The sequence below is a fragment of the Tetrao urogallus genome (assembly GCF_951394365.1).
Source record: "Tetrao urogallus genome assembly, chromosome: Z".
NCBI classification, from domain to species: Eukaryota; Metazoa; Chordata; class Aves; order Galliformes; family Phasianidae; genus Tetrao; species Tetrao urogallus.
In genome coordinates this window covers 74,624,111-74,752,384 of record NC_136816.1, presented here as the reverse complement: position 1 = coordinate 74,752,384, position 128,274 = coordinate 74,624,111, and the positions used below count along the sequence as shown (strand labels likewise).

Sequence of the window (128,274 nt, the reverse complement as noted above, 5' to 3'; positions counted from 1 at the left end):
TCACCCAGTCCAACCATCCTCCTACCACCAATATTTCCCAATAGATTACCACGTGCCTCACTAAACACTTGAACACCTCCAGTGTCGGTGACTTCACCAACCTCCCTGGGCAGCCTGTTCCAGTGCCTGACCCCTCTTTTGAAGAAGTTGTTCTTCCTAATATCCAACCCCTGGTGCAACTTGAGGCCATTCTCTCTAATCCTGTCAAGAACTACATGGGGATAGAGGCTGACCCCCACTTCATCATCACCTCCTTTCACTGGTTGTATAGAGTGATGAGGTCTCCCCTGAGCCTCCCCTTCTCCAGGCTAAATGACCCAGACTCCCTTAGCCGCTCTCCATAACACCTGTGCTCCAGACCCTTCAGAGCATCGTTCCCCTTCTCTGGACACAGTCTAGGACCTCCATGTCTTTCTCATGGTGAGGGACTCAAAACTGAACACAGTAATCAAGGTGCGGCCTCACCAGTACTGAGTACAGAGGAATCAACACTTTTCTGCTCCTGCTGGTAACACTGCTTCTGATGAGTGAATGTTAATGCTACACAGCTTCACGGATGAATTCTGAGGCCCATACATGAAAAGTAAGACTGAAATAATTGCAGAATTCCAGTCAAAATGTGTTGGGTATGGCTTTCAGTGTTCTTACTTCTCTTAATGTTACAAACACTAACTTAAATCAGACAGGTCTGATGAAAGAGGTATGTTCCACAACCAGGGCTGACAGAAGGGGTGGGGAGCAGAGGGAGATTCTCCTCTACCAGGACTGAGATCTTCATTGATTTTTTGTTTTGTTTGTACCTTTTTTGGTAGGCTGAATGTCATCACTGACTGGAAAATGCATCTACATTATTCTAAATGAGTATAGGGAAAGTCTTGAATACACAGGAAGCATAATCTTTCTCCTGTTTACATATCTGCATGTGAGGAAGACATCAATACATGCTGGCCTACTCTGTTAACACTTCTCTATCAAACAGATCATGTTTGGAAAGTCAGTAACTTATCTGCCCCACTGTTCATCTGGAGATACCTGGGCTGAAAGAACAAATTCCCAAATGCCACCATCTTTCTAATATTACCTCCACTCTAAAGTCTGGGATCTGCTCATTTGAAAAACAATCCCCAAGACCATTCCATTAAACTTTATGCACCAGTAGCTCCTTCTCCTTTCTGTACACATATATCGTTAATCCCCTTTTAAAGGTGTTTTCTTGACAGGTAGCTGACCACGAAGAAACCTGACTGGTATGACCTGTCTTCATGGAAGATAAATGGGGAAGAATTCCAAAAAATCCCACTAATAACCACAAAACCTTGCTTTGTGATGAGTAGAAGTGGTCATATACGACATAGATCCAATCAATAACCTTGTTGACGGTAGGATTATATAAGATACTATATAAAAGAAAAGAAGGAGGACGCAGCATCAGGCCTGCTTGGCTCAGGCACAGAACAAGCATGTCGGACATAAAGGAGCTCTGTCCCAGCCTGGCCGTGCTCTCAGTCTGTGTACAATACTAAGGAAAGCAAAGGTACTTTCATCTAGACACAAACAGGAAAGTTTGGGGTGAGGGGTTGGCCACAGGATGGCTTTTTTGTGTGATTTATTCCTATGGTACTCAGGGAAACTGGACTTCATATGCATTTTTGTTAATAAATCAGATTGAACTGTTTAAAGAATAGGCATGAAAAGCCACATACCACTGTCACAGTGATTCTTAGAATGCATATGTGAAAAATGAAGGAATAACACAGTTACTGCAATAGCTTGTAATATAGCAAATAAATTGCAGTAGCAAAAACAACATAAAATGAAACGTCACAGTTTATGAAGCTGTCACTTTTACGACCATGACTCTTGGGTTGATTGCTGTTTTATCACTGCGACTCTTGGTGTGCAGAGATAGAAAGACAGCACACGCTTAGTCTGTCCAATAACCTTCTATGCTGTGGCACTGCACAAATAGCACCCATGCTGCCGTCCAGACATCTCTGAAATCCAAGTCTTTTGCTCAAATGCAGACATGTTTCGAGGTTAATGCCTCTCATTACAAGACACTGAGGCCCTGGACTGTATCCAGAGAAGGGGAATAAAGCTCTGAAGGGTCTGGAGCCCAGGTCTTATGAGGAACAGCTGAGGAAACTGGGATAGTTTAATCTGGAGAAGAGGATGTTCGAGGGAGAACATCACCCTCACTCTCTCTACATCTACATCTCTCATCACTCTCTACAACTACCTGAAAGGAAGCTGTGGTGAGGTGGAGGTTGGCTTCTTCTCCCATGCAACCAGAAATAGGACGAGAGGGAACAGCTTCAGGTTGCGACAGGAGAGATTCGGGTTGGACTTTAGGAGAAATTTCTTCTTTGAAAGAGTGGTCAGGCACTGGAACAGGCTGCCCAGGGAGGTGGTGGGGTCACCATCCCTGGAGGTGCTCAAGGAACGTTCAGACGTTGGTTTAGGGACATGGTTTAGTGGGAAATATTGGTGGTAGGTGGACGGTTGGACTGGGTGACCTTGGAGGTCTTTTCCAACCTTGGTGATTCTATGATTCTGTGGTAATTCATTCTACATCCTCCCTGCAAAGTTTTATTAAATACCTTATCTTGCTTGCTGAGAGTTTGCCTGCAGTTTATACAGCTGTAACATTCCTCTAACATCCAAAATTCCATCCACTCTGGATGCACATCCAGACTGACAAATCTTTTGCATTTAGGAATGCTGCTTTTTTCCTCCCCATCCGGGCCACCTTCCACAGACGTTTTTCACCCCGTAGTAAATTATCAAAATTTAGCATTTTTCTCCTCACAAGACAAAAGAAAACAAGACACAATTTTCCAGTTGAAGAAAAGATCTACAATAGAAACAGACATTACATTCCAATTTAGATATTTTTTTTTTCCACAAGGTATTACATTTTCTATGGGGAAATTCACACAGTAAGTTTTTATTTATGAAACTTCCTTTGGAAAGCTGAATTTTTCCAAACTTCCTTTTCCAGAAAGTTGGCCATGCATGTTTTTCACTATTGACGTGCCTACTCTCAAGTTCTTTTTAAAACCCTTTCATAGAGTATAAATCAAACCTTTCACTGAAAGTTTTCTTCTAAGTTTTGTCAGCATGTTTCTGAGTCATTTTTCAGGGTGTCCATCAGGACAGGAACAAAATTCCATGTGAAATTCCTGATCCACTTTCCCTTTCCCCTACCTGAGAGAAGCTTTCCAAAGAGATTTTGCAACACAGCCATAAAAACACATTCCAAAAAAAAGTTGTTCCTTCCTGAAAACGCTGTGATCATGACCACATTCTTCACAGTTACATTTCAAAAGTTAAAACTTCCAAGTCGACAAAAACCACAGTTCTATAATTTAATTATAATTTGGCATATTAGGATGGCAAGCATTTGCAGAGCTGTTTGCTCACTGCTGAGTCTAATATTCGATGGAGTAATAGTGAGAACCATGCACAAAAGGATTTACAATGACTGCGTTCTCTGTGTGTTTCTGTATCTCATAATACTGAAATTCTGACTCACTTCTGTCTGGAATCTCTAATGCTAAATAAATTTGTATTTAGCTCAATGCTAAATACAAATAACAACTATAATCATATTATCCTTTTAAAAATACTTCAAATCACGGTGATTACATAAAATACTTAGAGCAGCATGCCTATCAAAACGCCTACAATGTCAGAAATGAAACTAGCAAAATACCACGCAATCTGAACCAATTGTTGCGTATCTATTGTATTAACAAGCTCTGGATGAGAAAAACATCAGCGAAGTTTCGGCTGTTCAGAAACCAGGCACCTGCAAAACGTGCCCTTGGCAAATACACTGAGATGCAGCACGCTTCTTTAACTTCTGACATCAGAGATGTTTTGAAAACTTACAGTAGCACACTACCCATTGTCAACAGCAGTATAAAGAAAGCACCACAGCTGTAGTTCCTTGGCAAAACATAAGAACAAGCAACCTCTCAGTGTACGCCTAACGAAGAGCTTAATATAGAGTAATTAAAAAAAGCAATCACAGCACAGCTCTTAGCACTGATCTGTCTTAATCTATTTTTAACATTTGTCAAGCATCTGACACTGTCAGCATGAGCAATGTGTGCATGCAACCAAGAGACCAGATTTTTATTTTTATTTTCTTTTTTTTTTGAGGAATGGAGGAAATTCATGAGTAGCAAGCAGTGGGCCATGCAGTATGTACTCAGAAAGAATAAAATGCCTATTTCTGGACACTCAGCGCCACTTACACATTCCTTAGAGAAGGAAGTGCCTCATGAAAGGCTTTTGCAATTTTGTTCCCCTTGCTGAAACTTAATGGAAATATCACCAGAGTGTGATTTCCAAAATATTTAGCTGAATTTTACATGCAACATGTTATCAAACATATTATCAAAACCAACTGCTGCAAAACAAACTGACCACCTCAACTCATTCTAAATCACTGTATTTGTGCAGAGCATTAGGAATAAAGTAACTTGCTCTTTGCTTGTTCATCTTTTACGACCAGCTTTCTATTTTCTACAATAATTTTTCTATTTGCACACAGGGGAAATAAGCAAACACGTCACTATAAAACTACAAGCAATTTGACCTCCCAAACCAGAAACATGCACTTACCCTTCTGTGCTCTCTTTGTGCCTTAGCAGCGGACCAGGTCTGCAGTTTGACTCTGAGCTACAAGATAAAAGACATTTAGTTCAAGCATTTTGGTTCCAAGCTGAGAAGCTACACGAAAGCTTCAGTGTTGCTTTGCTAGCGTGACCTTAGCATAGTGAGTCTGATCACTGCAGTTTGTCTTTTAGGAGAGACTATTTCATTACACGTAGCAGATGGCTCTTCCTGGGAAAACCTCTGCCAGAGGCAGAGCGCGAGCTGGCAGCGAGGAGGGCAGATCCTGCTTCACAGAGGGCGACCAGCATTTCCTCATGGCCCTGGGAGAGAGGAAGTATTGGCCTTAGGTTTTTCATAATAAGGCTCTGGGCTCACTTTTAAAGCACATGCTTCAGGGTACTTAACTTCTTTGCTAGGCATGGCTGAAATTTCTGACCTGCCTGAGGTTGAGCAAGCAAATGTTCTGCCAAATGCTGAGAAAATCTGAACAATTACCCCAACGGATAGGCTGAGGGAGCCAAAGTGAATAGTGAACTTTCAAAATTAATACACGCACAAAAAATCACCTAACAGTTCACATTTCTCAAAGGCAGTGATTATCCAGTGCATACCTAAATGAACTGTGAAGTGAAAAAGGTGATCCCATGTCAAGAAGCCAGCACTCGTACAGGAGGAATGCATATTAATTGCTCAAAGGGCTCTGAGCTCAAGGAGTGCTGAAAAGTCTGAACAACCAGTTCTTTCCTGACTGTTTGAAAAAAGAACAGCTGAAATGCTGATTGCCAAACGCATTGCTGAACCATTCTCACTCCCAGTGCTCTCCCGACTGGGGGTGATGGCCAGAAAACTATTCAGCAAAATCCAGAGCACATACAGCCGCTCCCCTCCAGAGAGCAGCAGGGATATCTGTGATTTATTTCATTATTTCATGGTTCAACAGTCAAAATAATCCCCAAAGAAATAAGCAACCAGGATTTGGGACCGCCTTCCAGTTGAGGTAACTGAACTGCTTGCCACTGTATGGAGATGGGCAACAAGGACAGCGTACAGCCTAGGGTGGGTGCGGGAGCCAAATTCACCATCCTATCTGTATCCACATAGCATACATACATGTGTTTTTTTGCATCTAAGTTGGGAGAAACACTCGGTTAACTCTGCAGGACAACACCACTCAGTGCAGCTCCTCCGTGTCTAACTGCATGCATTGATCCTTGGAGGTGCTGGGTCCCAGATGCCCATGGCAGACAGTCGCTATTGCCTGCTCTGCAGTGTGCTCTGCCTTAGGCTGGGCAGCGGGCACTGCGAGCTCACGGGCTGCTTCCAGCACCGCGTCTGAGTGTGCATACTGCAGGAATGGGGGCAGTAACATTTGGATGGAACCACAAGAATGGCTTGGGTTGGAAGGGACCTCAAAAACCATCTAGTTCCAAGTTGTGCGGCTGACCGACATATCGAACCCAGGGCACACCCAGCCCGGCTGTCAGCTCTTGGAAAAGGTAGATAACGGCAGGACAAGGGGAAATGGTTTGAAGTTGAGGGAGGGAAGATGGAGGCTGGATGTCAGGGGAAGTTCTTTGCTATGAGAGTGGTGAGGTGCTGGAACAGCTGCCCAGAGAGGCTGTGATGCCCCGTCCATCCCTGGAGGTGTTCAAGGCCAGGTTGGATGGGGCCCTGGGCAGCCTGGGCTGCTATGAAATGTGGAGGTTGGTGGCCCTGCGTGTGGCAGGGGGTTGGAGCTTCGTGATCCTTGAGGTCCCTTCCAACCCGGGCTGTTCTGTGATTCTGTGGTTCTGTAAACTCCTGCAGAGATGAGACACCCTGGGCCTCTCTGCTCTCCCTGCAGAAAGCTTCCCAGCCCCGGCACCGCTCTCAGCCCCGCTCCGCCCGCCGGGCGCGCAGCTCGCCGTGCACCCCGCTCCCGTGCGGCTGCGCCGGCAGCGTCCTTCCGGGCGGGAGCGCCGCCCCGGGCGGGCCGTGGCTGGCGGCGGGCGGCGGCGGGGCGATGTCGGAGCCGCCGCGCAGCCCGCCGGGCTCGTTGCCCCTCAGCCGCCTGGCAGAGCCGCTGCTGCGGAGGCTGAGCGAGCTGCTGGACCGCGCGGCGCCCGGCAAGGGCTGGCGGGAGCTGGCGCAGCGCGCGGGAAGCCGCGGCCGCGTCCGGCTGAGGTGAGGGGGAGGCGGGGAGCGGAGGGACGAGGTGAGGCCGGGCCTCGCGGCGGGGCGCTCCGGCGCCGGGTGCCGTCCCAGGGCCGCGATGAGGCGGACGGCCGTGCGGCCGGCTGGGCAGTGCTGCCCCGGGCGGCCTTCCGTGCGCCGCTCCGGTGTGCGGTAGGCTGAACGCGGTCGACTTCTTCAGCTTTTCCTTCCTAGGTCGCTTTCTGTACATCGCTTCCTGCTCGCTTTGCTTTCTGTGCCTTCTCCAGGTCTTGCCTAGGGAGCGTTCGCAGCCCGAGTGCGGTTCCTTTGTGGGGCCGCGGCTGTAATTCTTCCCCTGTGTTATCCTCCGAAGTGCGGTGAGGGGCTTGGGATGAGCCCAAGCGTCTTCCCTGCGGCTCTGTGTGGCACTGTGAATTAATAAATGAAACACTGATGGATCCACAGCTCTCCCCACACCCTCGCTGTCTGTGTTACCTGTTGTGATTGAAAGCGCGTGAAGCCTTAAAACTGAAGCCCAGAAGTGTGAAAGTTTATACCTGGGGATAAGTCATAGGATCACAGAATGGCCTGGGTTGCAAAGGACCACAGTGCTCGTCCAGTTCCACCCCCCTGCTGTATGCAGGGTCACCAGCACCAGACCAGGCTGCCCAGAGCCACATCCAGCCTGGCCTTGAATGCCTGCAGGAAAGGGGCATCCACAGCCTCCTTGGGCAACCTGGAAATGCACGGAACTGCTAGGAGGCTGCAGCAGTCACTGATCTAACAGTTGCTTTGGGTTTCTCAACCTTCCTGGGCTTTCCTGGCTCAATCCTTATTGTTTCTGAACCAGGCAGGTGAAAATGAAAGGTGCTACACTTGTTTTTCTATTCAGGCATTGAAATGTGAGAACTAGGTTTCTCAATACAGTTCTCAAGTAGAATTGTTAGGTTCAGGCACCCTTGTTTCTATAGCATGCGGGTCATTAATACTGATTTCTGTCTGTGGAAATGCTGCTTTGTAATGCCTGGAGTTCTGACACGTGAAGGAAATACTTTACATGCATTCAAATCAGCTAAGACATTCCCTTCTCTATATTTTCTTGTTTTTGTTTTTTTTTAATCTTTTTAACTCAACTCCATTTTTCAGAAAGAGCATTGAGAAGTTCTATGCCATGTCTTATGTCTTTATTTTGCAGCCCCCTGGATTTAGAACAGTGTTCCCTCAAAGTTCTGGAGCCAGAAGGAAGCCCAAGCTGGAGTCTCTTGAAGCTGCTGGGTGACAGAGGCTGCACAGTAGTGGAGCTGGTGGAGTTCCTGCAGGCCATGGAACACGCAGAGGCTCTCCAGTGTCTCAGCTGTTCAGGTCAGCTCTGGTTTGTTCTGGTATTTCCACTGCAACCATGCTTTCTGCACTAGAAATACTGAAGCATTCATTTCTACAGTAAAAGCACTGTTAGCAGTTGAATTCTAGTAACTGGTATTTGTTTGTATGATTCTGAGATTAAAAGTAGGTCAAGCAGATAAGCAGGCTTAATGCAGTATTGTTGTAGGCTTGAACTTGGCTGCATGAGTATGACAGGTGCTGTCATTCTGTCTGCTAACTTGTGTTCTGTATTCAGCTCTGCCTTTGGGAGATGTTTATAGAACAGAAGTAGCTGGGTTAGAAAGACCAGTAGCTTTGCCAGCCATTTGTTCAGGCTACAGTTTTTGTGAACTGCATTTCATAGCTTACACTAATTGAAAGGGAAGTGTTCAATTAACACCAGTTCTAGTTCACCTTGAATTCATTCCAGCTTCATAATTGGGCAGCAAAACAAAGTAGCAAAGAGCTAGATTATTTTCTGCTGTCCAATGCATTCAGCTTGCTTCTTCATTGAAAGTTCAGAGATGTGGGCAACGCAAGGGCATACACAGTAGGAATGCAGACCAAATTCTTCTTGCTTTGGTTCTAGACTGTGCCCTTTTTTATGTCCTCTTTGAAGATATGGTGAAATTCAGTCACGTGGAAGTTAGAAAAGCTTCTCTTGAAAAGGAGGAGTAGGAATGTGCAAGTGTAGAGTCTTGCACCTGAGAACGAATAACTACAAGTATCTGTACATGACCTGTTGGAGAGGAGTTCTGTGTGGAATGATCTGGGGGTCCTGGTGGGCAACAGGCTGACCGTGAGCCAGTAGTGTGCCCTGGTGCCCAAGAAGGCTAATGGGATCCTGGAGTGTATTAAAAGGCCAGCAGGTCAAGGGAGGTGATCCTCCCCCTATACTCTGCCCTGGTCAGGCCTCACCTGGAGTACTGCATCCAGTTCTGGGCTCTTTAGTACAAAAAAGGCAGGGATCTTCTGGAAAGAGTCCAGCAGAGGGCCATGAAGAAGATAAAGGGCCTGGAGCATCTTCCCTAGGAGATGTTCTACACTGATATGAAAAGGAACTTCTTCACAGTGAGGGTGATGGCTTGGCGGGGAGGAGGGGAGTTGGTGTCGTATCAGTGAGACTGGATTGTGCTTCTGAGGCAAGAGTTTGTCTGTGGAGATGTTCAGCAGTAGTACGCTGTCTTGTATATGGTGGTTGGTGGAGGAGAATGAAAGCAAAGAATATTACTGACTCAGGTTTGTACTAAATTGTGCCTGCACTGAGCCAAAACATTGCTTGCTTGACCTGTAATCTCTCCACGGTTGAGTTTGCAGATGTCTGTCATGTCATATTCTGGGTGTTAGTGCATAGATAGCTAAGGTACCTTGTGGGGAGGAGAACGAGCCAATATGACTTTTGCCAAAACTGCTCTGAAAGGCAGGGATAGTCTGTCTTGTTGTAAATTAATCTCCTTGAGGCATGATGGAATGAACTACGCCTGCTTTAAGGAGGGTTGGATGGCTTAGAGGGAGAGACAAGTTGGAACCAGTAGAAAGCAAAGCAAAAGGTATTTAAAGGGAGTTTAATGCTAAGACTTTTTGAACTATTCAGAAAGAAGTAGTAGGCCTTAATAGTTGCAGTGAGTTTACTTAAATATTTAGGGTGTGATACACTTGAAATTAAAGTTCAGAACTACTCACTTGTTTTAGTAAACCAAAAAGAGCTTGAGCATTGCTTTAGGATGGGGTTGTTTAATAAAGACCTTTATGGCTGTCATAGACCATTTAAGCCATGTTATGGCTTTTAGACCATTTTCTAGCAGCTTAATTTATGCAATTAAAGACTCAGGTATTTATGAGCTTTTGAGTATAGTGTTGTAATACTGATACGTCAGTGCTTCCACTTCAGTGTTTCTTTGGCACAGACACTGTTACAAGCTGAGAGGTTGTTTCGCAGCTGCAGAAGGGACCTCTAAGAGCCATAGACTCTCACAATCAAGACCCAGAAATTCTTCATCTCTCTGAGTTTACAGACTCATCTGCTGCATTGTATTAACTCTGGACAATGTTCTTCCTCTTAACATGCAAAATCATAATAACTTTTAAACTTCTTTTTTGTAATGAGAAGGCCATAGCATCCTATTCCCATGAGTGACAATGTATCACTCAGAAAATTGAGTCAGAAGGTTTTCTTTTTAAGCCATTACATTTTTTAGTGTTTGCAGGAAGTAGCTATGTAATATGTGAATGGCAGGAAAATAAATGAAACAGTGCAGAAGTTATGAGTCAGTTTTCTTAGAACTTGGTGGTAACACCTCCAAGGAGTACAAGATGCCCATCTTCCAGATGATTTGCTTTTCTCAAATATTTAAAGAAGTGTCAATGATGAAAATCAGGAGAGATTATAAAGAATAAAAGGGCAAATCTTCTGTCCCTTGAATTGACATTTCAGACTTCCTGTTTGCCTTGTTTAATGTTGGTGATTGTGATGCTCAAGGCTACTTGACATGTTCCCTCTGACTCAGAAAAACAGCAGAGGAAGTATTATATGAGAAGTCTGAAGTATCAATCTCCAGAGCTAGGCTGTAGGTGGAAGTTGTTTTAAAAGATAGGCAAGGAATTTTCAAGTCCTGTGCCTAGGCTGGAGTAGCTCCCAGGGTTGACGACTGTTTCAGAATCAGGTTGTGTATGGAGACACTAACAGAGCCCACTTCCCTGTTAGATAAAGACCACACAATTTCCATATGCCACAGTCTCTGTTTCAGACTGTTGATCTTTTGTGCTTCTGCTGCAGTTTTAACCTGTTGATCAAATTGATATAATTTCTTCCTCGAGCACTTTCTGTTGGACAAAATTCTGATGTGCAGCTAAACTGGGAGAGCTGGGGAATGCAAAGAAAACTGGTGTGGCACAGTAAGAAGGCTTGGAACAAATAACAGTGCTGAGCTGGGATGTTTCTGATCTCTTTGGAGCTATTTTTGCATGCAGTTTCTGTTCACTTCACATAAGATTATTCGCCCAGTAAAGTGGAATGCTGTTGCTGTACCAGACTATGCTTTCAGCTTCTGCAAAGCACATTAATTAAATGATAATGAAGAACCAGCTTTCCCCCAAAATAGGGAAGGAGTCCAACCTCTAAAGAAAATCAAATCTAGTATAAGTATCTATTTTGTATGTGATTCTTAATTTCAGAGAGTAATGAGAAGGTACTGAAGTGGTTTTGTATCGTTTGCTATTTCTGTGTTTCCCTATAACCAGTGTTGCAGCGACTTGTCACGAGCACGTGTTATTACCTACAGTCCCTCTGTCTTTGTTGCATGCATGCACCATCCATAATAAGGAAAAAAAATCATCAGACTGAAGCATTGACATCTCAGCACTGCTGAGCACCATGCCCAGAAGCTCATGCATTCTTTGCCAGTACCGTGAGCTTAAACTCTGCAGATGACTTTTTTCTGCTCCCACCTCCCCCTTCTTCTTCCTATGACCTTGGTTGTAACAGCAGATCTGTCGTGGGGGTTGTGCTGTAATTAGATCTCTGTACTGGTCTGGGTTAAGAAAACAACTGGATCCTATCAGAGTGTTATCAGAATTTCACTCGCACTATTTCCTGGCAGTTAAAATCTGAAGTGGAAAATTTTACCTTGCACATTGGTAAAAAGAAAACCCCCGCCCTGTGATCTACAGGAGCAAAACCCATAGAGGAAGCTGATGTTGTCTAATAAGCTGCATGAGCAATAGTTGAAAAACGCAGTGAGCTGCAGCTCAACCAGCTCTTACTGTATTGAACCTCCCTCAGGCTGTGCCTTCTCTTGTAGCTGAAGCTTAACAATGTAAATTATCTGGAGTGAGCAAAGCTCGAAAACATATGTTGTGGGAATACTTTTCCAAGAAAGAATGCATGATGCCACTGAAAGTGCTGTTTGCTTTAGTGTGTAGGGAGTAAGAGATAATTAGGTTTCTTGAAATTAAAACACTTTGGAGTGCAGGGTTGGACTGATCTCCAGAGGTCCTTTCCAACCCCTGCAACTCTGTGGTTCAAGCATGGATTTGTGTAATGAAATACAGTTTTGAATGTCTTGAAGTTCTCTGGCTAAATGAAACTGTATGTTTACATAGAGAGCCTGGGTTGTTTTCAAGTATATTTAATGACAGAAACTTTGTTTGCTTAGAGGACAATTTAAATTTAAATTCTGAGTTGTATCCTAGTAACTTTCCTCCATGTAAATTCTCTTTTAAAGGCATCAAGATTGTTGTACAGCCAGACTCTCAGGCAGTGCTCTGTGGCCAGGTTGTCAAGCTGTGTTGTTGGGCAACAGGACACCCATTTGTACATTACCAGTGGTTCAAACAGAAGAAAGAGGTAATAGTTGATGGAGAATATATGTGTATGTGTGTGTATGTATATTTTTTTAGTTGGTAGAAATCACTAAGTAACAATTCCACAGACTAAACTGTGATACTGCTAGTGCTGAATTGGAATTTCTCTCCAAAATTTTTTTTGAAGGCTATTGCTCTCAATTATATAAAGAAAAGTTTGCTTCATCTTTTAGTAAAAATAGAAGTTGAATAACTGCTCCACGATGACTGTGTCAGCGTGCTAGAACAGCAAGGTGGCTCAGTGTGTTCAAGGCACTCCATCCTTGGGTACTGATCTTGGGAACTGTAAGTTCAGTTCTTCAAGCCTACCATGAAGTTTCACACAAGCTACTCAGAAGCTACCAGGATGCAAAAAATATCAGTCACCATTGGTTTTAGACAGATGAAAACTGGTTCGTAAAACTGAACTCATTGGTGTTACAGACTTAAGTGCTGGAATGTGTGTGAGCCTGTATCTGTGGAGTTCAGGTGGCAGCGCTTTTGCCCATGTTTCTTGTCTGGTTGTCCTCCTACAATGACTAATTTCAGGAAGAGTTTTTCAACCAGCTTAAAAACTCAGCTAAGGTAGAGACATATGAATCATTCCTGGATGAAAATCCGTCTCTAAGCTGCTAAATACATGGAACAAAACTTTCTCATCCAAAATTTTTAAGTGAAGGAGTTGAAGCTGGGGTTATGGACACTGAATAAATAATCCAGTGTTTGATCCTTGTGTAGATTAACTTAATCTAAATTAAGATATTTCTTGATTCATGTGTCACTCAGGTTCCCCATGGTAATTCTCCAGAACTGGTTCTGAATCCAGTGAAAGTGAATGATGCTGGCTTTTACATCTGTCGAGTGAACAGTGAATCTTCATTTACATTCAGTCGGTGGGCACGACTGGAAGTTTGTGATCTCCAGGGTACAGCTCATGGTGAGTGGCAGGGGCTTTGTACAGTGGAAACTCCTGTGTGGATTGCACCTTAAAGCTTGTTAACACATTGGGTTAAACTGGGTCTTTTTGTGTGAATTGCATCTCTGTGGGTTTAGTAAATGTGTTAGCTGCATAGGAAAGGTCATAGTTATTCAGATGCACATATGTAAGTCCATATGGATTATGGCACTGGCTTAAAGATAGGTTTACTTCTCTGAAGGGTTAATTTCCATCTGCAGCGTACATAATGAAAGGATGGAAGTGGATGAAGATTGAAAAGAATAGAGACATAGCAGAAAACCAGTAGGATTATATGGCTGTCCACTCAATATTATCTAGCCAGTACTGGAATTTATTGTTAGTTGACTGATACAGTGCTTGATTCAGGGGTTGGCAACCCTGCCTGTGCAAGTGGGCTGGAACAGGATGATCTTTGACATCCCTTCCAGTACCAGGCATTCTATAATTCTGTGACTGTAATGTGAATCTTGGAAATTTGCTTCTTGGGTTTGGTTTACTGATACTGTGCATTTATACCTAGTATCTGAGGTTGTGAAACGGTGTTCTTCTGTTTTTGGTTCGTGTAGGTTTGCTTTTTGTGTATTTTTTTATAGAACGGTCCATAGTTTTAAATGAGGAGAGGCTATGTGCTAAGTCTACCTTTAGAAACAAACTAACAAAAACCTGAACTAAATTAAACTGAACTAAATAGCCCGGCTTTGTTCTTGGCCTAACGGTGAATGAGAAGAGCAACTAAAGAGTGCAGCTGATTTCTGCTCCTATCTTCACAGCACGAAGACTGAATGTATTGTGTTGTGTCACAAATCACTGGTGCTTCCCACTTGAATCCTGCATTTAAAGGTGTCAGGAAAACAAAGAGAAACGATGCAATGAAAGGCTGCTTCACTGCCTCTTGAAATCTGTGGAGAGTATGCTGATGGCAAGTGGAAAATGTCTTCAAAACATCGTTATATACAAAGCAGTTGCAAAGAGGAATGGGCTGTCTTAATACTTAAAAGTCGTAGGCATGACGTAAAGTGTCAATGTTTAGCAAGAAGAGTTGGTTAGACAATGGAAAATACTTTCTAATGATAGGAATAATTAAACAGTGAAATGAATGAAGTGGATAGACCACAGAATCTCCAACAAATGCATATCTGCCTGTATCAGACAAAAAATAGTTAATGGACTAGATGAACGTGTTTTCTGTGACTGTATGGTCTACATTAAATTTCATGGCAGCCCTTTTCTTGTTTACTGACTGCATTTGCAGGACTTGCTTGACAATGTAATTAGAATAAAAATGTTACAGGTGTTATCATTTAAAAACAGTGTTTCTGCTTGACAGCTGATTATCCAGGTAATTAACACAAATCACTTTCTTCCCCCAGTCCTATCTTCCCCTCAGCTGGCCAGCAAGGAGATTTGACTTCTCACTCCTAAGGAATGGGATAGCAGTTGCAAATTTTGAAACCAGGAACCCCTGATTTGAATCTGTTGCTGCTAAAAGTCACAGATTTCTGTTAATAAAGAGCTATTTGGGGCTTTTTTTCCCCCCATTCTAGAAGTGAGAAATTTTGCACTTGTGTTATCAATGCTCAAGCTGAGAAGGGAGAATTTTTTTGTCTTTAAGTACATATGCTACTCATGAAAAAAGTTGTTTTGTTTTTTTTTCACTTTTGCTGTCTGAACAAAATATCTTTCCTATCATTAAACTTCCCCTCCGATTTTTTTCTAGTTACCAGACTTCTACATTGTCTTTCCTACAGTGAAGCAAACAAAACCATGTAATGAAATTCTCATTCCTGTGTGCACACCTGCACACATCCTCGGTCTGTCCCTTGGCAACCATGCTTCTTTATATTTGCTCTTTTCTCTGAATCCTTTCTACAATGTTTTTCCGTTGTGCAGCTGTGCCCGTTTATTGTACGACTGGCAGGAATAAATGATGCATAGGAGCTTCTGAGGTGTGTTTTTGTGTATTCCTATTTTACTTTTCAGCTGAAAAAAATGGAATGCAGTTGTGACTCATTATTAGCATGCTCCTTACAGACAAGTAAATTAATTTCATTGCTCTTAGCACAGACTGTTCTAGTTTCAGGGACATGCGCCCATACATTATTTATCTCTCTTTCTTTCCCCTCATTTTTTCTTTAATTTTTGAAGGGGGCTTAATTGGTTTGCCTGAAAAGAAGCTGTGCATTTGTATTCAGCCTCAGCCACAAAACCTGACTGTGGGAGACGCTTTGGTATTAGAATGTGGAGCTGTTGGAAACCCAATTCCTCAATACCAGTGGTTCAGAAATGGATTTCCCTTGGCAAATGGAAGCAGAAATGTCTACACGGTGAGTTACCACACAGTGCCATCCTTGTGAGATCAAGATATTACCACCTTTAGCCTACTGTATAATGTTTCCGTGAAGAAAATAACTTCTTCATAGCCTTTATAACATCTGTGCAAGTGCACAGCTCTCCTGCTCTGTTATTCCAATGCTGATGCTGTTCTCAGGCTCCAGGGTGCAGAATTATAATCCAGAATGTGTTTGAAGTGGTAGTCATGGAGTGGAAGCCTACAGTACATTCTGGGTTGTTGACACAACGCAAAGATTAAGTGCCAGTAAAAGTTAAAGCATCTCATTCTGTCCCATACTGTAAAGCTCTGTGGAAGATCAGTTACATTTGATACTTACAGCATCTCAAGCCTGTTGGACAGATTTGCATTCTTTTTTCAATTCTCGAAAGCATTTCTAGAACACTTAATGTAGAATAAGGGTATCAGCAACTGTTGGGTTTGTTTAGGCTTTGCTTTTAATTTTTAGTGGGTTTTTTTGAGGGGTGGGTGCTTAAAAGAAACTGATTCTTCTGGGGGCTGGCAGGATGACTTTCAGCTGTGCTCACATAGGTGTCTTGCGTGGACATGGAACATGGGGGAACGTACTGGTGTCACGTATTCAATGACCAGGAAGACCAAGACAGCAAGAAGATAGACGTCATTGTAGGTATGGAATTTGCCAGCTTTATGTAGATCAGCTGATTTATCAATTTCTTCCCTAACATTAGAATTAATTTCTCAGACTTCTAGTATTCAGCCAAGCACTTAGCTGCCTGTATTTTTAGTTTATCTGTTGATTAAGATAGCTGTGCTCGCTGGCAGCAAAGGCAGTTTTATATGAATTGTGAAGTGCTTTGAGTTTTCACGGTAGCTAATATAGAGATGCTAACACTTCTTGGCCTTGCTACTAGAAACATGGCTTGTCAACAGATGGAGAGCTGATTTCTTCATCTGCATGTTTTTTGACAACCAAATAACATCTAAAGCCTCAAGATTTCACGAAGATCCTTTACTGATATGAACTGTTATGTGGAATTCTTCAGCTGTCAGGGCAGGTGATATTATTCATAGCAAGTGAAGTAAATGGATAGAACACTGATTAGTACGTGTGCATGTATTTGCAGTAAATCAAGCAGGGAAAGATCTGTTTCTATAGTTTCCAGATATATCTGAGAATATTATTGCATAATTCATATGAAAATTTCTTGTTAAGAAATATTGTAGTGCTCCAGGATTGCATTAACAATTACTATAAATATCATAGCCAGTGTTTAAAGATTTATAGTTGCTGTAAAATGAGCCAGATTGGAGGTGAATTTTGACTTCCACTTTGTGCTCTAGCTCTCATAACTGAGAGAAATTATCTTCCAATTCTCCCCCCTCCCCTCCCTTAAAACACAAGGAAGGAAAGCTATGGCAGTGGAGTGCACAGAAGGTAAAGTAATTCTTTAGTTGTGAATCACTTTTAAGAAATGAATGATGGGGATGATGGATTGCTGTGTGTTGCTGAAAAGCATACATGGGTTATGAACTTCACTGTGCTTTAAAGCAGTGCTGGGTGATGGAGCATTTCCTTCTGGTTGTGCTTCTCTCCTCTTTGCCTTGAAATCACGCTCCTTTCTTCTGTAGTATTCAGTGTTGAATACTACGTTGCTTTTGTGTCCTGCATTTGATCTTTGTGAGGCTTTTTTGGCTGGGCTGAGGAAGCAACATCCCTGCAAGAAAATCTGGGAATGTTTAGGAGACTGAATGACCTTAAAGAGCTGGATAGAGCTCGATCCAGTCAGTTCTTTGTCTGTGAGATGCGTTTCTAGCAACCTTATTAGGTTTGTTTCTTTTCTCTTTGCATCGCTGCTATGCCATCAACTGATTGTTGGGAATCTTGAAGTTTATACAATTTACACAGTGGGGGAATCATGTGGGAAAATATAAGGCTGCTTACAGCAGCACCTTCTCTGCCAACAGTGAAGAAAACAATTGCATTTTCAAGGCACTGTACATGGCTGCCTGCTCTTCATTTTCTTGGAATCAAACTGCTGTGCAACCTTTGTTTTTCAAAGTTCAACAGGAGCCAGTCTTTAGCCCCTTTTCTGAAAGTTTGACAATGTGAGGGTACTGTGCACTGCAGCATACAACTGGCACAAATTTCAGTATCAGCCATTTCCACGGTTCAGCTTTTATAACTCGTTATTTTCTTAAGCCTTAGCATCCTTTCTGGCTTGAGAAGGTTTCTGCAGGAAATTATGGATCCTGTGCAGAAGCCTCCTGGCTACCTGCAGTTCAGTCAGCCCTTAAAGCAGGATATAATCACTGAAAATGCTGGGGCCTTTGCACAAACTAAGGTTTGCTTGGATGCAAGTTTGTTCTGCTACTAAGCTGCGTTAAAACCCTTGCTATTTTCACTTCAGTCACCTAGAGTTTCCCACGTGAGCGTATGTGCCTGCATTTGTTGATGAAGAGCTCTGCTTCGTGCTGCACTGACTGGAGCAGGCATGCTCTGAGGGGCCTCGCATACAGGACTTAGCTTTTCCATAGTTTCCAGTATTCTGAAAGAAGTCAACTGAAATCTGTGGCAGTCTAGAGTGTTTGAAAATGGTATCTGAAAATTATGTCCCCCTGAATACGTATGGCGTGACAGAGAAAGACTTCTTGCTCAGGATGTTGCTTTTTTAGCAGTCCTCAAACATCTTTTTCTCACTTGAGTGATTCTGATGTCTTATTCCTTACTCATTCAAGCTGCTTGCATGCCCATGGGACTGAGGCATGGTGTTTTTCTCCCTTTGTTTTGGCCGAATTGTAGTGCTGTGTCTTGAGTATGTGGTTAATGTAGTTCTCTTCTGTGCATGTGCAATAAGCATGTGAAAGTTAGATTTACAAAAGTATGAAGCCAAAAGTATTTTTTAGTTTTGTTCTAGCTTTTGGCTTGTTAATAACAACATGACGATTATATATTTATTAATGAAATACACATTTTTTGGCTACTTTTTTACACTTAATTTTATTGGTGTGTGTCTCCACAGAAGAGCTAAGTGATCTTCAGAAAACAGGTAAGTGACATGTTTGAAAAGCTTTAATTTCACATTACAAATCACAATTGCTGAAGCCTAGCTGGGTCACAGTGTTTACTTTACATTACTTGGTTGCATTTATAATGAGATTTAATAGTGGCAGATACCCTGTTAAGAGCAGTACTACCTTCTGGTTTCAGTAAACTAACCTGAAGGTGTACAGTTGAACCACGGAGTTGCTATTTGCTCTGCAGAATCACACCAATCCTCTCTTTTACACCGTTTGCATGCTTACTGCATTTACTTTTTCAAATACAGAAGGAATCTTTTGTTCTCATGTCAGTGGCTTTGATGGACTGTTACATTTTAGTGCACTGATGCTTTTTCAGATGATTAGGGCAAATAGGATGCAAGATATCTCCCTGAGAGAGAGAATCTATTTCACAGATTTGTATAAATCGGTGTGAGCAAATGTGACTTGAAGCCTGTTAGATATTTATTATAAAAACAGGCCTGGAATGGTACGCCCTGAGGGATTATCCCTGCAACAGTGCTCCTAAAATTTCAAATCACAAAGCTTCCTGGATTAGACATCAGAGTTTGCTTTTGCCCAGGGTTAGTCCCTGAAAGTTATATCAGTATCATTGTTATGGTACACGTTATTGAGAGCTACATTGTGTGGGGCATTGGGCATTCCCATCCCTTTGGGAAGCATGAAATAAGAGAATTTTCACATATCAAATTGTCATCCCTGTTAAGCTTTTCCCTATCTTGCATTTCTGCATTTCGCTGGGAGAGGATGAACTGTTCTGGATGTTACTGAAAGTGCTGATGTGCGGAGTGCAAGATTCAGAATGATTCCCTAAGCATCTATTACCTCTAAAAATTCACGACCTACTAGAGCAGGGGAAAGATATGAGGTAAATAACAGAAAGCAGTGAAGGAGCGGAGCAGCAGTGGTGGAGTGTTGGTGTTGGTGAAGGTGCAGCTCATTTGCTGATGCTGACGCTGTGACTGTACTCACTGATGATCTGTTCTCATCTCTTTCAAGCAGACCTACAGGAACAGTTCAGTGACAGACCTTTTGGTAAGTGCTTCTGTAGCTGCGGCTTCTGCCATTGCTTCTGAAATAACTTTTGAAATAGCTGTCAGGAGGGAGGCATCTGTGTTGTTGTAGCCCTCTGTAGTGCTTGGTTGCCCTTTCAGTAGTAAGCCAAGATGAGGGCACCAGTATTTTTAGTGATTTGGTGGAGTGTCTACAACTTCTGGTCTGTTTCAGGTTACTGTTACAAATCCTGTGTCTGTGACCTTAACAAGTGTGTTACACCATTACTTTGAATGCTTCAGCAGTTGGACATATGGCATTAGGGTGATGGTAGTCTGCCTACTAAGGCTGTGCTGTCCCTTTAGCTGTGCACAGTGCATGCAGATCATTGAGGTGGATGGATGGCAGATGTGTGATTTGAAGTAAACCTGCTGGATTTTTATTCCCATTCTGAACTTTGCATGGTAGACCTGACTGTGGCCAGGCACGCTGTTTTGGTTGGTGCCAAACTGGTGGAAAGGCTGCAGGTCTCTGCCACAATCTTATCACTCTCACTGGTTTGAGAGGGAGTGTAAGTGCTCCCCAGTCCTCATTCACCTTTTCCAAATCATTTGGAAAACCTGCTTCTAGTACTTTTTCAGCAGCAGTGTCCTAGGATCACTGTTCGTGTTTCTCCACTGTTAAGATGGTTTACGCTGTTCAAGACTTTGCAGCTTTTCAGCTGCAAAAATGTTAAAGGCAAGTTAGGGATCTTGGTAAAGATAGTGAAATGTTAAATGTTGAGGCAGTGGACAGAGACCTTCTGTCAGTGTGGAGTTGCTGACACAGGCAGGTTTGGGGAATGCATGATTCCATTTGCCACTGGAGCAGTTAGGCAGTAATTCCTATTGAAGGATAGGAGCAACAGACAAAACAGAGGAAAAATACCTTGCTTTGAATAAATTATTCTTACATCTGAGCCAGTGCAATGTTTTTCTTTCATTGGCTGCACTGTTTCTCAGGACGTAAGTACTTCTGACTTCACTAAAATCAGGGGAAGGACCTTAGACAAACCTTAACAAACCGAAGAAAGACTTCTGATGCTTGACCTAAGTAAAGCTTAGTTAAAGCTTCTGCTTAAGTAAAAGCTTCTACTTAAACACACTATATTGTAGAGAGATGTAAATATAGGAGATGGAGATGTGAAAGTGCTCTTTTTTTTATGTGGTGTTTTCTTTTGTGGTTTTGTTTTTAAGAAAAGCGAGAAGATTTATTTTGAGGGGCAGGAATTATAAGTGGCCGTAGCTTTAGCAACTTGCCATAAAGACATGCATGTTCATTCTGTTCTTGTATGAGGGAGTTCAGTGACTGTGCTGTCATGAGTTGTGAAAGCAAGACAGCCTTAGCGACTTGACCCATGCCTTGACAGATAGCCCAGTCTTAGCTGCATCGCAGCTCAGGTATGTTGACTGTCAGAACATGCTGGAATGTTTCTTTGGTTTGTGGATGAGAATGAGTTTGGTTGTATAGCTGACACAGGATGACTTTCAAATATTATACCTCAAGTGAGACTGGATGTTATTTTTGCTTTGGAAGAAATTAAATTTAAAGGTGTTGAACCCAGGGAATGCATTAAATGTGCTGTGGTTTTACTTTTTTTCTTTGTTTTTACAGCAACAGACAAGGTGGCTCTGTTAATAGGAAATATGAGCTACTGGAATCACCCCCAGCTCAAGGCCCCAATGGTGGATGTCTATGAACTGACCAATTTGCTAAGACAGTTGGATTTCAAAGTTGTTTCTTTGCTGGATCTTACTGAGTCTGAGATGCGAAATGCAGTGGACGAATTTTTACTTCTACTAGACAGAGGAGTATATGGTGAGAGCCTGTGGGATTCTTTCTGAATACTTCAATCATTTGTGATATAAAGTACACAAACATTAGCTATCTACTTCTGCCAGTTCCAAGCATGTAACAGCAAAACAAACTTCAGTGTACTTAACTTTTCACACTCTGCTTACATGCTAAACTCAAGCATTTCCTTTGACTTGGGTTAAAAACATTACTGTTACTCTATTATTGGAAAGATTGAATCTTTGATCTTCTTTCTTTAACCACACCTAAAACTGCACTGTACTGTTGTGTTTGTCTGCCAGCAGCTGCTGCATCTGCTGAGCATATTTGACAATATGCTGTGCAGAAAATGCACATTTATACCAAGTCATTAGCACTGCTTTAGTAATCTTTTAAGCAAGAGTGGTCTGTTGTGTCTTTTTTACTGGACTGTTGTGGTAAAGAGCTCATAGCAGAATACAAAATTAGAGAATGCTAACATAGTCTGTGGTGCTCTCAGGAGATCTCTAAAGCACCTTCTTACACATCTCCTCTGTCCTCCTTCCCCCTTTCCTGAGTCTGCAAGTTGCTTTTTCCATTAAAGTTAACCAACCTCTTGCATATCAGGCTGCATTTGCTCTGGTAAGGTGGGGAGCAGACCTAAGTAGAGCATGCAGTATGTTCTGAGCTTGCTTTTGGAACTCTTCTGTTCATCTCCTGTCTTTCTACTGGCTGTCTGCAGAATACTCTTTCCTTATGGATTTCCATCCTTCTGAAGCTCTGTGGGAGGGGCTGCTGTGCTCTTAGTCCTCACTCAGAAGATCTTTAAAGAACAGAGGAAGAGGTGCTTTTCTCTGCCTCAGCAGTAAGCTGCATTCTGATCCCAGGTGTGTTGGGGTAGAGAGAGTGGGGAGGGAGAGCATCTTAAGCCCTCTTCTTTTTCTGCCAAGTGTTCAGGTTAAGTACAAATCCTTGTTTTGAATTGCAGTTCCTTTCAGTTGGCGTGATACTGGTCTGGCAACCATGGATTTCTTTGTGAAGTCCTTCGCAAGGCATGAAAAAGCTCTGCTAACCTGAATTTCTTCTTCAAAAAGCAAACTGAAAAAAAGTTTTTCTTTAGAAACAGAGTTTATTTCTCTTGTTTATGGACTTTAAAGAAATAAAACAGAGAAGAATTCATATTATCATTTCTAGAATATACCTCCCATAAGGAAAGGCATTAACTGAGAAACTGATGAGCTACAGACTTCAAGTTTGTAATTTCTGCAGTTGTGAATAATAAAGGACTTTATGACTGACTAACCAGTCAAGTCTGGTATTGTTGCCACTACTGATATGCATTGAATCTTAGATTATTTGGTAAGAAAAAGAATATCTGGATAAGCCTGACTTGGAGAGGCAGAACCTGCTGACTGGCACTGGGAGGATGTGGTGGAATTGATCCACTGAGCAAAACGCCTTTGTCTCAGCTGGAAAAGGCCAAGAATGGCCTGGCTTGGAGAATTAAAATATATATATATATATATATATATATATATATATATATCTTTTGCTTTGAAGAGTTTGTTGCTGACTGCCTCTGTCATTATTTTTATGAAAGATGACTGCGTGGCTGTTGAAATTCTTTAGAACAGAGGCCGGGAAGCTCACCCAATTGCATTGTTTAAATTGCAGAGTTTTCTGTAGTAATGTCCAGCCAAGGAAACGTTATTCAATTCTTTTTTGGAACACAAGGTCAGAGTATCTCTGACTTTTTTTAAATGGTGTGTTACCTGATGCTCTGTGGAGAACTGGCTGATCTGACATTTGGGCATTTATCTCAGAGCCAAAACACGCATGACGTGAAACCTAATTATGGCAGTAAGGTTCAGCAGACTTTCTGGTAGCAGTTTTCTTGGTTTGTTCCCTGGGAAATAGATGTGCTTGTGTGTCTGGGTGAGTTTTTAGATTTTTGCACCTTTTCAGTTTTTTTCTATGGTTTCTGACATGCACTGAGAAGATAAAGTACTGAAAGACATGAATGAGTTTCTCACCAGCACAATGTGAAAGCCCTTACAAGCCATGTTTTTGTTTTTCTCCGAACAGGATGATATTTCAAAAAGGAAAGAGAGCATTCTTTCAGTAATGTCTGGCAGTAGCTGCGCTGATTTAAATGGTGGCTTTATTCTTTCTGTATAGTGTCAATTAATGTCTTAAAGCATATAAAAGATGCAGCCAGTCACAAATAGATAATGATTTATTGCATTTTAAGCAGGCATCGCTCCAAACGGAGGCATAGCAGCAACTCCTGTTTAGTCCTTGTTACACACGCTCCTAATGCCTAATGTGACACTGTGTAATTGCTGCTTACTGCCAGGAAAGTTGCATTTCAGACATTGCTCCTTGAGAGCAGGACTTGTAAACAACGTGATGGTGATGGTCTCCTCTCGTGTTTTGGTTCATATGGTGTTAAACGTGACGTGCAATTAGTGTTCTGTTCTACAGGGGATAAAGACATAGACCTGTGTGTTTCACAGGATAAAAATAGTTTGACTTTTTTCTTTAAAAAAAAAAAAAGAAAAAAAAGAAGAAGCTGCCAGTACCACTTAAATGCTGACGTCTGAAGAATCCGAGCCTACTTAAAATTGTTGTGCCCAAGTGTCTAACAAGGCTTCCAAATATGTTTATTCTACGCATGCAAAGATTTATTTCTGACCTTGTGCTCAACGTATTAACTGTTGCAGGTACTTAGCAAAAAGGTGCCACGCAATCATCTACTTATGGATGAAAATAAAAGTAGTTATTTCTGATATATTTCTGTTCGTTGAGGAAATGCACTACAGATTCTGTTCCTGCCCTTCCCAGAGCTTCTCCTACAGCAAAAAGGTAGCGTGCATCTCTGTGCATTCAGTTCATGCTGCAGCAGGCTGAAAGTCATGGCACTTCTGCTTACCTGACTTTGAGTCTGAGTAGCACTAAACAATGACTTCTGTGCAAAGGGTGTTGAGGATAGCTGTCTGAAAACTGGCAGTGTAAATGGCATTAACCTGTGGTGCATTACAGAGGTGTGTTCTAGTGTTCCTATTCTAGCATAGGACCTACAGGGATGGAGCTGGGGCTGCTGCAAAAGGCTGAGGGCAGCTGGAGATGAGCAGTTGGTCAGTGGCTGTATAGATGCTGCATGGCAGAGCTTTGGGTGATGCTCCCACGAGATGGGTTGAGTCTGACTGCAAGCACAGAGTTGGATGGAGCTGGAGATGATTCTCCTTTTCCAGACATTTCCTTTTTCTGGTGTGTGGCTGCCTATGTGCACTGTCATTTACCTCTGCACTCCTGGTGGGGGACGGTGGACTTCAGGTTTGCCCTCATTTAGCATCATCTCTGTGGCACGTTGAAGAAGGTAACAGCTGTGAGGAATGATGCTTTCAAGTCAGCATCTAGACTTCATTGCTTCCTGCATAGTGTCTTAAAATGTTCCATACCCGTAGTGTCACTTTCTAACTGATTGATCCTTAAAATGAAAGCAAGTTCTTTGGTCCATTGTTGGGAAGCAAAGCTGTGCAATGAGAGGGCAGTGGGAGTGTGAACAGGTGTTCTGTTTTAACATAGATCCAACTCATTAATTTGGGCTTGATTTGGACTTGCAAAACTTAAAGTACTTGAGAGGCGTCACCTTCATTTTTTTTCTGCCTCTCTTTCTGCCTTAGCGTAGCTTCATCAGCCCAGCCTTGTGAAAGTGAAACCTCTTTCAGTCGGTCCGATTATGTATTTAACTGGAAGTAAATTTTAGGACGTTCCATTTGCTTCAGATCTGATGCAGAATTATGCCCTCGGCACTTCATTTTTAACTCTTCTGAAAGAAATCCTTAAGGATGTTGTAAAGAATCCAATAACGCCATGGTCATTTGTTTAGGTTTTAATCACACGCTTAAAATTCTCTGCCCTTCAGACATTCACCTTCTAATCGAGTCAGGCTGTTGTCATTTTCCAAGACCCTGTCGGATGAATAACAGCGAGGCTTTTGAAGTGAAGCCCCTGGCCCTGGAGCTTACCTTGTATGCACTTGCTGGCTGCTTATCTCGACTATGCATGTTTCCCATAAAAAGAAATTGAGCACTGCTGACTGAATGGAGCAGTTAGCAAGGTCTTGGCATAGTTGTTAATGACTTGAGCAGAGAACCTAGGGCTCAGTTTGAAGGGATAGAGTTATCTGGTGGTATTCCTTTACAGAATGGGCAGGGCCGTGTGACACAAGTGCTTGCTTTTGCTGTTGCTACCTGTAATGGAAAAGGGAAGCATGTAGCATTTCTACATGAAGCATTCTGTCACAAGCTGACAAATATTTTTAGTACATCAGGGCAAAGCTTGTTTCTACTGGATATTGAAGTTTTATTACAATACAACTAATTTCACAGCTGCTTTTAGTAAAAATAGAGGCATAAGAACACATCTCCAGTTAACATGAGTTACAGGTATTTCTGCTGGCTTGGGTTCAGCTGCAGCACTGTTGCTAGTTGAAGATCTGAGCCAATGAAAAGCCTTATGAAGCAAATTATTAAACAAGAAGAGCACTGGGAACAGACCATAGGAAAATTCCTTCAGATCGTTCTGGTATCGACTGGTAACAGTTGGCAGAAGTTGTTAATGCTGAGATTGTCTAATTTTACCACAAGTTGCTGCATTGTTAGTATTTGACATTTTAGTTCGTATGTGTAAAATCTGAGCCCTGGCTTGTAGCCCCCTTTCCCTAGTTAAGAAAAGCTTCACATCTGTGATATATTTTCTTTACATGGAGCTGTTCATGCATTTTGAAGACTGTAAATCATGAACTGTAGCAGACTTGCATTCATCTTCATAAGTTAATAAACTGGATAATTTGTTGTGTTTAGGTAAGCGTGTAAAGAATTTTTTTAGTAGTCGTACATGAATCATGGATCATGAAACTGTAAAGAGAGATAATGTCATCAACTAAAAACGGGCTGCTGGTAGTGCAGTGACACTGATGTGCTCTGGAATCCTACCAAATGTCATCATGGAATATTTTCTTCCCCACTAAATAAGTATTTTTTGTCACTCCCAAAGCACTGTTACAGTGTAAGAGAAGCGTTTCTCTGTTTGCAGGGTTAATAGTAAGATTAAAAAAACAAAAAGTTTTAAAAGGGAGAGCATCTTTTACAGAATTAGAAAAAATCCAGCTAGTCTCTCCATGATTATGTTCTGTGTGCAGTGATTTCCTACACAAAGCTTTGTATTTGCACATGTGGAGAAGCCATTTACAGTTGGCACAGTTCCTTGTGTCTATCTGTGAGTTATATATAGTAGATAACATTATTTCTGTTAGAGGTCATAACTCTACTTGAAGCACTTGAAGAGTATTTAGCTGTCTTTTTTGTGACTGATATAAATTTATAATGGATTCTGTTTCATGAGTGCAGATATTTTAATTGTTGTCTGCTCGTTGTGAAGCTGACTTTGCCCTTTTTTTTTCCTCCTCTTCTTCACTTCTTCCCTATCTTAATAAAGCATATCAGTACCAGGAACACTGCTTGGAGTAGCTTGAAGGATCTCAAGCTCCCACAGACACTTAATGTGGGGATGGAGCATGAAGTTTTTGACCACCTTAAAATTGATGGCAGTGCTCCAGTGTATCTTGAGCTGGTGTTTTCAGCCGCTTCTGTTTTGCTCTCTCAGGTTTGCTGTACTATGCTGGCCATGGCTATGAAAACTATGGGAACAGTTTCATGGTTCCTATTGATGCTCCAAATCCCTACCGATCTGCAAACTGTCTGTGCGTGCAGAACATCCTCAAACTAATGCAGGAAAAAGAGACAGGACTCAATGTGTTCCTACTGGATATGTGTCGGAAAAGGTACGGTGATCTTGAGGGAATGCTGGACTTCAGGCTGGGGAGGGATCTTTAATCTGTTCTGTGTAATTATTGCATCTGAACATTCGTGGTTCTGAAAAATCACAGCCTGCCCCTGAGCTCTTCTAAAGTCAATAGAATTACTTTGCCTTTGGCCTTGGACAGATCTATGAAGCTGGTGATTAGAGTTTCCACTTCCATATGCAGATACGTGCTTCCTGATGTGAATGAAATTATTTTTTTCCTTTTTTTTCCACTTCAGTTTAAAAATTCTGAAGTGTCAGTGGTTATTAAGATAAAAGTGAAATTAGGTCTCTTAAAGAAGAAAAACACCCCTTTCCCCCTGCATCGTTAACCTTTACCATCATAGAAAGGAAGGAGAATCCACAACCAAACGTATGTGGTTGGAACTTGATGGTACTTGGAGTCCCCTTCCAACCCAAGCCATTCTATGATTCTGTGTCTATTTGACAGAAGGGCTCAAGTGGTTATTTTAGAACTCTTAAGAGGCATGGATCTTGTGCTGGCATGTTTTATCTTCATTTAGAATTTAAATATCAACTAGTTCATGGATTTTTTATTTTTGTCTAAACAAACACGTCAAGAGAATATTGTGCTCCAATGAACTTACACTTGAAATTAGCTCTTCAGTCATCACTTCTTAAAACTGATCTCTGTGGGATGTTTCATAATTGGAAATTGCTAATGCTTTAATGTTTGTAGAGCCTCTAAACTTCACCACTGATGAAATGCCAGTGAATCACAGAATCACAGAATGGCCAGGGTTGGAAGGGACCTCAAGGATCACGAAGCTCCAACCCCCTGCCACACGCAGGGCCACCAACCTCCACATTTCATAGCAGCCCAGGCTGCCCAGGGCCCCATCCAACCTGGCCTTGAACACCTCCAGGGATGGACGGGGCATCACAGCCTCTCTGGGCAGCTGTTCCAGCACCTCACCACTCTCATAGCAAAGAACTTCCCCTGACATCCAACTGAAATCTTCCCTCCCTCAACTTCAAACCATTCCCCTGTTTCCCAGTGGCCCATTTCAGCTTCACGGTCTGCTGTGAAATGTGAAAATACTGCTACATAAGCCTCCTATTAACTCTAAGACGTGTTTTGAAAAAGAGCATTCATATAGTTTCTCTTGTTACATAAAATGCCTTGTTATTGGAATCCATTTCTGCAAAGATTGTAACTAAACTTGATATTGCTTAACACTTCGTGCCCATCACCCTGATAGGAGATGTTGAACTGTCTCTTCACACTGTCTTCACGAAGAATGCTAATGGTCCTGATTTTTGTCATTAGCTGTCAGGATTAATTCTAGAATTGTAGGCGAAAAAAAGTCCTGTTTCTAAACTGTAGTGCTTTAATATTTTGAACAGCTGTTGTGGTGGTTATTATTATGTTAATTCTCAAATCATTCTTCTTATGTTTTTGTGTATTTTGTTGCAGAAATGAATACGATGATACAGTCCTCATCCTAGATGCTCTGAAGGTTACTGCCAACATTGTTTTTGGATATGCCACGTAAGGAAATCTTTCTCCCACTAGGCCACAGAGATTTTGAAGTCAGGAGGCTATTGAGACTGTGTAGCTAATCTTTAATGGAAAATACCAACTATCATGTTAAGAGACCAGTAATTTATATTGGTGTCCTCAGACTTTCTTTTTGACTTCATTCTTCAAACCATTCCACACTCTGATTGTGGGATTGCATCCCCGTATTTATTGTTCTCATTCAGATATAAGGTAATGCTATGAGAAAACTGCATTCAGCAAAACTGAAACTGCTGGACTTCTTTGTAATGGCTACTTGCAGATATGTAAGAATCTCTACTAAGTTGCATTTAGTTAAATTTATGCAAAAATGTGAGAGAGATTAATCAGTTTTTGGAAGAGTGGCATGCAGATTGTCCAATGCTTTTCTTGCTTTCCTTCTAGATATAAGTAACAGTTACACTTGGATAGAAATTATTTGAAGAGTTTACTCATACAGCAATCTGTGTAACCTCTCTGTATTAGTTTTCAAGTCATGTACAAAAGCTGTTGAATGGAAATAGCCAAGAGCTTTAGTGAAGAAATCTAAGGTTCTCACACCAGCAGTTCAGGATCACCTTTGGTCTGTGGTTTGGTTATGAGTAAAGTCTTGCCAGGATGAGTTGTTTGCAAATGAAAATGAAAAGCAGGTTGTCATCAGACACAAGCTGGTTTTCAAGTGAGAGGGTTTCTTTCATCCATTCCCAAATGTAACTTCACCTCTTTTGTCTTCATGTTGATCTTATGGCTGCTGCAGTAGTTTTTCTTTTCATTGCCTCATATTGGTGATTTCAGGTGCCAAGGAGCAGAAGCTTTTGAAATTCAGCAGTTGGGATTGGCCAATGGAATTTTCATGAAGTTCTTGAAGGAGCGTTTGCTGGAGGACAAGAAGATCACAGTGCTGCTTGATGAAGTTGCTGAAGGTGAATTGCAGCTTACTACAGTAACCATCTTCTCGACCTGCCTGATTGAATGCTTCTTTACTTAACTGTGATTCTTCTCATGGCAGATGTGTTACATTACTTCAAGCTGTTTCATGTTTCATTGTTACAGTGACAGCTTTTAACAAGCAACAGGTGCTACCAAAGATCATGGTATTATACAGGGATTTGAGCTTCTTCAGTACGGTGACAAATTAATTTTATATTCTGCTTCCTAGTGAACCTTCTTTGTTCTGAGTCTTCTGCATGGAGCAGTGAATCGTATGTCCATGAAAATTATTCCAGTACTGCTTTTCCTGCTGGTTGCTCACTAGCTGCTGTATTCAGGCTCACATTCACTAAGCTACCAGTCCTGAAATTCACTGTTTTGAATCAGATGCCAATATTTTTCCTTTCCTGTATCTGTCTTGTGTCCCAGGGTATTCTGTTAATGTTTTTTGGGGAAAAAAGAAACGCCTAATCCACCCATCAAAACATCAATAGTGCCTCTGACTGTTATCCCACATTCTCTTCTCGTCAGTCTCTGCATTAAAGAGTAGAACAAATAACCACTTACATTTTTAATTGCCACAGACCAACGAGTTCTTCAACTAGGATAAAATGCTTACAGATACATACATAGAGTGAACAAATATCCAAAAGTGTTCTCACCCTCATCCCCTCTGGCATTGGGTTTTCTCAAGAAGGCTAATATTCCCTGTGATTCCTTTTTTTTAATTTATGCTCAGTGCTCCCACATTAGAATATGACACACAATTCTGCCAACGCCCGTTTTTCCTAAATCCCATCTCTCTTACTGCATAGCCTGTGCTGTTAGGGTAGTGTCACATGCTGTAGGTATCCTGACTTCTGACCTCTTACTTACCTCGTGCTTGAGCTACAGTGAAGGACTTATCCCTCACAGGGGAGAGCATGAAGGCAGCTTCTGTTGGGGCTTAGCATGGAAGTCTGTCCCAGCAAGGAGATAGGAGGGTGAGAAGGGAGAGGCAAGACAGAAGGCGGACGTTTCCTAAGAAATGGAACTGGCAGCCTCTAACAGATCTGAGAGCAGACTGAACAAAATACAGATACAGCATGTAGTGTACAGCATGCTGTGCTCCAGCTGCTCGAGAGTTCCGTCTCATCAAAAGAAGAGTGCCTGCATTGCCCAAAAGCAGTGCCAGACAACCATGCTTCAGTCAGCTTTGTGTGCATTTGGCAGCGTGAGTGAAAATTACGTCAGGCAACAGGACAACCAGTGTGAGTGTTACCAGATATCAGGGGTTAGAGGTATGTTGGTGTACATGTGGAAAAGTTCCAAAGGCTTGTTGACATTAAAAGGTTCTGCATGTACAGGCTGAACGGTGCACAGCATCAAGGCCTGCCTTTTCCAGCTCTGCCTGACAGTGATTAGATTTGGAGGTGTGTGAGAGGTTGGGAGGGGACAAAACCAGGCAGACGACCCAAGCTAGCCAAAGAGACACTCCATACCTTACAGTTAGGCTTGGCAATACAAAGCCAAGAAGGTGTTTAGGAAGACAGCTGTCTTTTGCTCAGGAACTGGCTGAGCATTGGTCTGCCTAAGGATGGTGATGTGTGAGTGTGTTTGCATCACCTGTGTTGTTTTCCTTCCTCTTGTTCTACTTCTCCTTTCTTTATTCTTCTTCTTCTGTTTTTTTAATCCTGACTCTCAAGTTTTCTTTCTTTTACTCTTCCTTTCCTCACCCTGTCCCACCAGGGCTGTGTGGTGCTTAGCTCCTTTCTGGGTTTAACCCACAACACCTCATGAACAAAAAACTAAGAAATGAATACTTCTGAAACAGCAAGGTGACTTGGAAATTCTTACACTGTTGTATCTGTAGCAGCCACACAACACTGCAGTGGTGTAGATAAACTTCAGCAGCAGTGATTTTGATAGAAATATTACATCTTGTTTTTAGATATGGGCAAGTGTCACCTCACCAAAGGCAAGCAAGCTTTGGAGATCCGCAGCAGTTTGTCTGAGAAAAGGGCATTATCTGATCCCATTCAACAAACCATGTCTTCTGCAGAGTCCATGGCAAGGAACCTACAGTGGGCCAAAGCTCATGGTATAGTATGATTTACCTGTAGGTGAAACTACTTGAATTATAGAAATTGCATACTGGGGTGCTAGGTCACTTGAAATAAACAGCTCCTTCAAAAATAAGGGGAGGTACATCCTTGATTATCTCTAGTCCCTGAAGTGCAGTTCAGAATAGAAATCGAAGAAATGCACATTCATATCTTAATTTTCACTAGTGTGTTCAGATCTTGGAAACTTCTGCTGTGTTTGAATGTGTTCTGCTGTCACATTCAAACTTTCTTATAAAGTCATAGCTGTGCCTTATAGGATATTTCATTGACTTTGCTAGTTTGATTGAATATATATAAAAACAAATTCCTAGGTCCATAAGCTGTATCATAGCTGTGTTGATTGTGGTCTTGCTAGTTGCACAAAGATCAGAAAGAAACTTGTGTAGCATAAGTTGAAAAATCAGCTCTGTATGGCGTGTCTGTTACTTTCTGATAGTGCACCTAGCAAACGGCTGCTGCCTGGTTAGCTTCTAAGAGCTGCTTCAGTATGAAGTCGTGAGTGATAAGTAGAGGGAATGCAGGAGGCAAGTTCTACATGTGTCTGACAATGCTTCCTAATATTTCAAAAGAATAACAAATAGAAAAATGTATATCTTTATTGAGAAGATAATTATGTATTACTTGTTTGCAGAGCTTCCGGAAAGCATGTATCTTGAATTCAAGTGCGGCGTCCAGATTCAGCTGGGGTTTGCAGCAGAGTTCTCCAATGTCATGATAATCTACACACGAATAGTAAAGAAGCCACCTGAGATAGTTGTTTGCAGAGCCTGCGTTACAGACTTCCCACTTGTAAGTGCTTCCTGAACAGGACTCGATGATCTCCCTGCACTGAGGCTGAGAACTGTCCGTATCAAGTGCACCTTTTGTAACTGCTGCCTACAAACAGGAGGGGAGTCAACTCTTTGAAAGGCAGGACAAAGGGAAATGGCTTTAAGTTGAAGGAGGGAAGGTGAGGTTGGATGTCAGAGGGAAGTTCTTTCCTATCAGATTGTCTAGTGTGAAGTGGTTCTATTTAACTTAAAGAGTGATTATCAGTAGCTCTATTTTGGATGTAGGACACATCTACCTTACAGTGGACTTCCTAGAATTTGGTTTTTCAGTTACTTCCACCTGGGTGATCTTTCTGCTTCCATCAGCATTACTCATCTCACTGCAGTAAGGCAGAGGGTAAGAGTGAAACTGGAAGTTCCTCGGGAGTGGAAAACCTGGAAAGAAAACCTAGCAGAAAACAGGGTTTTCTCGATTAAAAATACAATATTTGAATTAATGTGCATGATAAATACATGTCTCCAGCCTACAGAGTTAGTGGTATGGTACTGCAGCAAATTCAGAAGGAATTGTCAGCGTAGGGAGAGTAAACTAAACAATTTCTGTGACTAACAGCAGTTTCAGCAGTTTTGCAAGTAATCCAATATTGGCGTTTTCTTTCCTTTTAAAAAGCACGTGCTTTATTTAAAAATAAACAAAAAAACCCAACCACTTTACTCCTAGCTGCTTAATTATCCACAAATTCTGTACCTTCGTCTGAGTTCTGCTCTCTTTCTTGCAATAGGACCTGGATGTGGATCCTAAAGAAGCCAACAAAGGAACTCCTGAGGAAACTGGAAGCTATTTAGTTTCAAAGGACCTTCCCAAACACTGCCTCTACACCAGGCTAAGTTCTCTGCAAAAGCTAAAGGTTAATATGAATTGTTCCTTACAGTAGTATAAATTAATCATGTTAACTTTGCAGTTCTGCTGAGCTCGTTGTGTACTGTTTGCATGATAAGAAACATATTCTGGAGATGTACAGAATTTATTATTAGATCTAAATCCTAGATTCTTAGAAGGGAAAATGGTGACTAGCAATGTTTTAGGGACTTCACTATCGTAGCTGAAAAACAGAAGAGAATCAGTGCATATGCAGTCCTGATATCACTGTGCAAGCCACTTTGTATTTTCTAGGCATATACTGAGCTCTGACAAGGTGTTTATTTTTGTGAACACCATCTCATGCACATTATGGAGATGCTCCTAGGCCTTGTAGAACAGTAAGAATGTGACCTGAAACACAGCAGCATCTCACAGTGTCTTCAGAAGGAGATGAAAACGTTGCATACTTTGATTCCAAGCTGTATTCTTGGACATATAATTTTTGAAAGCTTATGGTAGCATTTTTATATTTATTTCTGTACCTTTGTGTCATGGATACCTCGTCTGGGACATTGCTTGGCATCTTAAATGCTTTTGCAGGTGGTGTAATGAAAATCCTTCTAGAAATACAGACTTGCAGATGAGCAAGTATAAATCAACTGAGGAGGTCCACAGTAAAATTCTGAGGTATTGTTAGGCAGTAAAGGGGACAGAAAACTTAATTTAGGTCTGTCCTCTAAAATGTTTGGAGGGGGCAGGAGAGGATGTTGTTTTGTTGCTGTGTTTGCCTGCAGCAATGGGAAATGAGAATATCTATCCTGCAAGATGTCGTGGGTGCCCAGACTGCAACGTGATTCAGAAATCCAGTTTGCGTGTCCTGTGCAGGGACAGGTTAATTTGGTTCACCTGAGTTTGTGGTGGAATTTGAAGCAGTAAAGGGAAACTGAACTTGGAATTAGCGTGAAATGTAAGGCTCCTTGTAACTCTGGTGATTAGCCCTTAGAACTGCGACAGTAATCCTGTCACAGAATCACAGAATGGCCAGGGTTGGAAGGGACCTCAAGGATCACGAAGCTCCAACCCCCTGCCACACGCAGGGCCACCAACCTCCACATTTCACAGCAGCCCAGGCTGCCCAGGGCCCCATCCAACCTGGCCTTGAACACCTCCAGGGATGGACGGGGCATCCACAGCCTCTCTGGCAGCCTGTTGTAGGATAGAAGCAGCTAACGTCTTTCATGTGGCTCAAAGAGGACAACGATAGCAGTACTAAGAAGACTAAGAGAAGTGTGTCGGGGTAGGAGATCTCTGAGTATGTCTCACAGCTTCTGTGGGCGGAAGTTGAGTTTGCAGGAAGACTTTTATGACGAGTAGAGGCTCCTTTTTGCAATCCCACTGAGTTCTTGAGGATATTAACAGCATCGTTTGGAGCCTCCACCTTTCATGTGTTAGCTGATGTGGTTACCAGCCTTGCCTAATATGTCTTCAGCTCCTGAAAGAGTTAGTCTTCTCCTTCAGTAGGCTCTTGAAATGTTTCCTGTGTTGTTCTTTGGGGAAGAAGTATCACCTTTTTTCCTCTTCTTGTACTTTTTATAGGAACACTTGATCTTCACTGTTTGCTTGCACTATGAGTATCCAGGAATAGAAGACACAATGGATGAAAGAAAGGAAGTTAATGTTGGGAAGCCCCTCATTGCTAAATTAGGCCTCCACCACAGATTCAGAAATAACTGTCTCCAGACCTGTTGTGTGGCTAATAATCTTTTTCACAGTCCAGCAGAATCAAGTCCTGTGGTAACTAAATACTACTTCCCAAGTCGCTGCCAACCAAATTCCTGCCCAGGGGCCTACCATCCAAACTGTACTTGCCCAGGCAGCACTGGACAACTAGAGGCATGTTCTTGCAACGGGACTTCAAGAATGTTAGCTTCGAGACATGAAGTCCAGAATTACTCATCCCCTGCAGAAAAGAGTAACGTGCCAATAGAGACCACTGATGATACTGTTGAGCTGGAATTCCTCCTGTCCGATAGCCTCAGCTTATCCAAGCAGCAGTAGCTGTGGTGTCTTCAGCAAAGATCCTCTTTTCCATTCTGAACAGGAGATCCTCCACACTGCTTGCTTGAATTCTGGACTTTGGAGATTTGGGGATACAGGGCCTGGGGGATGTAGAGTTGGTAGTGGGAGTGAGGCTGTGTCTTGTGTCGGTTCATATTGCTCTCAGGGAAAAAATTCCAGATCCGAGGAAGCAAAACTGGACTGATAGATTTAGGAATGAAAAGGCATAATTTTTGGTTTAGTCCTACCATTCAAGATTTGAAAAGTGGGGAGAAAAAAATCCAAGCTCCTCAGATTCCTACTGCATGATTCAGCAGACAAGAAAGTAAAGAACACAGGCAGTCCTGAGTCTCTGGGAGGAAGCTTCCCATCTGTCAGAGAATGCATAGAAGCCAGGTTCTGGTGACAGAGTTTCTCTTGAAAGTAAAGCCTTGGATCTTCCCAGCTGCTGCTTCTGTACCTACCAGGGTTATAAGATTTACTGTAAGTGAGTGCTTTTTAAATAAATAAACAGTTTTTAGAGAGGAAATGCTTGTTCTCTGCAAACAAGCAAACAAAAAACATGCCTCGCTGTCAGAGGAAAAAGATGCCGATAGACGTAAGCAGGGAACTGATTTTCCATTTTCTCTATGATTTAATGTGATTAAAAAAATTCATTAACCCCAAAATGATAAATAATACCTTTCCCTTCAGTTTTTCAGTATCCAGAGGCTTTTTACATACTGCATTAGAACAAGGTTTTGTGTTTTAACATGTTAGAACGACCTCCTGCTGGTTGTATGAGGTGACACACAGAAACCAAAAGCAGAGCTTTCACACAAGTGAACAAGTGTGGTGTTTTGATATTCTGGTGTTAGGGATTGTCTCCTTCAAGCTTCAGTTTCTTTCCTTCCTTGTGTATTTATTAGGATCAGTCCCTGACATTTCAGCCTTCTGGATCTAGCTCATGATCAGCTGTTACTGCACTCTGCATTCTGCCCACGTCTCGCAGAAATCAGATGTCAGGCTGTGCAAGGAAAACAAAACAAGGATGGAAAGAGGAATTGAGTAAATAAACTAACCATTTATTATTTTTTGGGGTACTGGATTACAAACAGTCAGAGGGAGAAAAGGTCACAGGTTGATACCAGGACGCATTGTTCTTGTTGCGATGCTCTTCCGTGACCCACAAGGTTTTTGCTGATTACATTTCTGCATTTCTGCAAGGCTAGTCTTTTCCTGTCCTGGAAGAACACTAAATGTGAGCTGAAAAAGTGCCTCTTCCTAGCGAGCAAAGTACTGCATAAGTAACCATGCAGCAAAATGTGCTGAGATACAAAAATGAATGGGTGAGATGGCTGAGAGCTTTGGGCTCTCGGTTACAGGGTGGTGAGCCTGGAGAGAAACCATTGCTTCCTTGTGCTGATTGAAACAAACAAGCAAAACCCAAACAGCCTGCTCAGTTTTCCAGGCCAAAAGAACTCATGTTCTTTCAAGCTGAGAAGATAAAGAAGTCTAAGCCAAGAACCCAAGATGGTGATTCCAGCATGTCCAAACGCGGCAAATGAAGCTCCTCCGCAGTGTGCAAGCTGTGGGATGCTGGCTTCATGGCAGGCCCTGAGCTGTCGTGTATTGCCCTGCAGCCTCCACGTGTGTGTGCTCTCTTTGGAGCTTAACGATGGAGTTCCGTTCTCTCTAGACCAGATGTCAAAAAGAAGCTTCTAAGTCTCATGGCCTCACGGTGTCACTAAGCAGAAGGCAGCTGGCCCTGTACTGAAAGGCAAGGGAGCTGCTCCCGTGTGGTGTGCTATTCCTGCATCGACCAAAGAGGGCAGAAGGAACTGGCCTCTTCAGCGCTGAGGTTTTTTGATCTGCACTCAGGAGAAGATGGTTCTGCTGCTGAACTATTTTGCATATTCAGATTGAATGGTTTGCTCAAAAAAGACTTTAAATTTTTTTTATTTTTTATTTTTTTACTTTGCTGTGTGTATCAGGGGTCACCAACAGCAGAGCAGGCTGCCCAGAGCCACATCCAGCCTGGCCTTGAATGCCTCCAGGGATGAAGGCATCCACAGCCTCCTTGGGCAACCTGTTCCATCATTAAATAATCTTTTTTTTCTTAGACAAAATAAGTAGGTACCCTAAAAAAAAGTTGAATATTCTCACTGATGTAAGCAATTTAAACCTTCAGTTGAGCACAGAGCCTTCCGTGGGATCTGGGTGTGCTGGCTGGGTGCTCTGTGTGCTCCCAGCAATCCCAGCAGAGTGTGAGCAGCACTGCTGGCCAGGTCTGCTCATCTCATCTGTGCTGCCAGGTGGGTGTGCATACCTGGAAATTAACGTGGTCATCTCCAAAACGACAGCTGTACTGAACTGATCTGTATATGAGCTTCTGATTTCTCCTTCGGAGAACAGTGAAATATTTATTGATGACTGAGATGCACAGTGCATTAATTATCCTATGCAGTATGCAGCTGGCCTATAGGTTAAAATTACAGCTCGATGAATGTCCCAGTACTGTAATATTATTTGGTACTTTGTCACCGTTTTCTACTTTGTATGAGAACTTTGTTTCTTACTCCTGAAATAAACTGTTGCTCACGAGGTATCTGTGCAGGTGTAGCTGCTGTTTTCTCCTGCTCCTCCTAGATTAAAAAAAAACAACACTGCATTAGAACAGCATGCAGCAGAATTAGTTCCCTTAACAAGAAGGGTAGATCTGAATTGCAAGCTTCAACCGGAGGTGAACTCACCTGCACCCTGTCCTGGGTGGGTTTCTCTCACCATGGGCTTGGAGTAGGGAAATCCTTGGTTAGTTTCCACGCTGTCCAGCTTCTGCCATCCCAGCGTTACTCCTGGTACTTCAACGCCCCACAAGGCTTCCCTCCCAGTTCCAGCCACGTTCTGAACACGTCCTCAAGAAATGCAGAGGGAATCCAACTATGAAAGCTGGCTGCCTGTATTTGCACGTTTGTTTGCAGGAGAGCTCTGCTCCCCGTGGCACAGGAGGGCGTCCAGGAGCAGCAGTGCTGTGTGCAGCAGCAGTGTCCCAGCATGGTGAGCAGCCAGCACTGCAGCACAGCACTCTGTGTCCCTGCCTGCAGAAAGCTGCACCAGCTCAGGTTGGTCTGCAGCCTGGTGCGTGATCTGGTGCTGCTGTCTGCCCCCCCACACAGGACGTGATCAGAGCCAAAGGTGCTTGAAATAAACTATTAGAACGTGGTAAAGAGAAAGTCATGAACTGTAGGGATTGGGAAGGAGTCAAAATGGCTGTCGGGTCTGTGGCAGAGATCTCTACCATTTGAGCCCTGCTGAATCACGGAGTCACAGAATGGCCTGGGTTGCAAAGGAGCACAGTGCTCATCCAGCTCCAACCCCCTGCTGTGTGCAGGTCGCCAACCCCCAGCCCAGGCTGCCCAGAGCCACATCCAGCCTGGCCTTGAATGCCTGCAGGGATGGGGCATCCACAGCCTCCTTGGGCAACCTGTGCCAGTGCCTCACCACCCTCTGCTGAAGAAGGGAATGGTGGTCAGAAGGAATTTCCTTGCCTTCATCACCATTAGGACGCACTCCAGGTCTTCCGGTCAGTGGCGCTGAGGGCAAAACATCCCTGATGCTGAAGGACGAGTGCAGGAGGTGAGCATTTCCTGTGGCTGAACTTCAACAGTGAAGGAGGACTAAACCTGCTGAAGCTGCCTCTGGTTGTGGTGCCCTCTCTGAACTAAAGCCCTGGGTTTTGTTCTTTCTTCCTGGAAACTGAATGGTGTGAGCGTATCTATTTCAGGCTCAAACTGCCTGCTGAGTTAACTCAGCGGCTGCTTTACCCACAGCTGTGTGTTGTTATGTTTTTGTGTTACTGATTTACAGCAGTCGTTTATCTCTTGGTAGCTGAACGTATTTGGAAGTTGGGTTTGAAGGCAGCCCAGATGGGCGCGGGCCATTCTCGGGTTTGTCTGGCAAAGGGAAAGTTCACACTCTTTGGAAAGGCCAGCGCTCTTTTTCTGTTTTCCCTCCCCACTCTGCACCGAGAGAAGCTGATTATAACGCAAGAAGCCATTGCTACTGAAGCACCAAACTTCTGCAAGTGACCCCGCTCACATCAAAGGAGAGAAACGGGAGCAGGAGAGACCGGCGAACAGCGCTTTCCAAAATCAACTCCTCGGCATTCGTTTGGTCTCTGGCGTTTTGAGCCCCATGCGCTGCGCAGGGCTGTGGCCGCAGGAGGCAGCGCTGGCGCACCGTGCTGAGCCGCGCCGAACGACCGACGGAGAGCAGCAGAGCGCTGCTCCCGGGTGAGCATCTTTTTCTCTTCTGTCCGCCTGTTTTCTTCTCTCTCTTCCCCACGCTGCGTGAGTTCTCAGAGCGTTTCTCCTTCACAGCGCTCCTGAATAGCGCTATGAAATTGGGATGCTGTCGATACGGATCTCCTAGCTATCGCCTCAGTGAAACAGCTTTGTACATCGAGCGTCCTCAAACTGCCTCATTTTGGCCACAAAAGACATCTGCCCTGCGCGACCCTCCCCTGTCAGGGCAAGGTTCGCGGTGTGTAGGTGTTACTTTTGCTCATGCACCATCCATTTTCAGCTAATTAATACCTCGGCAGCTCTGAAGTCTCGGGGCTCATCCAGACGTGTCGTATCACAGCCACCAGGGAAATCTTGGCATCGCTCCTCCCTCGTCACAGAATCTCATTTCAGCGAGATCTGCTCACCGATAGGAACGTGTGAGCTGTGGGAGGGGGCTGGGAGTTCGCTTGTTTCTTTAGCTTTGTTTGTTTCTGTATGGTTGCAGCAATCACAGCTGTCTAGGAGCGGAGTCAGAACACACTCACGTTACGAAACCTAAACGCTTACTAAATTTCTAAGGCACCACTGCTGCAATTTAGTCATACCAGGCTTATTTTAGCAGCTGATAAGAGCTGCTGTCTCCCATCACTGTTGTTGGCATTCACAGGGAGCATGAGCTCACTGTTCGTGCATTGCCACAGCAACACCCCGCATGTGCCTCCATCACTCAGAAGCGTTGCAGCAGGGGCAGGAGTAAAAGACTGGGACTGCCTCACCCGTATTTTCAGACATAAATAATTTCAGGTGTTTCGTCAGCGCTCCACTTTTGTTTTTCAGGGTCGCTTGAAATTACCACGGCAATTCTTCACAGTGCAGAACAGCACGCCATCAAACAGCCCAGATGTGTTTCCTGGGCTCTCTGGCGATGGGGCTGGGTTGAGAGGCTTTATTTCATCGCTCCACGCATCAGGCAGCTCCACTTTCTGGCACCCTATCCTGCTGTCTCCCCATGGGGCGCACATCAGCACGTCATCTTGCAGTCCCACAGCTGGAGATCCCCCTTTGCCTGACCTCCAAGGAGCCGGAGCTGCTCGCAGCTGCTCCTCTCTGAATGTCCTTTTTCAGTGCTCACGGTATTTAATCTTGTCCCCAGGGCTGTTCTCCGTTCATTTCCTGCCTTCATGCCTGCCTTTGCTCTACTCCTTTCTTTCCCCTTCTCTTCAGTGCCAGGAGTATCGGAGATTCTGCCCCCCAGGATCAGCTGGGGATGTGCAGTACTGTTTGAAAAGTGCTCTGAGTTTGTTGGAAAGTACCAAACGAGGGTGGGTTTTCTTGTTTGCTTTCTCTAAGACTCACTGCTGTCTTTCAAGGAAGTGCAGCGTACCCATGAGATGATGACTTGTTCGCTCTCAAATTTTTGTGGGTTTTGCTTTATGCCCACCTTAGAGATGGACAGAAAATTGCTTCGAAACCAGCAGTGAGAAGAAACCATGTTTTATGAAACACTAAGTTGTCATCTCTGGCCATAGTGGAAACATTTCAAACAGAAAATAGCTGTGCTGTGTGCCAAGACACTTACTTGTCCTGGCAGGGGGAGAACTGCAGCTGTTTGCACACTGCATTGCAACCGCATCTGTGATTTGCTGGGTGAAGGTGAGCTGAGTTTGGCAGCACGTAAATCTGAGGTAGGACTCCCATTGGACCCTGTAGCAGAAGACATTTCTGTTGTACCATCTTCACCCCCCGACATGTTAAAACACACTTTTCTCTGATGAGATGCATGGAAGCAAATTATTTGCACGCTGTGTTTCTGAATCCATAGCACTGGGTTGTGCTGTGTTGCACGAACTCTGCCATACCATGAGAGAGCATTATGAGAAAGGAACAGTCACTGCACTGTGCTGGTACTGAGTGCTATGGTGTGCCCTGTTCTGCTGGGATTGCTGCCGCAGTGTTCCCGATGCCTTCAGGAACATGAGGTGGTCCTCCTTGTGTCTAAGAAACGTGAATCAGTATTTCAGGTTGTCCCCCTGCACTCTGCATGCACTGCCAGCCAAACGCTCCAAGGCGATTAACTGCTCCCCAGATCTTCCAGTGGAGATGTGGCTGTTGTAGGAGGAGTGAAGATTTCTGATGGTAAAAAAAAAGTAAATCTTTCTTTGTCCTGAAAAGCAGACAGAGAGCTGTGCAGCTCAGGTTGGGAACTGTGGCTTTGGGATGAGAGCTCATGGTCCAGCACAGCCCCCGTGCTGGCTGGTGGCATTCTGCTCCACAGCTGAACTCAGTGCTCCTGTCTGTGCACCACACAGAGCAGGGTGATGGTGGGTGTGCTTCCCTGAGTGGCATGGACAGGTATACATTTTTTGGGTAAGGAATTGGCTAGAGGGCCGTGCCCAGCAGATAGTGGTTGATGGAGCTCAGTCCAGCTGGCGACCTGTTACGAGTGGCGTCCCTCAGGGCTCGGTACTGGGGCCCATCTTGTTTAATGTCTTTATTGGATGACCTAGATGAGGGCACTGAGTGCACCCTCAGTAAGTTTGCGGATGACACCAAGCTGGAAGGTGGTGTGGATCTGCCTGAGGGCAGGGAGGCCCTGCAGAGGGATCTGGATAAGCTGGACCGCTGGGCTGAGGTTGAACGGGATGAGGTTCGACAAGGCCAGGTGTCAGGTCCTGCATTTGGGCACAACAACCCCATGCAGCGCTATGGGCTTGGGGATGAGTGGCTGTGAGTGTGAAGAAGAGAAGGACCTGGGGGTGTTGGTTGATGCTCGGCTGAACATGAGCCCACAGTGTGCCCAGGTGGCCAAGGGGACCAACGGCATCCTGGCCTGCATTAGAAATGGTGTGGCCAGCAGGATTAGGGAGGTGAGCATCCCCTGTACTCAGCTCTGGTGTGGCTGCACCTCGAGTGCTGTGTTCAGTTTTGGGCTCCTCAGTGCAGGAAAGATGCTGAGGCCCTGGAGCGTGTGCAGAGAAGGGCAGCGAAATGGTGAGGGGTCTGGAGCACGGGGCTGATGAGGAGCTGAGGGAGCTGGGATTGTTCAGTGTGGAGAAGAGGAGCTCAGGGGAGACCTGACTGCACTCTGCAACCTCCTGAAGGGAGGCTGAGATGAGGAGAGGTTTGACCTCTTCTCCCAGGCAACCAACAGGACCCAAGGAAATGGCCACAGGTTGTACCAGAGGAAGTTTAGGTTAGACATAACAAGAACTGTTTCTCTCAGTGGTCAGGCACTGCAATGGCTGCACAGGGAGGTGGTGGAGTCGCCGTTCCCGGCAGTGATCAAGAGGCGCCTGGATGAGGAGCTGGAGATGTGGCTTAGTGCTTGTGGTGGCAATGGTGATGGGAAGGCAGTTGGATTAGGTGATCTTGCGGGTCGTTTCCAACCTTGTGATTCCATGATGCTATGATTCTGCGATCAGGGCCGCACTCCGCTGTGTGCTGTCGGTGTGCTGGCTGAAATAAAGGCAGGCGGTGCTGCTTCCCTTCGCTGTTGTCGGCGATGCTGTCTAGAAAAAAGCTGCTTCGAACTTCTCTGTCAGCAGCAACCTGCGCACAGATGGTGCTGTGCTGCCTCTCCTAGGGAGATTGCTGCTGTACAGGCTGAGGAGAGCAGGGCTGCGGTTCTCAACAGCTGAAGGAGAGGAAAAGCTGCCAGAGCGCTGTGCTGAAGGGCTCAGGCATGGCAGCCTGCAGGAAGACTGCAAAGGCTGAATTGGTTTTGTCCCGTACTGCTCGGCAGGAACCAAAATGGCTGGGTGATGTTAAAGGTACCAGCTTCTCACTGTGAGTACCCACTGAAATTAAACTCGGGGCTCTCAGGGGCCATTGCCAGCGAGAAGGCGTGCAGCACTAACATGCAAACTGTTCTCTCCCATCCTCCTTTGAAGGGACACTAACAGAAGGACATTGACTTCACATTTACAACTCACAGCAGCCCCTTCTCTCCCGACCCAACGAGAGGAAGCGTGCTGTGAGTGCCCTGGGGCGCATTGGTGCTGTGCATCCGCCACAAGCAGCTGCCCTGCACCTCACGGCAGCAGCAGGCAGCCCTCCTCCTCCTCCTCCTCACACAGATAACCAAACACCTTCATTAAACTGTTTGTTCGGTGAAGGCTGCTTCCAAAACTGCAAAGCGCTGTCGAGAAACAAATGTTTTCCTTTCTGAACAGAACACCGCAGGAAAGGAGAAAAAATCCGATTGTGTTCCTGGAGATTGCCACGAGAAGCAATCGCCCTTCCTCAATTAATTCTGCTTCAAGTAATTCTTCTTTTAGACTCGTGAGCTTTTCTCTCTGCAGTGTTTTCTTACCGCAGATATCTCGGTGCGAGTCAGTTGTTGCAGTGAAGTTAATGCACAACAGCTATTTCAAGAATCACATTAGTAGTCTTTTGCAAATACAAATGCTACTGAGTCATCAGTAGCAGCAACTTCTCAAGTTAGCAGATGGTGGCCCTATAAGAAAACATGTTTTCATACCTTACTCCGCAATTTATTCCCAGACTGAACAAAGATAGCCAGGTAGTGGCATCTGTCAATGTCATATTTCCCGTTAAACTCCATCTGTCTGCAAGATCTGAAGGTGTCTGAGCTATAGTAGATAGAAGGCACAGAGAGGGTAATTAGAATTCCAGCGTATCACAAACTAGAATTGGTTTTATTTATGTAAGACGGACATTTTTGGAGAGCTCTGAGCAGTTGACTTTGCTGCCGGGATTATTATTTGTACGCATCTGGTGCAAAATGTAAATTTTTGCCTTATCTGAAGCCAAGCCATTTCTTGCACACCGAGCCTGTGTAATTATTTGTATTGTTCCCACAGAAGGGTGGTGCAGAAAGGCTTTCAGCAGGGGTCCAACCAATTTCTGTGCTTGCAGAGATTACACCGAGGCACGTGAACCTGTCGGTCCGACCACGCAGGGCTCAAATCGGGTTTTGCTGTTTGCTGCTCTACTGTCATCACAACTCAGTAACTCACCAACAGAACCATTTCCACCCACCTTTGGTGAACAGACAGGTTGTGAGGGTATTTTCTCTTCCAGAAGGATGAGGGCCCTGCAGGCTGTGCCCTGGGCCCCATGGCACTGCTGGCCCCACACGGGTGGCTTCAGCCCCACTCTGCTGTGAGCTTCGGGCCCCTCTTCCTGGTGCGGAGGACACGACATGGCCCAGCACGTGGCACAGCTGCTCTGCTGCTTGTGTCCCCTAACACAGGTGTGAGATGCTCAGAGATGGGTGGCTCTCACTCTGCCTCCATTCTCATTCTGATCCTTTTGCCCTTTCTCCTGCTGCTGGGGCAATCCTTTCCTTGTCTTGGGATCCACCTGCCTGCTAAGACAGCTCAGCTTGCCTTGGCATATTTGAGGGAGGGGAGTGATACGAACAGAAGAACGAGTTTGAATCCTGTCTCAAGTAAATGAGACTTTCTGCAACCAGCTCCTGCCGCTTCGCCACATCCCGTGGCGGGGGTGGATGCACATGGCTTTCAGCAGGCCAAGGCAGAAGGGTCGTACTGCTCCATCCTCCTTGGCTTTGCTCTTAATGTGCCCATGCCATCCTTGGGCTCTGCCCGCCCAGATCCCACTGCCGTCCCCCAATTCCTGAGTCAGGCATGAGGCTGCATGAGGCTGCCTGCGCACAGAGCTCCCCTCTCCAGCTCAGCAGTGGAGTTTGCTGCCCGTGACACTGACTGCTGTATCTTCCATGGATGTACAAACGCTGCGGGTAAGATTGTTCAAGAACATAGCACAGCAGCTCAGAAGGATCAGATGGCATTTCTTGTCACGGAGGAAGCCATCACGATCACTTTATGTATAAGCTACCCAATCTTCGAGGTGCTTTTAGGGGCCAGGTCCCACGTGGATACCCCTTGAGGGCGAGGAGGCAGTGCTGGGGAACCGCAGCAGCACGGGCTCTTCTGAAAGCAGAGAGGACAAAGCTGCTGCGGACCTGCAGTGGCGGCTGAGCCCTGCGGACAATGCATGCAGGCCCACGGCATGCTCCTAATCTCCCTGCACAGGCTGACATTAAGCACAATGCTGTCAGGGCTGTGGCAGGTGTGGTCGGACTGAGCATTGTCCCCAGTGACAGCGACGGATGTCCCAGCAGCCGTATCGGCCGTCCTGCTGCGCTGATGGCCCCACAGCGTCCCACGGGGGCCGCGCCGTCACCTGGGGTCCCAGCAGAGATAACTGCGCCCGCCTGTTCCTTTGTGCCTAACGCAGCAGGGCCCCACCACCTGCCCTCCGCACAAAGCAGGGAAGCCCATCTGGGGCACAGCAGGACGATAAAGCGAGCGGCGTGGATGCCCTGGTGCGTGGAAGCACTCGGGGATGTTACGGAGGTAGGCACGCTCCCCCACCGCAGAAGCGCTGCACGCTGCTTGTGGTTGGGTGCTGCGGGGTGCAGGAAGCTCACCAGGCACAGAACCACCTCTCTTCTTCCCTCCCATCGCCTATAGCAATGCCAGGGCGGCCACGGCCAGCACAGCGGGCACTGCCAGAGCCGAGGAGCTGTGCAGCACGGCATGCTCACTGCTGGCAGTGCAAGAAACCCACCGAGCTGTTAATGCCATCCTGCAGTGTCACTCTGCAAGCCTGCAGCGTTCCTTAACCCGCCTCCAGGCCACGGCTGCAGGCTGCCCTGCTGTCACACGCTGTGTTTTGTTTAAAACAAAACTTCAGCACTGCAAAAACGCTCTCTCTCCTTCTTGACCAGCGTGGAGAATTTCAGCCTTGAGAGAAGCTCAGAAAGGGCAGAGTAAAAGCACTGCCTGAGGAGGGCATGGAGCAGCGCAGGCGCCCAGCTGCGGTTGCAGCGAGCTGCATCCTCCGGGCGCGTGCAGGTGAGCACACAGTGCTCCAATAGCTGCTGATAGAACCATCTGCAAAGGGCTAATGGCTCATTCATTAAGAGCGGGAGCCTGCACAGCCACAGCCTAATCAGATATGGTACGATGAATAATTCAGAAATAATCCTCGCGCACTTGAATAAATATCAGGAGAAGGGAAGTGAAAGCCCCGTACATATGGTGCGTGGAGGGAACAAAACAGACATTCTTCAATGTCCTCCGCTGATGAGCTTCGTTATACGGATGTTAATCAGGCAGGTGGTCGATGCCTGAGGAGAACGCTGACGCAGGGGTTCCTGTCCCAGCGCTGGAAGGTGTAGCAGGCAGAAAGGACCACACTAACTAACAGGTGCTCACAGAGAATCCATTCGCCTTGCATTCTGTCATTTACACGCGGTCCTGTTGTGTAATTAGCTGGTGACGCAGGTGGAGCTTTGGGTTTGGGTAGAAGGGAAAACCTGGGCCCAGGGCTGCCCTGCTCCCTTCACCACGACGGGATCAGCATTCTACAGGGCCGATGCGGGTGCTGAACGCCGTTTCCTTCATCTGAAATACCTCTGTGCAGAACGAAGGAATAGCCCGGAGGTGGGCAGAGCACGGAGAGCACAAAGCAGAGCAGCACAGCCGCATCCCAACCCATGGCTGCACCAGGAGCCGCGGGGCGGTGGGACAAGGGCAGAGCAGGGCAGCTCCTGGCACAGCCTGAGCCCCTCAGCTCAGCCCCTCCTCGGCTCTCCATGAGCTTTACTGCCATGCCAATACATTTTACTTAACGTTAGGTTAAATGACACAGCTTACAGCGCGGCTACAGTTTTCTCCCTTCCAAAGTCTTTCTTCTTATCTCCTATGAGATGAGTTTCTTTTCAACAAATCTCATTTTTCTAAAAGCAACCCTTGAGTTTTCAGTCCAAGAAATGGGACATGCATTAATAAAGGAAATTGAACTATTTTGAGAAGAAAATACGTAAAGAATAGCAATATAAGCATCTGAAAAAGCAAAGTTCAGATGTGGCGTTTGTTTTTCTAACATTTAATGTTTCAATATAGCGCTTAAAGGAAAATAGTGCCACTGCATTCCTAACACTGGCAGAAGGAAAAACAAACGTGCTGCATAGAAGGAGAATGCAGGCCTCTGCTGCGCTCTTGTCAGGAGCACAGCACAGGAAATTTTAAGATGAAAAGCCTACTGAAAGCAGCTGAAGTGATGGATAGTTTTCAGTTTCTGCCAGAAGCTATAGAACTGTTAGAACACAAATAAAGGTAGGGTTGAAAACATGGAATTGATATGCTACCCTTCTTGGATAAAGTAAGGGTGTTTCACAGTCAGGAGGGAGGTGTTAGTGAATAAAACAACAAACAAAACTGGGAGAGTGCAAGAAAAAGGCATCATTTATTCCAACACAAAAAACGAAACGCAAATTGATGTCTGACTGTGTGAAATCATCTTCTGACCCAGCAGAGCTGTGATGAATGAAAGCTCTGTTTGCATTTGATATAGCTGATTCCGATACAGAAAGCAGAAATAACACGGCATGTTTTGCAGCGGTGGATTTCCAGAGCCCTAACATCCTCACGGAGTTAAATAATTAAGAAGCCATCAGCATTCGCTGCAGCATCCAAAATAGAATAATGTCAGGAAGTGGTAACTCCTTCTACCGCAGGTTCTAAGGGTGGTGCAGCAGCACATCTACGGGGATGGCAAAGGGGGTCTGCGCCCCGCTGCACACCGACCGGAGCAGAACACAACAGCAGTGCTGCTCTGTGCTCCCATTGCCTGCAGCCACAGCTGGGGGTTGGGACGAGGGAAAGGAAACGTGCAGGTGGGATCTCTGAGGCACAAGTTTGGCAGCTGTAGGAACCAAGCCTGCCTGGGGCCGTCCTGCACAGACCCACGGCTGACCCATGGGGTAGGACGGAGGGCTCACTGCAGTGACCCACACACAGCAGCTGCCCCAAAGGGATCCGGGGACGGAACGTGCCGAGAGCATCCGAGGCCTCATCATCGAGCAGCAGCGGCGCTGTGGGGACAGCTGCAATGCAGCGCTCTGCTGTTTTGTGTGTCTGAAGGAAAAAGCTGCTGCAGAAGGGCGTTCTGCCCAGCTCCACTCACAAGCAGTACTTCCAATCCTCTTAACTTTACTATGTGAGAGTTAAACGCTCGCGGTGACCAGCTGTTTTTTTCCCCGTGGGGATGCCAGAAACATATGGTCACGAAGAAACAGCCTGCCCGAAAGGCACAGGGACCTCTATGCCACGTGTAAGCTGTGATGCAAAAGCAGCAGAAGCAGCAGCTACACACACTGCTATGCCAGCAAACCTGACGCACCCGGCGCAGGGAAAAAGACTGCAGCTTCCCACCCAATTTCCTGGTTAATGAGGGAAAATTCGGGTGCTGCAGGGGGCAACTGCAGGATGAACCCTGGGTGGTGCGGGTCAGAGGCCCTTCCTGGATGTCAGTACAGAATGCAGATCCATTTGCCTTTAATGGAATGCAAAATCACAGAATCACAGAATGGCCTGGGTTGGAAGGGACCTCAAGGATCACGAAGCTCCAACCCCCTGCCACACGCAGGGCCACCAACCTCCACATTTCATAGCAGCCCAGGCTGCCCAGGGCCCCATCCAACCTGGCCTTGAACACCTCCAGGGATGGACGGGGCATCACAGCCTCCCTGGGCAGCTGTTCCAGCACCTCACCACTCTCATAGCAAAGAACTTCCCCTGACATCCAACTGAAATCTTCCCTCCCTCAACTTCAAACCATTTCCCCTTGTCCTGCCGTTATCTCCCTTTTCCAAGAGTTGATTCCCCGCTGCTGTTTGTAGGCTCCCTTTAGGTACTGAAGGGCTGCAATGAAGTCACCCGGCGCTGTGCATCCACTACCGCAGAGGCTGCAATTGAGTGCAGGCCGCTGTCAAAGCCCGAACTCGGTACAGCTGCCTCGTACCCAGCAAATGAAAGCGGCGTTCTGCTGAGTGCGGGGCTCCAGGTTGCGGGATCCAAATGACAAAACCCGTTTGAAATGACCCCGCAGGCCGAGGTCACGCAGCGAGCAGCCGCCGCTCCCCGCCCGCCTTGCGGCGCAGCACAGCGGCCCCCGCTCGGGGAACGGTAACCGCGCGGTGCCGGCAGCGCCGCCCGCGGCTCTGAGCGCTGCGGGGCGGAACGCGGCGCGCGGCCGGGCCGGGTAAGGCCGCCGGCTCCTTCGTCGAGGCCGCGACCCGCCCGGCGCTCCCCGATCCCCGCCGCCCGCGGAGCGCTGGGGCCGCGCGGCCCTCCCCGCCCCCGGCCGGCTCCCGGAGCTGCTCCGCAGGGAATCGCGCGGAGCTTCTCCCCCAACCCGTGCGAGCCGCTGCGCCCCCCCCCCCCCCTCCGACTGCCCCCCCCTCCGACTGCCCCCCCCTCCGCCTCCCGCAGAGCCGCTGCCATTATGCTCCGCCGTCTCCCGGCCGGGCCCGGCGGCGGGCGGGCGGCGCTGACCGCGGCCGTGCCCCCCTAAGCCCCGCCGGGCCCGGGCCGCAGCAGGTGTGTGCGCGGGGGGGCGGAGGTCGCATGCGGTCGGGGTCACCTCCTCCTCCTCCTCCTCCTCCTCCTCCCAGCCCGGCGGAGCGCAGCCCGCTCCGCACCGCGCGGCTCCGTCGGCCGCCCGCCCGCATCCCACCTCCCCCCGACTCCGATCAGCACCGCCGCCGCGAGGCCGCGACCCCGTCCGACGCTCCGGAGGGCAGAGGGGCGAGCAGGGCCCGGCTGGGGCGGCGGTGCGGCGGAGGGGGGGGAAGGTGCGCGGGGAGGGGGTCGTCGTGCGGTCCGCGTGCCCGGGGCCGAGGCGGCGGAAGAACGTGGCAGCGTTCCCCAGCGCGGGGTGGGGATGAGGGACGCGGGGAAGGCGCCGGCCCTCGGCGTTCCCGGAGGGGAAGGCGGCGCGGGTCGCGCCCGGCCTCGGCTCTTAGTTACAGGTGCGGCTCGGCGGCGTCGCCGGGTTGGCGGCCGGCCGGAGCACGGAGCGAGGCTCGCGCGGAGACGGGGCCGGGCGCGTAGCGATGGCGGTCGTTGCGCGGAGCCCGGGGTGAGTAGCCGCGGCGGAGCCGCCGCTGCCGCGTGGGACGGCGCGGCTCCGCCGCCGGCCGCGGCCCCGAGGGCCGCACGCAGCGCCGGGGCGGCCGCCATCTTGTCGGGGTGGGCCGCGGCCTCCCGGCTTCGCGGGGCCGCCGGGCGCCTCGAGGAAAGCCGAGCGGCAAAAGGAGGAAAAAAAAAGAAAAAGAAAAGAAAAAAAAAAAAAAAAAAGGCCGTCACGGCAGCCCTGCGGCTCGGAGGGGCCGGGGAGCCGCTCCGCGGGCATCTGTCCGCTGCGGAAATGGAGCTCTCGAGGGGAGGGAGGTGCGTGCGTGGGTGATCCCTGCCACCGGCGCCGGGCGGAGGGAGGGAAGATGCCGCCGAGCGGCCCCAGGTGTGGGGGCGCAGGGCGCGAGGGCGGGGGGGGACGCGGCCGCCCCGGGTGCGGCCGTGGGGCCGCGCTGCGGCCGAGCCTGCCGCAGACGTCCCGCGAGCCTGCCCATCGCCCTGCCTTTGTTAGCCGCGGCCGGGCACGCGGACAGCTTTCGGCCAGGTGGTGGGAGGTAAGTGGGGGGAGAGCGGCGGGGAGGCGGGGGGCACGGAGCGAGGGGCGGCCGGACGGGGTCGGGGCTCGGCGGCCCCGCGAAGGCGAGCGGAGCTCCGCGCCTGACGGGGACGCGTTGGCAGCTCCGGCGGGGTTGCCGTAGCTTTTATGTAGGGTGACCAGAACCGGCTGGAACTGGTTTGAGGCAGATCGGCTCCCGAACACAATGCAGTCAGTGAGCTGCTACAGTGGGATAGCTTCCTCCCTCCATGGCAGCCAAAAGCAGAGGAGCTTGCAGAAAGATACCGTCCCCAAACAGTATGTGAATGCACACTTAGACACACAGCACTGGTATGTGGCTATGTAGTCCTAAAGGGTTCTGTCTGTAAATGTACATATTTGCAGCGGCTGAGACGGCTCGGGCTTTTTCTGCCTTTTTTTATGCTTAAGGAAGGGGCGAGAGCTTGAGATTTACGGCCCTTGTTAAAATAGTTTTGCTTTGCAAGGGTGGGACACTGGTTGTGCAGTCTGTTTTAAAACTGAACCGAATAAAACGGATGGAATGATTTGTAATTGTAGCCGTGCTTGCGACTGAAGAATGCTGCTTTGCATGCCGTGTTATTTGCAGGGCACTGTCGTGTGGTTTTCTTCTGGAGGGGATGTTGGGGAGGGGGTCTGAAAGGCCAAAAGGAAGCGATGTTGTTGTGGAATCGTGTGTGAAGCATTGCAAAGATGCTGCAAGGCGTACTCATTTCTCCTTTTTTCTTTTCCTCCTCGTAGGCCTATTGACTGGGGCTGCCTGTAACCCTTTCGTATTCGCAGAGGTGATCCATCTGAGGCAGTAACTGAGCCTGGCAGAAAAGCCTCCCAGAGGTCAAGGTTCACAGAGGTGAGGCGGGTGTGTGAGTGTGACAGTGGTGTGTGTGCGTGGAAGGCAAACCCGGCTCCTGGCGGCACGCTTGGCACGTTAGCGAGAGCGACGGCGGCGTCTGAGCGTGTTGGTGAAGAATTGCTATGAACCTCCAGGTTTAATAGGATTAAGGCTATTGTTTGTAAAGGCGTGCTGATACCTGCTCTGAACGCGGCCGTTTCGATATCTCACACCCGGATGCGCGCTTTTTCGCAATGCTGCGATAAAGGATAGGCCTCTGAGTGGCAATCGTAAATTGCGGACCACATGGCAGCGAACTGTTGGAGCTGTGTTACAGCAGTGACCGTCCAGAATTTGCTGTCTGGTTGGGCAAAGGTGGCTTGTTTGGCCGTATGTGAGTAACCCGACGTTTGTTTCTGAATTCAGGTCTTCTGTCTTAAACCTGTGCTTAATGTATCCTACGTAGGAAAACGTGCAGAATAAGGATGGTGTTGCTTAGGCTGCTGTAACCCAGGGAGAATTGTGCGGCAGCCAAGAGGAGAGATGCGTTTCAGAGGTCTGATGGAGCTCCAGTGGATTATTATTTGCATGAATTATAATTTTGTGCAGTAATGAAATAAGAATAGGAAAGCAGACGAGCGGTGATTCGGCTCCTGAGCGATGGCCACTTTTAACTCAGAGCAGTGGGTAGTGGATGGGATTCTTTTTTTTTTTCTCATGTGAAAAATACATGTGTTCTTAGATGTGAGCTGGTATTCGCATCTTGTAGAGAAAGCTGGAGGAGTCAGAGGGAGAGAGGGAGAGGCAAGGAAGCAGTAATGAATGTAGCAAAGGGAAGAACAAAGGCTGTTAGAGCTTGCACATTGGAACACTGAACGTTTTGCCTTGGGGATTCTTTTGCCAGAACAGTTCCTTTAACAGGAAATCAGCAACTCTAGAATCTTACGCGGTGTGATTTTCAAAAACAAAACCTGGCCAGTCTTGGCTGTGTTAGCTGGTTTGGTAATCTGCAATCTAGATAAATATGGAGGCAAAATGGTGAAAACGTTCTGTTCTGGCGTGAAATGAGGGTCCTCCCCTCTGCGCTCAGCAGAGTAAAGTAGACAGTCTTGAAAGCCCTGAAAGACTGTGGGATTCGGGTAAGTTTTATGGTGGCTGATGGTAGACAGGGCTCCTGCATCGCATCAGTGTGACATGTACAAGGGAGCCTTTTTACTTCCGACTGCAGCAGGTTACATAAGGTACTTAGGTATTAATTGTAGGAAAGTGAAAATAGCATGCCAGTGTTGCGCTTGGGATTGTGTTTCCGTGGGTTTTAATGCAGCTGCAGTGTATTGTTTCTCAGAATCAATAGGGCAGTAGGTAGCGAAATGCCTAACGTCACTACGCCGGTCTCTTTCCATCTTTTCTGTGATTTGGATGCAGAGGTTCTATATTTCGTCAGGCATCCGTAGCAAAATTACGCTTCACAAGCGTGAGAAGTTTTCATTGCTTGATAGGAACTGTGCCCATCACTACTGTTAATGCATGCTCTTTTCCAAGGGCCAGCTAAAATGTGTGTAACAATGTGAGAGCACCTTTCGGGTGTTTTTTTTTTTCCTCTCAACCAGAATAGTGAAGTGCTTCAAGCTTTAATGTGCTTGAATGGCCGCGAAAATCAGCACATCTGTTTTATTTGGGTTTTTGAACCAGCTCTGTGCGGGGAATTTTTATTTTTAGCAAAGGAAGTTTTGAATTTGCAGGGCTTTTTTGTGGGCTGTGACATAAGAAACCTGAATCGATGCGGGAGCCTGCAGCGTTCTTGGTGAGTTGGTGGGTTTGGGGTTTTTTCTTTTTTTTTTCTTTTTTTTTTAAGAATTGGAAGATTTGTTCGTGCTTTTCACTGGGTACTTTTGCACGCAGGCCAGCTTCCCTGCAGAAAATGCTGCTGAATGTGTGGGGGTTGGTCCTCTCTCTGAGCAATCATGAGCTCATCTTCCATTGAGGCTTGCCTTGGGTGTCGGATCCTGAGGGTGGGGGAAGTGATTTACCAAGTCTCCTTTCAATTAACCTACTAATTTTTATTCTTCTTCAAAATAATAACAGGAAATAAAATGCAGTATTGTATGCTTAAATTAAGCATTTGTATGCTTAAAATGCTTTGCCTTTCACAGGCCTGCCCATTGCTAGCGTTGCCCCTGCAGGCCGTGCCTGGCCTGGGGCTCTCACGGAGGCTGTCTGGAGCAGAGTCGTGCTGTAATCCAAAGAGAGCTGCCATCCATTTGAAAAAACTATGGGAAATGGGTAGGAAGCAAGGGCCGTTCAGCGTGTGGTTCACAGTCGCACTGAGTGCTGTGATGTAGCTGCAGCACTCGGGAGGCCGGGTTGATGGTTGGGCTTGGCAGTCTTGGAAGGTTTTCCAGCTTGGATAATTCTGTGGTTCTGAACTGGAAATCTTAACGTTCACGTTGTTGTTGTACGTGCAAATTACTGATGTCGCTGTGCTGGTTCGGTACCGAATCAAACTATGGTAGAATAGCATGCAAAAGAACAGTGTGGGGGCTTAGCAGCTTTTCGTTAAGTCATCTTTTATAAGAAATTCAGGAAGCTACAAGGCCCGCATTTTGGCTTGATGTATTGTATTAATGGCAGAGAAAAGTTCATTTTCTATGGTTTTTCCTCCTCCAGACATGCAGGTTTGTTTAAAGCAACTTTGTTGTTCAGCTTGCATGAAAAGACATGTGGTCAGATGTGAACTGGTGCTGCCTGCTGTGGACGCATTTTCTGTCTACTCTTCAAATTTCACAATTTCCTTTAAAAAAAAAAAGATTGAATGTGCGTTTCTCCTGTTACACATCTTATGTTTACAGGTTATGCCTGAGGTTTGTAAACTTGAAGCCTGAACTGGCTCTGTTGTTGCTAAGCAAGGCTTCTGTAGCCAGTGCTGGGCTCTGCTTGAAACAACATGCTTGCAGCTGTTCTTGGGCTTGGGGGTAGAAATGGAGGGGAGCATGGACATTTTTCACATCTGTTTTGTGTAGGACCTGACTGCATGCAGCTAGTTTTAGTCTCTCAAAATTAAAGAGAACCTATATGTATCCAGTTGTGCCGCCTGCTTTTGTCTGTATGTTTTTGTCACTGTGTGGTGAAATCTACATTTGTCTAAGTTGGTAGAGGTAACTTTAGCTGAAAACGCAAAAACTTCATTCACTAATTCTGCCGTAGCAAAGTTGTGTCTTTGGCCAGTGGACGCACATGCTTGGGTGGTTGCATTTCACAAGGGAAGAGCAGCTCGCTCCATGCAGTGCCAGCCTTCTAAATCACAGTTCCAGGATGTTCTACCTGATGGTGGTAGGAGCTGGGACTGTGCTCCGGGTGCAAGGTTTGTGGGCAGTGTCTCAGTGAGCGTCCATTTGACGGAGCGCTCTGAGCAGCATTCGGGTGCTGTAACTGTGAGTGAGTATAGGTAGGTCTGAATGCTAATGACTGGTTTTAAACTTCTCTCTGTTGAAGTGGTCAGGCACTTGAGCCTGTTGCCCTGAGAGGTTTTGGAGTGTCCATCTTTAGGGATGCTCACAACCCGACTGGATGATGTCCCAAGCGTCCTGCTGGGGTTGACTTTGCTTTGAGCGGAGATGATGCAGTTCAACTTTAGTTATGATTCAGTGAAATGGCTGTTTTTTAAGCTAGTGAAGAATAAATCTTGAAATTCTTATGGAACAATTGATGGCAACATTGCTGCATTGAGTGGCAAAAAACCTAGAAATTTTAGCATTTGAAATATTCTGGTAATGCTTTCCTTTGTAAGGCTTTTTTGAAGAGGAGGGAGGGATAAAATTGGTAGGAGGTTCTCCTAGAAACCCAGAAATACAAATTCAGATTTCTCTGACTTGTTAAAGTTTGTAAGTGGAGGCAAATCTGATTCTCTTTTAGTTAAGGGGACTCCTCTGTATATGTTGAAATAGCACAGTGCTTGATACAAATTCTTACTGGAAAACACACCAATATTTCAGATAGATTCGTAAAAAACTAAGAGCTGGCACAGCAGCTGCCTGTAAGGAAAGTTACATTTCTGGAAGCAAGAATTGATTTCTGTGGCAGTAACAAGTCGTGGGAACCTCGATAAGCCAGAAGGCCTGCATTGTGTGTGAATATGATCAGCACTGCTGATTGTGGTTTGAGTGGCCCCTTGCACATCCTACTTGCCTGCTGAGTATTTCAAACCACACTGAGTCATGATTTGAGATGTGGTTCTCATTTCCTGACAGAGTTTTGCTGGTTGAGCTAGCGTGTTGCTTTTGTCTCTCCTTAGCTTTCAGAGTAAATAATAGAAAATGTTGGTTCGTCATCATTGCTCTTGTATGTTGCGTAACTGATGAGCTGCTTACAGGCTGTGTGTCAGGCTGACATGTGCCTCGGCTTAGGAGATATTGCTGTAACTCTTACTGAATCACTTAAGTCTTCTCTACATGATGAAATCTCTTGGCATAACAATAGAGAAATAAAAAATACGTGTTTTCATGCTGGTTCTGCTCATCTGGCTGTTGACACCAAAAAGCACCTTTGAATTTCAGCAGCAGTTTGTGGGCGGCTCGGCCTTCTTGTGGAGAACAATGTGCCCCATCTGCAGCTGTCCTACAGCCCAAGGATCCACCATACTTAGAAAATGGGAACAGATGTTATCTTCTATGTGCATTTTTCTCCTTTGGCAGAGGGGAAAGGTAGGCCGGTTTGCTGTGTATGGAATGTGGCACCTGGAACCAGCTCAGATACAGGGCCTGGCAAAAATGCCTTGCAGTAAAGCAAAACTGCCTACCATCCTTCAGAAGCACTGTTTGCTTCTAAGCTCTGGTGTTTCTCCGGTTGCTGTTTATGCCGTCAGGGATCTGAGCCTTTTTCACACCTGCACAAAGCATCACTGTAAGAAAGCTGTGCTTTGGAATGGTCTCTTCAGTCTGTAGCAGAGGCTCCCAGGTGCATGCACGCCCCTTTGCATATGCTCTCCCCTTTTTCTGGAATATGCCTTTGAAAACCTTTGAGAGCATCTTTGGGTTTTGCATCTTACCAGCTGGGATGTGAAGGCCGAGCGTGCTTGCAGGAATGTAACTGTTTCTCATCACATTCCTCTCCTGCTTGCTTACTGTCTTGTACCGTGAGAGTTCTCACGGGCGGGTTCTTGTTTTGACATAATTGCCCAGTGAACGCTCCCCAGGAATGTGTTATCAGATCAGCTGCAGAGAAGCAGTGCCTTCCTTGGCTGACACCTGGGCTGTGTTCTTCTGCTGCTCATGGAAGTCCTTATCCAGGAGATAAAGAAAGAAAAATGTATGCAGTCACAGCAACTTGCTTTGAACAGAAAATCGTCTTGCTTTCTCCTCCAGCAGTTAATTCAAACCCTGAGTGTCAGTAACGTGCTGATGCATGCAAAGGCATGGGCTTTACCCCTGAGGAGATGAACAGAAGCCACAAAGTAGGGATATTCTTGCCTGTCCCAGAGCCTGTGATCTTTAGGTCTTTGGGCTCACTGGTGGTCTTAGCAGAAGTCCAGTCATGCACCATGAAAAAATGGAAGCCTTGTTCCTCACAGCACTGCAGCTCTCTGTTGTACAATTCCTGTCAGCCGTATTCGCTTCAATCACTGAATAATCTGGAAGGTAATGCTTGAATTTTCCAATAGCTTTTTTGTTCTTGTTTTATTGTATAACGTAACTCGTATCTTTTGACAGAAGTGACAGAAGTTTTTTCCACAGTGTTCTCTTGGTAGATACCAACTGACAGTCGAGAGGCAGGCAGTAAAAGGAGCATCACAAAGTGAGACCGCCATCATCTGGATGTGAGATGGCACTTTGGGCAGAGCCACCCATCTAAGAACCAACTCCGTATCGGTACCTCCAAAATTAGGGATGCTTAATTTGAATTATAATCTGTCCAGTGTATTTCATATATATATATGTGTAGTATACACTTCAAGTTGTCAGTCCAGTGTTTTGAAGTGAATTTTGCTGTTCTATTACTTAGAAATTAAAAATGAAAAAGTGTGTGTTCCAGACAGCGGTGTTTGGGGAGGTGGGGGTCCTGCAGGTTGTTAATTGCAGTGTCTTTTGTTTGTCAGGTCTGAGGAATGCTTGGTTGCACACATTTTGGACCGTTTCTTTGTTTAATTCTGGAGAGCTGCATTTGTGAGGAGCACTTGAAAGTCATTACCACTAAAACTGGTAATTTTGACGGCAGCCTCCCGATGGGATTTGTGGTTTTTTTTAACTGGCTTGTATATCTCTTAGCCGTGTTGGGTTTTACTCTCAGCACTTCTCAGAGAAAGCAGTTCTCAAAGAAATTCCAGTTCCTGGAAAATCACAGTTCCAAGGCAGTCAGGACCTTGCCTCGCGTTCTGTTTGCAGCGCTGTCAGGCTTCGTGTTGGGCACAGCAGGAGCAGGTCAGCAACTTGTGCAGCAGCCAAGGCCTCGGTTGGTTTCAGTCTTGGGTAGAAGGCAGAGTTTTGTCTGTAAGAGAAAAGGCTGGGGAAAGGTGTTTGGGAGGAAAGGGAACAGTGTGGCTTTGGAACCCTGACAGTTGTGATGAAAACTAGCTTAATACACTGGAAGTTACACCGATAGTCCAGAATAGCAAGTTAGAGAGAAATAAAATGTGAAGGTTACAGCTCACCAGACTCACCGGGTGATTTCTCCTTTCTTGTTTGATTTGGATTGCTGTAGAGGCTTGCAGAATGGGAGAGGTTCTCTGTGAAGGCAGCAGCAGTTCAGGTGCCCCATGTAGAAGAAAGCACTCTGTTCTCTGTTCTGTGTACTCCGGGAGAGCGCAGGAGTTGATCTGTGTGTACCTGGGAGATACCTGCAGCTTCGGGCACTGTGCTCTTTGGATATGCTTAAGGTGTCAGCTTAAAGCTGAAGACCTCTGCATTCTTCTGGGATACTTTTCCATTTTGGAATTAACCTTAAGGAAGTATCTTAGTAAAGAACAAACGTGTCTCTTCTCTGCTATGTAGTTCTGCTCTTAAAGATAACCTGATTCAGTACAGTTGCCTTTACTTCGCATTGCTGCTGCTAAATGTTAATGACTGCAGCATATGTGATTGGAGGAAGTTTTGCACCAGCGTGTTTAACAGAGAAGCCATCCATGGATGGATGCATGGTGAGAGAGCGCTGTGGTGTATTGAACCATGAAAAACTGTCAGTTGAGGCTTTGTTTGTGTGTTCTGGCTTTGGACTCAAGAACCTTTTCCATGCAGTTCTTACAAGGACTTTCTTTGTAATGTTAATATTATGTGTGTATGTGATTCTTATTGTTTGTAAACAACAAAAAGATTAACACCTTGCAACCGAGGAAATTGTAACCAGAGCACTAAAGTCGTGACTCAGACAAAGTGAAGCATTACATAAATATCACTGTCTTTTTTTAATCAGTCTAGGTATCAGCTTTAGCTCAGCATTGCTCGTCTGTGTGTGTTGTTACCACAGCTCTGATGGTTTGCATGGTAAGTAAAACATAGCAGGAGCAGATATAAGAACACTTCAGACATTCGTATTTCAGATTAGGTTCATGACGGTGCATTCAGTGTGTTTTCTTAATTTGTGCTTCATCTATGCACAAGTTATGCATCCAGTTGGAGGCAAGGGATAGAAGTCAGTCTGGTGGTTCTCAGTGGCCTTCTGCTCTTGTCTGCATTGCTGAACTCTGGGCCGCCTTTCTTTTGGTTTCTGTCGGTTCTCATTTCATACCCTTTGAATTTCCTGCAGTATTTTTCTTTTCTTGTTAATACAGGTCCAGAAGTGAATTAAAAATCCAGTCATGTCTACACCACAGCTGTACTGACTGTCTCTCATTGTGCTGGTGACATGCTGTAGTTATTAGGTAGCTGCCTTTGTCATTGCATGCCTCTCACATGACTCTGAAATCCTCTGGGCAGAGGCTGGACTGAAGTCCAGGCTCCAGCACAGTGGATAAATATGATCACCAAAATCTTTGGTAGAAGAAGGTGGCTGCTGGTGCGTTGTGCACTGAATGCTGTGAGTTAGCTTTTGGTGATGCTGGACAAGGTCTGAGCTGTGCTGACTGCTTTCCTCAGATCTGTCTGTTGGTTTTATCCCAGTTACCGGTTTTAAATGGATGAGGGCCAGAAACTTGCTGTCAAATAGATGGAGGGTTAAATTTTAAAATTAAATAATAATGCCTGGATTACCAGCGTAATGAAACAATCTTACGTCTGATAAATACAGTTTATAACTGTCTGATTTACAAATGCAGTGAAATCTTAATAATGAGCTCTATTTCCAGGAAGAAAGAAATTCTGAGTTAATTAAGGAAGGTGAATTCATTAATTGCAATACTATAGTCATATTTCCTAAAAATCAAATAATGAGTTAATCTCCATAGAATTTGGTGTAATTAAAAGAACTTAGCAAGGCAGCATAACCATTAAACAGACCATGTAAATGATGCTATATTTATTTAAAGCAGCAAATGAAGTGGCAGCGTGTATTGCGGTGTTCTTTCCCTTGACAAATTTTCCCTGATTGCCTTTCTCAGAATCTGTAATAGCTTCCAGTTGGCCAGAGTTGATGAGTAGATGAATTTCACAGGTTTTTCTCATGTGGAGAAATTATGCTCTCCAAATAAGCCACATTTAACTGTGGAACAGAGTACTGTCCATCTTGATAACGATAGCCATAAAAATGTGCTTTTAACCGTAGCATCTGCCTTGTGATTAGTGGTTCTTGATCTTGTTGCAGCTGAATTCGGCAGCCAGCAGGTAGTTTCTGTCTATAAAATATCTCAAGATAAACCATGAGGAGGAAGAGATGATGTGCTGAACTTGTAGGATGCGTTTCTGTTGGCAGGTGTGTTTCAGCAGGAAAGCAAATGGCATCCTGGGCTCCATCAGCAGAGGGGTGGCCAGCAGGGACAGGGAGGTGATTGTCCCCCTCTGCTCTGCTCCTGTGAGGCCCCATCTGCAGTGCTGTGTCCAGGTCTGGAGCCCCCAGCACAAGAAAGACAGGGAGCTGATGGAGAGGGTCCAGAGGAGCCACAGAGATGATCAGGGGACTGGAGCACCTCCCCTGCGAGGACAGGCTGAGGGAGCCGGGCTTGTTCAGCCTGGAGAAAAGAAGGCTGTGGGGTGACCTCATGGCAGCCTTTCAGTACCTAAAGGGAGCCTGCAAACAGGAGGGGAGTCAACTCTTGGAAAGGGGAGATAACTGCAGGACAAGAGGAAATGGCTTGAAGTTGAGGGAGGGAAGATTGGGGGGAAGTTCTTTGCTATGAGAGTGGTGAGGTGCTGGAACAGCTGCCCAGAGAGGCTGTGGATGCCCCGTCCATCCCTGGAGGTGTTCAAGGCCAGGTTGGATGGGGCCCTGGGCAGCCTGGGCTGCTATGAAATGTGGAGGTTGGTGGCCCTGCGTGTGGCAGGGGGTTGGAGCTTCGTGATCCTTGAGGTCCCTTCCAACCCTGGCCATTCTTTTCCAACAGACCATTTGCCATGGGATATAATGTAGTAACTTCTCACATAGCTGAGCTAAGTTGAAAACTTGGAGGCAGTGCTGTTGTTTAATCACGCAGTAGCTCTTTGATGGCCTGTGCTAATCAGTACTGCAGGCAGCATATTGAGCTGTATTGAAAGGATGTTCTTCTGCCTTTCAGTGCTGATACTAAGGCAGGAGGGCAGGCAGGATGCTTCCTAACTGGGCGCTCTCTGACAGTAACACTGGTTTGGTTGAATACCATTTCAGATTGAATGCTGAATTTTGCACGGTCAGTACTGAGCAGCCAAAATCAGCTCTGCCATAACAGTGCATATATACCTGTGCACTGTTCTAAAAGAAAATGGGAAATTGTTTGTGCTTTCCATAAGTGATTTCTTAGATCTGTACAAGTGATTCATTTTGCACAACTTTGCATATTCTTGAAGTGTGTGGAAAAGCAAGTACCATAGTGGGATTTACAATGTGAAAGTATACTCAAAAGTATTGCTTTTCCTTTTTACGCAGCGTTGATAAGGTTTCAGTTCTGAGTTATCTTCTGCATTTTAGAACAAGAGGAAAAAAAAAACAGTATTAGAGGTTAGCAGTGAATGGAAAGAATGGATCTGGAAATTATCTCTGAGGGAAAGAAATAAAACTAAAGATCTGGTGTTGTTCAGCTTAGAAAGAAAACTGAAGGGAGAGAATGGAATTAGCGTAGAGAGCTTTTGCAGAGTGGTTAGGTGAATATAGAGCCACATGTAGTTCGTTCAGGTTGCATCAAGAGACATTCACGTTATGCAGTAGGAAACCCACAGTGGGGAAAATGGTGAATGAATGACTGCAGTAAATCGCATTGGAGGTTGTAGAATGCCAGGTCTTTGAAGTAGGTGAGACACCCGTAGAATGAGTACAAATACAGTAAGTCCTTTGTTGGAGCTGCTGAAGAAACAGCAAGTGGGCATTGGGGAACAAATATTCCATAACTCAGATGAAGTGGTTTAATTTACAGAAAACAGTGCAGTGCTCTTAAACTGCTAGTAGAAACACATTTGCTCTGCTGTCTTCGAGAAGGCTCATCAGGTTGATAGTGCAAATACCAAGGAAGATCTAGACTTAGGGCGATACACACATAACTCCTGATTTTCCTGAAAGCAGTATCTTGCTGTGTTCATGGCATGGGTGGGACAGGGTAGCAGAAAGTGCAAGAAGAACAGTCAGGAATAAAGTCACTTGAAGAGAAGGTATGTCCCTAGAATGAAATCACTAGTGTGCAGTGTATGAACTTGATGGCATTGTAACGTGAACTCCTGGCGCTGTAATTCAGCTGTACATTGTACACTGCACTGGGGTACTGTTTTTAATACGTAATTTCTGAAAATACCACTTGAGAAGTGAAACAGCACCTTTTTTGCATGGCATGTGAGAATGTGTGCTTTCTGTGTCAGAGCATGCTGTCAGAGATTAAAGTACTGAGAGATGAGGACTTTCTGCTTGTTTTGCAGATTTGCCTCCAATCAAATAGATGACCATGGGGGATATGAAGACCCCAGACTTTGACGATCTTCTTGCAGCCTTTGACATCCCAGACATGGTTGACCCAAAAGCAGCTATTGAATCTGGACACGATGACCATGAAAGCCAGATAAAACAAAATGCACACACAGATGAAGATTCTCATACGCCCTCATCGTCTGATGTTGGTGTGAGCGTCATTGTGAAAAATGTGCGCACTATTGATTCTTCTGAAGGAGTAGACAAGGATGGCCACCATTCCACAGGCAATGGCTTGCATAACGGCTTCCTAACATCCTCAGCTCTTGATAGCTACAGTAAAGACGAAGGGAGGCCATTCAAAGACGATGGGTCAGCTTCTGAGACAACACTGAAGGATTCGGCTTTTAACCAGTTCAGTCCAATTTCAAGTGCTGAAGAATTTGATGATGATGAAAAAATTGAGGTAGATGACCCTCCAGACAAAGAAGAGATGCGTGCAAGTTTCAGAACAAATATCTTGACAGGTTCTGTATCTCAGCAGGAATATGACAAACTAAAGGCACTTGGGGGAGAGAATTTGATTAAATCTAGTATCTCAGTGTCAAGTAGTATAGATAAAAATAAAGTTTCTAAGCAGGAGACAGAGACAAACTCTGTGAATTTAAGTATTTATGAGCCTTTCAAAGCTCGCAAAGCAGAGGACAAACTGCTGAAAGACAGTTCTGAGAAGCTTCTTGACAACAGAGTACTTGATGGAAAACTGAGTGCTGAAAAAAGTGAAACAAATTTTGCCAGCATTTCTCAGTCCAAAGCAAAGTCATCAGCAAAGCTTTCTTCGTGCATTGCTGCAATTGCAGCACTGAGTGCTAAAAAGGCAGCTACAGATAGCAGTAAGGATTTACAGTCCAATTCTGGGGAGTCTTCTCCTTTACCAAAAGATATGAGTGAAAGTCCCCGGACTACTGAGAAATCACCTGAGCCTCAGAGTCTTATTGATGGTGCTAAAAAGCCATCTCTTAAACCGCCTGATAGTCCCAGAAGTGTATCAAGTGAAAACAGTAGCAAAGGGTCTCCGTCTTCTCCTGCAGGGTCCACACCAGCAATTCCTAAGGTTCGCATAAAAACCATCAAGACTTCCTCCGGGGAGATCAAGAGAACTGTTACTCGAGTGCTGCCAGAAGTTGATTTGGACTCGAGTAAAAAAACAGAGCAGACTGCTTCTATGGTAACTTCCATGACGTCCCTCCTGTCCTCACCAACTTCTGCTGCTGTTCTTTCCTCTCCTCCTAGAGCTCCTCTCCAGTCCGCGGTCGTTACCAATGCAGTCGCATCTGCAGAACTCGCACCAAAGCAGGTCACTATCAAACCTGTGGCTACTGCCTTCCTCCCAGTTTCAGCAGTGAAAACAGCAGGTTCACAAGTTATTAATTTGAAGCTTGCTAACAATACTACCGTGAAAGCCACTGTAATATCTGCTGCTTCTGTGCAGAGTGCCAGTAGCGCCATTATAAAAGCTGCCAATGCCATACAGCAGCAGACTGTTGTGGTGCCAGCATCAAGCCTTGCGAGTGCTAAACTTGTGCCAAAGACGGTCCATCTTGCCAACCTTAACCTCCTGCCTCAGGGTGCTCAGACCACCTCTGAGCTCCGACAAGTGCTAACGAAACCTCAGCAGCAAATAAAGCAGGCAATAATTTCTGCAGCAGCCTCACAGCCTTCTAAGAAGGTGTCTCGAGTCCAAGTGGTGTCATCTCTACAGAGTTCTGTAGTGGAAGCGTTCAACAAGGTGCTGAGCAGTGTCAACCCTGTCCCGGTTTACATCCCCAACCTCAGTCCCCCTGCCAGTGCTGGAATAACGTTGCCCACACGAGGTTACAAGTGTTTGGAGTGCGGGGACTCCTTTGCTCTGGAGAAGAGCCTGACGCAGCATTACGACAGGAGGAGCGTGCGAATTGAAGTGACGTGTAATCATTGCACAAAGAACTTAGTTTTCTACAACAAATGCAGTCTTCTTTCCCATGCTCGTGGACACAAGGAAAAAGGAGTTGTAATGCAGTGTTCGCACCTGATTTTGAAACCAGTCCCAGCAGATCAAATGATAGCATCTCCTTCGAGCAATACTGCTGCACCCATGCTTCAAAGCCCTGTGGGAGCTGGCTCACACACTGTAACAAAGATACAGTCTGGCATAACGGGAACAGTCATATCAGCCCCAGCAAGTACCCCCATCGTCCCAGCCATGCCACTAGACGAAGATCCATCCAAACTCTGTAGGCATGGTCTAAAGTGTTTGGAGTGCAGTGAAGTTTTCCAAGATGAGACATCTCTTGCCACACATTTCCAGCAGGCTGCAGACACAAGTGGACAAGTAGAGTATCATATGTTTAAATTCCAATGTTTCGCCTATAAGCCTAAGAGGCTTTGGAGATGTTTTTCTTTCATTTAGATGTTAATGGTCTCAACCTCCGTGATTAAAAGCATAAACTAAAACAGAAAACTTGCAAGCACTTTTATAGTGAATGTCAACATTTTAAACTAAGAGTTTATCTTAGAGTTTTTTTAGGCCCTGAAGTCTAATCCAGTGTGTTATTTTCACTAAAATTTAGCATAAGCTTTGTTGCAGCTGAGTATTTAATGGTCTCTAAGATTCTTTTAATGATTATTGCTGTGCTTTGAAATGAGATTGTCCTGTGGAATCCACTTAATTGGCACCCTCATTAGCAGCACACCTATTTAATCTGAGTAGTAATTTTTAAGTGATTCATTCCTGATTTGTCTTTGGTTTTTATTATTTTCATATAGCTCTAGAAGTGAGTTTGGCATTCCTGTGACCTACAGGGGCAAACAACTAATAAATGGCACATTGATTCTGCTGGAAGGATATGCATGCTGGTGTCTTCAGGTCTTTTTTAACCAGAAAGTGGTGTTCACTAGCATGCATTTCTTGCTGTGTGGCCATTTATTCACTTCTTTTGGCTTCCACTTTCTCTTACTGCTGAGTTAAACTTACATTAGCAAAGAATTTCAAAATGGTTTATATGTGGTCTGATCTGAAGGAAGCACATCATTCAATAAAAGCGTGGATCAGTGTGCAGTGTATTTTATAACCCTGTAAGAATTCCCATCGTTAATTAAATGATGGTGTGCCAGTTAAAAGGAATTCTGGTTTATTTCAAAGCATTCAGTTAATCTTGATGCAGCAGCTTGTTGCTGCACGTTGGCAAGGACCTGAAAGGCTCTGTTCCCTGCTCAGACCAATCGAGCCAGGAATGTTCTTGGAATCTCACAGCAGGGTGCAGGATAGGGGTTTGAGTCCTTAAGTTAGGAAGGTAGCTCTTCTGCCCATGCATGTTGATCTTATTTTCCATGATAAGTCCTTCAGTTTCATGTGTTTTGTGGTAAGATCCAGTAGACCTTGAGAAACACGCACCTGCAGCGCGTGGCACTGTGAAAACAAGGAATTAAGGCAGTCTGTAAGCTTAACAAACCGAATGTATGAGACTGACACATCCAGGGGAAATAGGTTGGGAGGACGAGGCAAGAGCAGAATGGAAAAAAGAGCAGCAAAGTTTGAATAATAAACAGTTCTGTACTTTCTGTGGGGCCTGTTTTGGTACAGGGATGCATTTTTGTAGAAACACCTTTGGCCTTTCCCGCTGCCTCTTCCCAGTGGTTTTTTTTTTGCCCCATTGCTGCAGAGGATCAGAGGAAGCTCATGGAGGTACAGGAGATAGAACTGCCCACCAGTTGGTATCTCCTGCTGGAAACTCACTGTCTTACGAGGTCTGAGGTATGAATGAGGCCTTAATTACTGCGTGGTAGGACGTGCATTTCCAGATCTCAGAAGAAAAAAAAAGCACTTTTCTTGTCATTCCACTTTAAAAGAACGCTGTTAATAAACATAGTTCTGAGAGTTTGTCGAACTATCTTCTTAAAAAAATGAATTAAATATTTTTCTTAGTCCTTTTGGTACATCGATCAGCAGTTTTCATTACGTTTTCTAAGCTGTGTCTTGTTGTGAGCTGTGTGGTGCAGCTGTACAGATGCATCGTGGAAGCCATCCAGCTGAAGGGTCGCTTTAATGAGAGCAGTGCCTCCTGCTTTCTTGCCTTTTCATCCCCTCATCAGCTAGCACATGCATCTCTGCAAGAGCAGTGTTTGCTAAAGAAAGTCTTTGTATAGGTTTATTATAAAAAATGTTACCCCTCTAAAAGCTTGAAAAAGAAATGTCCTCATTTCTCTACATGCTTGGCACTGAGTTTTTGTTGTGAAACAGTGATTATTTTGGGGCAGGAAAACAGGAAAGCTAGATGAAGTATTTTTACCTGGGGAGGAAGGAAGATAAAAATAATTGGATTTTGCAGCCCATTGATGAGCTCTTAGTGCCCACCTGCTCTTGAAATGGAAATTGCACACAGATTTGTGTGTTAACACGAGTCTAAGTAGGAAGGAGCTGTTACTTCCTTTTCATCTCTTGTTACAAAGGTAGAATGCTCAGTTCTGAATTAAAAAATAGTAAAACATCCTTTGCAGTTAAAAAATCTTCCCTGTAACGTTCTCCTTCTGTAATCCCTCACTTCTGCTAGTAATCCTGTTGAAAGGAATGAGGCCACTCATTGATGGCTGAGTGAAGCCCTCACCAGCTTACTGAGGCAGCAAGGCAGCAAGCCTGGTCTGATTCATGTTAATGCTCCTCTTATCTTCAGCTGTGAGCATGTTGTTCTTGTGGATGCTGTGTTGCTCATTTGTCTTCAAGAACTCACAGTTCTTGTCTATCTTTATTTTCCAACTCCACAGTTTTTTTCTTCTCACTCCTCTTTTTTTTTTTTTTTCCTGAAGCTTTGATTTCAAAGGCAGGCACGTGATGGTTTTCAGAAACTGTTTTATTTTGGTATGGGTTGCAGTGAGAACTGGAATTTAATGCCACCTTAAGCCCAGAATAAAATGGTAAGCAAAAGTGAATTTCAGAATTTCACAGCAGATTCTTGTACTGTAATCAGTTTCAATTAAAAACGTGTACTTTTCAAACTGTCAAACCAGCAGCCCCAGCAAAAAGCATTGCTGCCATTTTGTGTTGGTCTGAATTACTCCCATGGCAGATGGATCTTGCAGACTGCTTGTTGCAGAATCAGAATCTGGGATAACCTTGTTCAGGAGTGTTGTATGGCTGTGAAATAGTGTAGCATCCAGGTTTCTTTCTGTAGTGTTTTGGAAGGCCTATGAGAACCTTTTATGTAAGGAACTTTGCTTTGTTGCCCAACATTGCACTGCTGCTTATGAATGCCTATATGACAAAAGGTGCCTTTTAGGAATGGTACTGGATCTTAGTAAGTGCAGCAGAAACACATTGAGCCAAAGTTAGTCTGGCTTTGGCCACCTGTGAGCCTGAGCTGAAGACAAAGTTGGCATCCCATGGCAGTTCTGAGCAGTGTCAGAAGCAAGGGTGAGTGGCTCAGACCATGCACTGCTCACTGGGGACAAACACTGGCATTTCAGTGGATGTCTGTTTGTGTTTGAGCACGGTTTCAACCCTCCTGTTTCATGGAGGTTCTAATCAGAGTGATAGCACTGTAATGGCTGCAGATGATCCATCTCAGACAAAGCTTTGTGCAAGGATATCTGCTAATTCCTTAGGCTGATAGCAGTGCTGATATCCAACCTGCATTTGGAGAGTAGCAGATTTTCTTTGGTTAACTTGTTCTGCTTCAAGGTTTTGCATTTTGCCATCTTTCTTTTGTCAGGACACTTGAGAGCTGTGGATGGAGACTGTTCAGACACACATTAGAGTGAACCATACAAAAGAACACGGCTGCTTCAGAGCGTGTGACCTCCAGATATTCCGTGTTAACGTTTCTCCCTAAAATTAATGTTTAAAAAATAATTTACAACCATTTGTATGCAGCTTCAAAAAGGCATTTAGACGAAAAGAAAAAAAAAGTTTGCAGGTTCCAGTACAAAAACACTCTTGTGCTCGTGCTTAGAATATCAGTAGCATTGTCAGTATGTAAAGCGATTAAGAAATTACTTTAGGGTTAAACAGGGTTCTATTTGGAAGAAAAAATAATGGTACAGGTGTGCTTTAGTCATTGCAGTTCGGATCTGTCTTGCTGATTAAATGAGAGCAGGTGACTTTTTTGCTCTAGCAAAGTTGCCAATGCTAATAAGGCAGAACTCCACGAAACTTGTTTGTAGCACAGTGTGATTCCTTCTACAGCAGCAGCTTTGATTCTGCTGCTGTGTGCTCTGACCATCTTTAACAGATTTGAAGGAGGGCCCAAATTGGAAGGAGGGTGTGACTTGGTGAAGCCCCAGGAAGTAACTGTTTTAACGTGAGGAGAAGGATTTTCTTGATCATTCGAAGATTTATTTATCTGTAGATTAGCAAATCGTTTTTAATACAACTCAGGAGATCTTGTTTTGTCTGTAATCTTGCAAAATACACACATCCATCTGCAAGACTGTATGGGTGGCGCTGCTAAAATATGCAAATCCCGTGTTCAAAACTCTCCATGTCATGTAAGAGTCTTAGTTTTGCTTTTAAATCTTCCTAAGTCACTGGTGAAATTCATAATTCCCAAGACATAAGGAATGTTTAAATTCGTAACAAGTTATTTAAAGTCACAAGAAATTATTTGAAGTCTTAAGAAATATTAAACGCTTTACAGAGCGAGGCCTTAGGAAATGAGGTTAAAATCATTGCCTGCGAAGGCTGGTGCTGGTGTTTCTGTTGGAGTCAGTGGAGCAGTGTTTGTGATGAAAGTTAAGCTCCATACAGACTGTCAGACACTGCCTAGAGATGCAGAGGTGCATTGCTGCAGGTGGAACCCGTGGTGCTGCACGTTCTGTTCCTTGTGCCCTCCAGGGATGGAAAGCAGCTGTGAGCAGGAATGAATCCTGCTGACAGCTCCACTGCATGGTTTGTGTTTAACCCCAGGAGTGGCACAAAGCAAAGAATTCCAATGTTTCTGACTTGGCAAATGGTCTACACACTTGCTGAAGATCTTTTAAAGTTATTTCTGTGTGACAAAATGCAAGAAAAGATGTCATATAGGGAGTAAAGCCTGCACTTAGAAAGATGGCCCTTCAGAGACTTTGTGACTTTGTTAAATACCTGTACTTTTAGATGCATGATAGTTGATATTTTACAGTGCAGATGCTGGAGTTTAGCCTCAGAAATGCATTTTGAAATTATCTACAGTCTTTCTGATTGACAATACCCCATTTATTGGCATTGAGGATATTCCCAGTAGAACTCACTGGGAGCAGGGGTCAAAGAAAATGAGGATGATGTACTTGGTGGTGGGTTGTTTTTTTTTTCTCTGTGTTTTCTTGTGTTTTTTTTTTTGTTTGTTTGTTTGTTTGCTTTTTAATTTCTGTGGTTAAAACCATTAGATTTGTTTCCCAAGCTTCACTTGGGGCCCCTTGCACTAGTAAAGTAACCTTGTGAGGCACCTGAATTAAATGTAAGTAAACTACAATACATCTTCTATGCTCAGTGATGAATGAAGGAGCTTTGTTGTGCCAGAATGTCAGTATATGGTGCCAGGAGGGACCACCTGAGCCCTGCAAGGTTGGTCAGTACAGTCTGAATTTTGACCTTGCCTGCTTCTTCTGGCTCACATCACAGTCGTAACGTTTAACCTTTTATTTATATTACAGTGTTTGACACGAGAAATTGTGTATAGCTGAACCCAACCTTTTGTTTCATCTGTTTTGGTTTATCGTTTAGAAGACATGCAATATCTGCCAGATGCTGCTTCCTAACCAGTGCAGTTTTGCATCACACCAGAGAATTCATCAGCATAAATCTCCATACACGTGTCCTGAATGTGGAGCAATCTGCAGATCTGTCCACTTCCAGACTCATGTCACTAAGAACTGCCTGCATTATACTCGAAGAGTTGGTTTTCGGTCAGTATTATGATTATTTTCGTTGTCAATTTATATGTAATTTATGCTTTCAAAAGTAATTTCCCATTTTCATAAGCAGTGTTTGTAGGATGGAGCTTCTTGGGCTTAAGGTTGTCATGGCAACAATTCTATTAGTAGTACAATTTTTTGAGTAAATAGTGCATTAAAACACAGTTTGTTTTGAGCATCCGCTCTTGTATGTTATTAAATCAGAATATTAGCTAATCTCATCCAGCCATAATATGTCAGATTCAGGGCTTCACAGTTTCTAAGGCCTAGAAAATTCAGATGTATTTTCTTAATTTCACGTTCATAACGGGCTTCTTGATTTTTTTTTTTTTCCCAGAACATTGAATTTCAGACTGTTCTTTCTGGTAGAATAATCATTTTCTTATTTTCTACCAGAATTTATTGTCAGGCCGTGGGCGGGCATACTGCACCTGCCTGGGAGCATAGCTAGAGCAGCTTTGTCAAGTCCTTTTTAATCCATTTGCTGTGGGAAGGGAAGATCACTCCGCTTTACACCACTTGCAGATGATGTTTCTCACCCCAGCAGCCTGGCTCTTCTGGTTCCTCATCGTTGCTCTGCAGTTTTCCTTCTGCTCTTTTGTTTTCCTGTAACGGCAGCTCACAGAGTGAACAGGGACCAGAGGTGTTTCGTGGAAGTGCTGAGTTTCAAAGGCCTTGAGAGCTGGGGAAAGCTACTGAAAGCTACAGTGGGGAAATCCGGGAAGGCTGCTGGCTGGCTGGCAGGCAGCACAGCGAGGGATGGAGCAGCCCGCAGTCCTCAGGCATCCCCCATTGCGTGCTGTCTGATCACAGAAGGGCGAGTAGCATCCCACTGGGCAGGCAGCCTCTGCTCCTTGTGGAACCCAGCTCCTTTGCTGGGACATCTTCCACCCAGGAGGGAAGCACTTTGCTTGCATCAGGCCAGCTGCTGTCGGTTCTCAGTCCAAACCCATGGCCCTGACACAGCTCTCAGCTCATGTTTCTTTGGTTTGCTTTGCTCTGGTCTCCCAAGCACAGCAGTCTTTTTTATTACATATTTCTTACATCTGCCTCCTCCACTCTTCTGCTCTTTCCCCTCGCCTGTCTCTTGGCATCACCTTGAGGGACGGCTGGCCTGCACCAGCAGCACCAGGAAATCTCAGAGTCCTTCATGGTGAATCGTGACAACGTAACTGAGAGCTTGTCAAGATTTACCAGTAATATTTCATGTCACACTAAGTCAGAATTTCTTTATTTGAGGACAGCAAACCAAAACTGTCCAGGCAAGGAGAAGCAGTATCCAGGAGAGCATTCCTTGCTGTGCTCCCTGCTGCCAGGGCCTCTCACTGGGGAAACACATTTTCTGTCCTGCATTTCCATAGGAGCTGTGAAGCAGCTGAACATCTCAGCCTTAAGCTGAATTGCATCCTTGCATGCTGAGAATAAAGGTGACCCAGCATTCCAGGAAAGGAAGGTTTGGGCCTTAGGAGCTCTGCTCTACTGTACAACAGCAGATGCTGAGGACTGTTTACAACTTCACATCACTGTAGAAAAACAGGCAGACAGTGGGGCAGAGGGGGATGAGATGGGACCCATCACTGCTGAGGGACACTGCAGCGGGCAGTGGGGACTTGCTTAAAGGAGAGGGTCACGAAGGACAGAGCAGAGCTGGCAGACTGGGAAAGCTCTTTATTAAATGCCCAGGAATTGGAGCCCAAGTGGATGCAAACTGAACTAGTAGTATTAGGAAGGTGTATCGAGTGCTTCCAAAGGAAAGGATGATATTTCATAGCATTTAGAGGTGGGGCATTTGAAAAGAAAAGTATTGAGAGCAGTTTTTTTGCTATTTCCTGCTTTATGGCTATCATCAAAACTGTTGGAAAGTTAGGTCATGTTTACACAAAAATCATACTGCCTGGTGGGTGCAAAAATTATTGTTTTGGCAGTCTTCTAGGTTTAAATTGTAAAACTCTAGCTGCAAAGTACTGACCAGTAAGAAATGGGGTGGTTTGAGGGATGGTGTTGTCTCTGTTTATTGCAGCATACCCTTGGACGTACTGGGTACCACTTTGTCCGCAAGGTGCATGAAACTGAAAGGGGCCACTGTATGTGGGAATGCTCATGTGCTGATTTTAATCCCATTTTTTAATCGTTTTATTTTAGAATAGATGCGGGAAGGTCACAAATTTTCGGCAGTGCAAAAGTATGTTTTTGAAATTCCAATCTGATGCGTTGTTGTGATTGTTGAGATTCAGTTCAGTTGCCCTGAATTTAAATTTACTCTTTTTTTTTATTAAATCCAAGCGTTGATTTAATTATCGGTTCAGAAAATCATTACAGTTATGTCTTCATCAAATCTTAACAAGGGGAATGGTCCACGTGTTTTGCTGCCTGGTTTTCCAATTTGGTGGTAGCGGTGTACCCTGCACAATCCACTGCATGTGAAAAAAAAAAAAATGCCTTTTGTAAAAGCTTTACAGATTCGCCGAGGTTTTAAGCTTTCTTTTTACAATCAGCGGATGCTTCTCTGTTCACCCTTCTGTCTGTCCTGTTGTAATCCCACAAAATGCTCTGAATTCACATCTCTCAGACCTACGGAGTTAAATTTGGGAAACTTTTTTCTCTTTTTTTGATACGCAGATCTCTGCTTATGTTGATTCCTGCTCTGTTGTTTATAGTCCCGAATTGACAGAATGACATAGTTTTATCTGGTTATGGATACATGCTTACCTCTCCCACTTGCTTGAAAACCAGTGTTGATTCGGTGTCTTGCAGTACTGCTTTTTGCTAGGCTGAACTGACTCTTCTCCACTCTTTTTGCAGCTGCGTGCATTGCAATGTTGTGTACTCTGATGTGGCGGCACTCAAGTCTCACATTCAAGGTTCTCATTGTGAAGTCTTTTACAAATGTCCTATCTGTCCCATGGCATTTAAATCTGCTCCCAGCACACATTCCCATGCCTATACACAACACCCGGGTATCAAGATAGGCGAACCAAAGTAAGCAAAATTAATCTTTTACTGTACTTGCCTGCATTTTAATAACTTGTGGAATTGCTTTCTGTCTTGTGCTTACAGCGTTAAGTTCCGTACAACAGTTTGTCATTCGTTGGTAATGTGTGGTGTTCTTGTGATATTTTTATGAGGTTTTAGCTAGGAGTTTGGCAAAAGTTAACTTTCCATTCACAGCAGCAATATGAGTTCTTTAAGCGCAGCGCTAAGGAAAGTATTACAATAAAAGAGGAGAATTGGGTCAGATGTGAGAGAAGTTCTTTACCCAGGGAGTGGTGAGACCCCAGCACTGCCCAGAGGGGGGTGCCCCATCCCTGGAGGTGCTCGAGGCCATGGGCAGGCCCTGGGCAGCCTGAGCTGGTGGGCAGCCAGCCCATGGCAGGGCTTGGAGGGCTGTGAGGTCTTTTCAAACCCAGAAATGCTGTGATCCCGCTGTGAACTGCAGAAGTAATTCAGACTCCTGCTAGTGCGTTGCTGATGCTGGGTTTTTTTAGTCTGGTTATAGGCGTTTTTACTACAAGCTTCGCAAATGTAATTCCAAGGAGAGCTGCTAAGGCTCATCAGCACTTCTGTAGTGGTTTTACAACATCTGGTTGAGAAGTTCAGATTATTTTCTATCATGCTTACAGGCAGCAGTTTTGTAGGTGGATTCGGAAGGTTGGTTCCTTCAGTGCCAGCAGTGCTCAGGGGTTGGGGTGTATGCTGGTGGGGTTACCTCCAGGCAGCAGAGCTGCAGGGTTCCTCAGGGCAGGCGGAGCTGCTGGCCATGCAGTGCTTTCCTTGAGCTGTCAATGCTTCAGGCAAGCTGCAAGCACTGAGTTTTAGCTCTGCTATGGCTGTCCTGTCTGTCAAGCCCAAGCTGATAGGTGAGAGCTGCTGGCTGTGCGCCTTGTGCAGAGTCGCCCTCCAGTTCGGAATAAAAACGTGCCTAGAGCTGTACTGTGTAAGCTTTTTGTGACACGTGAGCTTTCTTTTCTGCATTAAAGCTGAACTCTTTCCGTTCTGCAGCTGGGAAGGTTGCACATCGCATCAGTGAGTGCTTTACTGAAGGCAGCCAGGGGCATAATTAGGAAGTGAGAATCGGATCTCAGTTGTACAGATGTTGCATCTTCAGTTGGTGGGAGCTGCAGGTGCAGCATGCCTGAAATTCAGACTCTGTGCTGTACTGACCTCAGCTCCGTGCTTGCAGTCACAGCCCGTCTTCTGCCTGCCTCTTCTGGTATGAGTGCTGTGCTGAGAGTGAATGCCCCGCTGTGTAACTCCATCCTGTTTCTCTGAGGGACGTAGAGCACACTGTGAGCACTGCAGAACCTTGTCACAAACAGCAGGCTCAGGAAAATAGAAAGCAGGTGGGAGAAACAGTGCATTGTGCATTGTAATAATGGGATTTCACAGGAATTCTCCTTTTCCTCCTAGCCTATGAGAAGGGGGTATTTTTATTTATTTGGCAAAAGAGCGCAAAATTTCTGCATCTGACACTAAATTAAGACAGTTGCACCAGTGGCAAGTGACACCTTGTTTTAACTCGAGGGAATATCTTCAGGGAGAGGCTCTGAAATACCAGCACTTAACCTAAAACTTGTTTGGGATTCTCTTGATTTCCAGATTAGAGAGCACAAAAGGGCTGAGATCCCCAGCAGAGTGAGATATTCCCTGGGTGAAAAGTACAGAAGGTTTTCTGACCTGTGCTCAGACCTTTTGAGCTGCTTCTCATAAATCTGGTGAATTAAGTATTTTGAATTAAGTTTCCTTTCCATGTGAAAGTGGTGTTGTCCTGAAATCAGCCAATTTTATCGTGGTGCTGTCGGGCTTTCCCAGTCCCTGCAGTGTCTGGAGTTCCATGCTCCATCATTGTAGGTGTCTGTAGGAGTGCAATGTCACCTCTGGGCTCAGGATGCCCATGTTGATTACTGCCTGACCTTAATAAGGTCTTGTCTTGCCTATTGCAACCTGTGGTTTTCCTCAGGATTAACTAAAAGTATTTGTGTTGCTCACTGTCAGTTGAAAAGGGGAGCTATTAAGTTAATTGGCTCCTGAGGATAGCTCTTGACCAAGTGACACCAAGCATTCCTTGCACAAATTCCCATTCATCTGTAGTGTTGAGTGCTGTATAAGAAGAAATACATCCACGTTTGATGAATATGCCGTATTTATAAAAAAAAAAAGTCCATCTGCAGTGATTCTCAAATGGTTGAAATTTTAATATAGAGCATTTAATAGAAAGCACGGAATGGCTTTCAGCTTTCAGCCCTGACAGCTCTCTCTCGTAGCCCCTGAGATGCTTTTACGTGCTGCCAAAGATTACACGTGGTTTTATTTTTTCAGTAGACTGAGAGCAGCATTCAGGTGTTTTCCATGGCTGATCTCTTTTTGAATACTGAAAGAACTCTTGCTTATGAAGCCAGATCATGAACGTATCCTGCACTTCTGGTACAAAGTGCAGTACAGGTCCCACAGGTACTGTTTTTTTTTAGCGAGGGAAAGGGACAAGTTGACAGGCATGTCAGATCGTTTATCAGATGGACGTTCTGCTGTTTGCAGCAGCCGTGTCGGTACGTGCTGTGTGGCTCAAGGCCGCGGTCATTCAGGGCTGTGCAGCAGCAGCTCAGTTGCCCCAGGTGTTTGCAGGCTGGTGAGCAGTCAGCTCTGACACTGCTGGCAGAGATGCAGACAGCACTGTAAGAGACAGCTCCTAAGGGTCAGAAGGAAAGTGTCTGACATCCCAGACTTAGGCAGTGTGTGCAGTTGGTACCAGCTCTGTGCATGTTCACCAGAAGATTTGCTACACAACTGCAGTACTCCCCTGCTAGCATTAAAAGCACTGCCTCCAGTTACCTTGAGCTGCTGTGCTGGGGTAGAGCGTGCATGGATGCTCAGCAGCTGTGTACAGCAGCCTGGGGAGGAGATCCGCTGCACAGTGAGTGCTTTGTCTTTTAGAGCTCCAACAGTGCATCCTGCACTGTGCTGTGGTTGCAATAGCACTGTGCCTGGGCAGGGTTTTCCTCCTGCATCCATGGCAGCTGATCTGCTGGGCAGTGATCAGTCTGCTTCTCAAGAGTGGTCTCTTGGGATCTCAGTTGAAACTGTCAGTAGGATATGTGGGATCTGTATGGATAGGAGCTGTGTGAGGTGAAACAGCATTTTAGAAGTCTGTTTTTCTCCCTACCTCTTACCATCAAGGAGCATTCCCTATTTCTGGCTTCCTACAGGACTTAATTAAACAATCAGGATTTTGAGGAGTAGACATCAGCAGTAACGTGGCAAACTGCAGTACGGTTCCAGAATGATGCTTGAGGAGCATTTGTGCCCAGCAGTGCAGCTCTCTGCTGCAGAAAGCAGTGCAGTACAGAGGGGATGCAGTGCAAATAGCAGATCTCGTAGCACATGGGAGAAGCAGAGAAAGAAAAACATGGCCACAAGGAAGATAGAGCGCAGAAATAATTTTTTCACAGGTTCATGTAAATAACTGTAATGTTTTTCATTATTTCCAATATCCGTAGTCACTGAACGGGTGGGACTTCATGTCCTTGTCACCTCAGAGCACAGTGCAGGATGGTCTTTAGAGTTCTTTCAGACAGTGTGCTGTTGGAGAAAGCTGCTTGGAAGGGAATGGGAAGGAGTTTGGGTAATTTATGTGGGTAACGAGAAAATGTAGTGTGCTAACAAGGTTTGGTGTTTTTTTAATGGAAGGTCACTCTCCAGGACAGAGATCAGTGTCAGGCTGGTGGGGCTGGGAAGGCTGCAGCCATCCTTGCACTAAGCTCCTGCTCCTGGCTTTCCCTTGTTTTATCTGCAGTTTCTCAGGCGTGCCACTACGGATGGCCAGTGAATTACGTTTCTGTCTTATTTGACCATCTGTAGCAAGTTTCTGTGTTACTTTTCTTTCATTCATTTGCAAAACCAAAAACTGATACGCCTTGAGAGAGGAAGTTGCAGTTTTGGTGGTGTCTGTGCGTTGCATTTATAGATGGGTTCTTAACGGCTTGTAATGGCAAAGCAGGGAACTGTCACTCACCCAGGGAGGTTCCTGTGTCAGAGCATTAACAGGTTCCAGACCTGGCACACAGGAGTCTCAAAGCCATACACGTTGGTAAAAATAAGTTTATCTCAGAGTGCATTATTGGTTATGGTCATATCAGGGACTCCCTGAAAACGAATTGCTTTTGCAACCTGAACGAGGTATATTCTTTGTCCTTCAGTTATTGCATGACTTCAGGAACTGAAGATGTTTGACTTTCAGAGTATCATAAGCAGAAGTTGATGTTACGTATGTAACTGGCACATGCTGTTGTTTTCTGGCTTAATAGTTTTTTTGTGCTATTTTTTTTTTCTTTCTGTTTTTCTGCCTTTTCTCCTGCTGCTTTCTTTTGGGTTCTGGAGGTTGTTTTGAATTAGTTGCAATTTACCTTTGTTCAGGCAGTGTGAAATGATTGCTTACACGTGTCAGATCTTGTCTCTGCTGAGAAAAAAGTTAACGTTATGATTCCTGTGGGTAGATCATCACCATGACTGACACTGTTTATTGTACTTCTGTTTTTAGAATAATATATAAATGCTCTATGTGTGACACTGTGTTTACTCTACAACCTTTGCTCTATCGCCACTTTGATCAGCACATTGAAAACCAGAAGGTGTCTGTTTTCAAGTGTCCAGACTGTTCTCTTCTGTATGCACAGAAACAGCTTATGATGGATCATATCAAGGTGTGTAGGCATCTCTTGTTTTATTCTTAGATACTGTTTGTCGTGCAGTGTATCGTTTGGGAAAATACTGTTGAAAGGCTCGCAATTCCAAGAAGGCTGCTGGAAGAAATGTTAGTGGTTCCAAGAGAGTAATCTGTGAGTAACAACCACCAATGTTAAAATGGTACGTTTTGTCTAACCTTCAGCAGCTGCACTGTAACCACTTACTGAGCTTTGCAGTACGGATGTTGATTTGGATGTAGCAGGAATGTTGCATTCAGTACCTCATCAAAATCGTTGTGGGGTCGTTGAGGTAAGCTGGTCCAATCCTAGCAACTCCTGAGCCTTATTTAGAGCACTGAAGAATTATTCCAGTGGCTAGGAGCTGAGAATGCTGAGTACGTGACCCAATCAAGTCTGTGATGCTCAGAACTTGCTGGTGGTGTGTTTCTTGAATAGATGCAGAATGTGTGCTCACAGACACACGTGAACACTTTCAGGCAAAGAAAAGAAACCTGAAGTGGATTTTTTTCATCAGTATCCCTATAACTGCATGAATGAATTTACTGGAGAAGATTTACTGTCATCCTTCGAATCGTGTTGCAGAGAACCAGCAGCCCCCTGGCTCTGACCCGTTAGCTGTAGATTTTAAATACGCTACTGGCTGTGCTGAAATTTCTTAGAACTTATTAGCAGGATCTGGTGCCTGGTAACTGCTGAAATTTTACTGTTTAAATAGTAAAATTGGTAGTAGTGAAAAGTAAAACATCTTTCTTGTCTACTGAAGATCACTTTGTGTTTTAGCCTCAAGTATGTTACCTTTAATCCCCAGAAATCACTGACGTTGTGAAGAAAACAAGATCAGAAGTCTTGGAGCGAAAGTTGTCCTTAAAGCCAGTTTTAAACCTGAGTTGGAGACAGGGAAGGGCTGACCAAGGTTCAGACACACACTGGCATTATGTTTTCTTTGACTCTGAACCAGTTTGTGTTTACTGTAAGAATCGCCTTTGACCTATGCCAGCAAAGTACCATCACATCTGCACATACATCCCTCTAAACCACTGTGCTAGGGCAGGATCTGACCATGGTTAGAGTCAGGAGCTATCCCTATGGGCTGGGGCTGCTCAGCACCTTACTGTAGAGTTGCTCTTTTACTTTGGATTTGGGTGCTTATAATTTTTCTGGCTATAGTTCTCCATGCCAGAGTTTGTACTGATGAACACGTTTCACTATAAATGATCCAGAGCTTTTTGAGAACGAGTCTGGAACATTAGAACGTAGGCATTCAGTGACAGTATTACTGCTTTTATTCAGAGTTGCTCATGCTTTCACGTTTAGGAGGTGTGTATAGCAGTAGGAACAGCAGCTACGAAGGGTAAATGGGACTTAAGGAGGAAACTAAAAAGAAAAGAAAGTGTACAGATAAAAGCAAAAAAGAACACAAGAGAGGGGAAGGCTGCTGGACAGGGGCAGAGCTCAGCCCAGCCGGGTTTGGCATGGCTAGACATAAACCAGCAAGGCAGAGACCATATGCACAAAAATAGAATGGAAAAGGACAGAAAGAGGCTCTGAGGGTGGTTGTTTAAAACTACCAAAAAAAACCACCAACAAATCTAGAATTATTCCTGTTGATGAGAATGTGTCTTGTTGACAAAAAGTGTATCTTGTTTTCCTCTGGTGGCTCACAGGAGGAAAATGTCTAGCAGCTGGTGAGAGCAGGGAGCAGAGGTCTGGACTGGAGGTGTAACAGGCTCAGTTCTGTTGATGATAATCACAGAAACCACTGTGACTCAGTGCTATACCTTAGTGCTTTTCTTGGTTTTGTTTGTTTGTTTTAATTAGGAAGTTAAACTTTCAGGTATTGAGAAAATTGAGCACGGACGTCTTACGTGCTGGCGTGGAATTTCCAGATAAGTCTTCTGTTGAGTGAAGTTAAATGAATATTTAATTACAAAAATCCTGAAGCTGCAGGACACCCCTGCCCACCCCGTGCTCATCCTCCATGTCCTCAATTAATGGGGTAGTCCAGGCAACCTCTTCACTGCACAGTTTGCTTTTGCTCTCAGCACCTGTCAGTCAGTTCAGTGCACTTGGCTTTTTAATCATGTTTCAGCTTTTAAAAGCGCTGGCTTCCTTTTCCAAGCAACTACTCACTAGAAGAATATGTTCTGCAGGTCAGGTTGACATTTGCAGTTGAACCAGCAAGCAGTCCCAAGGGCCACATTATTTACAAAAGAGCTCAGTACTTGAAGCTGAGGAGGAGCAGATCCTGGAGGAGCAGATGGGCATTCTTAGAGTCTCAGAACCCAGATCGTGTTAGTTGCTTTTTGTTTCTGAAGTTGCCTGCGTGTTTAGGGTAGCCAGACACATCATCCAAAGGAGTTATAATGCAGATGAGTATGTGAGGGGATGAGAGTGCTGCCTTGTAAACGGCAATGGAAATGTAAATGGGATGGGAAGGAGCCCTTGCTAATGGGCACCTGCTCAGCAGTACATTCATTCTAGGTTGCAGTCATGTGTCTTGGCCCAGAACACTGCTGACTGCCTCCTGTTGTGTCCACGTCCCTGTCTGAAACCCAGGCACAGAGCTGATCCAGGAGTTGTCTTCTTTGCAGGCTCAGGGATGGCGCTGCCATGTGGCACAGGCTCCAGAGACTGGGAGAGGGGAAGTGGAAGAGTTCTTCCCGTCTTACAAACGAGTTATGGAATCCTAGATTCTAGAATCTGGAAGGGAGGGTCACTTCATGAGAGCTGCAAGGTGCTGAGCAGCTTCTTAGCTGTCCCCTCCAGCCCTGCACACCATCGGTTCCAAGGACTGTTAGCAGTGTGTAGCCCTGAGCATGCAGTGAGACAGAGTTAGCACAGGCTTAACATAAAATAATAACGTATCATAATAAACATCACTGCCTGATCTTTCCAGAGTTGCCTTTTCTTGTCTTATTTGCCAATGCTCTAAAACGAAACTTGTCAGTAAAAACCCTGCCTTCTTGCAAATCTCTACTTAGACACATAGTTTGAAATGAGGATTTTTTAATTAGCTACACTAGGTAAGTAAAGCAAGAGACCGAATATAACTTAATGCATTCACTGAGCCCTTTTTTCTCCTTGCTCAGCAGCAGCTAAACCTTCGCAGTCTCACTTTTTGGTGAACTGCTCTTTAGCTGTGACTGGCATCTGTTTGTTGGCCAGTGTCTGCTCACGCTACACTTTACCTTCGTTTGGTCATTGTTTTTTTAAGTGAGGAATGTGATCTGATAAGAGTATGGCAAAGCAGATGAACGCTTTTGATTCAGAGGGCATTCAGCATTTTAATACAATTGTACACACCCGCGTTAATTGCTTACTTTTTATTTTATTGTAGTCAATGCACGGAACTTTGAAAAGTGTTGAAGGGCCACCAAACCTGGGGATAAATTTACCTCTGAGTATGAAACCCACAAATCAGAACTCAGCCAGCCACAATAAAGAGGACACGAAATCCATCAATGGAACAGAAAAATTAGAGAAGAAATCTCCTTCTCCTTTAAAGAAAGGAGAGCCTAAAAAAGTCAGCAGTCGTGGCTGGACGTGTTGGGATTGCGATAGGTTCTTCACTCAGAGAGACGTTTACATCTCCCACATGAGGAAAGAACATGGAAAGGTAAATGAATATTTAATTACAAGAATACGACTTAAGCCTAAAATACAAAGTTATGTTACTGGTTTTCTTTTTAATGCAGTTGTGCTTTTGCAGGTAATTAAGCTCCATCATTATTATTCTTCGTTCGTACGTGTATTTCATCTGTCTCTCTCTTGCTGATCATTTTTTGTCAGTTGCTGCATAGTTCTTTTTGAGAAAACCCAGGCGCTGGGTTAATTGCAGACTTGTTCATCCATTACCAAAACTTCTTCAGGATGGAAAGAATGAAAGATATTCCAGTATTTCTTCCAAGTTACCTCCTCTGGTCCAGGTTCCTACTTCTTCCTTTGTGCCCTCACCAGCCCCCCGTCTTGAAAATTCATTAGCTGTTAAAATCAGAGACTGGAGTCTTGCTTTACTGGTGCAGCGAGCACCAACCTGCATTTCATTTTAAAGGTATGCTCACTGCAAGGTGAAGTCATTGCTCTGCTCTTACACTTGCAGGTTCGGTCAACAAGGTGAAATCTGTACTGAAAGCAGCAAGGTGTGTGGTAAAGTACTCAAAGTTGATTGAAAGTGAAAAGTGGAAATGCTGTGTCCTCAGGTCAGCAGAAAGACAACTGGGTGTCCTTGCTGCATCCCAGAGCTTTTCCAATTAAATGAAAACGACTGACAGGTGGGCAGTAGTGAAACTGAACAGTTTTCCTCTGCTGCTGCTTGCAGGGAAGCGAGCTGTGGAATTGACTTTTAAAACACAGCTAAAAAGGAAAAGAACAGTGATAAACACAACACACAGCTGACTCAGACTCCTCCTTCCTTCTGTGCTTCACAGTTTAGAAAATTATCCTGATCAGTGCCCAGCCTCCTCTCTTCTCCATATAGGTGGAGGGAGATTGATAGAGTTAGGATGTAAAATATTCCAGCTCCGAGTCCTTTTGAACAGTCTCTTTCAATTAGTCTCTTTAAAAAGCCCTTATAAAAACAAAACAGAATTAAAAGTGTGCAAAATCTGTGTATTTTCCAAAATTAGAGGGTTACCTCTCTTGAGTCAGGTAAGAAGCAGAGATAGTATTTCACGGTTGAGCAGAGGAACGTTGTCATAGAGAGGCTTTAAAAGGCAAATAATTACTTGTGGAAGTTGATTAGAATGAAGATGTTCAGCACAGAAGAGTAGAGTCTCTTCAGATTTTGAGGTATGCTTTTACTGTTTCCACGAGCCATTGACCTGTAGGTTCCCAAACTAAAATTCTCCCTCACCCGTTTTTCTGGAGAGGGTGAGCAGGAGGCTCCTCCATAAAAGAGCTTGAAATACTCAATTTGCAATCCTGTCCTAAACTTAAGCTTTCCGTGACTTCCAGCTGAGGTGTCTGATGGCAGATAAATACATAGATGATATTCACAGACGTTTTTACAGCCTGATAAAGACGGATGAAATGATAGCTGAGTGTGAGCTGTGTAAGACCTGAGATGAGTTGTGCAGGTGGCAGAAGTGCTTTGCATGAGGTCACTCGAGTGCAATGAGTATTACAGCAGTGAGAGCAAAGTGCTTATTGTCAGGCAAACGTGGCCAATAGAAGAAAGTGAATGCTCCATTCCTTTATTTCAGTCTTGGGTCGTTTTTATTGCCTGTGCCTCCCTGTTACCTTGCCTACTTTAGTGCCAAAACTGTTGTGTCCAGCTGGAGCCAGGAGGCAGTAATCAGAGTGCAGGTGAGGCAAGACTAGGAACCTCAAAGGCTAAAGGTTGTGCAGAAGGGGAAGATAACAGGAGCTGCTCCTTCAGTGAGACACGGGGCTGAAGGAAAATGTGCACGTAGGAAGGAGAAGCTGGTCTACAGAGCCTGGACCAAGTTGCATCAGGGCAGCATCAGCCTGGTGTGATGGAGCAGCCTGGGGCAGCGTGACTCTAATTCACAGAACTGCATCTTCTTTCACCTGGTTCTCCTTTGCAGCCTGAGGGCGTGAAGGTCGAACAGACAGCTGTGTTTGGTTTCTCCTCATGTTTAGAAGCCCAGTTTTGCATTTCCATCTACTGAAGTCATAGAGGAATTAGTGTGAATTGCTTTGGTTTCGGGCCCAGCAGGTCTGTGAAGTGCTTGTAAAGAAACTGCATGCAGTGTGCTGCTGTCCCTGCAGCATGACAGTGAGTGAATGACTTATTTCTGATCCCCCAGTGCTCGTGCAGTCACAGCTCAGTTTTCTCTTAAAATCCGGCCTCTAGGAGCATGTAAAATACTGATCAATCCTTTTTTTCCAGTTAGTACAGATATTAACTCATCAATGCTTTTACTGGCAAGCAAATATCTGCAGGACCAGATACACCTAGATTTTACACTGATGCAGTTCTTAAAACCAAAGCACAGTGATGCAGACTCCCCATTCCCCATGAGAACAAGCTGGAAAATCACATTCAGTGTAATGAAACCCACATCCAAGTGGCAGAAGTATGTAAGATAAGGTTAGTACCACATTGATAATGCTTTCTGGTAATAACTTCAAATATATATCTTCCTCCCTCTCATGTTTATTGAGAATGTGCATGTAACCTCAGGAACAGCCCTTATTATGAAACAGCAGACAATTACAGCACTCAAACACTGGCCGGGAGGGCCAATTCATTGCTTATATTTGTTTACTTGTATTTTATCCCTATTAAATGTCTCCTTGGTAAATGGGAGGCAGATGTAGATTAAAGTAATAGATACCACTTGCAGAGATGGGTGATCTCTGGAGCAGATGCCACTCTTCTTCCAGACCTCTTGAAACTGTCATTGATTTTAGCTTTTAAATGATTGTATTCAAAATGTAATTTGTTACAGATGCATTTTATTTTAGAGACTAGAAATGAGCATAAGATGAAGGCATATGTGAAGTAGGTCTGGTAAATCATGGCATTAATTTGTAGTCCACTTCTCTTGGAAATGCTAGGTAAGTATTATTTGCTCTAGAATTACCTGTGCAGAATGTGCATTGGAAACTTTAATAAAGCAGTTTGTGAGCTATTGCAGAACGCCGTGACATGTAAGGTACTTGAAGGTAATTCGTTTCAAACTCTTGGTTGCTGCTGCTGCAGTTTGCAGTGAAGATGTGGAGCTGTAACCCCCTTTTAGCTGATCTCAGGCTAAATTGCTCAGACCTAGGAGAGTTACAGCCACATGTGTCCTCTTTGGGCAGGTTGCTGGCAGTGTTGGGAAGCAGTGGCAGGTATACATATCCACATTTTCTGTCTCCTTTCCCTGAGCTGGCTGAAGGCTAGCCAGATACTGGAAGGTTTGTAGCCACCATGGTGTGATTCTTCCTAAATGCTGTTTCTGAAAAAGAAAAGTGATTATCCCGGACAAAGGGTGGCACTCATACAGCTGTGCAGCTCCTGCCTTGAAGCTGAATCTGGTGTATCTCAGCCCGGTACACGTAGCTTCCTAGGACTTCTCCAACAGTGCCTTTCCAAGAAAGGACAGATGTTTTGTAAGCAGGAATTGCTTTACCAATTCCAAGTGGCAGTGCAACTAGTTTAACATCCTCTTGTTCCTGCAGCTAAGGACAAGATGCTGTGCAACAGCTCCTGCAGCACCTAACCACAGCATAATTGCCCACGGGGAAAGCTGCATCCTAAAGATCACCGCTCAGGTTTCTGTACAGACAGCTTTTTCTAAGTTAATGCAGCTGCAGCTCGGTTCCACTGAATTCCAGTGGAAGCTGATGGCATATCTAGTCTCTTCCGCTGCTTTATGCTAGCATATTAGCAAGAGTCCGGGTTCATTTAAATTAACCAGTTTGTTTCCTGGAGTGCTGAATGGGAGCAGCCTGATGACCTGCCTTGTGCTTTGTGCTAGACAATGTTTCAGAGCTCTACCAGCATGCCTGTAAGAGCTTGAGCAGTTGCTGCAGCACCACCAGCTCTGTTGGCCTTGCTGTCCACCTGACGTCTGGTTTATTTCACCTGTTCTGTCTAAAGTACGAAACACTTTTTAGCTATACCCAAAATCGGTATGGCTGATTGCTACGTTGTTGGGCTGTTTATCTGTGCTCATCTCTGCAGTTTTTAAGTGGGATGCTGTCACTCTGTAAGAAGCTGTGGTGGTTGTTCGCCGTCCTAAGGAATTTCATGAGACAGTGGTGTAACACCCATATATAAAGCAACCCACACATGTAGCACTCAGATTTTTGGTTAAGAGAAAACGAAAGAAAAATATATCCTGCATATTAGCAGGACTGCATGTCATGTGTTTGTGAATAAAAAACCCCCCAAAATTCTAGTTGCTATCCCAGTCACAGCATTTGCTTTTCCTGCACACACCACGTGATGATTCCCCATATTGCCCTGCCTTTATCCCATGGCTATTCCTCAGCAGTAGGTTTGGTCTGGCTTACCTGAGGAAGCAGCCTGTCCATCTTAAAGCACAATAATTACTGTTGTGATGTTGCCTCTCCTTCATCACGTGCTTTCACATTTTGTTTTAGGCTTTTACAACTCCATCCCAGAGCACTGCAGTCGTAAGCACACTGCAAAACCGTGTTGCAAAACGTGCTGATCAATGCATTGGTGTTAGTGACTGTGCACGGTGTGTACATACTTTCAGAGAAAAACATGTTGATTTTTTTAATTGGCGTTTAAACACAAAAAGAAAACGAGCTGTTTTGAGGAACGTCGTGCCTCTAAGGGCATTATGTAGAGGACTGTCCCTAGTAGGATAACCAAACCTTGTTTCCTAATGGGATTCCTCCCATTTGCATCAGTGACCTTTCAGAAATCCTCTTCTTTCCTTCCCCCACATCCCCTGTGATTTTGGCCTTAATAGCAGAAAGGTCTCTGATCTCCATTTATCTCTCATTATCTCTCATTATCTCTCATTATTATCTCTTATCTCAGCATTTCAGTGTGATTTGAGCCATATATTATTTAGGATTGAGAATTGTATTTTTTTATTATTAGTTTAGATTAGGCACCAGAGAATGACTTGTATCCCATTAAAATGTTCATGTGAATTGTGGCCTTTCTCCGCTGTGTAGGAATCTGTAGAATTCTGTTTCCTCAGAAGCTGGAAATAAATAAGCCAAACCTTTAACATTCTTCTGCAACGAAAACCTTTGGTACTGAATGCTTGGGAGTGAGGGATGAATCTTGTACGGATTCTCTAGGAGAGTCAAGCAGGGTCCAATTCCAAGCGTTGATCCAAATCATTTGTTCAGTGGCTTCGGCTGGCATGGCAGAGTGGCGTTACGTTATTTGCCTTTTTCAGTTTGAAGGAGAGCTCTGATCTCTGCTAGGGCAGGAAAAGGCAATCTGGAAACATGGGTTGTTTTTTTTCTTCTAGATAACTGGACTGATTGCATGAGGCTGTCCGTTCCTGCAGTTCTACCTGGGCAGCAGGCAGAGCTCTTCCTCACTATACACTGCTTGCAGTCTGGGTGCAAGTGACCAGAATTTCTTACAGGAGATTCCAATGGAGTCCATTTCTTCTTCAGACTCTGCACACCCTGACTCTGGCAGGAGCGGCTGTACAGAATGCTGAGCGCTGGGCTCTGGCCCCAGCTGGATTGTTGAAAAGCAATCTGAGGAAGTCTTACATGAGATCTGTTTGGTCACTGTTTGGTTTTAACTTTCAAGATGTTATGTTGATTTCTTTATTACTACCAGAATGGTAGAAGATAACAGATAGGAGCTTGAAAAATCTATTTAATTGTAGAAGGCAGGACATTTGATTAGGAATATTTCAGTTTCTTTGCTGCAGCTACTGATAAGACAGGCCAGTCAGGAACAGGATTGAGTTCTAAGATTGTGATGTGCTAATGAGACCTAAAGCATAATAGGTCTGTGTCGTCTGCTCTTGGAGCTTCTGTAGTTCACAGTTTGGAGACATTATTCCTTCAGATACCAGAGCTCCGGTGACTCGTGTTCAGCGGGAATGGCATAGATGGAGACTGCTCCGTCCTTTCTACCTTCCTTCCTTTTCTCTCCTTCCACGTAACAAACAGCGATATAAAACACAGAATTCCCCACACTCGTGTTCCTCAGGTTGGCATCAGGCTGCACCTCGCATTTCTTTTGTGACTTTTCTGAGCCTTGTTGGCACATCAGTATTCACGATGCTTTGCTTTGGTCCTTATCCCCCCTCTTCTTGTGGGTGACAGAAACCCTCTTGGTCAGCAGCCTCAGAAGTTTTCAGGCAGCGGGAAAGGAAGGGTGACTTCACTGTGAAAGCAATCTCTGCTCATTCTGCCTTTACCAATCCAGAAGTTGCCCCCTGACCTCCTGTACCTCTTTGATGGAAGACCTTCACTTCACCCACAATGTATGTTTTCTGTTTGCAGTCTTTGGCAGTGTGTGCTGGCCACACTGCTTTGAAAGAGATGTAGTTTGCTTGACAGAGGTGTCAGACACTGGTAAGTACGTTTCTTTCCTATGATTGAAGGTTTTGGCACACAGACGACTTTCACCTAGCTTTTTTTTTTTTTTTTTTTTTTTTAATTAATGTGTTTTTCTTCCTTCTTTCAAAGCAAATGAAGAAACACCCTTGTCGCCAGTGTGACAAATCATTCAGTTCATCCCATAGTTTGTGTCGTCACAACCGTATCAAGCACAAAGGCATTAGGAAGGTCTATACATGCTCGTAAGTACTACTGTTTTGTTTTTCAGAGATGCTAGGGGCAGAGTATAAACCAACAGTACACACTGTGAATTGAATTTTTCTTCAGGCACTGAGGTTAGCCTAACTCACCCTAACCTCAGTCTCGTAGACTGGCTCCAAGAAGGTAAAGAATATGGACTTGATTGCAGAATTAAGACTCCTTTGGAGCTAGCATTCATCCTTCATGGAAAGTGATTGTTTTCTTGCTCAAATTTAGTTAGGGAGAACTTGAGAGAGTGTTCAATTGTGCGTACAGTTTAGTTACATCAATAGAGGTACAAGAAACAAACTCATGTGCTCCTGGCTTTTTTTCAAGCCACACTTTGTTGCGGGTCCCAGTGCTCCTGTTCTGGGTATTCAGAGAACTTTTCTCTCATTCTCTGTGAATACAAGCTGCTCAAACGTTTGTGGTTTTGTTTTTAATTGTTCTCCTGTTCTGACAATTCTTGTGCAATTGATTGGAAGAGTGCTGTCTCCAGTATTAATGTTGGTAGGTTGGACTTGTCTGTGCTTATTTATTAGCTCACATTCGTTCAGAGCAGTACATGGCTTTCTGAGCACAACATTTGTACCTCTGCATGCCTGCTCTGTGTTCATACAGGCACTGCCCAGACTCCAGACGTACCTTTACCAAACGGCTGATGCTGGAAAAACACATTCAGTTGATGCACGGCATCAAAGACCCTGATGTCAAAGAAATGACTGAGTCGTCTAACGTGGAAGAAAGGGAAGTAAAAGAAGAAGCGAAGGTAATCACGTAGAAGATTCATTCAGTCACTGAGGTTTTGTGGGGATGCATTCAGGATCTTTAAAGGGATATTTTGATCCCGTGAAATTCTGCTTTTCACTGCTGTAAGTCCTCTCATAGCTGTAGAGAAGCTGCAGGTTGCACAGAAGCACGGTGAGCTTATCCCAAGTGCCCAGCCTCGAGCTTGTTTGACGAACCACTGCAGTCACTGCGTATTCATGCTTACAAAAATAGTATTTACCACTTCTTTTTTAGGTTCCTAGTCCAAAGCGTAAATTGGAAGAACCTGTCCTGGAATTCAGGCCTCCACGAGGCGCCATCACGCAGCCACTGAAGAAGCTGAAAATCAATGTTTTTAAGGTTCACAAGTGTGCTGTCTGCGGCTTCACAACAGAAAATCTCCTCCAGTTTCACGAACATATTCCTCAGCATAAATCCGACGGCTCTTCGTACCAGTGCAGGGAGTGTGGGCTCTGCTACACGTCCCACGTGTCTCTCTCCAGGCACCTCTTCATCGTGCACAAGCTGAAGGAGCCGCAGCCGGTGTCAAAGCAGAACGGGTCTGGGGAGGATAATCAGCAGGAGAACAAACCCAGCCACGAGGACGAACCGACCAACAGCGCGGCGTTGGACAGGAGGTGCAAAGTGTGCGCAAAGACTTTCGAAACTGAAGCGGCCTTAAACACTCACATGAGAACGCACGGCATGGCCTTCATCAAGTCGAAAAGGATGAGCTCGGCTGAAAAGTGACCACTGGGACATGGCAATCTCTCTCCACATTGGAACGCAGATGGCATTTTTGTTACAGGAGGTTCAAGGTATAATAGTGTTAACAGTACTGTTCAGGCTGTTGCAATATGTTCTGCATAACGATGCCCCCTTCGCCTCATCGTCTGTACCCTCGAAACCATTGAAGCAGTATTTGAGTTGAAAAGAGTTTGTATGTATTTAAACTAATAACTTTTATACTCTTTGTTACGTGTTTGTATTGGTATCTAGTGGAAATTTTTGTTTCGTTCCTGTTTTTTTGTAGTAAGTTTCTCTAAAACAGAGTTCTTAATGCTGGGTCCGTTTCCTGGGGTCTCTTGAACCGTTTCTTACGTGAACGCTTCTGGCAGGAAGTTCAGCAAATGGGAGCACAGCAGAAAGGCAGTGCCTGGAGGGAAAAAGTAAGGAAGCCAAGGGGATATGCCACATCCTGCAGGACTCTGGATGGTTCTGCACGTGGCAGGCAGCTTTCAGACTTTCTCTCCGAAATAAGTGTCTCTCTGCGCAGGTAAAACGCAGTGCTGGTTGAGGTGCAGACACCCCAGGGCGATCACGTACTTCTGACAAGTGTAATTGCACAAGTATATATATATATATGTATCATGAAGTAATTTGTAGCCATCAGGTGCTTGTGGTCGAAGCTCTGATAGTTATAAAAGGGCTGGGCTGCTCTGGATTAAACAAGTAAGGTGTAATTAGAGGCATAGGTTTATCATGATAATGTTTGGAGGTTTGTTTTTTGTTTTTTTTTTTTGTCACGTAATTTATTAAACAGATAGAAACAATGACACAGCATTCAGTATTTTCCTTCTATCTCTGGTTATGAAAACCCTTGTTGCCAGGGTTGGCCTTTCCCAGCTCTGTTTGCTAATGCCAAATGTTCCGGGGCTCCGTGTTCCACCGCAGCCGTCGAGGAGCAAACACCACAACAGCCCCTGTGGGTACGACTGGCACTTCACCCTCAGCACGGGCCTCACGGAGCTTCAGATGCATCCAGCATCACTGGTGAGCCTTCACCAGGTGCACAAAGGCACCGCGCTGTCCCTTTCCTACGTGATTCTCTGTGAGGTTAATATTTCTGTTTTCTTTTTGCATTTTATACCTCGTATGTATCCCTAGAAAACTTTTTTTTTTTTGTACTTTTTTCTTTCTTTCTTTCTTTTTAAAGAAAAAAAGAAACAAATCCTGTACATATAGATAGCTGCATGATATATGGTAGTAATTGTTCAGTTCCTTAAAAGTCTTGCTGCTGTCAGATGTTACTATACACTACGTCCATTACGACTGTACTAAACACATTTCATATGTAAATAAATGCGGAGCATTTTGCCCCGAAATATTTGTGAGATTCTGTTATTTATCATTAAATTTTAGCAACTTTAACGATGGAAGTGTTTGGAAAAAATACAGACCCTTCTCAGCCGCCTCCGCAACCCTTCCTTGATCGCAGAGTTGTACATTGGATCCACGAACTCTTGCTTTGTCTCTTCGTCCTCATTCATACTGATTTGGTTGGTTGGTAGATGCTTCCTGTCGCATTTCTATTGCTCGTACACGAGTGGTTGTGAGCTGCTCCTCCCTCCCAGCATCGCCCTGGCCACCACTGCCCTCCTCATTGAGTGTATACCTCCGACACTTGTTTGTTGATGTGCACTGTCAACTGTACAACAAATGAGTTATCACTATGCAGAATGGTGTTTTGTATACAGTGAACAGATAATAAAAATTAAGTTTTCACAGCCGTTACAAACACTTTGGGTTTATTTCACCGCCTCCCGCTCCCACGTCTGCAGGGAATGCTGCGAGCCGTAGCTGTGGGTGCCAGGGATGCCGATGAGATGGAGTTGCACAGGGCAGTGAGAATAGAAAATGAACAGAACTTTGGAAGGTGACAGAATCATTCAGGTTCATTAAGACCGCTGAGTCCAACCGTCCGCCAAACGCGAACCACCAAACCTCTTCCCCAGGTGCTGTGAAGTTTTCACTCAGTTGCCATTCATGCTAACAGGTCAGTAGGACAGGAACACAGAAACACATGGAAAGCGTAACTGTGCCCCTGAAAACATCCACGAATGCCTGCACAGGAAATGCCTCACGGAGCTCAAATTCCCCACCAGCAGCCCAGCAGGCAGAGCAGAGCTGGGCAGACGCAAGGCTGGGTGGGCAGCAGATGGACTTGGCATGGGGACATTGGATGGGGCAAGGGTTGGGCAAGGTAGACACAGCAAAGGGTGACTGTGATCACAGTAGGGTGATGAAAAGGGCTTTCAGGGGTGAGGGATGATTTCAGAGGGTGAAAGGTGGCAGGGAGCATGGCAGGGGAGATTTAGGCTGGATGTTAGGAATACTTCTGTTCTGAAAGAGTGGTCAGGCAGTGGAGTGGGCTGCCCAGGGAGCTGGTGGAGTCACTGACCCTGGAGGCATTCAAGGAACATTTGGATTTTGTGTTGAGGGACGTGGTTTAGTGGGAACTATTGGTGATGGGTGGATGGTTGGACTGGGTGATCTTGAAGGTGTTTTCCAACCTCGGTGATTCTGTGATTCTGTAACAGGGATGCCCGCTCCTTTCATGAGAAAGGAGGGCAAAGGGTTCCGAGGTGCTTCTCCATCTCATACAAGGGACTCTGCAGCAGGATGCTGCAGATGCTGAACGATAAGATGAATCAAAAAATAATTAGAGCAAAATTAGTGGACCCCTCAAACGCAAAGACAGCTTCTCTGCCTTCGGGAGTCCCTGACCTCAAAGCCTCTCTGGTCATCCGGTGGTTTTGCCTTTCTCAGAGGTGCAGCACAAGTAAGACCAACCTTTGCTCTGCTTTGGGCAGGCTCTGTGGTCTCTTTCTGGTCTATGCTATATGTTTTTCTTGCACATTGAGCTCCATGGGGCTCCTGCTTCTTCCATGGACTGGGGCAGCGTGGGCTGAGCACAGCTGCTGACTGCTCCTGGCTTCCACCGGACATTTGCAGATGCAGAATTCAACCTTCCAAACATCCTGACTCTCTCGGTTCTCAACTACTGAACATCCACGGGGAATTCAGTGTGCCGGGGCTGTTTAGTTTTGAAAGGATTTTTATATAACTGCGACCTTTTCATTCTGTTGGCATTACCTTTCTCAGCACGCCGGCCATACACGGCGCAGCTGCCAGGCCAATAACGAGACGCAGGAAAAAAAAAAAAACAAACCTATTTCACTGTAAAACCCTTTCTCAAATATTGGGGCAGTTCAGGAGTGAAGTCCTTGTGTTTGAATATCAGCTTATTGCAGAAAGGTTATCCGCCTGGGCTCCCCGGAGGACGCCGGTTGGGTAACACAGCAAGAAGAGAAATCAGAGCACAGGGCAGCAAGAGCAGCATGTAGATCCCTCCTCTCGTTGGAAGAGAAACTTAGTGACCGTACTGAACTGCTTCGTTAATGCTATCTGACCAGCACTGCAGGCTGCACGCTGGTCTGCCAGCTCAGCACCAGGCAGGGCAGTGCTGGGCCGTCCCAAAGCACCTCCCTGCTCCTCTGCTGCTGGGACAGCAGGCACCCGGCTCCGGCTGGAAGTCGGAGGAGGCACTGCGGCTCTCTGCTCCAACACCAGAGTTTATGGCTTGAAGGGAAAAAAATGCATTCAGCACAGCGATGCGGCCATCCGCAAAACAATCCAAACCTTGTATCCCTCACAGATGGGTCCCCTAACACGATGTGGCAGAAGCCTCCGTCCCGCTTGTTTATATTCCCCAATTCTCCCGTTCTGTACGCACGGACTGTCATCAGACAGCAGAGCCGCCCTGCGAGCAGTGCCCTCTAAGCACAGCCACACGCCGCAATATTTCTGCTCTAAGTGACTGCTGCCTTCCCAGTTAAAATGCAGAGCAGCTCTTGATGGCTGCCATCGGGCCACAAATGCAGGAGCTGCTTCCTCAAAACACCCCTCCATCATTGCATTTACGCACTGTCGCTGCGAGCAGAGCGAGCAGAGCTCCTGGTGTGCGCAGCAGGGCTCTACATCACGCAGCTCCACGCGGCCTCGCATGGTTTGCCTGGCCGAGATGCTGCCCACACGTGCTGCGTTCCTGTCCTGTAATGTCAAGCTCTTCCAAACGCTCATAAAAGCCAAGGCAGCAGCGTGCTGTGGCCAGAGGCTGAATTCGTCTCCGCTGAACTCAGCTGCCACTGATCAGATCGTCTCTGATCGAGGCTCTGAGCGCCGTTGCAGGTTTGATTTCATCTTTTGTTTTGTTGGACGGTGCTTTAGGCTTCAGTTCTTGAAACAAAAAGCAAAGCAAACAGGTGCCATGATCAGCCCGAAATGCTGCTGATCTTCCCAGGTAAAAGCTACAGCAGGGAGAAAGGAGCATAGAAGAGTTACAACTATTCCTAGACGTGACAACAAGAATAGAATCACAGAATTGCTCAGGTTGGAAGAGACCTGAAGGATCACTGCGTCCAACCACAACCTTCACCACCCTACCCCAGCTCTAACAACCCTCCACTTGGGGTTGTTACGGGACATCGTGTCCCTGAGCACTACATCCAAAGAAAGAGAAATAGAGAAGGCCACCAAATCCCCCACCCAGGGAACATCGTGTGCACTCGGCCTCAGCAACACAGAAACATCAACCCTTATTGCTAACAACTTGCTGACCACTCTTTTCAGCTCAGTGCTCTCCCTGCCTCATCGCTGAAACCCATGCGCACATCTCAGGCTGACCAAAGGACTGTCACTCAGTAAGGGTGAAATCTTTACTTGGACTTCTTGAAAACATGTTTATTGCCTCCTTCTTTGCTCTTGGGCGGTTTCAGACATTGAAAACATCTGAACATTCATCAATTATTTCTGTTTATTTTTTTTTTTTTCATGTTCTTGGGAGGAATGAGAAGGAAAAGAGGGCACCAGCTGCTGAAAGCAGGACGTGCAGACCGTCCAATCCATCCCTCTCCTCCTCCCTTACACCAAGAACTAAAAGGATTGTCACAAAGAAAGAATTCCCTGAAACACATCCACAGAGCTGCCAGCACACGAGCTGCCCCAACATCAGGCGGCACAGCAGGCTGAAGATGTTATGTCACCCACGTGGAAATGAAACCATGCAAAGAGACTGGCCCTATGACAACATCCTTGCCAGCTAGAGGGAGACACACGACACAGGGCAGACAGGGCAGAAGCCACGTGTGCTTGGAAGCAGCAGGCACTGTGCTCAGCACCAACGTGGGCCCAAGTTGCTTCCAAAGCACAGAGGCTCAAAGGAACCACGTTTACCCCAGGGGATTGCAAATGGAGCTTCCCTGTTAGCCAGCAATTGCTCAGCTCAGGGATGAGCTGTGAGCTCTTTGGCGCTGCCCAAACACTTTGAACACAAAGAGCCACAATTCAAATACTTTTCTATAGGTAGAACTCGCGTCTGGATGTTTGCACAGGGCTGGTGAAAGAGCCAGAATGTCAAGAGATCCATTTTTCTGCGGAAGAAAAAATTAGTGTAATTTCCTATCAGCTGAGCTCCTGAAGAGCTGCTGTACAAATATTGAAAGAAAACAGAGCACAAAAAGATTCAAAAATACATGTAACCTTGTATAATCAAGATGCTATAATTGCAATATAGTTGTTTAATCAACAGATATCAAGATGTTGTAATCACAATATAATCGAGAGAATCAAGCAAGGTAGACAATGATCACAAAGAGAATAAGCGGAAGAGCTTACCCTTCGGCTGAGCTCACCAGAAGACACCAAGAGAAGGGATCTCCAGAAGAGATCCTTCCCCTCTGGTAGCCAGCTCTTAAATAGGTCTAGGAGGGGTGGAGCCTGGCTCCACCCCTTCCGGCAGCACAGGTGAATTGCCTTCACCTGTGCTCCTCTGGCTGACTCATGGCTCGCCTCAGGTGATTAATCAGAGGTTCAGGCCGTGACTCAGCAGTTCCCATACAAACCTTTAATAGATGAAACGACCCAATAGTACGGCAGCAGACGGCAGCAGAGCTGTGGGTGAATCGCAGCAGCCCTGGAGAAGGAACAAAAGTGCAACCCTAACACAGAGACCTCGACTCGCTAAGAAGTGTTATCTGAGCTTTGCAAGGCTGATCAGCAGAAAGTTGGCTGTTGGAGATGACACAGGTGCTCTGGTCTACGAAATAAGTCTCGCTTTCTGATCAGAATATGCAAGAAAGATACTACAGAGTCCTGAGTACCACAAAGCTGCATTCTTGATTTTCTAAATTCCCATGAAATGGTTGGGTTGGAAGGGACCTTGAAGGTCAAAGAACCATGGAATGTAGGGTTGGAATGGACCTTGAAGGTCACAGAAGCATGGAATGCAGGGTTGGAAGGGACCTTGGAGGTCACAGAACCATGGAATGTAGGGTTGGAATGGAACTTGAAGGTCACAGAACCATGGAATATAGGGTTGGAAGGGACCTTGAAGGTCACAGATGCAAAGAATATAGGGTTGGAATGGAACTTGAAGGTCACAGAAGCATGGAATGTAGGGTTGGAATGGAACTTGAAGGTCACAGAACCATGGAATGCAGGGTTGGAAGGGACCTTGAAAGTCACACAAGCATGGAATGTAGGGATGGAATGGACCTTGAAGGTCACAGAAGCATGGAATGTAGGGTTGGAATGTACTTCCATGGTCACAGAGCCATGGAATGTAGGGTTGGAAGGTGTTGGAAACAGCGCGCGAAAGAACACGACCAAGGGCTTGATCAAACTTTCTCCTCTTTAATCAGAAGGCACCGTTATTTATTACAGTGTATAACGAGGCTAATACATATTGCAAAAGGCGTGCTCCTGGTTGGTCGGCGCACTGGTAGCCGATTCAACCGCAGCAGCATTCCTGCAGTCACCACCCCCAGTTCTGCATCCTGTTATTGCTTCGTGTTGGTTCATCATAATCCTGCAAAGGCACGCTGCCCTTGATGATGATAGGTCAGCAGGCTCGTGTTTTTGCCTAGTTATTTCAGTCTTATCAACTGGGTTGTGTCAACATGACCCTTTTCTGCAAGCCAGCTTTCAGCAATGCTCTCCACAGGAAGGGACCTTGACAGTCACAGAAGCATGGAATGTAGGGTTGGAAGGGACCTTGAAGGTCACAGAAGCATGGAATGTAGGGTTGGAAGGGACTTTGAAAGCCACAGAAGCATGGAATGCTGGGTTGGAATGGAACTCAAAGGTTACATAAGCATGGAACGTAGAATTGGAATGGACCTTGAAGGTCACAGAACCATAGAATGTAGGGTTGGAAGGGACCTTGAAGGTCACAGATGCATGGAATGTCGGGTTGGAATGGAACAAGAAGGTCACAGAGCCATAGAATGTAGGGTTGGAAGGGACCTTGAAAGTCACAGAACCAGGGAATGTAGGATAGGAAGGGACATTGAAGGTGATAGAACCATGGAATGTAGGGTTGGAAAGGACCTGGAAGGTCCCAGAAGCATGGAATGTAAGGCTGGAAGGGACATTGCAGGTCAAAGATGCATGGAATATACGGTTGGAGTGAAAATTGAAGGTCACAGAAGCATGGAATGTAGGGCTGGAAGGGACCTTGAATGTCTCAGAACCATGGAATGCAGGGTTGGAAGGGACCTTGAAGGTCACAGAAGCATGGAATGCAGGGTTGGAAGGGACACTGCAGGTCAAAGATGCATGGAATATACGGTAGGAGTGAAAACTGAAGGTCACAGAAGCATGGAATGTAGGGTTGGAATGGAACTGAAAGGTCACAGAAGCATGGAATGTAGGGTTGGAAAGGAACTTGCAGGTCACAGTAGCATGGAATATAGGTTTTGAAGGGACCTTGAAGGTCACAGAAGCATGGAATGTAGGGTTGGCAGGGACCTTGAAGGTCACAGAAGCAAGGAATGTAGGGTTGGAAGGGACCTGGAAGGTCACAGAACCTTGAAATGTTGGGCTGGAAGGGACCTTGAAGGTCCCAGAAGCATGGAATGTAGGGTTGGAATGGAACTCAAAGGTGACAGAAGCATGGAATGTAGAATTGGAATGGACGATGAAGGTCACAGAACCATAGAATGTAGGGTTGGAAGGGACCTTGAAGGTCTCAGAAGCATGGAATGTGGTGTTGGAATGGAACAAGAAGGTCACAGAGCCATGGAATGTAGGGTTGGAAGGGACCTTGGAGGTCAGAGAACGATGGAATATTCGGTAGAAATGGACCTTGAAGGTCACAGAAGCATGGAATGTAGGGTTGGAAGGGACACTGCAGGTCAAAGATGCATGGTATATATGGTTGGAATGAAAATTGAAGGTCACAGAAGCATGGAATGTAGGGTAGGAAGGGTCCTTGAAGGTCACAGAAGCATGGAATGTAGGGTTTGAAGGGAACTTGAAGGTCACAGAAACAAGGAATGTAGGTTTTGAAGGGAACTTGAAGGTCACAGAAGCATGGAATGTCGGGTTGGAAGGGACCTTGAAAGTCACAGAAGCAAGGAATGCAGGGTTGGAATGGACAAGGAAGGTCATAGAACCATGGAATATAGGGTTGTGAGGGACCTTGAAGTTCACAGAAGCAGGAATGTAGTGTTGGATGGGACCTTGAAGGTCACAGAAGCATGGACTGTGTAACAGGATGGGACCTTTTAGGTCACAGAAGCATGGAATGTAGGGTTGCAAGGGACCTTGAAGGTCACAGAACCATGGAATGCAGGGTTGGAAGGGAATTTCAAGGTCACAGAAGCATGGAATGTAGGGATGAAATGTACTTCCATGGTCACAGATCCATGGAATGTAGGGTTGGAATGGAACTTGAAAGTCACACAAGCATGGAATGTAGGGTTGGAATGGACCTTGAAGGTCAGAGAAGCATGGAATGTAGGGTTGGAAGGGACCTTGAAGGTCTCAGAAACATGGAATGTCGGGTTGGAAGGGACATTGAAGGTCACAGAAGCATGGAATGTAGGGTTGGAATGTACTTCCATGGTCACAGAGCCATGGAATGTAGGGTTGGAAGGTGTTGGAAACAGCGCGAGAAAGAACACGACCAAGGGCTTGATCAAACTTTCTCCTCTTTAATCAGAAGGCACCGTTATTTATTACAGTGTATAACGAGGCTAATACATATTGCAAAAGGCGTGCTCCTGGTTGGTCGGCGCACTGGTAGCCGATTCAACCGCAGCAGCATTCCTGCAGTCACCACCCCCAGTTCTGCATCCTGTTATTGCTTCGTGTTGGTTCATCATAATCCTGCAAAGGCACGCTGCCCTTGATGATGATAGGTCAGCAGGCTCGTGTTTTTGCCTAGTTATTTCAGTCTTATCAACTGGGTTGTGTCAACAAGACCCTTTTCTGCAAGCGAGCTTTCAGCAATGCTCTCCACAGGAAGGGACCTTGACAGTCACAGAAGCATGGAATGTAGGGTTGGAAGGGACCTTGAAGGTCACAGAAGCATGGAATGTAGGGTTGGAAGGGACATTGAAAGCCACAGAAGCACGGAATGCTGGGTTGGAATGGACCTTGAAGGTCACAGAACCATGAAACGTTGGGCTGGAATGGACCTTGAAGGTCAGAGAAGCATGGAATGTAGGGTTGGAATGGAACTCAAAGGTGACAGAAGCATGGAATGTAGAATTGGAATGGACGATGAAGGTCACAGAACCATAGAATGTAGGGTTGGAAGGGACCTTGAAGGTCTCAGAAGCATGGAATGTGGTGTTGGAATGGAACAAGAAGGTCACAGAGCCATGGAATGTAGGGTTGGAAGGGACCTTGAAGGTCACAGAAGCATGGAATGCAGGGTTGGAAGGGACCTTGGAGGTCAAAGATGCATGGTATATAGGGTTGGAATGAAAATTGAAGGTCACAGAAGCATGGAATGTAGGGTAGGAAGGGACATTGAAGGTCTCAGAACCATGGAATGCAGGGTTGGAAGGGACCTTGAAGGTCAAAAAACAATGGAATGTAGGGTTGGAACAGACCTTCAAGGTTACAGAAGCATGGAATGTAGGGTTCGAATGGAAATCAAAGGACATAGAACCTTGGAATGTAGGGTTGGAAAGGAACTTGCAGGTCACAGAAGCATGGAATGTAGGTTTTGAAGGGACCTTGAAAATCACAGAAGCATGGAATGTCGGGTTGAAAGGGACCTTGAAAGTCACAGAAGCAAGGAATGCAGGGTTGGAAAGGACATGGAAGGTCATAGAACCATGGAATATAGGGTTGTGAGCGACCTTGAAGTTCACAGAAGCAGGAATGTAGGGTTGGATGGGACCTGGAAGGTCACAGAAATATGGAATGTGTAAAAGGAAGGGACCTTTTAGGTCACAGAAGCATGGAATGTAGGGTTGGAAGGGACCTGGAAGGTCACAGAAGCATGGAATGTAGAATTGGAATGGACCTTGAAGGTCACAGAAGCATGGAATGTAGTGTTGGAATGTACCTTGAAGGTCAGAGAAGCATGGAATGTAGGGTTGGCAGGGATCTTGGAGGTCAGAGAACCTTGGTATGATGGGTTGGAAGGGAGTTCGAAAGCCACAGAAGCATAGAATGTAGGGTTGGAAGGGAACTTGAAGGTCACAGAAGCATGGAATGTCGGGTTGGAATGGACCTTGAAGGTCCAAGAACCATGGAATATAGGGTTGGAACGGACATTGAAGGTCACAGAAGCAGGAATGTAGTGTTGGATGGGACCTTGAAGGTCACAGAAGCATGGAATGTGTAACAGGATGGGACCTTTTAGGTCACAGAAGCATGGAATGTAGGGTTGGAAGGGACCTGGAAGGTCACAGAAGCATGTAATGTAGAATTAGAATGGACCTTGAAGGTCAGAGAAGCATGGAATGTAAGGTTGGAAGGGAGGTTGGAGGTGACAGAAGCATGGAATGTAGAATTGGAATGAACGATGAAGGTCACAGAACCATAGAATGTAGGGTTGGAAGGGACAGTTAAGGTCACAGAAGCATGGAATGTAGGGTTTGAAGGGAACTTGAAGGTCACAGAAGCATGGAATGTCGGGTTGGAAGGGACCTTGGAGGTCAGAGAACTTTGGTATGCTGGGTTGGAAGGGGGTTCGAAAGCCACAGAAGCATAGAATGTAGGGTTGGAAGGGACAGTTAAGGTCACAGAAGCATGGAATGTAAGGTTGGAAGGGAGGTTGAAGGTCACCGAAGCATGGAATGCAGGGTTGGAAGGGACCTTGAAGGTCACAGAAGCATGGAATGTCGGGTTGGATGGGACCTTGAAGGTCACAGATGCATGGAATCTAGGGTTGGAATGGACCTTGAAGGTCACAGAAGCATGGAATGTAGGGTTGGAAGGGACCTTGGAGGTCACAGAACCATGGAATGTAGGATAGGAAGGGACCCTGAAGGTCACAGAAGCATGGAATGTAGGGTTGGAAGGGAACTTGAAGGTCACAGAAGCATGGAATGTAGGGTTGGATGGGACCTTGAAGGTCACAGACGCATGGAATGTAGGGTTATAATGTACCTTGAAGGTCAGAGAAGCATGGAATGTAGGGTTGGCAGGGATCTTCGAGGTCAGAGAACCTTGGTATGATGGGTTGGAAGGGAGTTCGAAAGCCACAGAAGCATGGAATGTAGGGTTGGAAGGGACCTTGAAGGTCACAGAAGCATGGAATGTCGGGTTGGATGGGACCTTGAAGGTCACAGAAGCATGGAATGTAGTGTTGGAAGGGACCTTGAAGGTCACAGAACCATGGAATGTAGGGTTGGAAGGGACCTTGAAGGTCTCAGAAGCATGGAATTTAGGGTTGGAAGGGAACTTGAAGGTCACAGAACCATGGAATGTAGGATAGGAAGGGACCTTGAAGGTCTCAGAAGCATGGAATGTCGGGTTGGATGGGACCTTGAAGGTCACAGATGCATGGAATGTAGGGTTGGAAGGGACCTTGGAGGTCACAGAACCATGGAATGTAGGATAGGAAGGGACCTTGAAGGTCTCAGAAGCATGGAATTTAGGGTTGGAAGGGAACTTGAAGGTCACAGAACCATGGAATGTAAGGCTGGAAGTTACCTTGAAGGTCACAGAATAGACCTTAATGTCACGGAACCATGGAATGTGAAATTGGAAGGGACCTTGGAGGTCACAGATGCAAAGAATATAGGGTTGCAAAGGAACTTGTTGATCACAGAACCATTGAATGCAGGGTTGGAATGGACCTTGAAGGTCACAGAAGCATGGAATGTAGAATTGGAATGGACGATGAAGGTCACAGAAGCATGTAATGTAGGGTTGGAAGGGACCTTGAACGTCACACAAGCATGGAATGTAGGGTTGCAAGGGACCTTGAAGGTCACAGAACCATGGGAACTGGTACTGTTCACTAACTGGAAGTTACCTTGAAGGTCACAGAAGCATAGAATGTAGGGTTGGATGGGACCTTGAAGGTCACAGACGCATGGAATGTCGGGTTGGATGGGACCTTGAAGGTCACAGATGCAGGGAATGCAGGGTTGGAATGGACCGTGAAGGTCCAAGAACCATGGAATATAGGGTTGGAACGGACATTGAAGGTCACAGAAGCAGGAATGTAGTGTTGGATGGGACCTTGAAGGTCACAGAAGCATGGAATGTGTAACAGGATGGGACCTTTTAGGTCACAGAAGCATGGAATGTAGGGTTGGAAGGGACCTGGAAGGTCACAGAAGCATGGAATGTAGTGTTGGAATGGACCTTGAAGGTGACAGAAGCATGGAATGTAGAATTGGAATGGACGATGAAGGTCACAGAACCATAGAATGTAGGGTTGGAAGGGACAGTTAAGGTCACAGAAGCATGGAATGTAGGGTTTGAAGGGAACTTGAAGGTCAGAGAAGCATGGAATGTCGGGTTGGCAGGGACCTTGGAGGTCAGAGAACTTTGGTATGCTGGGTTGGAAGGGGGTTCGAAAGCCACAGAAGCATAGAAGGTAGGGTTGGAAGGGACAGTTAAGGTCACAGAAGCATGGAATGTAAGGTTGGAAGGGAGGTTGAAGGTCAGAGAAGCATGGAATGCAGGGTTGGAAGGGACCTTGAAGGTCACAGAAGCATGGAATGTCGGGTTGGAAGGGACCTTGAAGGTCACAGATGCATGGAATCTAGGGTTGGAATGGACCTTGAAGGTCACAGAAGCATGGAATGTAGGGTTGGAAGGGACCTTGGAGGTCACAGAACCATGGAATGTAGGATAGGAAGGGACCTTGAAGGTCACAGAAGCATGGAATTTAGGGTTGGAAGGGATCTTGAACGTCACACAAGCATGGAAAGTAGGGTTGCAAGGGACCTTGAAGGTCACAGAAGCATGGAATTTAGGGTTGGAAGGGAACTTGAAGGTCACAGAAGCAGGAATGTAGGGTTGGATGGGACCTTGAAGGTCACAGACGCATGGAATGTCGGGTTGGATGGGACCTTGAAGGTCACAGAAGCATGGAATGTCGGGTTGGAATGGACCTTGAAGGTCCAAGAACCATGGAATATAGGGTTGGAACGGACATTGAAGGTCACAGAAGCAGGAATGTAGTGTTGGATGGGACCTTGAAGGTCACAGAAGCATGGAATGTGTAACAGGATGGGACCTTTTAGGTCACAGAAGCATGGAATGTAGGGTTGGAAGGGACCTGGAAGGTCACAGAAGCATGGAATGTAGAATTGGAATGGACCTTGAAGGTCACAGAAGCATGGAATGTAGTGTTGGAATGGACCTTGAAGGTCACAGAAGCATGGAATGTAGGGTTGGAATGGACCTTGAAGGTCACAGAACCATGGAATGTAGAATTGGAATGGACGATGAAGGTCACAGAACCATAGAATGTAGGGTTGGAAGGGACAGTTAAGGTCACAGAAGCATGGAATGTAGGGTTTGAAGGGAACTTTTAGGTCACAGAAGCATGGAATGTCGGGTTGGATGGGACCTTGAAGGTCACAGAAGCATGGAATGTCGGGTTGGATGGGACCTTGAAGGTCACAGATGCATGGAATCTAGGGTTGGAATGGACCTTGAAGGTCACAGAACCATGGAATGTAGGGTTGGAAGGGACCTTGGAGGTCACAGAAGCATGGAATGTAGGATAGGAAGGGACCTTGAAGGTCACAGAAGCATGGAATGTAGGGTTGGAAGGGAACTTGAACGTCACACAAGCATGGAAAGTAGGGTTACTAGGGACCTTGAAGGTCACAGAAGCATGGAATTTAGGGTTGGAAGGGAACTTGAAGGTCACAGAAGCAGGAATGTAGGGTTGGATGGGACCTTGAAGGTCACAGACGCATGGAATGTTGGGTTGGATGGGACCTTGAAGGTCACAGATGCATGGAATGTCGGGTTGGAATGGACCTTGAAGGTCCAAGAACCATGGAATATAGGGTTGGAACAGACATTGAAGGTCACAGAAGCAGGAATGTAGTGTTGGATGGGACCTTGAAGGTCACAGAAGCATGGAATGTGTAACAGGATGGGACCTTTTAGGTCACAGAAGCATGGAATGTAGGGCTGGAATGGACCTTGAAGGTCAAAGAAGCATGGAATGTAGGGTTGGAATGGACCTTGAAGGTCACAGAAGCATGGAATGTAAGGTTGGAAGGGAGGTTGAAGGTCACAGAAGCATGGAATGTCGGGTTGGATGGGACCTTGAAGGTCACAGATGCATGGAATCTAGGGTTGGAATGGACCTTGAAGGTCACAGAACCATGGAATGTAGGGTTGGAAGGGACCTTGGAGGTCACAGAACCATGGAATGTAGGATAGGAGGGGACCTTGAAGGTCACAGAAGCATGGAATTTAGGGTTGGAAGGGAACTTGAAGGTCACAGAAGCAGGAATGTCAGGTTGGATGGGAACTTGAAAGGTCACAGAACCATGGAATGTAAGGCTGGAAGTTACCTTGTAGGGCACAGAAGCATGGAATGTCGGGTTGGAAGGGACCTTGGAGGTCAGAGAACTTTGGTATGCTGGGTTGGAAGGGGGTTCGAAAGCCACAGAAGCATAGAATGTAGGGTTGGAAGGGACAGTTAAGGTCACAGAAGCATGGAATGTAAGGTTGGAAGGGAGGTTGAAGGTCACAGAAGCATGGAATTTAGGGTTGGAAGGGACCTTGAAGGTCACAGAAGCATGGAATGTCGGGTTGGAATGTACCTTGAAGGTCAGAGAAGCATGGAATGTAGGGCTGGCAGGGATCTTGGAGGTCAGAGAACCTTGGTATGATGGGTTGGAAGGGAGTTCGAAAGCCAGAGAAGCATAGAATGTAGGGTTGGAAGGGACCTTGAAGGTCACAGAAGCATGGAATGTAGGGTTGGATGGGACCTTGAAGGTCACAGAAGCATGGAATGTAGGGTTGGAAGGGAACTTGAAGGTCACAGAAGCAGGAATGTAGGGTTGGATGGGACCTTGAAGGTCACAGACGCATGGAATGTCGGGTTGGCAGGGACCTTGGAGGTCAGAGAACATTGGTATGCTGGGTTGGAAGGGGGTTCGAAAGCCACAGAAGCATAGAATGTAGGGTTGGAAGGGACAGTTAAGGTCACAGAAGCATGGAATGTAAGGTTGGAAGGGAGGTTGAAGGTCACAGAAGCATGGAATGCAGGGTTGGAAGGGACCTTGAAGGTCACAGAAGCATGGAATGTCGGGTTGGAAGGGACCTTGAAGGTCACAGAACCATGGAATCTAGGGTTGGAATGGACCTTCAAGGTCACAGAAGCATGGAATGTAGGGTTGGAAGGGACCTTGGAGGTCACAGAACCATGGAATGTAGGATAGGAAGGGACCTTGAAGGTCACAGAAGCATGGAATTTAGGGTTGGAAGGGAACTTGAACGTCACACAAGCATGGAAAGTAGGGTTGCAAGGGACCTTGAAGGTCACAGAAGCATGGAATTTAGGGTTGGAAGGGAACTTGAAGGTCACAGAAGCAGGAATGTAGGGTTGGATGGGACCTTGAAGGTCACAGATGCATGGAATGTCGGGTTGGAAGGGACCTTGGAGGTCAGAGAACTTTGGTATGCTGGGTTGGAAGGGGGTTCGAAAGCCACAGAAGCATAGAATGTAGGGTTGGAAGGGACAGTTAAGGTCACAGAAGCATGGAATGTAAGGTTGGAAGGGAGGTTGAAGGTCACAGAAGCATGGAATGTCGGGTTGGATGGGACCTTGAAGGTCACAGATGCATGGAATCTAGGGTTGGAATGGACCTTGAAGGTCACAGAACCATGGAATGTAGGGTTGGAAGGGACCTTGGAGGTCACAGAACCATGGAATGTAGGATAGGAGGGGACCTTGAAGGTCACAGAAGCATGGAATTTAGGGTTGGAAGGGAACTTGAAGGTCACAGAAGCAGGAATGTCAGGTTGGATGGGAACTTGAAAGGTCACAGAACCATGGAATGTAAGGCTGGAAGTTACCTTGTAGGGCACAGAAGCATGGAATGTCGGGTTGGAAGGGACCTTGGAGGTCAGAGAACTTTGGTATGCTGGGTTGGAAGGGGGTTCGAAAGCCACAGAAGCATAGAATGTAGGGTTGGAAGGGACAGTTAAGGTCACAGAAGCATGGAATGTAAGGTTGGAAGGGAGGTTGAAGGTCACAGAAGCATGGAATTTAGGGTTGGAAGGGACCTTGAAGGTCACAGAAGCATGGAATGTCGGGTTGGAATGTACCTTGAAGGTCAGAGAAGCATGGAATGTAGGGTTGGCAGGGATCTTGGAGGTCAGAGAACCTTGGTATGATGGGTTGGAAGGGAGTTTGAAAGCCAGAGAAGCATAGAATGTAGGGTTGGAAGGGACCTTGAAGGTCACAGAAGCATGGAATGTAGGGTTGGATGGGACCTTGAAGGTCACAGAAGCATGGAATGTAGGGTTGGAAGGGAACTTGAAGGTCACAGAAGCATGGAATGTAGGGTTGGATGGGACCTTGAAGGTCACAGACGCATGGAATGTCGGGTTGGATGGGACCTTGAAGGTCAGAGATGAATGGAATGTCGGGTTGGAATGGACCTTGAAGGTCCAAGAACCATGGAATATAGGGTTGGAACGGACATTGAAGGTCACAGAAGCAGGAATGTAGTGTTGGATGGGACCTTGAAGGTCACAGAAGCATGGAATGTGCAACAGGATGGGACCTTTTAGGTCACAGAAGCATGGAATGTAGGGTTGGAAGGGACCTGGAAGGTCACAGAAGCATGGAATGTAGAATTGGAATGGACGATGAAGGACACAGAACCATAGAATGTAGGGTTGGAAGGGACAGTTAAGGTCACAGAAGCATGGAATGTAGGGTTGGAAGGGAACTTGAAGGTCACAGAAGCATGGAATGTCGGGTTGGCAGGGACCTTGGAGGTCAGAGAACATTGGTATGCTGGGTTGGAAGGGGGTTCGAAAGCCACAGAAGCATAGAATGTAGGGTTGGAAGGGACAGTTAAGGTCACAGAAGCATGGAATGTAAGGTTGGAAGGGAGGTTGAAGGTCACAGAAGCATGGAATGCAGGGTTGGAAGGGACCTTGAAGGTCACAGATGCATGGAATCTAGGGTTGGAAGGGACCTTGAAGGTCACAGAACCATGGAATCTAGGGTTGGAATGGACCTTGAAGGTCACAGAAGCATGGAATGTAGGGTTGGAAGGGACCTTGGAGGTCACAGAACCATGGAATGTAGGATAGGAAGGGACCTTGAAGGTCACAGAAGCATGGAATTTAGGGTTGGAAGGGAACTTGAACGTCACACAAGCATGGAAAGTAGGGTTGCAAGGGACCTTGAAGGTCACAGAAGCATGGAATTTAGGGTTGGAAGGGAACTTGAAGGTCACAGAAGCAGGAATGTAGGGTTGGATGGGACCTTGAAGGTCACAGATGCATGGAATGTCGGTTTGGAAGGGACCTTGAAGGTCCAAGAACCATGGAATATAGGGTTGGAATGGACCTTGAAGGTCCAAGAACCATGGAATATAGGGTTGGAACGGACATTGAAGGTCACAGAAGCAGGAATGTAGTGTTGGATGGGACCTTGAAGGTCACAGAAGCATGGAATGTGTAACAGGATGGGACCTTTTAGGTCACAGAAGCATGGAATGTAGGGTTGGAAGGGACCTGGAAGGTCACAGAAGCATGGAATGTAGAATTGGAATGGACCTTGAAGGTCACAGAAGCATGGAATGTAAGGTTGGAAGGGACGTTGAAGGTCACAGAAGCATGGAATGTCGGGTTGGATGGGACCTTGAAGGTCACAGATGCATGGAATCTAGGGTTGGAATGGACCTTGAAGGTCACAGAACCATAGAATGTAGGGTTGGAAGGGACAGTTAAGGTCACAGAAGCATGGAATGTAGGGTTTGAAGGGAACTTTTAGGTCACAGAAGCATGGAATGTCGGGTTGGATGGGACCTTGAAGGTCACAGATGCATGGAATCTAGGGTTGGAATGGACCTTGAAGGTCACAGAACCATGGAATGTAGGGTTGGAAGGGACCTTGGAGGTCACAGAAGCATGGAATGTAGGATAGGAAGGGACCTTGAAGGTCACAGAAGCATGGAATGTAGGGTTGGAAGGGAACTTGAACGTCACACAAGCATGGAAAGTAGGGTTACTAGGGACCTTGAAGGTCACAGAAGCATGGAATTTAGGGTTGGAAGGGAACTTGAAGGTCACAGAAGCAGGAATGTAGGGTTGGATGGGACCTTGAAGGTCACAGACGCATGGAATGTTGGGTTGGATGGGACCTTGAAGGTCACAGATGCATGGAATGTCGGGTTGGAATGGACCTTGAAGGTCCAAGAACCATGGAATATAGGGTTGGAACAGACATTGAAGGTCACAGAAGCAGGAATGTAGTGTTGGATGGGACCTTGAAGGTCACAGAAGCATGGAATGTGTAACAGGATGGGACCTTTTAGGTCACAGAAGCATGGAATGTAGGGTTGGAAGGGAACTTGAAGGTCGCAGAAGCATGGAATGTAGAATTGGAATGGACCTTGAAGGTCACAGAAGCATGGAATGTAGGGTTGGAATGGACGATGAAGGTCACAGAACCATAGAATGTAGGGTTGGAAGGGACAGTTAAGGTCACAGAAGCATGGAATGTAGGGTTGGAAGGGAACTTGAAGGTCACAGAAGCATGGAATGTCGGGTTGGAAGGGACCTTGGAGGTCAGAGAACTTTGGTATGCTGGGTTGGAAGGGGGTTCGAAAGCCACAGAAGCATAGAATGTAGGGTTGGAAGGGACAGTTAAGGTCACAGAAGCATGGAATGTAAGGTTGGAAGGGAGGTTGAAGTTCACAGAAGCATGGAATGTCGGGTTGGATGGGACCTTGAAGGTCACAGATGCATGGAATCTAGGGTTGGAATGGACCTTGAAGGTCACAGAACCATGGAATGTAGGGTTGGAAGGGACCTTGGAGGTCACAGAACCATGGAATGTAGGATAGGAGGGGACCTTGAAGGTCACAGAAGCATGGAATTTAGGGTTGGAAGGGAACTTGAAGGTCACAGAACCATGGAATGTAAGGCTGGAAGTTACCTTGTAGGGCACAGAAGCATGGAATGTCGGGTTGGAAGGGACCTTGGAGGTCAGAGAACTTTGGTATGCTGGGTTGGAAGGGGGTTCGAAAGGCACAGAAGCATAGAATGTAGGGTTGGAAGGGACAGTTAAGGTCACAGAAGCATGGAATGTAAGGTTGGAAGGGAGGTTGAAGGTCACAGAAGCATGGAATGCAGGGTTGGAAGGGACCTTGAAGGTCACAGAAGCATGGAATGTCGGGTTGGAATGTACCTTGAAGGTCAGAGAAGCATGGAATGTAGGGTTGGCAGGGATCTTGGAGGTCAGAGAACCTTGGTATGCTGGGTTGGAAGGGAGTTCGAAAGCCAGAGAAGCATAGAATGTAGGGTTGGAAGGGACCTTGAAGGTCACAGAAGCATGGAATGTAGGGTTGGAATGGACCTTGAAGGTCACAGAAGCATGGAATGTAGGGTTGGAAGGGAACTTGAACGTCACACAAGCATGGAAAGTAGGGTTGCAAGGGACCTTGAAGGTCACAGAAGCATGGAATTTAGGGTTGGAAGGGAACTTGAAGGTCATAGAAGCAGGAATGTAGGGTTGGATGGGACCTTGAAGGTCACAGAAGCAGGAATGTAGTGTTGGATGGGATCTTGAAGGTCACAGATGCATGGAATGTCGGGTTGGAATGGACCTTGAAGGTCCAAGAACCATGGAATATAGGGTTGGAACGGACACTGAAGGTCACAGAAGCAGGAATGTAGTGTTGGATGGGACCTTGAAGGTCACAGAAGCATGGAATGTGTAACAGGATGGGACCTTTTAGGTCACAGAAGCATGGAATGTAGGGTTGGAAGGGACCTGGAAGGTCACAGAAGCATGGAATGTAGAATTGGAATGGACCTTGAAGGTCACAGAAGCATGGAATGTAGGGTTGGAAGGGACCTTGAAGGTCACAGAAGCATGGAATGTAGAATTGGAATGGACGATGAAGGTCACAGAACCATAGAATGTAGGGTTGGAAGGGACAGTTAAGGTCACAGAAGCATGGAATGTAGGGTTGGAAGGGAACTTGAAGGTCACCGAAGCATGGAATGTCGGGTTGGAAGGGACCTTGGAGGTCAGAGAACTTTGGTATGCTGGGTTGGAAGGGGGTTCGAAAGCCACAGAAGCATAGAATGTAGGGTTGGAAGGGACAGTTAAGGTCACAGAAGCATGGAATGTAAGGTTGGAAGGGAGGTTGAAGGTCAGAGAAGCATGGAATGCAGGGTTGGAAGGGAACTTGAAGGTCACAGAAGCATGGAATGTCGGGTTGGATGGGACCTTGAAGGTCACAGATGCATGGAATCTAGGGTTGGAATGGACCTTGAAGGTCACAGAAGCATGGAATGTAGGGTTGGAAGGGACCTTGGAGGTCACAGAACCATGGAATGTAGGATACGAAGGGAACTTGAAGGTCACAGAAGCATGGAATTTAGGGTTGGAAGGGAACTTGAACGTCACACAAGCATGGAAAGTAGGGTTGCAAGGGACCTTGAAGGTCACAGAAGCATGGAATTTAGGGTTGGAAGGGAACTTGAAGGTCACAGAAGCAGGAATGTAGGGTTGGATGGGACCTTGAAGGTCACAGACGCATGGAATGTCGGGTTGGATGGGACCTTGAAGGTCACAGATGCATGGAATGTCAGGTTGGAAGGGACCTTGAAGGTCCAAGAACCATGGAATATAGGGTTGGAAGGGAACTTGAAGGTCACAGAAGCAGGAATGTAGTGTTGGATGGGACCTTGAAGGTCACAGAAGCATGGAATGTGTAACAGGATGGGACCTTTTAGGTCACAGAAGCATGGAATGTAGGGTTGGAAGGGACCTTGAAGGTCACAGAAGCATGGAATGTAGAATTGGAATGGACCTTGAAGGTCACAGAAGCATGGAATGTAGTGTTGGAATGGACCTTGCAGGTCACAGAAGCATGGAATGTAGGGTTGGAATGGACCTTGAAGGTCACAGAAGCATGGAATGTAGAATTGGAATGGACGATGAAGGTCACAGAACCATAGAATGTAGGGTTGGAAGGGACAGTTAAGGTCACAGAAGCATGGAATGTAGGGTTTGAAGGGAACTTTTAGGTCACAGAAGCATGGAATGTCGGGTTGGATGGGACCTTGAAGGTCACAGAAGCATGGAATGTCGGGTTGGATGGGACCTTGAAGGTCACAGATGCATGGAATCTAGGGTTGGAATGGACCTTGAAGGTCACAGAACCATGGAATGTAGGGTTGGAAGGGACCTTGAAGGTCACAGAAGCATGGAATGTAGGGTTGGAAGGGAACTTGAACGTCACACAAGCATGGAAAGTAGGGTTACAAGGGACCTTGAAGGTCACAGAAGCATGGAATTTAGGGTTGGAAGGGAACTTGAAGGTCACAGAAGCAGGAATGTAGGGTTGGATGGGACCTTGAAGGTCACAGACGCATGGAATGTCGGGTTGGATGGGACCTTGAAGGTCACAGATGCATGGAATGTCGGGTTGGAATGGACCTTGAAGGTCCAAGAACCATGGAATATAGGGTTGGAACAGACATTGAAGGTCACAGAAGCAGGAATGTAGTGTTGGATGGGACCTTGAAGGTCACAGAAGCATGGAATGTGTAACAGGATGGGACCTTTTAGGTCACAGAAGCATGGAATGTAGGGCTGGAATGGACGATGAAGGTCACAGAACCATAGAATGTAGGGTTGGAAGGGACAGTTAAGGTCACAGAAGCATGGAATGTAGGGTTGGAAGGGAACTTGAAGGTCACCGAAGCATGGAATGTCGGGTTGGAAGGGACCTTGGAGGTCAGAGAACTTTGGTATGCTGGGTTGGAAGGGGGTTCGAAAGCCACAGAAGCATAGAATGTAGGGTTGGAAGGGACAGTTAAGGTCACAGATGCATGGAATGTAAGGTTGGAAGGGAACTTGAAGGTCACAGAACCATGGAATGCAGGGTTGGAAGGGACCTTGAAGGTCACAGAAGCATGGAATGTCGGGTTGGATGGGACCTTGAAGGTCACAGATGCATGGAATCTAGGGTTGGAATGGACCTTGAAGGTCACAGAAGCATGGAATGTAGGGTTGGAAGGGACCTTGGAGGTCACAGAACCATGGAATGTAGGATACGAAGGGAACTTGAAGGTCACAGAAGCATGGAATTTAGGGTTGGAAGGGAACTTGAACGTCACACAAGCATGGAAAGTAGGGTTGCAAGGGACCTTGAAGGTCACAGAAGCATGGAATTTAGGGTTGGAAGGGAACTTGAAGGTCACAGAAGCAGGAATGTAGGGTTGGATGGGACCTTGAAGGTCACAGACGCATGGAATGTCGGGTTGGATGGGACCTTGAAGGTCACAGAAGCATGGAATGTAGAATTGGAATGGACGATGAAGGTCACAGAACCATAGAATGTAGGGTTGGAAGGGACAGTTAAGGTCACAGAAGCATGGAATGTAGGGTTGGAAGGGACCTTGAAGGTCACAGAAGCATGGAATGTAAGGTTGGAAGGGACCTTGGAGGTCAGAGAACTTTGGTATGCTGGGTTGGAAGGGGGTTCGAAAGCCACAGAAGCATAGAATGTAGGGTTGGAAGGGACAGTTAAGGTCACAGAAGCATGGAATGTAAGGTTGCAAGGGAGGTTGAAGGTCACAGATGCATGGAATCTAGGGTTGGAATGGACCTTGAAGGTCACAGAACCATGGAATGTAGGGTTGGAAGGGACCTTGGAGGTCACAGAACCATGGAATGTAGTATAGGAAGGGACCTTGAAGGTCACAGAAGCATGGAATTTAGGGTTGGAAGGGAACTTGAAGGTCACAGAAGCAGGAATGTCAGGTTGGATGGGAACTTGAAAGGTCACAGAACCATGGAATGTAAGGCTGGAAGTTACCTTGTAGGGCACAGAAGCATGGAATGTCGGGTTGGAAGGGACCTTGGAGGTCAGAGAACTTTGGTATGCTGGGTTGGAAGGGGGTTCGAAAGCCACAGAAGCATAGAATGTAGGGTTGGAAGGGACAGTTAAGGTCACAGAAGCATGGAATGTAAGGTTGGAAGGGAGGTTGAAGGTCACAGAAGCATGGAATTTAGGGTTGGAAGGGACCTTGAAGGTCACAGAAGCATGGAATGTCGGGTTGGAATGTACCTTGAAGGTCAGAGAAGCATGGAATGTAGGGTTGGCAGGGATCTTGGAGGTCAGAGAACCTTGGTATGATGGGTTGGAAGGGAGTTCGAAAGCCAGAGAAGCATAGAATGTAGGGTTGGAAGGGACCTTGAAGGTCACAGAAGCATGGAATGTAGGGTTGGATGGGACCTTGAAGGTCACAGAAGCATGGAATGTAGGGTTGTCAGGGATCTTGGAGGTCAGAGAACCTTGGTATAATGGGTTGGAAGGGAGTTCGAAAGCCACAGAAGCATAGAATGTAGGGTTGGAAGGGACCTTGAAGGTCACAGAAGCATGGAATGTTGGGTTGGATGGGACCTTGAAGGTCACAGATGCATGGAATGTAGGGTTGGAAGGGACCTTGGAGGTCACAGAACCATGGAATGTAGGATAGGAAGGGACCTTGAAGGTCTCAGAAGCATGGAATTTAGGGTTGGAAGGGAACTTGAAGGTCACAGAACCATGGAATGTAAGGCTGGAAGTTACCTTGAAGGTCACAGAATAGACCTTAATGTCACGGAACCATGGAATGTGAAATTGGAAGGGACCTTGGAGGTCACAGATGCAAAGAATATAGGGTTGCAAAGGAACTTGTTGATCACCGAACCATGGAATGCAGGGTTGGAATGGACCTTGAAGGTCACAGAAGCATGGAATGTAGAATTGGAATGGACGATGAAGGTCACAGAAGCATGTAATGTAGGGTTGGAAGGGACCTTGAACGTCACACAAGCATGGAATGTAGGGTTGCAAGGGACCTTGAAGGTCACAGAACCATGGAATGTAAGGCTGGAAGTTACCTTGAAGGTCACAGAAGCATAGAATGTAGGGTTGGATGGGACCTTGAAGGTCACAGACGCATGGAATTTAGGGTTGGATGGGACCTTGAAGGTCACAGAAGCATGGAATGTAGGGTTGTCAGGGATCTTGGAGGTCAGAGAACCTTGGTATAATGGGTTGGAAGGGAGTTCGAAAGCCACAGAAGCATAGAATGTAGGGTTGGAAGGGACCTTGAAGGTCACAGAAGCATGGAATGTCGGGTTGGATGGGACCTTGAAGGTCACAGATGCATGGAATGTAGGGTTGGAAGGGACCTTGGAGGTCACAGAACCATGGAATGTAGGATAGGAAGGGACCTTGAAGGTCTCAGAAGCATGGAATTTAGGGTTGGAAGGGAACTTGAAGGTCACAGAACCATGGAATGTAAGGCTGGAAGTTACCTTGAAGGTCACAGAATAGACCTTAATGTCACGGAACCATGGAATGTGAAATTGGAAGGGACCTTGGAGGTCACAGATGCAAAGAATATAGGGTTGCAAAGGAACTTGTTGATCACAGAACCATTGAATGCAGGGTTGGAATGGACCTTGAAGGTCACAGAAGCATGGAATGTAGAATTGGAATGGACGATGAAGGTCACAGAAGCATGTAATGTAGGGTTGGAAGGGACCTTGAACGTCACACAAGCATGGAATGTAGGGTTGCAAGGGACCTTGAAGGTCACAGAACCATGGAATGTAAGGCTGGAAGTTACCTTGAAGGTCACAGAAGCATAGAATGTAGGGTTGGATGGGACCTTGAAGGTCACAGACGCATGGAATGTCGGGTTGGATGGGACCTTGAAGGTCACAGATGCATGGAATGTAGGGTTGGAATGGACCTTGAAGGTCCAAGAACCATGGAATATAGGGTTGGAACGGACACTGAAGGTCCCAGAAGCAGGAATGTAGTGTTGGATGGGACCTTGAAGGTCACAGAAGCATGGAATGTGTAACAGGATGGGACCTTTTAGGTCACAGAAGCATGGAATGTAGGGTTGGAGGGGACCTGGAAGGTCACAGAAGCATGGAATGTAGAATTGGAATGGATCTTGAAGGTCACAGAAGCATGGAATGTAGTGTTGGAATGGACCTTGAAGGTGACAGAAGCATGGAATGTAGAATTGGAATGGACGATGAAGGTCACAGAACCATAGAATGTAGGGTTGGAAGGGACAGTTAAGGTCACAGAAGCATGGAATGTAGGGTTTGAAGGGAACTTGAAGGTCACAGAAGCATGGAATGTAGGGTTTGAAGGTACCTTGAAGGTCACAGAAGCATGGAATGTAGGGTTGGCAGGGACCTTGGAGGTCAGAGAACTTTGGTATGCTGGGTTGGAAGGGGGTTCGAAAGCCACAGAAGCATAGAATGTAGGGTTGGAAGGGACAGTTAAGGTCACAGAAGCATGGAATGTAAGGTTGGAAGGGAGGTTGAAGGTCACCGAAGCATGGAATGCAGGGTTGGAAGGGACCTTGAAGGTCACAGAAGCATGGAATGTCGGGTTGGAAGGGACCTTGAAGGTCACAGATGCATGGAATCTAGGGTTGGAATGGACCTTGAAGGTCACAGAAGCATGGAATGTAGGGTTGGAAGGGACCTTGGAGGTCACAGAACCATGGAATGTAGGATAGGAAGGGACCTTGAAGGTCACAGAAGCATGGAATGTAGGGTTGGAAGGGAACTTGAACGTCACACAAGCATGGAAAGTAGGGTTCAAGGGACCTTGAAGGTCACAGAACCATGGAATTTAGGGTTGGAAGGGAACTTGAAGGTCACAGAAGCAGGAATGTAGGGTTGGATGGGACCTTGAAGGTCACAGACGCATGGAATGTCGGGTTGGATGGGACCTTGAAGGTCACAGATGCATGGAATGTCGGGTTGGAATGGACCTTATAGGTCCAAGAACCATGGAATATAGGGTTGGAACGGACATTGAAGGTCACAGAAGCAGGAATGTAGTGTTGGATGGGACCTTGAAGGTCACAGAAGCATGGAATGTGTAACAGGATGGGACCTTTTAGGTCACAGAAGCATGGAATGTAGGGTTGGAAGGGACCTTGAAGGTCACAGAAGCATGGAATGTAGAATTGGAATGGACCTTGAAGGTCACAGAAGCATGGAATGTAGTGTTGGAGTGGACCTTGAAGGTCACAGAAGCATGGAATGTAGGGTTGGAATGGACCTTGAAGGTCACAGAAGCATGGAATGTAGAATTGGAATGGACGATGAAGGTCACAGAACCATAGAATGTAGGGTTGGAAGGGACAGTTAAGGTCACAGAAGCATGGAATGTCGGGTTGGAAGGGACCTTGGAGGTCAGAGAACTTTGGTATGCTGGGTTGGAAGGGGGTTCGAAAGCCACAGAAGCATGGAATGTAAGGTTGGAAGGGAGGTTGAAGGTCACAGAAGCATGGAATGCAGGGTTGGAAGGGACCTTGAAGGTCACAGAAGCATGGAATGTCGGGTTGGATGGGACCTTGGAGGTCACAGAACCATGGAATGTAGGATAGGAAGGGACCTTGAAGGTCACAGAAGCATGGAATTTAGGGTTGGAAGGGAACTTGAAGGTCACAGAAGCAGGAATGTCAGGTTGGATGGGAACTTGAAAGGTCACAGAACCATGGAATGTAAGTCTGGAAGTTACCTTGTAGGGCACAGAAGCATGGAGTGTCGGGTTGGAAAGCCACAGAAGCATAGAATGTAGGGTTGGAAGGGACAGTTAAGGTCACAGAAGCATGGAATGTAAGGTTGGAAGGGAGTTTGAAGGTCACAGAAGCATGGAATGCAGGGTTGGAAAGGACCTTGAAGGTCACAGAAGCATGGAATGTCGGGTTGGAAGGGACCTTGAAGGTCACAGATGCATGGAATCTAGGCTTGGAATGGACCTTGAAGGTCACAGAAGCATGGAATGTAGGGTTGGAAGGGACCTTGGAGGTCACAGAACCATGGAATGTAGGATAGGAAGGGACCTTGAAGGTCACAGAAGCATGGAATTTAGGGTTGGAAGGGAACTTGAACGTCACACAAGCATGGAAAGTAGGGTTGCAAGGGACCTTGAAGGTCACAGAACCATGGAATGTGAGGCTGGAAGTTACCTTGAAGGTCACAGAAGCATAGAATGTAGGGTTGGATGGGACCTTGAAGGTCACAGACGCATGGAATGTCGGGTTGGATGGGACCTTGAAGGTCACAGATGCATGGAATGTCGGGTTGGAATGGACCTTGAAGGTCCAAGAACCATGGAATATAGGGTTGGAACGGACATTGAAGGTCCCAGAAGCAGGAATGTAGTGTTGGATGGGACCTTGAAGGTCACAGAAGCATGGAATGTGTAACAGGATGGGACCTTTTAGGTCACAGAAGCATGGAATGTAGGGTTGGAAGGGACCTGGAAGGTCACAGAAGCATGGAATGTAGAATTGGAATGGATCTTGAAGGTCACAGAAGCATGGAATGTCGTGTTGGAATGGACCTTGAAGGTGACAGAAGCATGGAATGTAGAATTGGAATGGACGATGAAGGTCACAGAACCATAGAATGTAGGGTTGGAAGGGACAGTTAAGGTCACAGAAGCATGGAATGTAGGGTTTGAAGGGAACTTGAAGGTCACAGAAGCATGGAATGTCGGGTTGGAAGGGACCTTGAAGGTCAGAGAAGCATGGAATGTAGGGTTGGCAGGGACCTTGGAGGTCAGAGAACTTTGGTATGCTGGGTTGGAAGGGGGTTCGAAAGCCACAGAAGCATAGAATGTAGGGTTGGAAGGGACAGTTAAGGTCACAGAAGCATGGAATGTAAGGTTGGAAGGGAGGTTGAAGGTCACCGAAGCATGGAATGCAGGGTTGGAAGGGACCTTGAAGGTCACAGAAGCATGGAATGTCGGGTTGGAAGGGACCTTGAAGGTCACAGATGCATGGAATCTAGGGTTGGAATGGACCTTGAAGGTCACAGAAGCATGGAATGTAGGGTTGGAAGGGACCTTGGAGGTCACAGAACCATGGAATGTAGGATAGGAAGGGACCTTGAAGGTCACAGAAGCATGGAATGTAGGGTTGGAAGGGAACTTGAACGTCACACAAGCATGGAATGTAGGGTTCAAGGGACCTTGAAGGTCACAGAACCATGGAATTTAGGGTTGGAAGGGAACTTGAAGGTCACAGAAGCAGGAATGTAGGGTTGGATGGGACCTTGAAGGTCACAGACGCATGGAATGTCGGGTTGGATGGGATCTTGAAGGTCACAGATGCATGGAATGTCGGGTTGGAATGGACCTTGAAGGTCCAAGAACCATGGAATATAGGGTTGGAACGGACATTGAAGGTCACAGAAGCAGGAATGTAGTGTTGGATGGGACCTTGAAGGTCACAGAAGCATGGAATGTGTAACAGGATGGGACCTTTTAGGTCACAGAAGCATGGAATGTAGGGTTGGAAGGGACCTGGAAGGTCACAGAAGCATGGAATGTAGAATTGGAATGGACCTTGAAGGTCACAGAAGCATGGAATGTAGTGTTGGAGTGGACCTTGAAGGTCACAGAAGCATGGAATGTAGGGTTGGAATGGACCTTGAAGGTCACAGAAGCATGGAATGTAGAATTGGAATGGACGATGAAGGTCACAGAACCATAGAATGTAGGGTTGGAAGGGACAGTTAAGGTCACAGAAGCATGGAATGTCGGGTTGGAAGGGACCTTGGAGGTCAGAGAACTTTGGTATGCTGGGTTGGAAGGGGGTTCGAAAGCCACAGAAGCATGGAATGTAAGGTTGGAAGGGAGGTTGAAGGTCACAGAAGCATGGAATGCAGGGTTGGAAGGGACCTTGAAGGTCACAGAAGCATGGAATGTCGGGTTGGATGGGACCTTGGAGGTCACAGAACCATGGAATGTAGGATAGGAAGGGACCTTGAAGGTCACAGAAGCATGGAATTTAGGGTTGGAAGGGAACTTGAAGGTCACAGAAGCAGGAATGTCCGGTTGGATGGGAACTTGAAAGGTCACAGAACCATGGAATGTAAGGCTGGAAGTTACCTTGTAGGGCACAGAAGCATGGAGTGTCGGGTTGGAAAGCCACAGAAGCATAGAATGTAGGGTTGGAAGGGACAGTTAAGGTCACAGAAGCATGGAATGTAAGGTTGGAAGGGAGTTTGAAGGTCACAGAAGCATGGAATGCAGGGTTGGAAAGGACCTTGAAGGTCACAGAAGCATGGAATGTCGGGTTGGAAGGGACCTTGAAGGTCACAGATGCATGGAATCTAGGCTTGGAATGGACCTTGAAGGTCACAGAAGCATGGAATGTAGGGTTGGAAGGGACCTTGGAGGTCACAGAACCATGGAATGTAGGATAGGAAGGGACCTTGAAGGTCACAGAAGCATGGAATTTAGGGTTGGAAGGGAACTTGAACGTCACACAAGCATGGAAAGTAGGGTTGCAAGGGACCTTGAAGGTCACAGAACCATGGAATGTGAGGCTGGAAGTTACCTTGAAGGTCACAGAAGCATAGAATGTAGGGTTGAATGGGACCTTGAAGGTCACAGACGCATGGAATGTTGGGTTGGATGGGACCTTGAAGGTCACAGATGCATGGAATGTCGGGTTGGAATGGACCTTGAAGGTCCAAGAACCATGGAATATAGGGTTGGATCGGACATTGAAGGTCCCAGAAGCAGGAATGTAGTGTTGGATGGGACCTTGAAGGTCACAGAAGCATGGAATGTGTAACAGGATGGGACCTTTTAGGTCACAGAAGCATGGAATGTAGGGTTGGAAGGGACCTGGAAGGTCACAGAAGCATGGAATGTAGAATTGGAATGGATCTTGAAGGTCACAGAAGCATGGAATTTAGGGTTGGAATGGACCTTGAAGGTGACAGAAGCATGCAATGTAGAATTGGAATGGACGATGAAGGTCACAGAACCATAGAATGTAGGGTTGGTAGGGACAGTTAAGGTCACAGAAGCATGGAATGTAGGTTTTGAAGGGAACTTGAAGGTCACCGAAGCATGGAATGTCGGGTTGGAAGGGACCTTGAAGGTCAGAGAAGCATGGAATGTAGGGTTGGCAGGGACCTTGGAGGTCAGAGAACTTTGGTATGCTGGGTTGGAAGGGGGTTCGAAAGCCACAGAAGCATAGAATGTAGGGTTGGAAGGGACAGTTAAGGTCACAGAAGCATGGAATGTAAGGTTGGAAGGGAGGTTGAAGGTCAGAGAAGCATGGAATGCAGGGTTGGAAGGGAACTTGAAGGTCACAGAAGCAGGAATGTCAGGTTGGATGGGAACTTGAAAGGTCACAGAACCATGGAATGTAAGGCTGGAAGTTACCTTGGAGGACACAGAACCATGGAATGTCGGGTTGGAAGAGACCTTGAAGGTCACAGAAGCATGGAATGTAGGGTTGGATGGGACCTTGAAGGTCACAGAAGCATGGAATGTAGGGTTGGCAGGGACCTTGGAGGTCAGAGAACCTTGGTATGATGGGTTGGAAGGGAGTTCGAAAGCCAGAGAAGCATAGAATGTCGGGTTGGAAGGGACCTTGAAGGTCACAGAAGCATGGAATGTAGGGTTGGATGGGACCTTGAAGGTCACAGATGCATGGAATGTAGGGTTGGAAGGGACCTTGGAGGTCACAGAACCATGGAATGTAGGATAGGAAGGGACCTTGAAGGTCTCAGAAGCATGGAATTTAGGGTTGGAAGGGAACTTGAATGTCACAGAAACAAGGAATGTAAGGCTGGAAGTTACCTTGAAGGTCACAGAAGCATGGAGTGTCGGGTTGGAAAGGACCTTGAAGGTCACAGAAGCATGGAATGCAGGGTTGGAAGGGAATTTGAAGGTCACAGAAGCATGGAATGTAGGGATGAAATGTACTTCCATGGTCACAGAGCCATGGAATGTGGGGTTGGAAGGGACCTTGAAGGTCTCAGAAACATGGAATGTCGGGTTGGAAGGGACATTGAAGGTCACAGAAGCATGGAATGTAGGGTTGGAATGTGCTTCCATGGTCACAGAGCCATGGAATGTAGGGTTGGAAGTTGTTGGAAACAGCGCGCGAAAGAACACGACCAAGGGCTTGATCAAACTTTCTCCTCTTTAATCAGAAGGCACCGTTATTTATTACAGTGTATAACGAGGCTAATACATATTGCAAAAGGCGTGCTCCTGGTTGGTCGGCGCACTGGTAGCCGATTCAACCGCAGCAGCATTCCTGCAGTCACCACCCCCAGTTCTGCATCCTGTTATTGCTTCGTGTTGGTTCATCATAATCCTGCAAAGGCACGCTGCCCTTGATGATGATAGGTCAGCAGGCTCGTGTTTTTGCCTAGTTATTTCAGTCTTATCAACTGGGTTGTGTCAACATGACCCTTTTCTGCAAGCCAGCTTTCAGCAATGCTCTCCACAGGAAGGGACCTTGACAGTCACAGAAGCATAGAATGTAGGGTTGGAAGGGACCTTGAAGGTCACAGAAACATGGAATGTAGGGCTGGAATGGACCTTGAAGGTCAAAGAAGCATGGAATGTAGGGTTGGAATGGACCTTGAAGGTCACAGAAGCATGGAATGTAGAATTGGAATGGACGATGAAGGTCACAGAACCATAGAATGTAGGGTTGGAAGGGACAGTTAAGGTCACAGAAGCATGGAATGTAGGGTTTGAAGGGACCTTGAAGGTCACAGAAGCATGGAATGTCGGGTTGGAAGGGACCTTGGAGGTCAGAGAACTTTGGTATGCAGGGTTGGAAGGGGGTTCGAAAGCCACAGAAGCATAGAATGTAGGGTTGGAAGGGACAGTTAAGGTCACAGAAGCATGGAATGTAAGGTTGGAAGGGAGGTTGAAGGTCACAGAAGCATGGAATGTCGGGTTGGATGGGACCTTGAAGGTCACAGATGCATGGAATCTAGGGTTGGAATTGACCTTGAAGGTCACAGAACCATGGAATGTAGGGTTGGAAGGGACCTTGGAGGTCACAGAACCATGGAATGTAGGATAGGAGGGGACCTTGAAGGTCACAGAAGCATGGAATTTAGGGTTGGAAGGGAACTTGAAGGTCACAGAAGCAGGAATGTCAGGTTGGATGGGAACTTGAAAGGTCACAGAACCATGGAATGTAAGGCTGGAAGTTACCTTGTAGGGCACAGAAGCATGGAATGTCGGGTTGGAAGGGACCTTGGAGGTCAGAGAACTTTGGTATGCTGGGTTGGAAGGGGGTTCGAAAGCCACAGAAGCATAGAATGTAGGGTTGGAAGGGACAGTTAAGGTCACAGAAGCATGGAATGTAAGGTTGGAAGGGAGGTTGAAGGTCACAGAAGCATGGAATGCAGGGTTGGAAGGGACCTTGAAGGTCACAGAAGCATGGAATGTAGGATAGGAAGGGACCTTGAAGGTCACAGAAGCATGGAATTTAGGGTTGGAAGGGAACTTGAAGGTCACAGAAGCAGGAATGTCAGGTTGGATGGGAACTTGAAAGGTCACAGAACCATGGAATGTAAGGCTGGAAGTTACCTTGGAGGACACAGAACCATGGAATGTCGGGTTGGAAGAGACCTTGAAGGTCACAGAAGCATGGAATGTAGGGTTGGATGGGACCTTGAAGGTCACAGAAGCATGGAATGTAGGGTTGGCAGGGACCTTGGAGGTCAGAGAACCTTGGTATGATGGGTTGGAAGGGAGTTCGAAAGCCAGAGAAGCATAGAATGTCGGGTTGGAAGGGACAGTTAAGGTCACAGAAGCATGGATTGTCGGGTTGGATGGGACCTTGAAGGTCACAGATGCATGGAATGTAGGGTTGGAAGGGACCTTGGAGGTCACAGAACCATGGAATGTAGGATAGGAAGGGACCTTGAAGGTCTCAGAAGCATGGAATTTAGGGTTGGAAGGGAACTTGAAGGTCACAGAAACAAGGAATGTAAGGCTGGAAGTTACCTTGAAGGTCACAGAAGCATGGAGTGTCGGGTTGGAAAGGACCTTGAAGGTCACAGAAGCATGGAATGCAGGGTTGGATGGGAATTTGAAGGTCACAGAAGCATGGAATGTAGGGATGAAATGTACTTCCATGGTCACAGAGCCATGGAATGTAGGGTTGGAAGGGACCTTGAAGGTCTCAGAAACATGGAATGTCGGGTTGGAAGGGACATTGAAGGTCACAGAAGCATGGAATGTAGGGTTGGAATGTACTTCCATGGTCACAGAGCCATGGAATGTAGGGTTGGAAGTTGTTGGAAACAGCGCGCGAAAGAACACGACCAAGGGCTTGATCAAACTTTCTCCTCTTTAATCAGAAGGCACCGTTATTTATTACAGTGTATAACGAGGCTAATACATATTGCAAAAGGCGTGCTCCTGGTTGGTCGGCGCACTGGTAGCCGATTCAACCGCAGCAGCATTCCTGCAGTCACCACCCCCAGTTCTGCATCCTGTTATTGCTTCGTGTTGGTTCATCATAATCCTGCAAAGGCACGCTGCCCTTGATGATGATAGGTCAGCAGGCTCGTGTTTTTGCCTAGTTATTTCAGTCTTATCAACTGGGTTGTGTCAACATGACCCTTTTCTGCAAGCCAGCTTTCAGCAATGCTCTCCACAGGAAGGGACCTTGACAGTCACAGAAGCATGGAATGTAGGGTTGGAAGGGACCTTGAAGGTCACAGAAGCATGGAATGTAGGGTTGGAAGGGACTTTGAAAGCCACAGAAGCATGGAATGCTGGGTTGGAATGGACCTTGAAGGTCACAGAAGCATGGAATGTAGAATTGGAATGGACGATGAAGGTCACAGAACCATAGAATGTAGGGTTGGAAGGGACAGTTAAGGTCACAGAAGCATGGAATGTAGGGTTTGAAGGTACCTTGAAGGTCACAGAAGCATGGAATGTCGGGTTGGCAGGGACCTTGGAGGTCAGAGAACTTTGGTATGCTGGGTTGGAAGGGGGTTCGAAAGCCACAGAAGCATAGAATGTAGGGTTGGAAGGGACAGTTAAGGTCCCAGAAGCATGGAATGTAAGGTTGGAAGGGAGGTTGAAGGTCACAGAAGCATGGAATGTCGGGTTGGATGGGACCTTGAAGGTCACAGATGCATGGAATCTAGGGTTGGAATGGACCTTGAAGGTCACAGAACCATGGAATGTAGGGTTGGAAGGGACCTTGGAGGTCACAGAACCATGGAATGTAGGATAGGAGGGGACCTTGAAGGTCACAGAAGCATGGAATTTAGGGTTGGAAGGGAACTTGAAGGTCACAGAAGCAGGAATGTCAGGTTGGATGGGAACTTGAAAGGTCACAGAACCATGGAATGTAAGGCTGGAAGTTACCTTGTAGGGCACAGAAGCATGGAATGTCGGGTTGGAAGGGACCTTGGAGGTCAGAGAACTTTGGTATGCTGGGTTGGAAGGGGGTTCGAAAGCCACAGAAGCATAGAATGTAGGGTTGGAAGGGACAGTTAAGGTCACAGAAGCATGGAATGTAAGGTTGGAAGGGAGGTTGAAGGTCACAGAAGCATGGAATGCAGGGTTGGAAGGGACCTTGAAGGTCACAGAAGCATGGAATGTCGGGTTGGAATGTACCTTGAAGGTCAGAGAAGCATGGAATGTAGGGTTGGCAGGGATCTTGGAGGTCAGAGAACCTTGGTATGATGGGTTGGAAGGGAGTTCGAAAGCCAGAGAAGCATAGAATGTAGGGTTGGAAGGGACCTTGAAGGTCACAGAAGCATGGAATGTAGGGTTGGAATGGACCTTGAAGGTCACAGAAGCATGGAATGTAGGGTTGGAAGAAACCTTGGAGGTCACAGAAGCATGGAATGTAGGATAGGAAGGGACCTTGAAGGTCACAGAAGCATGGAATTTAGGGTTGGAAGGGAACTTGAACGTCACACAAGCATGGAAAGTAGGGTTGCAAGGGACCTTGAAGGTCACAGAAGCATGGAATTTAGGGTTGGAAGGGAACTTGAAGGTCACAGAAGCAGGAATGTAGGGTTGGATGGGACCTTGAAGGTCACAGATGCATGGAATGTCGGGTTGGAATGGACCTTGAAGGTCCAAGAACCATGGAATATAGGGTTGGAACGGACACTGAAGGTCACAGAAGCAGGAATGTAGTGTTGGATGGGACCTTGAAGGTCACAGAAGCATGGAATGTGTAACAGGATGGGACCTTTTAGGTCACAGAAGCATGGAATGTAGGGTTGGAAGGGACCTGGAAGGTCGCAGAAGCATGGAATGTAGAATTGGAATGGACCTTGAAGGTCACAGAAGCATGGAATGTAGGGTTGGAAGGGACCTTGAAGGTCACAGAAGCATGGAATGTAGAATTGGAATGGACGATGAAGGTCACAGAACCATAGAATGTAGGGTTGGAAGGGACAGTTAAGGTCACAGAAGCATGGAATGTAGGGTTGGAAGGGAACTTGAAGGTCACCGAAGCATGGAATGTCGGGTTGGAAGGGACCTTGGAGGTCAGAGAACTTTGGTATGCTGGGTTGGAAGGGGGTTCGAAAGCCACAGAAGCATAGAATGTAGGGTTGGAAGGGACAGTTAAGGTCACAGATGCATGGAATGTAAGGTTGGAAGGGAACTTGAAGGTCACAGAACCATGGAATGCAGGGTTGGAAGGGACCTTGAAGGTCACAGAAGCATGGAATGTCGGGTTGGATGGGACCTTGAAGGTCACAGATGCATGGAATCTAGGGTTGGAATGGACCTTGAAGGTCACAGAAGCATGGAATGTAGGGTTGGAAGGGACCTTGGAGGTCACAGAACCATGGAATGTAGGATAGGAAGGGACCTTGAAGGTCACAGAAGCATGGAATTTAGGGTTGGAAGGGAACTTGAACGTCACACAAGCATGGAAAGTAGGGTTGCAAGGGACCTTGAAGGTCACAGAACCATGGAATTTAGGGTTGGAAGGGAACTTGAAGGTCACAGAAGCAGGAATGTAGGGTTGGATGGGACCTTGAAGGTCCAAGAACCATGGAATATAGGGTTGGAACGGACATTGAAGGTCACAGAAGCAGGAATGTAGTGTTGGATGGGACCTTGAAGGTCACAGAAGCATGGAATGTGTAACAGGATGGGACCTTTTAGGTCACAGAAGCATGGAATGTAGGGTTGGAAGGGACCTGGAAGGTCACAGAAGCATGGAATGTAGAATTGGAATGGACCTTGAAGGTCACAGAAGCATGGAATGTAGGGTTGGAATGGACCTTGAAGGTCACAGAACCATGGAATATAGAATTGGAATGGACGATGAAGGTCACAGAACCATAGAATGTAGGGTTGGAAGGGACAGTTAAGGTCACAGAAGCATGGAATGTAGGGTTTGAAGGGAACTTTTAGGTCACAGAAGCATGGAATGTCGGGTTGGATGGGACCTTGAAGGTCACAGAAGCATGGAATGTCGGGTTGGATGGGACCTTGAAGGTCACAGATGCATGGAATCTAGGGTTGGAATGGACCTTGAAGGTCACATAACCATGGAATGTAGGGTTGGAAGGGACCTTGGAGGTCACAGAAGCATGGAATGTAGGATAGGAAGGGACCTTGAAGGTCACAGAAGCATGGAATGTAGGGTTGCAAGGGAACTTGAACGTCACACAAGCATGGAAAGTAGGGTTACAAGGGACCTTGAAGGTCACAGAAGCATGGAATTTAGGGTTGGAAGGGAACTTGAAGGTCACAGAAGCAGGAATGTAGGGTTGGATGGGACCTTGAAGGTCACAGACGCATGGAATGTTGGGTTGGATGGGACCTTGAAGGTCAGAGATGCATGGAATGTCCGGTTGGAATGGACCTTGAAGGTCCAAGAACCATGGAATATAGGGTTGGAACAGACATGGAAGGTCACAGAAGCAGGAATGTAGTGTTGGATGGGACCTTGAAGGTCACAGAAGCATGGAATGTGTAACAGGATGGGACCTTTTAGGTCACAGAAGCATGGAATGTAGGGCTGGAATGGACCTTGAAGGTCAAAGAAGCATGGAATGTAGGGTTGGAATGGACCTTGAAGGTCACAGAAGCATGGAATGTAGAATTGGAATGGACGATGAAGGTCACAGAACCATAGAATGTAGGGTTGGAAGGGACCTTGAAGGTCACAGAAGCATGGAATGTAGGGTTGGAAGGGACCTTGAAGGTCACAGAAGCATGGAATGTCGGGTTGGAAGGGACCTTGGAGGTCAGAGAACTTTGGTATGCTGGGTTGGAAGGGGGTTCGAAAGCCACAGAAGCATAGAATGTAGGGTTGGAAGGGACAGTTAAGGTCACAGAAGCATGGAATGTAAGGTTGGAAGG

At 46.0% G+C, this 128,274-nt stretch overlaps 2 protein-coding genes across 2 annotated transcripts; both read left to right on the top strand.

The window, feature by feature from the left end:
- Window positions 1–6,628: 6,628 nt before the first annotated feature.
- MALT1 (MALT1 paracaspase) lies at window positions 6,629–35,711 on the top strand (the record flags this gene model as incomplete). The annotated part of the gene is made up of 17 exons (XM_079548367.1): window positions 6,629–6,789; window positions 7,955–8,121; window positions 12,345–12,466; window positions 13,249–13,399; window positions 15,566–15,744; window positions 16,302–16,398; window positions 17,134–17,166; window positions 18,752–18,778; window positions 19,791–19,826; window positions 21,438–21,641; window positions 27,267–27,444; window positions 28,903–28,977; window positions 29,782–29,909; window positions 31,847–31,996; window positions 32,653–32,810; window positions 33,574–33,699; window positions 35,250–35,711. 17 exons carry the CDS (start codon window positions 6,629–6,631, stop codon window positions 35,709–35,711), a joined length of 2,454 nt encoding a protein of 817 aa, XP_079404493.1.
- Window positions 35,712–51,693: 15,982 nt separating this feature from the next.
- On the top strand, window positions 51,694–90,583 carry ZNF532 (zinc finger protein 532; the record flags this gene model as incomplete). Its single annotated transcript, XM_079548526.1, has 9 exons — window positions 51,694–51,742; window positions 63,254–65,613; window positions 70,975–71,156; window positions 73,968–74,144; window positions 78,697–78,859; window positions 82,200–82,478; window positions 88,955–89,067; window positions 89,687–89,834; window positions 90,089–90,583. The coding sequence occupies exons 2-9, from the start codon at window positions 63,274–63,276 to the stop codon at window positions 90,581–90,583; spliced, it is 3,897 nt and encodes a 1,298-aa protein (XP_079404652.1). The 5' UTR covers window positions 51,694–51,742; window positions 63,254–63,273.
- Between the last annotated feature and the right edge of the window lie 37,691 nt (window positions 90,584–128,274).